At 44.3% G+C, this 106,051-nt stretch overlaps 1 protein-coding gene across 1 annotated transcript; it reads right to left on the minus strand.

Annotated features, from left to right (window-relative positions):
- Window positions 1-13,021: 13,021 nt before the first annotated feature.
- LOC149450447 (uncharacterized) lies at window positions 13,022-100,579 on the minus strand. The gene is made up of 11 exons (XM_089691953.1): window positions 100,486-100,579; window positions 92,918-93,172; window positions 91,033-91,287; window positions 84,467-84,718; window positions 81,268-81,411; window positions 77,880-78,012; window positions 72,046-72,058; window positions 34,247-34,385; window positions 22,369-22,512; window positions 20,536-20,665; window positions 13,022-13,156 (listed from the first exon to the last, which is right to left on the minus strand). Exons 1-11 carry the CDS (start codon window positions 100,577-100,579, stop codon window positions 13,153-13,155), a joined length of 1,563 nt encoding a protein of 520 aa, XP_089548079.1. The 3' UTR covers window positions 13,022-13,152.
- Window positions 100,580-106,051: the final 5,472 nt, after the last annotated feature.

Genomic DNA, 106,051 nt, shown 5'->3' on the forward strand with positions numbered 1-106,051 from the left:
CGGGGATAGCCAGCGGCGAGGCAGGCCAGTGAGGAGGGAGTTGCAGTAGTCAAGTCGTGATATGATGAGGGAGTGGATGAGCTGTTTAGTGGTTTCTGGGGTTAGGAACGTGCGGATTTTGGCGATGTTGCGGAGGTGGAGTCTACATGAGTTTGTTAAAGATTGGACTTGGGGCTGGAAGGATAGGTTGGAGTCCAGAATGACACCAAGTACTCTGGCCTGCGGGGCGGGTTTGATGGTGGCGTTGTTGGATGTGATGGAGAAGTCAATGGGGGGTGGTGTCCGGTCTGGGGGGAAGACAAGAAACTCGGTTTTGGAGAGGTTCAGTTTAAGGAAGTGTTCTTCCCAGGCCCTGCATTCACTATATCTGATATCCCCAGACCCTGCATTCACTATATCTGGTCTCCCCAGACCCTGCATTCACTATATCTGGTCTCCCCGGACCCTGCATTCACTATATCCGGTCTCCCCGGACCCTGCATTTACTATATCTGGTCTCCCCGGACCCTGCATTCACTATATCCGGTCTCCCCGGACCCTGCATTCACTATATCTGGTCTTCCCGGACCCTGCATTCACTATATCTGGTCTCCCCGGACCCTGCATTCACTATATCTGGTCTCCCCGGACCCTGCATTCACTATATCTGGTCTCCCCTGACCCTGCATTCACTATATCTGGTCTCCCCGGACCCTGCATTCACTATATCTGGTCTCCTCGGACCCCGCAGTCACTATATCTGGTCTCTCCGGACCCTACATTCACTATATCTGTTCTCCCCGGACCCTGCATTCACTATATCTGGTCTCCCCGGACCCTGCTTTCACTATATCTGGTCTCCCACAGTACACAGAACATAGAAATGCAATTATTTTAGTAAATATAAACTGCTAAATACCTTTTCTCATCAGCAGTTAGAGCAGTCTTGTGACTTCTATTAGTGTCCAGCTGAGCACTGGTTAAAGCTTGTAGGAGGAGTTTTCATTCTGCTCTGACTGTCTCTTGAGGCTGCATAACCCCTGACACTCTGTCTGGACAATGCCGATTGGCCCTGTGCTGATAACATGCATCCTCACAAAAGAAAAAAAAACACTCTAGCATTACACTCTAAACTGAGCATGTGCAGAGTACCTCCTAGGGCTCTGTACTATCAGCAGATGGATTGGGGACAGTAGATGAAGGGGAGGATCAGAGAAGACAGGATCAAACAGCCTTTTTACACAATGCAGATGATTAACCCCTTAGGTTCCACAGTGAGTATAACAAGCATGCTTTACTGCATCTACAAACTGATTTTCTTGTTGTGGGTGTAGTAACACTTTAAAGATCAGGAAAGTGGCAGCTAAGGGTATTATATATGACAGGTATATGAATGTTATGAGTATGAGTTTAGATGGGTGAATGTCATTGTGTTAGGTGACTAGGAGGTCTATTTGATTTAGGTCTGAACATTTTGTGTATATACGTACCAATTAGCCATAACATTAGGACCAATGACAGGTAAAGTGAATATTTCCTATCTCCTGGTGCGTTTCTTACCTTAATGACCATACAGTGAAGGAAATAAGTATTTGCTCCCCTGCTGATTTTGAATGTTTCCCCACTCACAAAGAAATGATCGGTCTAAAATTGAATGTTCGGTGTATTGTAACACTGAGAGACAGAATAGCAACAAAAAATTCAAAAGAAATGCATGTCTAACAAATGATGCACTGATTTGCATGTTCATGAGGGAAATAAGTATTTGATCCCCTTCACAAAACATGACTTAGTACTTGGTGGCAAATCCCTTGTTGGCAATCACAGAGGTCAGATGTTTCCTGTAGTTGGCCACCAGGTTTGCACACATCTCAGGAGGGATTTTGGCCCACTCCTCTTGGCAGATCCTCTTCAAGTCTTTAAGATTTGGTGGCTGATGTTTGTCAACTCGAACTTTCAGCTCTCTCCACAGATTTTCAATCGGATTAAGATCTGGAGACTGGCTAGGCCACTCCAGGACCTTTAATGTGCTTCTTCTTGAGCCACTCCTTTGTTGCCTTGGCCGTGTGTTTTGGGTCATTGTCATGCTGGAACACCCATCCACGACCCATTTTCAATGCCCTGGCTGAGGGAAGAAGGTTCTCACCCAAGATTTGACTGTACATTGCCCCGTCCATCGTCCCTTGTGATGCGGTGCAGTTGTCCTGTCCCCTTAGCAGAAAAACACCCCCAAAGCAGAATGTTTCCACCACCATATTTGGCAGTTGGGATGGTGTTCTTGGGGTCATAGGCAGCATTCCTCCTCCTCCAAACACGGCAAGTTGAGTTGATGCCAAAGAGCTCGATTGTGGTCTCATCTGACCACAACACTTTCAAGCAGTCCTCCTCTGCATCAATCAGATGTTCAGTGGCAAACTTCAGATGGGCCTGGACATGTGCTTTCTTGAGCAGAGGGACCTTGCGGGCACTGCAGGATTTCAATCCTTGTCAGTGTAGTGTGTTACCAATTGTTTTCTTGGTGACTGTGGTCTCAGCTGCCTGGAGATCATTGACAAGATCCTCACGTGTAGTTCTGGGATGATTCCTCACTGTTCTCATGATCATTGACACTCCATGAGGTGAGATCTTGCATGGTGCATCAGACCTAGGGAGACTGACAGTTGTTTTTGTGTTTCTTCCATTTGTGAATGATTACACCAACTGTTGTCACCTTCTCACCAAGCTGCTTGGTGATAGTTTGGTAGCCCAGTCCAGCCTTGTGTAGGTCTTGTCATTAGTCCAACAGTGAGCCCAGGTTCACACTGATGCGGTGCTGAATTCACAGTGTTTTCAGTACGAATTCTGCACCACATCAGAATCGCACCCCGTTCATGCGAACCGCTGCGGGTGTGTATGTTAAGTTAACAACACCCTGAAATCGGTCCGCAAAACGCGGTGCTATGTGCACAGGGGCAGACTGACAACTTATGGGGCCCCCGGGCAATAGGGGATCATGGGGCCCCTGTGTCCATGCCAAAACTCAAAAAAGCCTATGAAAAAGATTCCCGGGGCATCTCATGGGGCACCCTTACTGACCCCAGGCCCTCGGACAGTGCCCGAGTTTCCAAATGGTCAGTCCACCCCTGGAAGGGGCACCCCCCTTCACACGGTATACAGGAACAGAGCTGAGGCTGGAGTGCTGGAGCTGCCTCCTCTGTCACCTTTTCATCTCTTGGTGACACTTAATACAGGAAAATCTGTCAGAAGCGACTCTTAGTGACACTTAATGCTCTGAATTGAGACAATACACACTATAGAGGCCTATGTTTTGTTCATACTGTTTCCAAATGGTCAGTCCGCCCTAGGTGTGATGTGCAGAATCGGATCGCATAGGTGTGAATACCCATGCGATCCGATTCCAGTGCGGACTCAGAAAATGGTCCTGCACCTTTTTGGTGCAGGTGCGGTGTGATTAGAGCCATACAAAAATAAACGCATTTGTGTGCGGTGCGGTTCCTGTGCGAATCACATGCGATGTACCGCACCACATGTATGTGAACCCGGGCTAAAAGAGATCTTGAAAACAATTGACTGTGATTCCTCTACCCCCTGAGCACCTTATTTCTGCAATCAGTTTGTTGGACTGCACTAACAAATAATGCAGTATTTTAGTTTTTAAAATGTAGGCACTTGATCAGGGGTGGACTGACAACTCATGGGGCCCCCGGGCAATAGGGGATCATGGGGCCCCTGTGTCCTTGCCCAAACTCAAAAAAGCCTATGAAAAAGGTACCAGGGGCATCTCATGGGGCCCCCTACTGAGCCCGGGCCCTCAGGCAGTGCTCGAGTTTCCAAATGGTCAGTCCACCCCTGCACTTGATTGTTGCATGATTTTTTATGTTTTATTATTTATGGTCATTAACCCCTTCATGCCTAAGGGTAAAACAAATCTTATTACCTAAGTAAAATTTTGCAACTTTGACACGTGTTAGTAAAACCGTACACATCATCACAACTACTTTGTACATCCAGGTGAATTATACCTTGCGTTTTTTCAGGACAAATTGGGCTTTCATTTGGTGGTAAATGGTAATGGATATTTCTTAATATTTTTTAATTATCAAAGGAAACTTGGCCTAAAATAGTAAAAAAAAATATTTTTTTTTAATTTAGCTGTGCATTTCTTGTTATTACTATAACCTACCACTAACAAACAACCCAAAATAAATTCTCCAGCTCCTGACGATCGCAGTGATACCACATGTGTGTATGTTAGATGTTGTTTGTACCCATAGTCAGGGGCGGACTGACAACTCATGGGGCCCCCAGGCAATAGGGGATCATAGGGCCCCTGTATCCTTGCCCAAACTCAAAAAAGCCTATGAAAAAAGTACCAGGGGCATCTCATAGGGCCAGGTACTGACCCCGGGCCCTCGGGCAGTGCCCGAGTTTCCAAATGGTCAGTCTGCCCCTGCCCATAGTACAGTCCAGAAACAATAGTGCACATTTTGTTCTTTGTTTTCTACCTAAAAAACTGACACTAACAGACACTGATACTAATTTTAAAAAATGAAAACAAAAAATCCTGACTTTTGAGCCTGATCTTGACCTTTGACCCTGACCACCCAAACACTAACCCTGTCACTGACCTAGATCAGATCTTGATCTAGGTTTTTTTTTCTTTATTTTTATTTTTAATTAATTTTGTTATATTTATTTATTTTTCTCTTTTTTACACATTGTTGTTTTTTTTTTCCTGCAAGGAGAGATACAAAGCATCTCTCTCCTCCATTCAGAGAGCAAGAAAACACGGGGGTGGGCTTCACAGTGGGCTTCACAGTAACTGATCACTGTAATAGCCATTCAGAGGCTATCACAGCGATCAAGTGACCCAGAGTTCTGGGTCTCGACCATTAGTACGGTACCTAGGGCATTTGGTGACACCCCAGTCTTTGTGCTGGGAGCGTGCCATGTGGCGCGCTCCCAGCACAAAGACAAATACGCCAATAATCGTCCCCGCGGAAAAAAGCCCAGTTCTGTGAGGCTGTATGTTTGTGTGACATCGCGATTAAGGTGAGGAGCACACCAGGAGAAGGGAAATATTTTTCTAAGTTTAGTATTCAAACTTTTCTGGTTGCAGCACTCACATAGTCCTACAGTTTTTCACTAAGCGCAAATACTTTTTACACGTATAGATAAAGTGAATGACATTGATTAGCTTGTTACAATGGCACCGAACGTGGGTGGGATATACTAGGTAGCAAGTGAACATGTTGTTCCTGAAGTTGATGTGTCCAAACCAGAACAAAATGGTCAATCATAAGGATCTGAGCAACTTTGACAAGGGCTAAATTGTAATGGCTAGAAAACTGGGTCAGAACGACTCCAAAACTACAGCTCTTGCGGGATGTTCCTGGTCTGCAGTGGTCAGGGCCAACCAAAAGTGGTCCATGGAAAGAGAACTGGCAAATCGACAACAGGGCCATGGGTGGCCCAGGCTCACTGCTGCTTGTGGGGAGGCTGGTCCATGGGCTCCAATCCAGTAGAAGAGCTACTGTAGCTCAAATTACTGAAAGGGTTAGTGCTGGTTCTGATAGAAAGCTGTCAGCACACACAGTGTATTGTTGTATATGGCACTGTGTAGCCACAGACTGGTCAAGGTGCCCATGCTGACCCATGTCCACAGCCCAAAGCACCTACAATGGATATATGAGCAACTGGACCAATGGGTATGTGAACCTTTCTGAACAATTTGAGGATTACAACAAGTTCAAGGTGTTGATTTGGCCTCCAAATTCTCCAGATCTCAATCCATTTAAGCATCTGTGGGATGAACAACCTTTTTACGGTTTTCTAGTATTGCATATTCGTTATAGGTATGTTTTGAAATAATACATTTATTAACCCCCTCCGGCAGCCCTTTAAAGGGGCTTTAATGCCCATTAGGCGGTGTGGCTTCTGTATCATGTGACCACTGTGATTGGCTTTCATAGTAGTCACATGATCAGAAACTCATCTTGCTGGCTCCCAATGAGAAGCCTTGACCGTGCCGCTTGGTCAGTGTACTGGAAGTGCGCTATGAGTATGCTCTCAGCAAACAATCCTATGCTACCATGGATGCATACATGCACCAGCTGGGTGATAAAGTTCAGCTTTCTTGCTCTCCAGAGTTGGCAACAGGTTAGGGTGGAAAAATTATGTTAAAAAACCGTGGACAAACCTCACCAGTGACAACACAGACTGCATCAAATACCTGACAGATATCCTGACCCCTCACCCCTCTAGCCAAACCTAGGAAAAACATTGTGGCTGGAGTTTCACTTAGCCTTAGCCAATTAGACTTTTTAAAATATTTAATGGTTAAGAGTATCAAATACATCCAACGCATTTCGAGGCAACCCCCCCCCCCCCTTTCTTCAGGGCTTGAGCAGTTGATGTTAATTAAATCACAACATGATGCACTAGGAGACCTGTGTTACGGCTTGATGAAGACCAGCTTGGGACCATCTCCATTTGTCTTGGTGACCTTTGTCACCAAGGAAAACCCAAAATGTTACAGTAATCATTGGAACAGATATAAAGTAGAAATCTTTCGCTAGGGGAGAAATGTTTCGCTAGGGTAACCTGTTCTGGTGACAACTGACTCTCATTTTGGAGAGATTTTTGTTGAAGACCAGCTTGGGACCCTCTCCATTTGTCTTGGTGACCTTTGTCACCAAGGAAAACCCAAAATGTTACAGTATACATTGGAACAGGTATAAAGGAGAACTCTTTCGCTAGGGTAACCTGTTCTGGTGACAACTGACTCTCACTTTGGAGGAATTTTTGTTGAAGACCAGCTTGGGACCCTTTCCATTTGTCTTGGTGACCTTTGTCACCAAGGAAAACCCAAAATGTTACAGTATTCATTGGAACAGGTATAAAGGAGAAATCTTTCGCTAGGGTAACCTGTTCTGGTGACAACTGACTCTCATTTTGGAGAGATTTTTGTTGAAGACCAGCTTGGGACCCTCTCCATTTGTCTTGGTGACCTTTGTCACCAAGGAAAACCCAAAATGTTACAGTATTCGTTGGAACAGGTATAAAGGAGAAATCTTTCGCTAGGGTAACCTGTTCTGGTGACAATTGACTCTCATTTTGGAGAGATTTTTATTGTGTCTCTGGAACAGGAAGTGAAGGGAAATATTTAAAAAATCTAGACATGGGTTTTAAACCTTCCCTACTGTATGAACCTATTTACTCACCATTCTCTTCCTCGCTGCTGATCCCGGTGTGGCTTCCACTGTGGCTGCCTTTCTTGGCCCCAACACAAGGAGAAAGGAGAGAAGGACCAATTGTTTTCCCTTGATACCTCACAATATTAATCTCCACTATCAGAATTGTGCGACTCCATGGTGTGTTGTTATATATAGGAACAGAGCTGTTTATCTAGCCCTGGGAACATTTACTGAGGGTGGGTTCAGGGCCGTATTGCTACTACACCCATTCCGCTCTGACAGCAGGCCCCTTTATTCCACATCATAAATGGGAATATAATTGATTTTACAGTCATTATTTGCTGCTAGACAGAGATGTGTGTTTAGAGGGAGATGTGGAGATGGCATAGCAACTATCTATATATAAAAGATGAACCCCATAAAACTAGCCAGGCAGCTAGCATCATCAGAAAGAGGTGATCAATGGCAGCTGCATTTTAGGGTTCCGCAACAAAAAACTTTGTTTGCAAGTTTGGATTTGCATGAACCATACTGTACATACACTCACCAGCCACTGTATTAGGTACACCTGTTCAATTGCTTGGTAACACAAATTGCTAATCATCCAATCACATGGCAGCAACTCAATGCATTTAAACATCTAGACGTGGTGAAGACAACTTGCTGAAGTTCAAACCAAGCATCAGAATGGGGAAGAAAGGGGATTTAAGTGACTTTGAATGTGGCATGGTTGTTGGTGCCAGATGGTCTGGTTTGAGTATTTCAAAAACTGCTGATCTACTGGGATTTTCACACACAACCATCTCTAGGGTTTACAGAGAACGGTCTGAAAAAGAGAAAATATCCAGTGAGTGGCAGTTGCGTGGAGGAAAATGCCTTGTTGGTGTCAGAGGTCAGAGGAGAATGGGCAGACTGGTTCGAGATGATAGAAAGGCAACAGTAACTCATGTCAAAATGCACCAAAATCTCTGAGGAATGTTTCTAACACCTTGCTGAATCTATGCCATGAAGAATTAGGGCAGTTCTGAAGGCAGGAGGGAGTCCAACTCGGTACTAGCAAGGTGTACCTAATAGAGTGGCCGCTGAGTGTAGAAGCTGTCCATACACCTTTATATATGTGAGCTGACTGATGCTCAGGATTCTCTCTCTTGCTGTTGTGGGAGCCTGCTGCTGGGTGAAAAGGCTGGCTGCATAAAGAACACTAAAAAGGTACGTTCTACATGTGCTGCCGGTTTGTTTAACCCCTAGCCTACCGGGCACTTATACCCCCTTCCTGCGCATGCCAATTTTCAGCCTTCAGCTCTGTCTCATTTTGAATGACAATTACGCGGTCATGCAACACTGTACCCATATGAAATGTTTAGCATTTTTTTGAGACAGAGCTTTCTTTCTGTGGTATTTAATCACCTCTGGGTTTTTTATTTTTTTGCTAAACAAACCAAAAACAACTGAAAATTTTTTTTTAAAAAGTTTTTTCTTAGTTTTTGTTATAAAATTTTGTAAATAAGTGATTTTTCTCCTTCACTGATGTGCACTAATGAGGCTGTAGTAATGGGCACTGATAGGCTGCACTGATGGGAACTGATAGGTGGCACTGATGGGCACTGATGAGGAGGCATTGGTAGGTGGCACTGATGGGCATTGACAGGCATCACTGATGGGCACTGAAAGGTAGCACTCATATATGGCACTGATAGGCAGCACTGATAGGTGGCACTGATAGGTGGCACGGACTGGCACTGATAGGCGGCACTGACTGACATTGTTAGGTGGCACTGACTGACCCTGTTAGGCTGCACTGACGGGCACTGATAGGCGGCACTGATGCACACTGATAGGTGGCACTGACTGGCACTGATAGGCGGCACTGACTGACACTGATAGGTGGCACTGATTGAAAACACTGATAGGTGGCAATGACTGGCATTGATAGGTGGCACTGACTGGCACTGATAGGTGACACTGTAAGGCAGCTGCACTGGTAGGCACTGATATGTGGCATTGATGTGGCACTGATGGGCACTGACAGCTGGCATTGATGGACACTGACAGGTGGCACTGATGGGGCTACACTGATCATCAGGACACTGATCATCAGTGCCCTGATGATCAGTGTACATGTCCCCTCTGAGGGATGCTGATTACCGGCTCTCCTCTCCTCACAAGCTGTCACATGCCTTGCTCCCATCATTTCCTTATATGGCGGGTGGGAGGCAGTTAAGGGAACCATTAAGGGGCGCCCTGTTAGTCAAGAGTCGGTATTCTGTCACTCTATAGAGTTTCAGGTTAAAGCGATGTTAAACCCAAAAGCAAACTTTTTTTATATTGCATTAGATGTGACGGCTGCATTCGTTTTCTTTTTAAAGCTTTCTTTCTTCTATTTTCATAGAAGAAAGCCTATTTTCAGCCAGCAAGTCTGTTGTTTTTCAAAGCAGAATGTATCAGCGACAGAGATGAGAGAAACTATTACTAGCAGGGGTACCTACAATCATCAGCTTTATTTATGTAGACCATTTATCCCAAAAGGAAAAAAATTGTTTGCTGTAACTGCTTATAAAGTATTAGCTGGAGTTTGACTTCAGTTAGTACATCTAAAACTCCCCTCCTCAAGACTGACAATTCTGCTGTCTAAAGGTGTCACCTGTGCTCATTCATCCAGTGGGGCGCTCTAATACAGGAGGTATTTTACTGGCCAAGTGAAAACAGAGGGGAAAACAGCTAAGAAAAGAAAACTAATGCAGCCACAACATCTAATGATTGATAAGCCCCAATATATTACATTTTTGTTTTTGGGTTCAATAGTGCTTTAAGCTTGATTTGGCATAGAAGGAGTCCATTACAAGGTGAAGGCCTGATTGGAAGCTTGGTGTTGGACCACAAAAAGTCTGGACAGAGTTCCTCCCTTACTAGGACAGTAGAGTTGCAAGAGGCAACAGACGTTTACACTATGGGTGTGTCAATGTTAAGGCCTGTCCTGTCTATAGACAGGCGTGTTGTCCAGACTGTCCTCTGATGTGGAGTGAGTGTGAGATGGGGAACACAGCTCTCATTGTTTGAACACTGTTTGTGTGCAGTAAATTATGGTGTGGAGTAAATTGATGTTTTGACTGACATTCTGCAGTTTAGCCACAAGATGTCACTGCTTTTCTAACACAGGCTCAGACTGCATAGATATTTGTATATTCATGAAGAGGTGGGGTTTTCACACAGAGTTGGTGTTTTTAGTGAACAGGAAGAGGAGACTGCAACCATGTTTTGGACAATGCTGAATGCAGGAGCCATGTTCTGGACGATGCTGAATGCAGGGTCCGTGTGAGCTGAGAATCCGATGACATCCAGGTGTGAAAGCGTCCCTCACTAACCAGAGATTGCTGCCAGGAAGGCTGATGAGAGCAGAGGAACTAAGCAACATTTGTTCTGCTCAGAGTCACCAGCGGATGCAAAGCAGACCCGGGTCGGTAAGATTGTGCACGCACCTCATTTCAGTGGCACCCAGAGACTTAGTCCAGGCCGATAGTTAGTTAGGGTCTCTGTGTCAGGCCGCAAATGTTGTTACTGATTATTGGAATGACTCCACCACTTAAAGTGACATTTCACATTGGAGAGCTGATAAAATCCTACAAACTCAAGCCAGACTGGCGCTTTGCTCAGAAGGAATACTCAGGCACGTGCTACAGGACCAGTTATGGGAGGGGGAATACTGTAGATTTGTGTAAGATTGTAAGCTGTTGTGCTGCACCGCAGGCTAGCCCATACCATACACCCATACACTGATTCCTGCTCTGTTAGGGTAATAACAGGTAAGGTGTGGCAGCTTAGTTGTGCCAGCCAGTAGGTAAATTACTTCACTTTACCTTCATCCATCAGAAGGCGCCGTGCTGTGCAGCACAAGGGTCTCAGCCTTTGGGCTGGGTGTATGTAAATTTATTGTATATTCCAGCATTTGTGGTTGTGTTTACTTGCCACATCTGAGTAAAATTCTGTTGCGGCAAAAGCTGGTGTTGGGGTTGCTTTCCTCATTCGTGACTTCATTGTATCCTGGGGAGCCCAACCCGGTACACCAGTTACATAAGTAGGATACAGCCTTCCTGAGAGTGATGCGCTAAAAGAGGACAATGTCTTGCAGAGCCTGAACAGCCCAAGCTAGGCAACTCCATAGCCAAGTGGTGCAGACTAAAGGTCCATGAGGACCAAAAAGTAGCAAAGAGGCTTAAAATTTGATACTGAGTTCCTGCATGAGAAACTTGAAATAAAGGAACATTCTTTCAATGAAAGTCAATTGGCAAGTCCTTGAAGCTCCACCCTTGACACTACACCTTTACAATAGCTTTTTTCAACCTTTTTACCCAAGAGGAATTCTTAAAATAATTCTCAGGTTTTTGGGGAACCCTTACCAATTCAGTGCCCCTTACACTGGTGACCTAGATGGAAGAAAGCCCCCTTACAATCATGATCAGACTGCAACCCTTACAGACAGCTATAAAGATGAATGGTGTAATGTTGGCACTACCAAGTGATGACTGACCTGGAAATATGCAAGAACTATCAGGTGAAAGGTCGATCAACTACAGCTCTTAGCAACCTCTGGAGGAACCCTAGGATTCCACAGAACCCTGATTGAGAATGGCTGCTTTACAATATATATGTATATAATTGATATATATTTAGAAGGCAACTCCACCTTCATTAACCTGGTGACACCAACAGTACGCAAATATGAAGCCTCTTGGTGACTGGGCCTTGACTCCGATTGGCCACATATCTGCATACCAAAAATAAACAGTGCCCTGCGCACATTTACCGGCACTTCACGGAAAGATCCCAATCACTACTTGCGATCGGAACCAATTTTGATCATGTAACTGCTGTGACAGTCAATCACAGCGGTCACAAGACCCTAATCCCCGCTCCACCTCCCGGAGTCAAACCCCTACAAGGGCCTGGAGGCATTGGCATAATGGAAGGAAAGGTCAGTAATGGTCAGACAGTCAATCACAGCCAGAGAGCCAATGAGGAGGGAGCGGGGCCAAGTCACAGTTCTATGTGTCTTATACATGCATAGAGCAGCAGCTCCGGGATGAGCACACAGTGGTGCCCCCAGGGAGCACCGATCGAGGGCGAGGCACCAGGAGCCCCGGCTGGGACCCGAAAAGAAGAGGAGCGGGGTTGTTCTGTGGAAACCACTGCACAGAGCAGGTAAATGTAGACCTGTTTGTTATTTTAGAAAAAAAAAAAGACCAAAGCTTTGGTGTCACTTTAAATATTTTATTTGCTAATGTTTGTAATTTATCATTTGTAATATATTTTCTGTATTGATTTGTTGCACCTTTTTTTCCTTTTTATTATGATAATAGAAATTTGTTAAGCTGAATCTTTGAATGTTCTAATTTGAAATGAAGAACTTTGCCTTAGTGAAAAAGTTGATGTAATGTAATCTCTGTTACATTCTTGTCTGGCTGCGGCAGGGAGTGATACAGGCATTTTTTTTTTTTTTACGGTCCAAAACAGCTGTGATACTTCAGTTAAAAGAAAGGGTTATCTGCTCAATTAACCTGCCCCAATGGCAGTCACTCTGGGGGAGATTTTTTTTAAGTTGGAGAGTGCAAAATCAGACTCACTTCTGCATAGAAACCAATCAGCTTCCAGGTTTTATTGTAAAAGCTTCATTGAACAAGCTGAGGTTAGAAGCTGATTGGTTTCTATGCAAAATCGAGTCTGATTTTTCACTCTCCAGCTTTAGTAAATAAAACCTTCTTAGTCTTCCCTTGAGTTATAATTTAGCCACTTCTTCACAGAATACATGTCAATTGTAAATGACTGTAAATGTTATACAACATAAATAGTACTTATAGGCTTTATAATATGTTTTTATTTTCTATGAGTAATATGGAAATACAGTTTCTTTTTTCTATCAAACAAAAATTAAATCCAGTGCTGTAAATTTAGATGCCGATCCCCCGAAATGTCATAATGGTGATCACCTGTAAAAATAAAAATAAATAAATAAATATGGAAAAAAGATTGTATTATGTAATCGTTATGTATAAAGGTGTGTGTATGTGTTAAGACCTAAAATTAAAAAGCATTTTGCTGCATATTCCTGTCCTTTACAGTGGAGATAATATAGTGGTTTCTTTATGCATGAAAGCCTATAACCCACACCGAATACCTAGTGATCCTGCCAGTTTCCTTCCCAATGCATTGTTTCCTGTCATTCCAGACCACCAGGAAATTGTGATGTTGGTAGATGCCAATGTCTCTAAGAATCACCAACCCTACTCCTCAGAGCAAGGGGAGGAAATGTGGATATAGTTATCATCTAACCACCATTATAAAGGCGCCAAAAAGGTATTTAACCAATTCAGCTTTTACACCTGTACGCTCCCTATGGACCTTCCTGTGGACCCGAGCAGTTTTTACATTTCCACTATGGGTCTGTTAGTTTGGCAATAACTTTGTGGTTACTTAAAGTGTTACTAAACCCCAGACCCTGCATTCACTATATCCGGTCTCCCCGGACCCTGCATTCACCATATCTGGTCTCCCCGGACCCTGCATTCACTATATCCGGTCTCCCCGGACCCTGCATTCACTATATCTGGTCTCCCCGGACCCTGCATTCACTATATCCGCTCTCCCAGGACCCTGCATTCACTATATCCGCTCTCCCCGGACCCTGCATTCACTATATCCGGTCTCCCCAGATCCTGTATTCACTATATCCGCTCTCCCAGGACCCTGCATTCACTATATCTGGTCTCCCCAGACCCTGCATTCACTATATCTCGTCTCCCCGGACCCTGCAGTCATTATATCTGGTTTCCCCGCACCCTGCATTCACTATATCCGGTCTCCCCAGACCCTGTATTCACTATATCCGCTCTCCCTGGACCCTGCATTCACTATATCCGCTCTCCCCAGACCCTGTATTCACTATATCCGGTCTCCCCGGACCCTGCATTCACTATATCCGGTCTCCCCGGACCCTGCCTTCACTATATCCGGTCTCCCCGGACCCTGCATTCACTATATCTGGTCTCCCCGGACCCTGCATTCACCATATCTGGTCTCCCCGGACCCTGCATTCACTATATCCGGTCTCCCCGGACCCTGCATTCACTATATCTGGTCTCCCCGGACCCTGCATTCACTATATCCGCTCTCCCAGGACCCTGCATTCACTATATCTGGTCTCCCCAGACCCTGTATTCACTATATCTGCTCTCCCAGGACCCTGCATTCACTGTATCCGGTCTCCCCGGACCCTGCATTCACTATATCTGGTCTCCCCAGACCCTGCATTCACTATATCTCGTCTCCCCGGACCCTGCAGTCATTATATCTGGTTTCCCCGCACCCTGCATTCACTATATCCGGTCTCCCCAGACCCTGTATTCACTATATCCGCTCTCCCCGGACCCTGCATTCACTATATCCGGTCTCCCCAGACCCTGCATTCACTATATCTCGTCTCCCCGGACCCTGCAGTCATTATATCTGGTTTCCCCGCACCCTGCATTCACTATATCCGGTCTCCCCGGACCCTGCATTCACTATATCCGGTCTCCCTGGACCCTGCATTCACTATATCCGCTCTCCCCGGACCCTGCATTCACTATATCTGGTCTCCCCGGACCCTGCATTCACTATATCTGTCTCCCCGGACCCCGCATTCACTATATCTGGTCTCCCCGGACTCTGCATTCACTATATCCGGTCTCCCCGGACCCTGCATTCACTATATCTGGTCTCCCTGGACCCTGCATTCACTATATCTGCTCTCCCCGGACCCTACATTCACTATATCTGGTCTCCCCGGACCCTGCATTCACTATATCTGGTCTCCCCGGACCCTGCATTCACTATATCTGGTCTCCCCAGACCCTGCATTCACTATATCTGCTCTCCCCGGACCCTGCATTCACTATATCTGGTCTCCCAGGACCCTGCATTCACTATATCCAGTCTCCCCGGACCCTGCATTCACTATATCCGGTCTCCCCGGATCCTGCATTCACTATATCCAGTCTCCCAGGACCCTGCATTCACTATATCTAGTCTCCCTGGATCCTGCATTCACTATATCCAGTCTCCCACAGTACACAGAACATGGAAATGCAATTCTTTTAATAAATATAAACTGCTAAATACCTTTTCTCATCAGCAGTTAGAGCAGTCTTGTGACTTCTATCAGTGTCCAGCAGAGCACTGGTTAAAACATATAGGAGTAGTTTTCTTTCTACTCTAGGAGGATGCATAACCGCTGACCTCTGTCTGGACAGTGCCGATTGGCCCTGTGCTGACCACATGCACTCTCACAAGAAAAAAAAACTGTCTAGCAATACACACCAAACTGCACATGTGCAGAGTGACTCCGCACACTATGTCTTATCAGGAAATAAGAGGGGGGCACTGTAAGAAGGGGAGGATCACAGAAGTCAGAATCAAACAGCATTTTTACACAATGCAGAGGATTAACCCCTTAGGTTAACAGTGTGGAACATTAAAGTGTTACTAAACCCACAACACTAAAATCAGTCTGTATATGCAGTAAAGCATGCTTGTTATACCCATTGTGGAACTGAAGGGGGTTAATCCTTCACATTGTGTACAAATACTGTTTGATTCTGTCTTCTCTGATTCCCAACCCATCTGCTGATAGTACAGAGCCCTAGGAGATACTCTACACATGCTCAGTTTGGTGTGTATTGCTAGAGATAGTTATTTTTATGGGAGGGTACATTTGATCGACACAGGGCCAATCAGCACTGTCCAGACAAAGGGTCAGGGGTCTTGTTCTGTGTACTGTGGGAGGTATAGTGAATGCAGGGTCATGGGTTTAGTAACACTTTAAATTGGAACTAAGGGCAACATTTTATTTTTTAATTTTTGTAAGGTAGGGTTATACCCTGTCAGGTTTTTTGATGTCTTTATCCAGTTGGGGAGATTTCCCTTCTTTTCCTGCCCCATAGCCAAACCAGGAAGTGGGAGAAAATCCCTTCAAAGAGAGGAAATCCCTGGTGTCCCCATTGGAAGATTTCCCCTCTCTTCTGGTAACTCAAAGTTTGGAATTTTCTTTCACTTTCACTCTCAGCTACAACAGTAAACAGGCGGAATAGAGAGGACAAATCTCTGTAACAGGGGCACAGACAGCAATACAAACCTGACAGGGATTCTAATCCCTCTCCACTCTATGCTAAAATTTAAAAAAAAAAAAAAGTTTGTTGCCTTTAGTTATTTTTTTAGGATAAGAAAGTAAAACATTATTTTTTTTTAGGACAAACAAGGATTTCTTATAGTAACGTTGTCTTTCAAAAACAATTTAATTTCTTTATACAATCCATAGACAAAGAAGCAGCAAAAGCACACTTTTTTTCTACTTGATTTGTACTGCAGACAAAAAGTATACATTGTATTCTATAATATTGTCCTTTTAAAAATGACACTATAATAGTCGCCAACTGTCTGCAGAGTCAATAGCTAAAGACCTCCAAACTTCATGTGGCCTTCAGATTATCACAACAACAGTGTGTAGAGAGCTTCATGGAATGGGTTTCCATGGCCGAGCAGCTGCATTCAAGCCTTACATCACCAAGTGCAATGCAAAGCAGCAGATGCAGTGGTGTAAAGCACGCCGCCACTGGACTCTAGAGCAGTGGAGATGTGTTGTCTGGAGTGACCAATCTCACTTTTCTGTCTGCCAATCCGATGGATATGTCTGGGTTTGGTGGTTGTTAGAAGAACGGTACTTGCCTGACTGCATTGTGCCAAGTGTAAAGTGGAGGGGGGATTATGGTGTGGGGTTGTTTTTCAGGGGTTGGGCTTGGCCCCCTAGTTCCAATGAAGGGAACTCTTAAGGCGTCAGCATACCAAGACATTTTGGACAATTTCATACTCTCAACTTTGTGGGTAGAGTTTGGGGATGGCCCCTTCCTGTTCCAACATGACTGCGCAGCAGTGCACAAAGCAAGGTCCATAAAGACATGGAGGAGCCAGTTTGGGGTGGAGGAACTTGACTGGTCTGCACAGAGTCCTGACCTCAACCCCACAGAACACCTTTGGGATGAATTAGAGCGGAGACTGTGAGCCAGGCCTCCTCCCCCGACATCAGTGCCTGACCTCACAAATGCGCTTCTGGAAGAATGGACAAACCTTCCCATAGACACCCTCCTAAACCTTGTGGACGGCCTTCCCAGAAGAGTTGAAGCTGTTATAGCTGCAAAGGGCGGGGCCAACTCAATATTGAACCCTACGGACTAAGACTGGGGGGCCATTAAAGTTCATGTGTGTGTAAATGTAGGTGTCCCAATACTTTTGGTAATATAGTGTATACAGAAAAATAAAATCATTGGGAATAACAGTTAAGGGGTGAAGGGGAAGGAGAAGTCAATTAAAACTAATTAGCTAAAGCAAGGGTTAATAAGCCTGATGGGACAAGGAGGGGGTTGTCAGGGTAGAAGGGGCAGAAGCTCAACAAGGTGCAACAATTTACTGGTGGGGGGGTCTCAGGTAGAGTGCAGACTCAGTGATGACAGTGCAGGCAGTGCTGGCTAGCCTTGCCGTTGGAGATACATAGTCGGTACCAGGGGCGGACTGACAACTCATGGGGCCCCCGGGCAATAGGGGATCATGGGGCCCCTGTGTCCTAGCCCAAACTCAAAACAACCTATGAAAAAGGTACCAGGGGCATCTCATGGGGCCCCCTACTGACCCCGGGCCCTCGGGCAGTGCCCGAGTTTCCAAATGGTCAGTCCGCCCCTGGTCGGTACAAAGATCACTGCTGCTGGTCAGCCAGGACACACTGTGCACACAGTACACTTGCAGCACTGAGCTGAGTGCACTCCTGTACCCAGCACTAGCTTGGACCTCTGCCCAACAGATAATTTCCAGTCCCGGCCTCTGAAGTGACGTCATTCAGAGGCCCGGAGATAGATAGGTGTTGGCGCTGTGAAGGAGCATGGGTGCAAGAGAGCTAAAACCTAACAACAGGTGCAAGCTGGGACATTGCCCTAAACATTACTTGTGGATATAGTGATGGCGTAATGTTCTTTTAAGCTTTTATAGTGACCTGGCGGAGGTGGGGGGGAAGGGTTTAACTAATAATGCTATTAGTAATGGGCAGCACTCAGTGGTTATTGAGCTGCAACTGCCACTAGTCACTAATGCATTAGTGACCAGTGGCAGTCGATTAACCCCTCTGTACTTCATTAGTGGCACCAATGCCAGTGTTAGTGAACCCCTTTCCGATACCCACTGGGTACTGTGCATAAAGGGAGCAGGGAGCATTCTATCAGCACAGGAAAATCTCTACCCACCGAGAGGCTGCATATATGCGCACTTTCAGCAGGAACTGGTTAGGAGAGGTTTGGTAGCATAGTTAATATCACTGACCACCTATGCTGGGAGTTATTATTGCTGCTATGGACACCAATGCTTGGGATTATTATTGCAGAAATTAGCACTAATGCTGGGGGGTGAATATTGTTTTTACTGACACCAATGCTGGAGGTTATTATTGCATAAACTGGCACTGATGCTGGGGGTTATTATGCTGCTACTGACACTAATGCTGGGGTTATTATTGTAGAAACTGGCACTAATGCTGGGGTTATTATTGTGGAAACTGGCACCAATGCTGGGGGATATTGTGACATAAGCTGGCACTGATGCTGGGGTTATTATTGTGGAAACTGGTACTAATGCTGGGGGTTATTATTGTGGAAACTGGTACTAATGCTGGGGGTTATTATTGTGGAAACTGGTACTAATGCTGGGGTTATTATTGTGGAAACTGGTACTAATGCTGGGGTTATTATTGTGGAAACTGGTACTAATGCTGGGGTTATTATTGTGGAAACTGGTACTAATGCTGGGGTTATTATTGTGGAAACTGGTACTAATGCTGGGGTTATTATTGTGGAAACTGGTACTAATGTTGGGGTTATTATTGTGGAAACTGGTACTAATGCTAGGGTTATTATTGTGGAAACTGGTACTAATGCTGGGGTTATTATTGTGGAAACTGGTACTAATGCTGGGGTTATTATTGTGGAAACTGGTACTAATGCTGGGGGATACTATTGTGGAAACTGGCACCAATGCTGGGGGATATTGTGACATAAGCTGGCACTGATGCTGGGGGTTATTATGCTACTACTGACACTAATGCTGGGGGTTATTATTGTGGAAGCTGGTACTAATGCTGGGGGATACTATTGTGGGAACTGGCACCAATGCTGGGGGATACTATTGTGGGACCTGGCACCAATGCTGGGGGATATTATGGCATAAACTGGCACCAATGCTGGGGGATATTATGGCATAAGCTGGCACTGATGCTGGGGGTTATTATGCTACTACTGACACTATTGCTGGGGGTTATTATTATGGAAACTGGTACTAATGCTGGGGGATACTATTGTGGAAACTGGCACCAATGCTGGGGGATATTATGGCATAAACTGGCACTGATGCTGGGGGTTATTATGCTACTACTGACACTAATGCTGGGGGTTATTACGCTACTACTGACACTAGTGCTGGGGGTTATTATTGCGGAAACTGGCACCAATGCTGGGGAATATTATTGCATAAACTGGAACTGACACCCGGGGTTATTATTATGGAAACTGCTATCCATGTTGAAGAAAGGGGGAGGGGTGCAATTTGCTCTTGGCACCGGATGCCTTTGTCCCGGCACTGACTGACATCATATACAGATGGAAACTCATCTCTTTGATCTGCAGATGAATAAACCAGCAATGTTACATTGTATCTCTCTTTCTCACATTGAACAATGTTTATAAACACTCTGTCAGACAGTCTGTTTTGTTTATAACAGTAACTTTTGAAGCTGTTGTATTTTCATGGCAACTCCCGGCTGTCATTTGACAGCTGTGAATTGCTGGCCAGTGTGAGAGGAGAGCTTGATATGATGTTTCACTGTAAATCTAGTGTTTTAGTCTGCCAGCCATCATCATTCGATCTACTTTTTTTTTGGCCCAAACATGAACCCCCAGCTTCTGATTGGACAGTAAAAGGAGAAGCAGCAGTGTGATGAGTTCATCTCTCTGTCACTCTGCTCTCTCCTCCTATCAGAAAGCTCCACAAACTAATTGGCTCCTTGTACTGCTTTTTCCTTTCAGTCTCCAAGCTTTGCAGTATAGGGGATTTCAGGAGTTTGCAGGTAAAATGTAGGAACTTACACTGCTTGCATGTAATGTATTAGTAATTACAGAGCTGCATTGATTTTTGTTTTATTATCTGCCTATCGTTCAGCTTCACTTAACCAGATGATGAATACAGGTATACTTTTAAAAAAAATGGTATTAATTCTTAATGAATATCACTGTGGAATTACTTGTATCCGTAGAAGCACCAGATGGTCTCAGGAATGCTGGAATCAAAGCAGCAGCCTTTGGAGAGACAGTCCTTGGAGCTGATATTGGGATATCCACAGTCCCTCCTCAGTTTGTGACTGACGTTGCATCCTGTGTACAATAAAACCAAGACACCAATGTATTTATTGTATATTAAAATACCAAAACCCAGGCAAATTGCCCACTAAAGGGCTGGGTACTTAAAAAAAAACATATTCTTGACAAATATACTTCTTTTTTTGGAAGAGAAGAAGAGAATAGGGAAGGAGTTGGGGCTTTGTCAGGTTTTTATTGCTTTATCAATAAATCCCTCTGATAGGCTAACATTTTTATTGCTGTAAAAAATAAATTAGGGGAGCCCTTTCCAGTAGGGATGCACCGAAATTTCTGTGTCCAAAATGTTTTAGCTGAAAACACCCTTTTCGGCCGTCGGTCGAAAAAAAGCACCGATACAGGTGCCGTAAAAAACCCTGACCCTCACCACCACTCAGTAGTTCTCAGTCTTACCTGAGAAACCATTGAATGATCCTGGCGCTGGGCATAGAGATGAGTGAAGGAAAGATGGTCTCCACTCATCTCTATGCCCTTGGAGGACCGGAGTGATGTCACTTCCGGTTACGCCCTTTTTTCCCCTTAAAGCACTAGATGAATGCTTTTTTTTTATCCAATGCTTTTCATTGCAGAGGAGAGATGTGGGGTCTTATTGACCCCATATCTCTCCATAAAGAGGACCTGTCGCTATTTATTTCTATCACAAGGGATGCATGCATTTCTTCTGATAAGAATAAAAGTGATTAAAATATTTTTAAAGGGACAGTGCAAAAAAAACCCCAAAAATTAAATACATTTAAAAAAAAAGTTTAAAGTGCCCCGTCCTCCCGTGCTCACACGTAGTGGTGAACACATACATAGGCCATGCCCACATATGTAAAGGGTGTTCAAACCACACATGTGAGGTATCACCACGAACGTCAGAGCAAGAACAATAATTCTCGCACTAGACCTCCTCTGTAACTTTACACTGCTAAATTTTTAAAGCATCACCCATTGAGATTTTTAAGTACCGCAGGTTCATGCCATTCCACGAGCGTGCGCAATTTTAAAGCGTCACATGTTGGGTATCTAGTTACTTTGTTTTTTTTTAATCAAAGTGAATTTTTTTCCAAAAAATATATATTCATTTTTAAAAACTGCACATTTCGGTTTTGGTTTTGGTTTTCGGCCAAGTGCATTTTGAATTTTCGGTTTCGGCACCAGGATTTTCATTTCGGTGCACCACTACCTTCCAGTGGAAACAGACAGCAGGAAAAATCTTAAAGAGACTCAAATATTTCCCTTTTAAGCATACAAGTGTGTACGGGAAGGAGGGGGGAGGGGCACAGTCTAATGAAGCCTAAGCCCCTGCTTCCCAGGCTTCCCCCACCCCGCCTTATTCACTGACCCCTTCCTTTTCTGAATGAATGAAAAGGGGTTGATTTACCAAAGGCAAATAGGCTATGCACTTTGCAAAGTGCAGTTGCACTCTGCAATAGCAGTTGCTCCAGGTCTTAGTATTTCCAGCATCCAATCATGTGCAAGTAAACACATTTTTCTTTTTAAATTTTCCTTGCACATGATTGGGTATTCTTTGCAAAGTGTAGCTTTACCTCATTTTGCTAAGCTCTGGAGCAACCGCACTTGCAGAGTGCAACTGCACTTTGCAAAGTGCACAGTTTATTTGCATTTAGTAAATCAACCCCAATGATTAATCAGTACTGATCACTCCTGTGTCCATTCATAACTGAATCATAGTAAACTAACAACAAACACCATACCTTTGAATTTTGGGTAAAAGCACCATTTCACCTCGGGAATGCTCGAATCGAAACAGCATCCGCGGGAATAACACTCCTTAGCACTAATTCCAGGATGACCACAGTCTTGCCGCTGTTTGACATTCATGCTGCATTGTAGTTCATCTAGAAAACATCAGAAAACTAGTATTTAATGTAGTAATTAATGTGATTTATAATATACTTAACTAGTAATTAATGAACACTCAGGTATACAGTGGGGATCGAAAGTTTGGGCACCCCAGCTAAAAATTTGTATTAATGTGCATAAAGAAGCCAAGGAAAGATGGAAAAATCTCCAAAAGGCATCAAATTACAGATTAGACATTCTTATAATATGTCAACAAAAGTTAGATTTTATTTCCATCATTTACACTTTCAAAATAACAGAAACAAAAAAATGGTGTCTGCAAAAGTTTGGGCACCCTGCAGAGTTAATATCTTGTACTGCCCCCTTTGGCAAGTATCACAGCTTGTAAACGCTTTTTGTAGCCAGCCAAGAGTCTTTCAATTCTTGTTTGAGGTATCTTTGCCCATTCTTCCTTACAAAAGTCTTCCAGTTCTTTGAGATTTCTGGGCTGTCTGTCACGCACTGCTCTTTTAAGGTCTATCCATAGATTTTCAATTATGTTGAGGTCAGGAGATTGTGAAGGCCATGGCAAAACCTTCAGTTTACGCCTCTTGATGTAATCCCCCGTGGATTTCGAGGTGTGTTTAGGATCATTATCCATTTGTAGAAGCCATCCTCTCTTTAACTTTAGCTTTTTCACAGATGGCATCAAGTTACGATCCAAAATTTGCTGAAATTTTATTGAATCCATTTTTCCTTCTACTCGTGAGATGTTCCCTGTGCCACTGGCTGCAACACAACCCCAAAGCATGATTGATCCAACCCCATGCTTAACAGTTGGACAGAGGTTCTTTTCATTAAATTCTGTGCCCCTTCTTCTCCAAACGTACCTTTGCTCATTCCGGCCAAAACGTTCAATTTTAACCTCATCGGTCCACAGAACTTGTTTCCAAAATGCATCAGGCTTGTCTATATGTTCATTTGCAAAGTTCAAACGATGATTTTTGTGGTGAGGACGTAGAAGAGGTTTTCTTCTGATGACTCTTCCATGAAGACCATATTTGTACAAGTATCTCTTTATAGTGGAATAGTGTACCACAACTCCAGTGTCTGCCAGATCTTTCTAGAGGGATCGTGCAGTCAAACGTGGGTTTTGAATTGTTTTTCTCACAATCCTGCGAGCTGTTCTGTCTGATATTTTTCTTGGTCTTCCAGATCTTGCTTTGACTTCCACTGTTCCTGATGACTGTCATTTCTTAATTACATTCCGAACAGAGGATATTGACATCTGAAAACGCTTTGCTATCTTCTTATAGCCTTCTCCAGCTTTGTGAGCATCAACTATTTTCAGTTTCAGTTTTCTAGACAACTGCTTAGAAGAACCCATGGTGCTGATTGTTGGGGCAAGGTCAGATGAGTCTGGGCCTTTAAAACCTTTGAGATTGACATCACCTGGTCTTCCCAGACGATGATTGAGAACAATCCATGACACTGGCAGGTCTCAGCTTTGCACAGGGGGCAGTGCATGCTATAAATTCTGCAGGGTGCCAAAACTTTTGCAGATGCCATTTTTTTGTTTTCTGTTATTTTGAAAGTGTAAATGATGGAAATAAAATCTAACTTTTGTTGACATATTATAAGAATGTCTAATCTGTAATTTGATGCCTTTTGGAGATTTTTCCATCTTTCCTTGGCTTCTTTATGCACATTAATACAAATTTGTAGCTGGGGTGCCCAAACTTTCGATCCCCACTGTATGTATGAACTGCCCTTTCCATATCCATATAGTTTGCCCATTTTTTAAAAGGCTTTACAACTTTTTGAACTATCCACAGCAAAGAAAAGGTCAGGACTTAGGCAATGTGGGTAGGACATTAGCTTGGCATAACGCCCTCTTTAAAACTCAACTTCAGGCGCAATAAGCCTCCCAGTGTTAAAGGTAATAAAGACACTATTGCCTCAAAAGCCACCCCTGTGATGAACACTGTAGCACCCTCCTAGGTAGCTAGGGGGAGCTAAACTTTCAGTTTTTAGAGGCTGAATAGCAGCCTGGTGCAACAGTCAGAGGGAGGTCAAATTTCAGTCAGGGCTGAGAGGCTCTGCAGATTGGCTCTCTCAGATTTCCCCCTGCACTGGAACTTTGTAGAAAAAGTTCTAGAAACAGTGGATGGAGGTAAGAAGTGGCTATTCTGCACGCTTAAGGGTTCCTGGCCATTCCCCAGCAGGAGGCTTGGCATGGGGCCAAGGCAGCTCTTAAAAGTGACAGAGCCTGCTCAGCAGCAGGAGAGTTTTTGTGGAAGATGGAGAAGTGAGGCTGGAGAACAGGAGCCTGGGAGGGGGCCCAGATGGAGAGGAGCTTGCCTACAGGCAGAGGACCTTAGAGGGAGTAAAGTTTAGGACTTCACCGGCCCCCAGAGTGAGGACCACCTGTGCAGCAGGGAAGGAGCAGCCCAGCTAGAAGACCTGGTGGACCTGCACCCCCTGGGCCAGTAAGGGGAAAGAGGTACTCTAGTGGGAAACTGGATTAGCTTGCTTACCCGGGACTGTTTCACATTTCAGTGGCAGACACTGGATCCCCTACCCAGGGAACCCAGTACAGCTGGATGAGGAGAGGATTCATCTGGGGTCTGGGGTGGTATAACAGGAGATGCTGGCTAGCTTTCCAGAAAAACATTTTTGCTGTAAAGATTTGTACATAGTTGCTAAGGAGTTTGTCTTCTGTTGCCAATACCCTTGGGCATCCCATACACCCCTTACCCCATTCAAATTCATTCCCCTAATAAAATCCAAAACACAAACTCAAGGACTGGTTACTATCTCCTGGATGCAAGTCTTAATGGAAAATGCATTTTTCCTTTCTGTGCAGGACTATAGGATGACCCAAAAACTCAGCAACTCCTATGAGGGTAGTGCTACAACACTTTTCCCAACATCCAGATAATCTTCTTGGTTACATGCCAGAATTACACTTCTAGGTCTCTAGGATGTAAGGCTCTGCAGGTCTCAGACTTCAGCTGCACCTCCTTCTTCTGACCATTCAAAAAATGCACAGCCCCAAATTAATTTTGTGAATGGCCAGGAGGAGAGGAAGGTGGAAAAAGAACTGCAGCACTGGGGTCAACAAAACAAGCAGCACCTTACATTCTGAAGGCCCAGATATACAGCTCCCATCATAATAATCCCACCATTTACTGGATGTTGAGGAAAGCACTCATAATGGGAGCTGGCTTTTAAGATAATGGAAACTTCAAGGTGGCATGCAACCACAGCAGCATTGCAGGAGGAGAGGAAGTCAGGAGAAAACCTGCTCCTCTATGGTTTCCTTGGTCACTGGGGAAGCGATCCAGTTGGATGTTGCCACCCCATGTGACTCTGGCAACCATCTTTGGACAGAGTCTATTAAAAGAACTTGACTCCTAGGTTTGGAGTGCATTTTGCGAGTGGACAGGACAGGTTACCATCTGTCAGGGAAAGTGAATAGCTGCAGGGAAAGGTTCCACATGAGTAGGGATAGGATAGGGACATGCTATCTTTTCTAGGAATCCTCCTAATTGGGCACAGCATGGCCAACCTAAGAGACAGATATGGTTGGAACATGACCTGCTCTGCTCTGCATTACTGTACAGAATTGTGAATGTTCTTAGTTGGGTGATCTCCCACTGGGCTGTTTTCATCTTTGGGATATGACTTCAACACAAACTCTATTTGCAATCATACTGTCTATTTACTGCCGCCGCACCCACCCTCAGGCTTATTATGCCTGGTGTGGTGCATGCACTACTTTAAAAAATGTACAGCATCCAAATTGCATGGCATTGCTGTACCATGTGATCCAGTGCAGGCAAATGCCTTGCATTTGTGACTTGGATTTTGGTTGTCGTTCGCATTGCATTGACACCCACTCACTGCAGATCACAAGTGCAGTGCGTTTTGACCGTGGTGCCGAAAACTCACATGGAACCTGGATTTCCAGCACAACGTTCTGATGTGAACAGGCCCTTAAGCCACTTTCTGTTAGTGTGTAACTGTTTAAATTTGCAATCGTATGTGTCAAGGTCCCACGCTGACCACAAGATCTGGGCATACAGGTCAGCTATCCTTTCTTTGGCTCCCACTTTTCATATGTATATAAACTTTGCTTTTCTGCTAGTACAGCTTCACCATCACTCCAGTTGTGGAAGGAGTGGGGAAGGGTTAGAACTTTTATTGGGTTTAATTGCTATCTGAGACGCCAGAGAGATTTGCCCTCACTTTCTGTTTTGCTGACAACAATTTCACCTGGCAGGAAGTAAGGGAAAATCTGCAATAGAAACACAGACAAAAATAAGTCCTAGCTTTCTTCCACGCTAGAAATAAAAAACATTTTTTTTCATTTGTGTTGCTGGTGGAAATTTACCCTACTTCCTGTCTGGTAAAAATTGATGTCAGCAGAACAGGAAGTGAGGACAAATCTCTTTAGATTGTGGGCGGTGCCATGCACAGTGCACACAATTTTAATAATGATAGGAATCAGTGGGGAGACAATCTCCACATTCTGTAAATGGGGGGGAGGGGGGGGGAGCTGTTGGAGGGCACAGACTGTGACCATGTAACACCTTAGATATGGGTGACATTAAATATGGGTTTAACTTGAAACATGGTTAGTAAAATGACTTTTCTTCTCAGGCTCATTCACGCCATGAGGTGTGTCCATGGCTTCTTTGTACGTTCCACCTCAATGCATTTAGGGCAGTCCTGGCAGCAGCAAATTCACCACCATTTGCTACAAATGTTGGGGTGCCTTTAGGAATTAATGTCACCCAAGTGTATCTACCAAAGGTAGCGTGTTTTCATACTGTGTGGGAAAATGCATGATTTTGTAAAAGTTCCTGCGCCACACTTGGTGTGAGCAAGTCCTTAAGGTCATTGGGAATAAGATAGAGCCATGTTGTGCCTACGCTCATCTCTACCATCAGATCATGACTATCACATGTGTGTGACTGTGGAGTTAAAAAACTGGAGTGGAAAACAGGAGATCATAACAGGAGTCTACTAACCTGTAAGTGACAACTGATATTTCCTAGTAACCTCCCTGACGGTCTGATTATTTCAGATTTTTGGTGCTGAAAGCGGTACCATTATTTTGCATGGAAATATGTAGTTTTTTTATTGTAGGCCTGTAATATTTAAGAATAACTCACTGAAATCTGTCCGAACAAGAGTCTAGTAAACATCCCGGGTATGATAAAATTTGAAACACAAAATCATAAATTATAATTTAATAAATAATCATAAAAAATATTAATATAATAATAATACATTTAATTCAATAATATAATCAAACCAAAAACACTGAAATCTGAAATAGAGCGCCAAGTTCGCACATCACTGAGCAAAGTCGCAAAATTGTTTTCAGTGTCTGATGACGAATTTCCCCACGAATCATTATCACTCAATTCTGCAAGTGGTTCTCATTTGCTATCGCTGTTCTCTAGCTGATCTAAACCCGCTTTTGACCAAAAGGGACGCTTTTTGGACGCCATGGACTTTTCTAAGTTTCCAGGCAGAAAGAACAGTAAAAATGCAGACAGGGCACATGACAGAGCACTCGGGACAAAATGTATGTGAAATGGGTTGAAACAGCAATGTTTTACTATATAAAATCGTTTTGAAAAAAATGACATTTTTTTTTAAATTTTCAAATTTGCCGCCGGCGCCCGTACATCCACAGGGACCGGAACACAGGAGCCAGATGCCGGCATCAGCCAGAGGAGATGGCCGGGGACGCTGCAGGGGACACATCGTGGGAGCGAAGGACAAGGTAAGTGCTGCAGGGACTCCCTATGCAGCGCCGCATGGTAAGCCCGAGTGTAGCTCGGGGTTACCACTTTTGGTACAGAAATTTTACCCCGAGCTACACTCGGGAATACCATTAGGGGGGTTAATATTGTAACTGGGATAATGTGTGCTAGCAGGGTGGGAGGTTTTGTGCAGTGCATAGTGTGTGGCATGTATGCAGCAATGGAGCAACAGCTCCAGGATGGATACCACTGCGACAGATGTGAGCGGGTTGCCCTTCTGGAAACTCATGTTAGAGATCTGGAGGAGCAAGTTGCAACACTGGGCAGAACAGACAACCTTGAAAGGGTCTTCTGCTCTCAACAGGTTGCTAATGAGATTGATGTGGAGGGCAGAGGGGCTAATCAGGATTATCAGGTAGAAAGATGGGTTGCTGTAACGAGAGGGAGTGATAGGGGCTCACAGAAAAGGAAGGCTGGCCCTGGGTGTGAGCACCCAAACAGATTTGCCCAGTTGGATGAAAATGCGGGGGTAGCAAGCTCAGGGGTGGCAGCCCTGGATGTCATTGCTATCCCTAACAAACGGGAGGGCAGACCATCTAGGAGGAGTGGTGAGGGTAGTGCAGGAAGGCCTAGACAGCTGGTGGTAGTAGGGGATTCTATAATCAGAAGGACTGATAGAATAATGTGGTACCAGAATCACCTCAACCGAATGGTTTGCTATCTCCCTGGTGCCAGGGTTCGGCATGTGGTGGACCGGGCTGATAAATTACTGGGAGGGGCTGGGCATGACCCAGCTGTCTTGGTCCATGTTGGAACCAATGACAGAATACATGGAAGGTGGAGGCTCCTTAAGAATCAATTTAAAGAACTAGGTTGCAATTTGAAGGGATGGACCTCCAAGGAAATATAACCTGTGCCATGCGCAACTCAGGAAAGACAAGGGGAGATTAGGGGAACTCAATGCATGGCTAAAGACCTGGTGTAAGAGGGAAGAATTTGGGTTTCTAGAGCACTGGTCCAACTTTTCATTGGGGTGCAGCCTATATGCTAGAGATATATTGCACCTAAATGGAAGGGGGTCTGCTGTGCTGGGGCAGGGGTTTATGGGGAGGCTGGTAGAGTATTTAAACTAGGATCGTGGGGGGAGGGAGAATTGGGGGAGGGCTATGGCAGATGATAAGAAGGTTCCCATGTTACAAATAACCAGTGGAATTGGTACCATTTGTATGAAAATAAAAAATATGCAAAATATGTGTGCACAAGGTGTCAATGAATTAAAGTGTTTATTCACCAATGCCAGAAGTCTGCCAAGCAAAATAGATGAGTTGGAAGCTTTGGTGCATGAAGAGAATTATGATTTAATTGGTATTGCTGAATCCTGGCTTCATTCTTCAAATGACTGGGCTATTAATATTCCTGGCTATGTTCTCTTTCGGAGAGACAGGGTAAAAAGGAAAGGTGGTGGTGTCTGTCTCTATGTGAGAAGTGATCTCAGAGCGAATGTAAAAGAGGATCTAGTTGATGGGGAGTGTGATGAGGCTGAAGCATTATGGGTGGAACTGCACATGGGGGTGCGTACTACAAAGGTAATCATTGGAGTTTTTTTATAGGCCTTCCAGTGTTAATGAGGAGGTGGAGACTCAGCTCCTTGCACAGATCAACAGGGCTTCAAGGGCTGGGACAGTGATAATAATGGGGGATTTTAACTATCAGGAAATTGACTAAACTAATGGTACTGCAGGAACAGTTGAAGGGAAAACATTTTTTAAACCTACTACAGGACAATTTTAAGGTACAATTCATAGAGGCCCCAACTAGGAATGATGCTCCGCTGGACCTGGTAATCTCAAACCATGAAAAGCTTATTACGAATGTACATACCATAACATGATTTAATTTATTGTTAGCTGTAAGCACATACGGGAAAAAGAGAAATGCTCAATTTTAAGAGAGCTAATTTTCCAAAGCCGAGAGCTGCTCTCCAAGACATAGACTGGGAGGGAATATTGGCATTTATGAACACAACACAGAAATGGGGGTTCTTCAAAAAGACTGTATGTGAACACACTGCAAAATATATTCCCATGGGCAGCAAGTTTAAAAGGCTAAAAATCAAACCTATGTAGCCAAAGTTAAAAAAGCTATAGATAAAAATAAAAGAGCTTTTATTAAGTATAAAAATGAAGGAACGCTATCATCGTTTAAACATTACAAAGAATATAACAGAATATGTCAAAAGGAAATAAAGGCCGCAAAAAGTGAAAACGAACGACAGATTACAAAAGATAACAGGACCAACCCTAAAAAATTCTTCAAATATATTAATAGTAAAAAGGTCCGATCCGAGCATGTAGGCCTTTTACAAAATAATCTAGAGTGGGTGACCGGGGACAAAGAGAAGGCAAATTTATTAAATACCTTCTTCAGCTCTGTGTATACAAAGGAGCATGGGGGAGCTCTTGTCCATAATGGGCATGGTATTGACACAGCTCCAGATGATCCACATTGGCTCACAACTGATATGATCCAAAAATATTTAGACAGAATAAAGGTGAATAAAGCACCTGGACCGGATGGCATACACCCACGGGTCCTTAAAAATTGAGCTCTGTCATTTATAAGCCATTGTTTCTAATTTTTAGGGACTCTTTAATGACTGGCATAGTACCACTGGATTGGTGTAAGGCCACTGTGGTGCCAATATTTAAAAAGGGGTCAAAATCTTTACCAAGTAATTATAGACCTGTTAGTTTAAATTCTATAGTTGGGGAGATACTGAAGAGTTTAATAAAACACCACATAGATGAGTTCTTGCTGGAAAAAAATATTTTAAGCAACAAACAGCATGGATTCATGAAAGACAGAAGTTTTCAAACAAATCTGATTTCTTTTTATGAGGAGGTGAGCAAAACCTTGGACAGAGGGGTGGCGGTGGACGTGGTATACTCGGACAGGGGGGTGGCGGTGGACGTGGTGTACTTGGACAGAGGGGTGGCGGAGGACGTGGTATACTTGGACAGAGGGGTGGCGGTGCACGTGGTATACTTGGACAGAGGGGTGGCGGTGGACGTGGTATACTTGGACAGAGGGGTGGCGTTGGACGTGGTATACTTGGACAGAGGAGTGGCGGTGGACGTGGTATACTTGGACAGAGGGGTGGCGGTGGGCGTGGTATACTTGGACAGAGGGGTGGCGGTGGACGTGGTATACTTGGACAGAGGGGTGGCGGTGGGCGTGGTATACTTGGACAGAGGGCCGGCGGTGGACGTGGTATACTTGGACAGAGGGGTGGCTGTGGATGTTGTATACTTGGACAGAGGGGTGGCGGTGAACGTGGTATACTTGGATTTTGCAAAAGCGTTTGACACAGTCCCCCACACACAGCTAATGTGTAAGGTAAAATCTACAAGCTTGTATAAATCCATATGTAAATGGAAGGAAAACTGGCTAAAAGATGGTATTCAGAGAGTAGTGGTTAATGATTCATACTCTGAATAGTCTGGGGTGTCAGTGGTGTACCCCAAGGTTCAGTGGTGGGACCCTTACTTTTTAATATATTTATAAACAATATAGGGTTTGGGATTATAAATCCCATTTCAGTCTTTGCAGATGACACCAAGCTGTGCAGTGGAATAACGTCCTTACAGGATGTCTCCAATTTACAAGCCGACCTCAATGCTCTGTGTAATTGGGCAACTATGTGGCAAATGAGGTTTAATGTTGATAAATGTAAGGTTCTGCACTTGGGGGCTAAGAATATGCATGCATCATACATACTAGGGGGGTACAACTGGGGAAATCAATGGTGGAGAAGGTTCTGGGGGTTCTGATAGATCACAAGCTTAATAATGGCATGCAATGATAAGCTGCGGTTTCTAAAGTGAGCAAAATCCTCTCTTGCATTAGGAGAGGTATAGACTCCAGAGAGAGATATATCATTTCCCCCGGTACAAATCATTAGTAAGACCTCATCTGGAATATGCAGTTCAGTTTTGGGCACCAATTCACAAAAAGAACATTGGGGAAATGGAGAAAGTACAGAGAAGGGCAACCAAACTGATAAGAGGCATGGAGGAGATCAGCTATGAGGAAAGATTAGAGGGACTGGATTTATTCTCTCTTGAGAAGAGGAGATTAAGGTGATATGATCAACATGTATAATACATAAGGGGGGATATGATCTCCATGTATAATACATAAGGGGGGATATGATCTCCATGTATAATACATAAGGGGGATATGATCTCCATGTATAATACATAAGGGGGGATATGATCTCCATGTATAATACATAAGGGGGGATATGATCTCCATGTATAATACATAAGGGGGGATATGATCTCCATGTATAATACATAAGGGGGATATGATCTCCATGTATAATACATAAGGGGGGATATGATCTCCATGTATAATACATAAGGGGGGATATGATCTCCATGTATAATACATAAGGGGGGATATGATCAACATGTATAATACATAAGGGGGATATGATCTCCATGTATAATACATAAGGGGGGATATGATCTCCATGTATAATACATAAGGGGGGATATGATCTCCATGTATAATACATAAGGGGGGATATGATCACCATGTATAATACATAAGGGGGGATATGATCTCCATGTATAATACATAAGGGGGGATATGATCTCCATGTATAATACATAAGGGGGGATATGATCTCCATGTATAATACATAAGGGGGATATGATCTCCATGTATAATACATAAGGGGGGATATGATCTCCATGTATAATACATAAGGAGGATATGATCTCCATGTATAATACATAAGGGGGGATATGATCTCCATGTATAATACATAAGGGGGGATATGATCTCCATGTATAATACATAAGGGGGATATGATCTCCATGTATAATACATAAGGGGGGGATATGATCTCCATGTATAATACATAAGGGGGATATGATCTCCATGTATAATACATAAGGGGGGGTATGATCTCCATGTATAATACATAAGGGGGGATATGATCTCCATGTATAATACATAAGGGGGGGACATGATCTCCATGTATAATACATAAGGGGGGATATGATCTCCATGTATAATACATAAGGGGGGATATGATCTCCATGTATAATACATAAGGGGGGATATGATCTCCATGTATAATACATAAGGGGGGATATGATCTCCATGTATAATACATAAGGGGGATATGATCAACATGCAGGGGCGGACTGACCATTTTGAGCACACAGGCACTGCCCGAGGGCCCGGGGTCAGTAGGGGGCCCCATGAAATGCCCCTGGTACCTTTTTATAGGCTTTTTTTGAGTGTGGGCAAGGACATAGGGGCCCCATGATCCCCTATTGCCTGGGGGCCCCATGAGTTGTCAGTCTGCCCCTGCCAACATGTATAATACATAAAGGGGGATATGAGCAACATGTATAAATACATCAGTGGTTCATATAGTGAACTCGGTGTAGAGTTATTCACCCTGAGGTCATCACAGAGGACAAGGGGGCACTCTTTACGTCTGGAGGAAAAGAAATTTAATCTCAAAACACGAAAAGGTTTCTTCACAGTAAGAGCTGTGAGAATGTGGAATAGACTCCCTTAAGAAATGGTTCTTGCCAGCTCAGTGGATTGCTTTAAGAAATTCCTGGATTCTTTCTTAGATACACAGAATATAACTGAATATAACATTTATAGGTAAAGTTGATCCAGGGAATATCAGATTGCCTCTCGGGGGATCCGGAAATAACTTTTTCCCCTGCAGAAGCAAATTGGATCGTGCTTTGCTGGGTTTTTTTGCCTTGCTCTGAATCAACTGTGGGTATAGGATTATAATATTTTTTTTTTTAATGGTTGAACTGGATGGAATTTTGTATTTTTTCAGCCAGACTAACTATGTAACTATGTAACATTCATCATATCTCCTAATGGAAATTTTTAGAGTGGCTTCTCTCCTCTTTTACTCTTTCTTTTGAGGCTTCCCCCAAAGTCTCTGTACATCTGGGCTGTACTGTACCTTGTGACTTGGAGAAGAAGCACCAGTTCACTTCGGGAATGCTGGAATTAAAGCAACATTTCCTCTTGCTGCACTCTGCCTGGCTGATGCCAGGATATCCGCAGTCCCTTCTGTCATATGGAGCAACATTACACTCCTTCTTGTTTATCACTGTAGGTTGATGCAGAAAAAAATGATTATTAATACAAGGTTATATGAGTTATTCAGTCCTTCTCATTCCATATATTTCATCTTGCTTGCTGTTAAAGTGAAAAGCGTTCTCTGTCCTCTGTTGGACAAGTTTAGTGATATCATTGATTTTGGGATGTTTTCTATTTTTTCAAAACTGCATTTAAATTTGTTCTGTGCAAATGCGACAAAATTGATTGTTCTCAGGCTATAGTCTGTGTAGTTTGAATGTGTGAATGAAGAAATACTGCATTAGGGCCACTAGATGGCAGTGAGGAGCAAACTTAGTTCCTAAAATAATCAGTGCCATCTAGTGGTCATATTGCAGAATTTTCCATATTCTCACATTTGAACTGCAGAGAAAATTAAATTTTGTCCCATTCATTCAGAACAAATGTACATGCAGTTTTGATGGATCAACAGCTTTGCAATTTTTTTATAAATACGCCCATTTAGTGCTCTGAAAGTTTGCAGATATCAGATTGTAGATATCAACTGCAGATCATTTCAATGTATTTTTAATGTAAAAATGATTTACTGAGATCTGATATGAATAGAATATTATATATATATATATATATATATATATATTAGACAACTTATAGATCCCACACGCCATGAGTACTTATTAATGCCTGATTCCAAAACATTTTTTCTAAGTTTCGGATATGGTGAGACACAAAGGGGTTTATGTCACACTAATCAATTCCCAACCATGGCACCTCCTGCATGGAGTTTGCATGTTCTCCCTGTGCTTGCATGGGTTTCCTCCGGGTGCTCTGGTTTCCTCCCACACTCCAAAGACATGCTGGTAGGTTATTTGGCTCCTGTCTAAATTGGCCCTAGAATGTGTATGTATGAATGTGAGTTAGGGACCTTAGATTGTACGCCCCTTGAGGGTCAGGGACTGATGTGAATGTACAATATATATGTAAAGCGCTGCGTAAATTGATGGCGCTATATAAGTACCTGAAATAAATAAATAAATAATAAATAAATGCAGGCCATAGACGGGTCGAATATCGGCCAATTTTCGGAAAAAAAACCCCCCCCCCGAAAAATCAGTAGTTTGTTCGGCCAATGTTACCACTAAAAAAAATCGGCCGTCTAAATCATAAAGTTCACCCCATAACTTCTGTCCCTTGGAAGTCATGCTCATGCGTGGATTTTTTATCGGTAAAACGATCACCAGATTTGCCCATCATTGCTCGGAAAATCGGCCGATCGTCAAAATTGGCTGCAAATTTTCCAACATGACCAATAAAAAAACTGTGCAAAAAACCCGAAAAATGGCTGACTAATTAACCCACTAACAGTGCGAAAATCGGCAGATTTTTGAACCGTCTATGGCCAGCATAAGGGGTCTTATGATACAATTGTTGGACGAATGACACACACACACACGCAGGCTGCACTAATTATGACCATCTTTTCTGTAATAGATTAATACCTATGATCGTTAGCACCATCTAGGGGCCAAAATGTGGTATGTTTGTCTCACTGAGCTGAGGATCATAGGAATTAATTTATTACAGAAATGACAGCGAAAATGTATGCAGCCTGCACAAATGTATGTGGCGTTTGTCCAACAACTGCTTTATAAATAGATTCCCGTGTCTAAGGAACCTGATTTTCTTTCTTTTTGTGACACCAAGACTGGAAAAAAGGGGAAAGGGTGTCACAGGGAAGAAATAGACAGCCTGTAAAAACTGGCATAGGTTCTAATCCTTCCTACTCTTTAAAAAAATTATAAAAAAAAGCTATCTATTATTATAATATAGCTAAAGTCCAAAGTTGTTGTTTTTTTTTTGTTTTTTTTTAGGATGGAGGGTGGAAGGGTTAGATTTAGATCCTCTATCAGTTTCTCATTGTCTGTGTCCATTGTGGGGAGAATCATTCTCTATATCTCTTGGTGGCCATGGTTCACTCAGAATCCGATGCACCTGTGCATGGTAGCCAATCAGCTTCTAACCTCAGCTTTTCAATTAAGTTTCGGCTGAAAAAAATCTCAACCTGTATGATTCCTTCATTGGCCTACCTAATCGCAGGCTATCCCCTCTTCAGTCTATCATGAATGCTAAATCCCCGCCCACCTCCCGAATTCTGAAACTACTAAAGGGCTGGGTAGCGCCGACGCAAAGTGGTTAAGTTTATCTATAGAGCAGCATTTGTTTCTAATCTATGCATTGTCAGAATGTGATGGGAAATCCAAAATTTTAAAGTTGTCACCAGAACAGGAATAAATGGGGTGCCTATTCCGTTGACAACTGTAATATTTTGGATTTTCCAATACATTCTGTCTCTGTGACAATGGTCACCAAGGCAAATGGAGAGAGTGATTCTTCCCAGCAGGGACACAGAGAGCAATAACAACCTGAAGGAGGCTCTAACCCTTCCACATTTCATCCTATAGTAATGGAAAAAAATGCTGGACATCTGCTCTGGTGACAACCGACTCTCACTTCCTGTTGTGTCTCTGAGAAATAAAGTACTGGGAAATCTTCCCGATGGAACCAAAATATAAAAAGAACCTGGACAGAGACTCTAACCCAGAGATTGTTGATCCAGGGAATATCCAATTGCCTTTTACTGGTTCAGGAAGGAATGTATTTTTTTACCTTCTGGAGCATCTCGGTTATCTATTGGTTGTACTTGATAGACTTGTGACTTTTTTCAACCTGACTATGTAACAATGTAACCATATATAACTGAGTAACTGTGTATAACACTATATCCGGTCTCCCCAGACCCTGCATTCACTATATCCGGTCTCCCAGGACCCTGCATTCACTATATCCGGTCTCCCCGGACCCTGCATTCACTATATCCGGTCTCCCCAGACCCTGCATTCACTATATCCGGTCTCCCCGGACCCCGCATTCACTATATCCGGTCTCCCCGTACCCTGCATTCACTATATCTGGTCTCCCCGGACCCTGCATTCACTATATCTGGTCTCCCCGTACCCTGCATTCACTATATCTGGTCTCCCCGGATCCTGCATTCACTATATCTGGTCTCCCCGGACCTTGCATTCATTATATCTGGTCTCCCAGGACCCTGCATTCACTATATCCGGTCTCCCCGGACCCTGCATTCACTATATCCGGTCTCCCCGAACCATGCATTCACTATATCTGGTCTCCCCGGACCCTGCATCCACTATATCTGGTCTCCCCGGACGCTGCATTCACTATATCTGGTCTCCCAGGACCCTGCATTCCCTATATCTGGTCTCCCCGGACGCTGCATTCACTATATCCGGTCCCCCCAGGCCCTGCATTCACTATATCCGGTCTCCCCGAATCCTGCATTCCCTATATCTGGTCCCCCCGGACCCTGCATTTACTATATCTAGTCTCCCAGGACCCTGCATTCACTATATCTGGTCTCCCTGGACCCTGCATTCACTATATCCGGTCTCCCCGGACCCTGCATTCACTATATCCGGTCTCCCCAGACCCTGCATTCACTATATCCGGTCTCCCCGGACCCCGCATTCACTATATCCGGTCTCCCCGTACCCTGCATTCACTATATCTGGTCTCCCCGGACCCTGCATTCACTATATCTGGTCTCCCCGTACCCTGCATTCACTATATCTGGTCTCCCCGGATCCTGCATTCACTATATCTGGTCTCCATGGACCCTGCATTCACTATATCCGGTCTCCCCGGACCCTGCATTCACTATATCTGGTCTCCCCGGACCTTGCATTCACTATATCTGGTCTCCCAGGACCCTGCATTCACTATATCCGGTCTCCCCGGACCCTGCATTCACTATATCCGGTCTCCCCGAACCATGCATTCACTATATCTGGTCTCCCCGGACCCTGCATCCACTATATCTGGTCTCCCCGGACGCTGCATTCACTATATCTGGTCTCCCAGGACCCTGCATTCCCTATATCTGGTCTCCCCGGACGCTGCATTCACTATATCCGGTCCCCCCAGGCCCTGCATTCACTATATCCGGTCTCCCCGGATCCTGCATTCCCTATATCTGGTCCCCCCGGACCCTGCATTTACTATATCTAGTCTCCCAGGACCCTGCATTCACTATATCTGGTCTCCCTGGACCCTGCATTCACTATATCTGGTCTCCCCGGACCCTGCATCAACTATATCTGGTCTCCCAGGACCCTGCATTCACTATATCTGGTCTCCCCGGACCCCGCATTCACTATATCTGGTCTCCCCGGACCCTACATTCACTATATCCGCTCTCCCCGGACCCTGCATTTACTATATCTGGTCTCCTCGGACCCTGCATTCACTATATCTGGTCTCCTTGGACCCTGCATTCACTATATGTGGTCTCCCAGGACCCTGCATTCACTATATCTGGTCTCCCGGACCCCGCATCCACTATATCTGGTCTCCCTGGACCCTGCATTCACTATATCTGGTCTCCCAGGACCCTGCATTCACTATATCTGGTCTCCCAGGACCCTGCATTCACTATATCTGGTCTCCCCGGACCCCGCATCCACTATATCTGCTCTCACCGGACCCTGCATTCACTATAGCTGGTCTCCCCGGACCCTGCATTCACTATATCTGGTCTCCCCAAACCCTGCATTCACTAGATCTGGTCTCCCCAGACCCTGCATTCACTAGATCTGGTCTCCCTGGACCCTGCATTCACTATATCTGGTCTCCCAGGACCCTGCATCCACTATATCTGGTCTCCCAGGACCCTGCATTCCCTATATCTGGTCTCCCCGGACCCTGCATCCACTATATCTGGTCTCCCACAGTACATAGAACATGGAAATGCAATTATATTAGTAAATATAAACTGCTAAATACTTTTTTCATCAGCAGTTAGAGCAGTTTTGTGACTTCTATCAGTGTCCAGCCGAGCACATGTTAAAACTTGTAGGAGGAGTTTTCATTCTGTTCTAGGAGGATATAGAACCTATGTCCTCTGTCTGTACAGTACTGACTGGCCCTGTGCTGATCACATGCACTCTTCCAAGAAAAAAAAAACTCTCTAGTAATATACTCCAAACTGAGCATGTGCAGCTTGCCCTCAAGGTTCTGTTCTATCAGCAGGTGGATTGGGGACAGTAGAAAAAGGGGAGGATCAGAGAAGACAGGATCAAACAGCCTTTTTACACAATGCAGAGGATTAACCCCTTAGGTTCCACAGTGAGTATAACAAGCATGCTTTCCTGCATATACAGACTGATTGTACTGTTGTGGGTTTAGTAACACTTTAACTTCATAACTATGCAGTAACTATAAACAGTAACTGTGTAACAAGGTAACTATGTAACTATTAATAAATATGTAAATACATAAAACTATGTAACTAAATATAAATGTAACTACTATATATATAACTGAAACGATATACTGTATAACTATGTAACTATATATAACCGTAAATATAGAAATATATATATACATATACCCTTCCTTTACACTATGATTTTTATTTTATTTTATTTTTTTGCTTTTTTAGATTTACTATAAATGAAGAGTTATTATAAGTGAAATAGTCACCATTCTCTTCCTCGCTGCTGCTCCCGCTGCTGCTCCCGCTGTGGCTTCCGCTGTGGCTTCCACTGTGGCTGCCTTCCTTGGCCAGACCTGGCTGCCCCAACACAAGGAGAACAGAGAGAAGGATCAATTGTTTTCCCATGGTGCCTCACAATATCAATCTATCAGAATTGACCGGCTTAACGGGTGTTGTTATATATAGGAACAGAGCCGTTTATCTACACCAGGGAACATTTACTGAGGGTGGGTTCAGGGCCGTATTGCTACTACACCCATTCCGCTCTGACAGCAGGCCCCTTTATTGCACATCATAAATGGGAACATAATTGGTTGTACAGTCATTATTTGCCCGTAGAGATAGAGATGTGTGTGGAGGGACACGTCACTGTATACCAATGTATAGAAGAGTTTATAAAACTATAAAATGATAACTGAAGGTATCAAAAGACTCCAGAGCAACTTTCCTGAACTTTAGGTAGTCATCTCTTAGATTGTAAGCTCCCAGGATCAGGTCCTCCTATCCCTCTTGTATTGAACTGTATTGTTGCTGAATTGTCTCCCGTTATATCGTAAAGTGCTGAGCAAACTGTTGGCGCTATATAAATCCTGTATAATAATAATAATATATAAATCCTGTATAATAATAATAATATAAATCCTGTATAATAATAATATAAATCCTGTATAATAATAATATAAATCCTGTATATAATAATATAAATCCTGTATAATAATATTAATAATAATATAAATCCTGTATAATAATAATATAAATCCTGTATATAATAATAATATAAATCCTGTATAATAATAATAATAATAATATAAATCCTGTATAATAATATAAATCCTGTATATAATAATAATATAAATCCTGTATAATAATAATAATATAAATCCTGTATAATAATAATATAAATCCTGTATATAATAATAATAATATAAATCCTGTATAATAATAATATAAATCCTGTATATAATAATAATAATATAAATCCTGTATAATAATAATAATATATAAATCTAGGGTCCCTAACTCACATTCATACATACACATACTAGGGACAATTTAGACAGGATCCAATTAACCTACCAGCATGTCTTTGGAGTGTGGGAGGAAACTGGAGTACCTGGAGGAAGCCCACGCAGGCAAAGGGAGAACATGCAAATTCCAGGCAGGTGGTGCTGTGGTTGAGATTCAAACCAACGACCCTAGTACTGCCAGGCGGAAGTGCTAACCACTAAGCCACTGTGCCGCCCCATTCTGTGTACTGTGGGAGACCAGATATAGTGAATGCAGGGTCCAGGGAGACCAGATATAGTGAATGCAGGGTCCTGGGAGACCAGATATAGTGAATGCAGGGTCCGGGGAGACTGGATATAATGAATGCAGGGTCCGGGAAGACCAGATATAGTGAATGCAGGGTCCTGGGAGATCAGATAAAGTGAATGCAGGGTCCGGGGAGACCGGATATAGTGAATGCAGGGTCCGGGGAGACCGGATATAGTGAATGCAGGGTCCGGGGAGACCGGATATAGTGAATGCAGGGTCCGGGGAGACCGGATATAGTGAATGCAGGGTCCGGGGAGACCGGATATAGTGAATGCAGGGTCCGGGGAGACCGGATATAGTGAATGCAGGGTCCGGGGAGACCAGATATAGTGAATGCAGGGTCCGGGGAGACCGGATATAGTGAATGCAGGGTCCGGGGGACCGGATATAGTGAATGCAGGGTCCGGGGAGACCGGATATAGTGAATGCAGGGTCCAGGGAGACCGGATATAGTGAATGCAGGGTTCAGGGTTTAATAACACTTTAAGCAGTGGATGTGGATAGACTATCTGTGGAGATTGAGGATATCGTTTAGTGTCACTTAAAGCAAAACTAAAAAATGGAATATATTGCAGCTTACCAATCATTAGACGTGGTGGCTACATTAATTTTCTTTTTTTTTTTTTTAGGCTTTTTTCCCTCTGTTTTCACCTGGTGATCTGACCAGTAAGACACGCCCTGTATTAGATCGCCTTCACTCTGGATGAAGGAGCACAGGAGGCACATTTGAACATCAGCATTGTCAGTCTGGGAGGAAGGAAGTGTTAGATGGATTAGCAGGTTTAAATACGCTAACAAATTGAAGCCAAACTCCAACTAGGATTTTATAGACCTTAGATTGTACGCCCCTTGAGGGTTAGGGACTGATGTGAATGTACAATATATATGTAAAGCACTGTGTAAATTGACAGCGCTATATAAGTACCTGAAATAAATAAAATAAATAATCAGTTACAGCAAATATTTTTTTTTTCCTTTTGGGATAAAGGTTTTACATAAAAAAAATAAAAGCTGATCATTGTAAACATCCCTGTCAGTGGTAAATGTTTTGTCTCATCCCTGAAACTGATACATGAATCTGATACAACACTGGGGTTTTTATTTTTTGCTAAATTAATAAAAAAAGACCGAAAATTTTGAAAAAAAACACGTTTTTCTTTGTTTCTGTTATAAAAGTTTACAAATAAATAATTGTTCTTCATAAATTTAGGCCGAGATGTATTCTGCTACATGTCTTTGGTGAAAATAACCCAAATTAGGATGTATTATTTAGTTTGTAGGAAAGTTATAGAGTTCACAAACTATGGTATAGATCTGAATATTGATCAATCCTGAAGTACTGACGGCCAATCTAATTTCTTGAGGTCCAAGAATGTCAGAACAGTACAGATATCCCCCAAATGTCAGAACAGTACAGATATCCCCCAAATGTCAGGACAGTAGAGATATCCCCCAAATGTTAGGACAGGACAGATATCCCCCAAATCACCACTTTTTGAAAAGTAGACAGTCCGGTGTATTTCATAAGAGGAATGGTAGGATTTTTTAAGTTGTAATTTTTTTGTCATAATTTTTCGGAAAATTAAAAAATTAAAAAAATTATTTTCACAATTTTCTTTTTACATGCTGTCACCAGTGCAGTACAGCGTCATCATGTAACTGGCATGGCGGTGATCAGGGACACTGACTGGTGACAGTATGAAAAAAAAATTGATAATTTTTTAAAACGTTTTTTAGTTTTTTTATTAGTTTTAATTTTTTATTAAATTGTTTTCTCTTTTTTTAAGATTTTTTTTCATATTTCACTATGACCAAAGAAGTATAATGTTACTATAGTAACATTGTACTAATTTGGGTAAGTGATCAGTATATTTTTTTTTAGTAATTCTTTGCTTATAGCAAAGAATTACTTTGCTATAAGCAAGCATTTACCTGAATGACATCAATTCATTCAGGGGTATTTTTTTCTTGTGCTTATCTGTGATTGGCCCAGCTTGTGCATCTGATCACTGTGACCATTCACAGCTAGACACACTAATATGCAATGGATGGCATGAAAGGAAGCCATCCATTGTATACAACTGTCATGTGACCTGCTGTGATTGGTCACAGCAGGTCACATGGTACTGGAAACGGTTTCGGTACACAGATCTGTCATCGGCCGTGTCCGAGATACACGGCCGGTGACAGATCATGCCACAGAGCGGCCCTGCGGGTATGCGCACTCTGCATGCCTGAAAGGATGCCATATGGCGTCCACCCAGAGGGATGAGCTGGTTGTCCGGCTGCCATCTGGCTATAGGCCGGGTGACAACTGGTTAAAAGATGGGCAGAGACTGCAGACATACTACAGGTGATGGTCAGAGACTGAGGACATACCAGATATAGTGAATGCAGGGTCCAGGAGACCGGATATAGTGAATGCAGGGTCTGGGGAGACCAGATATAGTGAATGCAGGGTCCTGGGAGACCAGATATAGTGAATTCAGGGTACAGGGAGACCATATATAATGAATGCAGGTTCTGGGGAGACCGGATATAGTGAATGCAGGGTCCGGGGAGACCAGATATAGTGAATGCAGGGTCCGGGGAGACCAGATATAGTGAATTCAGGGTCCTTGGAGACCAGATATAGTGAATGCAGGGTCCGGGGAGAGCGGATATAGTGAATGCAGGGTCCGGGGAGAGCGGATATAGTGAATGCAGGGTCCTGGGAGACCATATATAGTGAATGCAGGATCTGGGGAGACCAGATATAGTGAATGCAGGGTCCGGTGAGACCAGATGTAGTGAATGCAGGGTCCTGGGAGACCAGATATAGTGAATGCAGGGTCCGGGGAGAGCGGATATAGTGAATGCAGGGTCCGGGGAGACCAGATATAGTGAATGCAGGGTCCGGGGAGAGCGGATATAGTGAATGCAGGGTCCGGGGAGACCAGATATAGTGAATGCAGGGTCCGGGGAGAACGGATATAGTGAATGCAGGGTCCGGGGAGAGCGGATATAGTGAATGCAGGGTCCGGGGAGACCAGATATAGTGAATGCAGGGTCCGGGGAGAGCATATATAGTGAATGCAGGGTCCTGGGAGACCATATATAGTGAATGCAGGGTCCGGGGAGACCAGATATAGTGGATGCAGGGTCCGGGGAGACCAGATATAGTGAATGCAGGGTCCAGGGAGACCAGATATAGTGAATGCAGGGTCCAGGGAGACCAGATATAGTGAATGCAGGGTCCTGGGAGACCATATATTGTGAATGCAGGGTCCGGTGAGACCAGATATAGTGAATGCAGGGTCCGGGGAGACCGGATATAGTGAATGCAGGGTCCGGGGAGACCGGATATAGTGAATGCAGGGTCCAGGGAGACCAGATATAGTGAATGCAGGGTCCGGTGAGAGCAGATATAGTGAATGCAGGGTCCGGGGAGACCAGATATAGTGAATGCAGGGTCCTGGAAGAGCAGATATAGTGAATGCAGGGTGCGGGGAGACCATATATAGTGAGTGCAGGGTCTGGGGAGACCGGATATAGTGAGTGCCGGGTCCAGGGAGACCCTATATAGTGAGTGCAGGGTCCGGGGAGAGCAGATATAGTGAATGCAGGGTCCAGGGAGACCATATATAGTGAATGAAAAATTGCGGTGCGGCTCCAACCAAGTCGGAATCGCACTGATATGACTGCTTTAATTGCGGACAATAGGGTGCAACTTGCAATACGATTTGCAACTCACATGGCATGGCAAATTGCATGGCAAGTCGCATCCGGTGTGACCGGGGTGTTAGTTTTCTTTTTTAGGCTTTATTTTTATCTGTTTTCATCTTGGGATCCAGCCAGAAAGTCTGTTGTTTTTCAAAAGCACAAAGTCTCCAGCAGAATGTATCTGTTTCAGGGATGAGAGCCAGTTCACGCTACAAAAATGCACTCCGGATGCATTTTGGATACGTTTTTGCTTCCAGTTCACACCACCCACAGTTCCGGTTTTGATGCAGTTTGCCATGTTTCAGTATGGTTCTATGCAGCATGTTCTACTTTTTTTTTTTCTGCTCCTGAAACTGACTGGAACTGACTGCACTGGTGTGAACTAGGTCCCAGGGGCGGACTGACTATTTGGAAACTCAGGCACTGTCCGTGGGCCCGGGGTCAGTAGGGGGCCCCATCAGATGCCCCTGGTACCTTTTTCATAGGCTTTTTTGAGTTTGGGCAAGGACACAGGGGCCCCATGATCCCCTATTGCCCTGGGGCCCCATGAGTTGTCAGTCCGCCCCTGCTAGGGCCATTGGAATACATGGAAAACACTGTGCATGCATGTTTGATGCAGAAAAAAACGCACTGGACTGCGTTCTGGATGCATTTTTGCCTGCGCATTTTTGATGCGTTTTTTACACATTCTGGTGCATTTTTTATGCATTTTTTACGCGTTCCAGTGCGCTTTTTTTATGCATTCCAGTTTATTTTTTACCCTCTCTTTTTCTTCAATTTAAATAAGTACATGTGCATTCCAGTGCGTTTTTGGTGCGTTCCAATGCGTTTTTAATGCGCTTACTGCTTTCCAGTATAGTTCTGTGCAGAACAAATTCAACCTGTTCTACTTTTCTTTCTGCATCCGGAACACACTGGAACTGCAAGCACTGGGGAGAACTATGACACTGACAACCCTATCACCTACTTTCTGTGTGTTTTGGATGCAGAAAAAAAGCGACTGAAACGCATGTAGTGTGAACCAGCCCTGAGACAAACCACTTAACACTGACAGGGGTGCATACAAAGATCAGCTTTTATTTATGTATGTAAAACCTTTATCCCAAAAGGAAAAAAAAAACTGCTGTAACTGATTATAAAGTGTGAGCTGCAGTTTGGCTTCAATTTGTTAGTGTATCTCAGTCTGCTAATACATTTAACGCTGCCCTCCCCCCATGCTGGCAATGCTACTGTATGCTGTGCCTCCTGTGCTCCTTCACCCAGAGTGGGGGCGCTCTAATACAGGAGGTGTGTTACTGGCCAGATCACCAGGTGAAAACAGACAAAAAAAGCCAAAGAAAACGAATGCAGCCACCACATCTAATGATTGGTAAGCTGCAATATTTTCCATTTTTTTGGTTTTGGGTTTAATATCGCTTTAGGCAGTTACAGCAACAGATTTTTACCATTTGGGATTAGGCACTGTTCACACCAGAAGGCGGTGAGGGAAACGCATGTACCATACGTGTTTCCTGCGCCAAGATCAAAACACACCACAGCTGTGATCAGTAGCAGGCTTCAGCAGGTGTCAATACCCCAAAGGCAGGTTGCAAAATGCAGTGCATTTGCCTGCACCAAGTAGCATTTTACAGAAGTACCATGCAATCCAATCGTAGTCAGGTTTGCATGCACTACTTCCCATCCGGCCGCTGTTTATAAACGCCCAGACGGTGGCAGTCCAGGGGCGGGTTGCTGTTCATAAATGGCGCCCGCATTTTCAAGCTGTGCGCGCTCCCTAGGAGCGCGCAGCACCGCGATCCGGTGCCCGCTGTGTCCTCCGGACACAGTGGAACACCGATCGTTGTACGGGACCTCTGTGCGAGGTCCCGATCATGTGATCACTGATTGGCCAATCAGTGATCACATGCAGAGTAGTAAGCAAGATGTCACTTCTGACATCATTGCTTACTACGTGTGAAATCTGCAAATGATCACAGAGATCACATGGAACAGGGCTATTCACAACAACCTTGTACCATGTGACAAGCTGTGACCAATCACAGCTCACACAGCATTTCTCAATGGCTGCAAGAATGCAGCCAGAGAGAAGGAGAAATTATTATACATTATTTATATAGCGCCAAAAGGTTTGCTCAGCGCTGTACATTATAGTGGAGGACAGTACATGAGACAGTACAGTACAGGGGCGGACTGACCATTTGGAAACTCGGGCACTGTCCGAGGGCCCGGGGTCAGTAGGGGGCCCCATGAGATGCCCCTGGTACCTTTTCATAGGCTTTTTTGAGTTTGGGCAAGGACACAGGGGCCCCATGATCCCCTATTGCCTGGGGGCCCCATGAGTTGTCAGTCCGCCCCTTGTACAGTAACAAAAAAATACACGAGGGGTTCAAGGGCCATGCTCTTTAGAGCTTACAATCTAGGAGATGATTTTTTTACATCCTATATGGGTGTAAAAGCAATCAGTGTAAAAATAAATAAATAAATAAATCTTCATCACCCCCCACAAGTAGTGGTGACACTGTACTGCTAGGGTGACAGTATGTAAAAATAAATAAATCAATAAATCTTCATCACCCCCAAGTAGTGGTGACACTGTACTGCTAGGGTGACAGTATGTAAAAATAAATAAATAAATAATAATATAAAAAAATAAAATAAAAATGTAAAAAATAAATTTTTTTTTTTGGTTATAAACTCATTTGGGTTATTTTTTTTTTTACTAAAAAGATAACTGAATAAATTTTGGCCAAGATTTATGATGAAATATTATTTATTTGCAAAATTTTATAAGAAAAACACTTTATTTCAAAATGTTTGGACTTTTTCATTTATATAGCAAAAAAGTTAAAAATCCCATACCACCAAAAATAAAGCTTTATCTGTCTCAAAAAAATGCAAAAAAATTAATATAGGTACAGTGTTGCATGACCGCGCAATTGTCATTCAAAGTGTGATAGCACTGAAAGCTGAAAATTGCCCTGGACAGGAAGGGGGTGAAAGTGTCCGGACTGGAAGTGGTTGCATTTCTTAACTTGCCATTTTTGCCGGACAGCTTGGGCTGGTAAAGTGTAACTAAACCTAAAAACAAAAATGTAAGATGGTGTAGCTTACTAATCGTGGTGGCTGCATTCATTTTCTTTTTTTCAATGCTTCTATTTGTTTGTTTTCATGTGGTGATCACCCAGTAACACATTTCCAGTCTTAGGGTGGCTACATCCGTTCTTCATCTGATCCATCGTCAATCAGTGGAGAGGATAGCTGGACTAGTAGATTTAGATGGACTTTGTGTAAGTGACTAACAGATTTAAAGCCCAACTCCAGCTAACACTTTTTAGGCAGTGACAGCAATCTTTTTCCTATCCTTTTGGAATACAGGTTTTACATGAATAAATAATAGCTGATCGTTCTGAACTCCTGTGACCTGTTCTCAGCCAAAAGCGGGTTAAAGTCTGCTGACGTCACTCAGCTGGTGCAGGCTGGGGAAAGATCCTGACTTTAAAGTCGGGATCTGCCCAGATGCCTGGACCGGCACATGGCTCAGCTTCTCAGCGATCCACTGAGCCATCTGCACCCACCCCATCCACAGCCCAGCATTCCAGTGACTGCAGAGGGGAAAGGTCAGAGCAGACAGCGGTGCCTGAAAGTCACCGCCCTCTGCTCAGAGCGGCAGGGAGAACTGAGCGATCAGCGGTGTATGATCGCTCAGTTCTCAGCCTTAGACGGATGCTGCATCCACCTAGGTAAGTATGATTTAAAAAGAAAAAAACCATACTTCGCTTTTAAATATGCAATTGATGATCATTAGCACTTGCTTGATATAAATGGTTAATTTTATACCTGAACGAATGCTGGTTTGAAGCCAAAGGGCAGTCACACCAAACACTGAGATGATTTAAATTTCCCTTCTGTTCTCTCTCTTTGCATTATGGAAATTGATAAAAATAAACAATTAAAATATTTATTTTTGAAAGCATTCTTACTTTACAGCATCACTTCACACATAAAACGTTTTCACAGTACTGTATATCAGGGAAAGGCCCGTGTGGCTTTTGTATAATAAAATAATTTTTTTTATTTATTTATTTTTATTTTACAAAATCTGCCATGGTAACCTGGAACCAATATGGTGTTTGAATGCATGGTGTGATGTAACAATTGTTAAAGGTGTAACAGTGTACAGTATATTCCATGGTGATTAAAGCATAAAAGTCTGTTGGTTGTGTGTGACAGCTGTGATCTTTCATCGATTCATGGCAGCTTAACCACCGAGCCATTCTTTGACATGTTGACCAAGTTCATTGTATTGGGTTTACTGAAGGAGGTGCCATGCCACGGAGAAGTCCATCAGATATAGGCAACATACATTGAAGCCTAAATGGCAAATTAATGAGTTGAACCTTGATCAGAAGCTTGGAAGAGAATACAGTGGAGCTTCTAACATTCCATACACTTGACTGCCCTGTAAGAATCAAGTTGGGGGAAGGCGGGGGTGCAAAAAAAATGATGGATGGTGGATTAAAATGTTCTTATAATACTCTTTAAAGTAAATATCAGAGCTGACTATTTTTGTTAGAAATCCCTTGTGACCTGCAGGAATGGCAAGATACACACACTGATAACTTGTCAAACATGTCCCCTAATATGACTCTAGTAGAGCTGGTTATGTTTGTTAGAAATCCTTTGTGACCTAGATCAGTGGTCTCTAAGCTGCGGCCTGGGAGTCAGATGCAGCCTTTTTCTTGCTTTTACCTGGCCCTTGGGGCATTATTTCCTCTACTGTAAACAACTGTAGGGCATAGTTCCTGCCACTGATACTGATAAAGGGGCACTATTCCTCCCACTGACACCAATGATGGGGCACTATTCCTCCCACTAATACCAATGATGGGGCACTATTCCTCCCACTGACACCAATGATGGGGCACTACTCCTCCCATTGACACCAATGATGGGCCACCATTCCTCCCACTTATACCAATGATGGGGCACTATTCCTCCCACTGATACCAATGATGGGTTACTATTCCTTCCACTGATACCAATGATGGGGCACTATTCCTCCCACTTATACCAATGATGGGGCACTATTCCTCCCACTGATACCAATGATGGGTTACTATTCCTTCCACTGATACCAATGATGGGGCACTATTCCTCCCACTGATACCAATGATGGGTTACTATTCCTTCCACTGATACCAATGATGGGGCACTATTCCTCCCACTGACACCAATGATGGGGCACTATTCCTCCCATTGACACCAATGATGGGGCACTATTCCTCCCACTGACACCAATGATGGAGCACTATTCCTTCCACTGACACCAATGATGGAGCACTATTCCTTCCACTGACACCAATGATGGGGCATTATTACATCCCCAATACCCCCCCAATAATGGCAAGATACACACACTGATAACTTGTCAAACAAGTCCCCTAATATGACTCTAGTAGAGCTGGTTATGTTTGTTAGAAATCCCTTGTGAGCTAGATCAGTGGTCTCTAAGCTGCGGCCTGGGAGTCAGATGCAGCCTCTTTCTTGCTTTTACCTGGCCCTTGGGGCATTATTTCCCCTACTGTAAACAACTGTAGGGCATAGTTCCTGCCACTGATATTGACAAAGGGGTACTATTCCTCCCACTGACACCAATGATGGAGCACTATTCCTTCCACTGACACCAATGATGGGGCACTATTCCTCCCATTGACACCAATGATGGGGCACTATTCCTCCCACTGACACCAATGATGGGGCACTATTCCTTCCACTGACACCAATGATGGGGCATTATTACATCCCCAATACCAATGATGGGACATTAATGTCCCACTGATGCCAGGATGTCTTTTTCTCCCACTGGCCACAGCCCAGCTCCCCTAAAGTTTGAAGGACACTAAACTGGCCCTTTGTTTATAAAGTTTGGAGACCCCTGACATAGAGTAATGGCAAGACATAGCATGGTTCCCACCGGAGTAGCTAAAATGTGCCCAGAATCATCTTCTTCTAGCTTCAGGCATTTTGGACAGATAGGAACTATGTTTCACAGATGGTCGTAATGTCCAAAGGTCACCATATTTTGGATCAGACTTTTTAACTGAACACTCTTGGAGTGTGGGAAGAAAACCCATGCAGGCATAGGTAGACCATGCAAACTTCATGCTGGTAGTGTGGTGGTTGGGATTCAAACTGACAACCCTAGTGCTGCCAGGCGAACGTGCTAACCACGTAGCCACTGTGCTGCTTTGTTAAACAGAAATTGATCAACGAAAAACTCTCCTGTGCCTTCAATAGCACTTGGGGACATTGTCCGTACCTTCGCTTGTTTTCAGATCCCTACCCTTGTTTCTTTCCCTTCTAATTATTGTTTTATTGGTTTAGATATGCTTTAAAGGCCCATTTACACAAATGGCCATACCAGGGGCGGACTGACAACTCATGGGGCCCCTGGGCAATAGGGGATCATGGGGCCCCTGTGTCTTTGCCCAAACTCAAAAAAACCTATGCAAAAAGGTACCAAGGGCATCTCATGGGGCCCCCTACTGACCCCGGGCCCTCGGACAGTGCCCAAAATGGTCAGTCCGCCCCTGGGCCATGTGTTACTGCATTGCGATGGCATTCATTTTGAACTATGGCATTGTACCTGTGTTGTAGTGAACCATAAAACACAGCAACGCGCGGTAGCATGTTGCATTACAAAGCGTGTTGGCAGCTCATCCATTTCTATGCGCTGCCTTGACACAACAACTGACAAGTTATCATGTGACTTAACACATTGCAAAAAAAAAGCTTATTTCTACTTTTCCAGAAGCACATTTGTGAGGTCAGGCACTGATGTCGGATGAAAAGGCCTGGCCCACAGTCTCTGCTCTAATTCATCCCAAAGGTGTTCTGTCGGGTTGAATCAGAACTCTGTGCAGGCCAGTCAAGTTCCTCCACCCCAAACTGGCTCACCCATGTCTTTATGGACCTTGCTTTGTGCACTGGTGGGCAGTCATGTTAGAACAGGAAGGGACCATCCCCAAACTGTTCCCATAAAGTTGGGAGCATGAAATTGTCCAAAAGGTCTTGGTATGCTGACGCCTTAAGGGTTTCCTTCACTGGAACTAGGGGGCCAAGCCCAACCCCTAAAAAACAACCCCACACCATAATCCCCCCTCCACCAAACTTGGCACAATGCAGTCAGGCAAGTACTGTTCTCCTGGCAACTGCCAAACCCAGACTCGTCCATCAGATTGCCAGACAGTGAAGCATTATTGGTCACTCCAGAGAACACGTCTCCACTGCTCTAGAGTTCAGTGGCGGCCTGCTTTACACCACTTGGTAATGTAAGGCTTAGATGCAGCTGCTCGACCATGGAAACCATTCCATGAAGCTCTCTACACACTGTTGTTGTGCTAATCTGAAGGCCACATGAAGTTTGGAGGTCTTTAGTTATTGACTCTGCAGACAGTTAGCCAATTCTGTGCACTGTGCGCTTCAGCATGCGCTGACCCGGCCTGTCATGTGACGTGGCCTACCACTTGGTGGCTGAGTTGCTGTTGTTCCCAGTTGCTTCCTCTTTGTTATAATACCACTAACAGTTGACTGTGGAATATTTAGTAGCCAGGAAATGTCACGGATGGACTAACACCCCATTCACATCAAGCCCGACCTTGAAATCGTGCGACTTGCAGTGAAGTCGTACGAATTCAAAGTCGGGTGAAATGTCGATTTCAGGTGCGATTTGCAAAACCAAGAGTAGTACATGTACTACTTTAGAAATTGTTGTGGCTCCTACCAAGTCAGAGCCGCACCGATTTGATCGTTCTAATTGCGGAGAATAGGGTGCGACTTGGCATACAATTTGCAAGTCGCATGGCATGCAAATTGCATGCCAAGTCCTACCGGATGTGACCGGGGTGGTATTGCACAGGTGACAACCTATCACGGGACCACGCTTGGAGTGACTGAGCTCCTGAGAGCGACCCATTCTTTCACCAATGTTTGTAGAAGCAGTCTGCATGCCTAGTGGATGATTTTATACACCTGTGGCCATGGTGGGGATTGGAACATCTGAATCACATGATTTGGAGGGCTGGCCCAAAACATTTGGAAATATAGTATAGTTTGTTAGTGTTGGGCCGAATGTTCAAGTCGAACCTAAGTTCAACTTGAACATTGATCATTCGTGTGTTCTCTGAACACACAAACGATACGTGCGTTCAGCGGGCTGTTCCTCAAGCACACCCCATAACACACTGTGCCCTGACAGTGCATTGTGATTGGTCAAAGCAATGCACCTAACCACAGGTCAGGTGCAATGCTTTGGCCAATCACAACACAGGATGACATCACAAGGGGGTGTGATGAACCTTCCCCCTTGTGACATCATGACAGTATTTAAGAACTGTCATCCCGGCACAGCTGTCAGATGGCGGGAGCCAGCATTGCGAGCGGAGCAGGTTTTTTTCCCTTTTTCCAGGTAGTGGAGGTGGTAGACATCATGAATAATGTTGGATCTACTTCAGGGGACATTATTTTAATTTTTATTTTTAATAAATGACTTGTCAAAGACTGTTTCCTGTCTTTTTTACACTAAACTTTTTTATGTGAATGGGTAGTGGTACTGCATATTCATTAGCCTGGGGGGGGCAGGATCTGACCCCCACAACCACTAGCCACAGTTGTGGTGAAGAGGCCCTTGTCCCCATCAATATGGGGACAAGGTGCTTTGGGTGGGGAGACCCCCCTGCCCCAAAGCACCCCCCACTGCTCATGTTGAGGACATGTGGCCTGGTATGGTCCAGGGGAGGTGCTCGCTCATCCCCTCCTCTTTCCTGACCTGCCTGCATGTATTGCTTTTGACAGGCAACCCCCATGCCATTTTTTAAAAAAATGTTGGCGTGGGGGTTCACCTCAAAATATATAACAGACCCAAAGAGATTGGTATGGGTGGGAGGGGGGACCCCACGTCATTTTGTTTTTTAAATGTAATTGTTGGGTAATGCTGACAATTCTTTTTACATTCAGATGCCAGTGGGGAACCCCGCTGAGAGCTGAAACAATATTAAATGTTTTACTACTAAAATATCACATAACCTAATAATATAAATCATGCCGGATTTTAGTAGCTGAATGGTATCTTATCGCATTACTCAGATATGGTAAGATACCACTCAGTAAATTGTTCGTGTTCGAAGTTCGCAGTCAAACATTCCGTTGGTTCGAATGTTCGACCGCGAACCGAACAGGGTAGTGTTCGGTCCATCACTAGTATGTGTGTATATATATATATATATATATTATTTTGTGAAGGCAGTTGAGTACAATTTTGAAATTGTGGTAAATACCACAATATTACTAAAAATGTGTGGTTAGAATTGCATACAAATCGAGATATAACATTAAAGTTAAAGCAGAACTCCACCCAAAAGAAGCTCTTTAAGGCCTCCTCACCTGCTCCCCTTTGACACTTTGCATTTTTTTGAGGGGGGAGGGTGAGCGGATATCTGGTTCTCCTTCCCCCTTTCCTCCCTGCGGTCGTCTGAGACACGTCACAGGTTCCGGAAGACTGTGGGACCATCACAATGCGCAGAGCGGCTCTGCGCATGCGCAGTGGGCAACCAGCTGTGAAGCCATGAGTTGTTTCAGCCAGGTGCCCACAGTTAAGATGCCTGCGCTGAGGACCGAACATGGTCCCCAGCACCCCCCTCGGGTGAGCGCATTGTTGGATCCTGGAACAGGTAAGTGTCTGTGTGACGGGAGTCACTTTGGGTGGGGGGCCAATGGAACCCAGCTCACTGTCTCAGCTCCCCATATGCCTATTATGTGTAAGTCACCCTGTACCTGTTAGGGGCACAGGGTAATCTGTCCTAATATTGGGGTGGGGGGTTGTTGATTGTTTAATGCCATGTGGTTGCATCCCATTGTTCTATTGTGTGTCTTGCTTGGGAACAAACTATTATGGGATGTATGTGTTTATGTGTATTAGTTTAGTGGGGGGTGTCTCCAGCAGCCCTCCCTCCTGATGGGACTGTCTGCTGTTGTGAAGTTTGAATACCTGTGTGTCTCTTGTTGCTAAGTATAGATTGCCCTGCCCTGTGGCATTATGCAGGGAGGGTCGATTGCCCCGAGTGTATAAAAAGCCAGTTCAAGTTTCAAATAAAGAGTTCCATGTTCAAACAGATTGGTGTCATCTAGTCTTGTTTGGTTGGCTGTGGTGTGTGGGATCGGTGTTCGGACGGAGAAGCGGTATTATAAAGGAAATACTCAGCATAGGCTGGGTCGGTTCCGTTACAGTCTGATTATAAAAAGTCGGCAGCTACAGTTTTTGTTTTTGCTGACTTTTAATCTTCAGAAAACCAACTGGAGCTCCTCTTTAAAAAAAAAATGTTATTTAGCTGATGGTGCCGGCACTCAGGATTTTAGCAATGTACCTAATACCAACAAGGGAAAGTTCTGCAGTAAGGTGTGCTTCTCACCTGTGCGTTTGGTGCGTCTCGCATTTGTGTGGGCACAGCAGACTATTTACTTGAATGGGCTGCTGTACCTGCAGCCACAGGGAAATCGCATGGTGCAACAGTATGTTTAGTTGCATGGGGGGGGGCATTAAGAATAAATGGCAGCTTTGCGCGTCGGTAAAAGAGCAGAGTAGTTTGGCAGCGGGTGGGGGCCAGGTGTTGTTCCCGCACCCACAGCCACCAGCACAAGTGTGACCCCAGCCTCCGTGTACATTTCCTGCACCTCAGGTGAGTGCGCTGCCCTTGTGGTCTGAATGCGGGTGCCAACGTATTGTTAACAGCAAATCGCAAATGGGTTGCGTTTGTGGGCACCCTGCACTTTTTAAAAACTGCAGCCACAGGAAAATCACATGGTGCTTTCGCAGCATACGATTTCCTGGACTACTTGTGGGGGGTGCCATTAAAGTGTTACTGAACCCACAACAGTAAAATCAGTCTGTATTTGCAGTAAAGCATGCTGGTTATACTCACTGTGGACCCTAAGGGGTTAATCCTCTGCATTATGTAAAAAGGCTGTTTAATCCTGACTTCTCTGATCCTCACCTTCTTCCAGTGTCTCCCTCTTATTTCCTGATAAGACATATTGAGTGGAGACATTCTGCACATTCTCAGTGCGGTGTGTATTGCTAGGTTTTTTTTTTCTTGGGAGAGTGCAGGTGATCAGCACAGGACCAATCAGCACTGCCCAGACAGAGGTCAGGGGTTCTATATCCTCCTAGAGCAGAATGAAAACTCCTCCTACAAGCTTTAACCAGTGCTCTGCTGGACACTGATAGAAGTCACAAGACTGCTCTAACTGCTGATGAGAAAAGGTATTTATCAGTTTATATTTACTACAATAATTGCATTTCCATGTTGTGTACTGTGGGAGACCAGATATAGTGCATGCAGGGTCCAGGGAGACCAGATATAGTGAATGCAGGGTCCGGGGAGACCGGATATAGTGAATGCAGGGTCCGGGGAGACCAGATATAGTGAATGCAGGGTCCGGGGAGACCAGATATAGTGAATGCAGGGTCCGGGGAGACCACATATAGTGAATGCATGGTCCGGGGAGACCACATATAGTGAATGCGGGGTCCGAGGAGACCACATATAGTGAATGCAGGGTCCGGGGAGACCACATATAGTGAATGCAGGGTCCGGGGAGACCAGATATAGTGAATGCAGGGTCCTGGGAGACCAGATATAGTGAATGCAGGGTCCGGGGAGACCACATATAGTGAATGCGGGGTCCGGGGAGACCAGATATAGAGAATGCGGGGTCCGGGGAGACCAGATATAGAGAATGCGGGGTCCGGGGAGACCAGATATAGTGAATGCAGGGTCCAGGGAGACCAGATATAGTGAATGCAGGGTCCGGGGAGACCAGATATAGTGAATGCAGGGTCCGGGGAGACCAGATATAGTGGATGCAGGGTCCGGGGAGATCACATATAGTGAATGCAGGGTCCGGGGAGACCAGATATAGTGAATGCAGAGTCCGGGAAGACCAGATATAGTGAATGCAGGGTCCGGGGAGATCACATATAGTGAATGCAGGGTCCTGGGTTTAGTAACACTTTAGGAATAAATGATATGTATACTGAACTGCACTGTACTATAGTTTTCCTATTTCTACATTTAACCCGATCTTCTAACGCCACACAGTGTTCGCCAGAAAAACTACACCTACCTGAAGAATAAAAACTGTAGTATGCCTCAGTCTACATAAATCGGAGACTTAAAGTTGATCTAAACCTAACCAATAATATCTCAGATATGCTTGAAACATGTTAATGTAATAAAAAAAATGTTTCTCACTAGTTTTAAATCTGCGGGCTTCATTAAAATATCTGGCGATCCTGCCATAAAGGTCCTTGTGCTGAGACTTCCTATTATGGGGTACCTATCTTTCATTTGTGCTCCTGTGTTCTCACCCTTTCATACACATTGCTCAGACACAGTCCATGATTGTCCACGGAAAAGGATGTGCAGAGAATGCGGGAGCAAGTGCATGGTCGGAAAAAAAAAGGCTTTTGTTTTAAATATGGCAAATCTGTATGATGTACAGCTAAGGTTTATATTAAAAGGAATAACCCAATAAAAGTTACAATTAAAAAAAACCTGTTTTTGCTGCAATATACATCTTCCTTTCAGAGTTCTCTCCACTGCCACTGGATGTCCTCGGTCTGATGTCAAGCATTGTGGAATCCATTTCCTCTGAGTCCAGATTGTCCTGGACTTGTTCCTTGTCAATGACTGGACAGTGAAAGGAGAAGTAGAACAGTGATGTGCTTATTTTGCTGTCACTCTGCTCTCCCTTCCTATCAGCATGTAATTTGGACTGCAGCACAACTGATTAGTACCTTGTGCTTCTTTTTCCTTCCCCAGGCTGAATCTGAGCACTGATTCAGAGGCTGATTTCACGTCAAATTCAGGTACCTGCATAAGAAATCCCCACACCCATATTTAGTTTTGTAATAATTAACACAGATTTGGCCCGGTCAAAGCATGTAGGCCCTTTACAAATTAATCTAGAGTGGGTGACCGGGGACAAAGAGAAGGCAAATTTATTAAATACCTTTTTCAGCTCTGTGTATACAAAGGAGCATGGGGGAGCTCTGGTCCATAATGGGCATAGTATTGACACAGCTCCAGATGATCCACATTGGCTCACAACTGATATGATCCAGAAATATTTAGACAGAATAAAGGGGAATAAAGCACCTGGACCAGATGGCATACACCCATGGGTCCTTAAAGAATTGAGCTCTGTCATTTCAAAGACATTGTTTCTAATTTTTAGGGACTCTTTAATGACTGGCATAGTACCACTGGATTGGTGTAAGGCCAATGTGGTGCCAATATTTAAAAAGGGGTCAAAATCTACCAAGTAATTATAGACCTGTTAATTTAACTTCTACAGTTGGGAAGATACTGGAGAGTTTAATAAAAGACCACATAGATGAGTTCTTGCTGGAAAAAAATATTTTAAGCAACAGACAACATGGATTCATGAAAGACAGAAGTTGTCAAAATTGAGGAAAACCTTGAACAGAGGGGTGGCGGTGGACGTGGTATACTTGGACAGAGGGGTGGCGGTGGACGTGGTATACTTGGACAGAGGAGTGGTGGTGGACGTGGTATACTTGGACAGAGGGGTGGCGGTGGACGTGGTATACTTAGATTTTGCAAAAGCATTTGACACAGTTCTCCACACACAGCTAATGTGTAAGGTAAAGTCTACAGGCTTGGAAAAATCTGTATGTAAATGGATAGAAAACTGGCTAAAAGATCGAATTCAAAGAGTAGGGGTTAATGATTCATACTCTGAATGGTCTAAGTTTGTCAGTGGTGTACCCCAAGGTTCAGTGTTGGGACCCTTACTTTTTCATATATTTATAAACTATATAGGGTCTGGGATTATAAATTCCAGTCTTTGCAGATGACACCAAGCTGTGCAGTGGAATAACGTCCTTACAGGATGTCTTCAACTTACAAGCCGACCTCAATGCTCTGTGTAATTGGGCAACTATGGGGCAAATGAGGTTTAATGTTGATAAATGTAAGGTTCTGCACTTGGGAGCTAAGAATATGCATGCATCATACATACTAGGGGGGTACAACTGGGGGAATAAATGATGGAGAAGGATCTGGGAGTTCTGGTAGATCACAAGCTTAATAATGGCATGCAATGCCAAGCTGCGGTTTCTAAAGCGAGCAAAATCCTCTCTTGTATTAAACGAGGTATAGACTCCAGAGAGAGATATCATATAACCCCTATAAAAATCATTGGTAGGACCTCATCTGGAATATGCAGTTCAGTTTTGGGCACCAATTCACAAAAAAACATTGGGGAACTGGAGAAAGTGCAGAGAAGGGCAACCAAAATGATACGAGGCATGGAGGAGCTCAGCTATGAGGCAAGATTAGAGGAACAAAATGTATTCTCTCTTGAGAAGAAGAGATTAAGGGGGGATATAATCTCCATGTATATACATAAGGGGGATATGATCTCCATGTATAATACATAAGGGGGGATATGATCTCCATGTATAATACATAAGGGGGGATATGATCACCATGTATAATACATAAGGGGGATATGATCTCCATGTATAATACATAAGGGGGGGATATGATCACCATGTATAATACATAAGGGGGGATATGATCTCCATGTATAATACATAAGGGGGGATATGATCTCCATGTATAATACATAAGGGGCGATATGATCTCCATGTATAATACATAAGGGGGGATATGATATCCATGTATAATACATAAGGGGGGATATGATCTCCATGTATAATACATAAGGGGGATATGATCTCCATGTATAATACATAAGGGGGGATATGATCTCCATGTATAATACATAAGGGGGGTATGATCACCATGTATAATACATAAGGGGGGATATGATCAACATGTATAATACATAAGGGGGGATACGATCTCCATGTATAATACATAAGGGGGATATGATCACCATGTATAATACATAAGGGGGGATATGATCTCCATGTATAATACATAAGGGGGGATATGATCACCATGTATAATACATAAGGGGGGGATATGATCTCCATGTATAATACATAAGGGGGGATATGATCTCCATGTATAATACATAAGGGGGGATATGATCTCCATGTATAATACATAAGGGGGGATATGATCTCCATGTATAATACATAAGGGGAGATATGATCTCCATGTATAATACATAAGGGGGGATATGATCTCCATGTATAATACATAAGGGGGGATATGATCTCCATGTATAATACATAAGGGGGGATATGATCTCCATGTATAAATACATCAGTGGTTCATATAGTGAACTCGGTGCAGAGCTATTCACCCTGAGGTCATCACAGAGGACAAGGGGGCACTCTTTATGTCTGGAGGAAAAGAAATTTAATCTCCAAACACGGAAAGGTTTCTTCACAGTGAGAGCTGTGAAAATGTGGAATAGACTCCCTCAAGAGCTGGTTCTGGCCAGCTCAGTGGATTGATTTAAAAAAGTCCTGGATTCTTTCCTAGATACACAGAATATAACTGGATACTAAAATTTATAGGTAAAGTCAATCCAGGGAATATCCGATTGCCTCTGGTGGGATCAGAAAGGAATTTTTTTCCCTGAAGGAGCAAATTAGATTGTGCTTTGCTGGGGTTTTTTGCCTTCCTCTGGATCAACTGTGGGTATAGGATTATAACTTTTTTTTTAATAGTTGAACTTGATGGACTTATGATTTTTTTCAGCCAGACTAACTATGTAACTATGTAAAATGATAAATAGTTTTCCTAATAATTGTATGTGTAATAATTTTACACATACAGTAAATATCTGAAAAGTGTGGCATGCATTTGTATTCACTCTGATACCCTAACTAAAAAATAGTGGAACCAATTGCTTGCAGAAGTCCCCAAATTAGTAAATAGAGTCCACCTGTGTGTAATTTAATCTCAGTATAAATACAGCTGCTCTGTGAAGTCTTCAGAAGTTAGAGAACATTAGTGAACAAACAGCATCATGGAGGCCAAGGAGGCCACCAGACAGGTCAGGGATAAAGCTGTGGAGAAGTTTAAAGCAGGGTTAGGTTATAACAAAATATCCCAAGCTTTAAACATCTCATGGAGCACTGTTCAATCCATCATCCAAAAATGGAAAACGTATGGCATAACTGCAAACCTACCAAGACATGGCCATCCACCTAAACTGACAGGACGGGCAAGGAGAGTATTAATCAGAGAAGCAGCCAAGAAGTCCATGGTAACTCTGGAGGAGCTGCAGAGATCCACAGCTCAGGTGGGAGAATCTGTCCACAGGACAACTATTAGTCGTGCACTCCACAAATCTGGCCTTTATGGAAGAGTGGCAAGAAGAAAGCCATTGTTGAAAGAAAGCCTTAGGAAGTCCCATTTGCAGTCTGAGAGAAGCCATGTGGGGAACACAGCAAATATGTGGAAGAAGGTGCTCTGGTCAGATGAGACCAAAATTGAACTTTTTGGCCTAAAAAGCAAACGCTATGTGTGGTGGAAAACTAACACTGCACATTACCCTGAACTCACCATCCCCCACTGTGAAACATGGAGGTGGCAGCATCATATTGAGGGTATGCTTGTCTTCAGCAGGCACAGGGAAGGTGGTCAGAGTTGATAGGAAGAATGGATGGAGCCAAATACAGGGCAATCTTAGAAGAAAACCTGTTAGAGTCTGCAAAAGACTTGAGACCGGGGTGGAGGTTCACCTTCCAGCAGGACAATGACCCGAAACATCTAGCCAGAGCTACAATGGAATGGTTTAGATCAGAGCATATTCATGTGTTAGAATGGCCCAGTCACAGTCCAGACCTATATCCAATTGAGAATCTGTGGCAAGCCTTGAACATTCCTGTTCCCAGATGCTCTCTATCCAATCTAACAGAGCTTGAGCTATTTTGCAAAGCAGAATGGGCAAAAATGTCCCTCTCTAAATGTGCAAAGCTGGTAGAAACATCCCCAAAATGACTTGCAGCTGTAATTGCAGCAAAAGATGGTTCTACAAAGTATTGATTCCGGGGTCTGAATACAAATGCGGCCACACTTTTCACAGAATTATTTGTAAAAACATTTGAAAACCATTTCTCATTTTCCTTCCACTTCACAATTATGTGCCACATTGTGTTGGTCTATCACATAAAATCCCAATAAAATACATTGACGTTCTCGGCTGTAAAATGACAAAATGTGGAAAATTTCAAGGAGTATGAATTCTTTTGCAAGGCATTGTAGGTAACAGCGATCACAGAGTAATTACATATGTCATAAATTATAGGAAAAGGGGACACAAGGGTAGGAAAGGAACACTAAATTTCCAAAGAGCCAACTTTACTAAGCAGCATTCTATACTACATGACAAAAAAATGGGATCCAATTCTTGCAGCTAAGAACACTGAAGAGAAGTGGGAGTGCTTTAACCTCCCTGGCGGTATTCCCGAGTGTAGCTCGGGGTAAGGTTTCAGTACCACAAGCGGTAACCCCGAGCTACACTCGGGAATACCATGCGGCGCTGCTCCACGATCCCTGTATCACTTACCTTGTCCTGCGCTCCCACGATGTCCCTCCTGCAGTGTCCCCGACAATGTAATCCGGCGGATGCCGGCATCTGTCATCTGGGTTCCGTCCCCTGTGAGCGTCGGGACGTATGGGGGACGGAACGGCGGGAAATTCAAAAATGACAAAAAGTGACATTCACTAAAATCACTAAAATCACATAGTAAAACATTACTGTATCAAACCATTTCACATACATTTTGTCCCGAGTGCTTTGTCCTGCGCCCTGCCTGCATTTTTACTGTTCTTATTGCCTGGAAACTGAGAAATGTCCATGGCGTCCAAAAAGCGTCCCTTTAGGTCAAAAGCGGTTTTAGACTGGCTAGAGAACAGCGATAGTAAATCAGAACCACTTGCAGAATTGAGTGATAATGATTTGTGGGGAAATTCGTCATCAAACAATGAAAACGATTTTGCGACTTTGCTCAGTGATGTGCGAACTTGGCGCTCTCTTTCAAATTTAAGTGTTTTTGGTTTGATTATATTATTAAATTAAATGTATTATTATTATATTATTATTTTTATGATTATTTATTAAATTATAATTTATGATTTAGTGTTTCAAATTTTAACATACCCGGGATGTGTACTAGACTCTTGTTCGGACAGATTTCAGTGAGTTATTCCTAAAAATTACAGCCCTACAATAAAAAAAAAACATATTTCCATGCAAAAAAATGGTACCGCTTTCAGCACCAAAAATCTGAAATAATCATACCGCCAGGGAGGTTAAGGACTTATTAAACAATAGCATTCGTCAATGCATTCCAGTGGGCAACACATTTAAAAGAACAATGGGTGGCTACATACTAATGTAAAAAAGCATATTAATGAGAAAAAGAATGCTCTTTAAAAAATGTATGGGATTCCAAAACTACAGTGAATGCAAAAAGAAGTGCAAGAGCGTGATCAGGGTAGCTAATGTAGATTAAGAGAGATACATTGCGAAGGAACAATGCAGAGAAGAGTAAAATAAATCACAAATTTTAAAAAAATATATTAATAGTACGAATATGAGGTAAAAACATATTGGCCCCATAAAAGATGATCAGGGAAGTTGGTCACAGTCAAGTCAAGTGACAGGGATACGGCAACTGTATTAAATACATTCTTCTCCTCAGATTATACACATAAAGGAGAGGTATATTAAACAATACAGTAATGATGTTAACAATATAACATTGTAACCTTGCAATCAAGGGAGACCAGTGTTCAAAAAAGACTCTGAAAACTTAATATGAACAAATCACCATGACCAGATGGTTTACACCCAAGAGTTCTCAAATAACTTAGCCATATTATAGCGAGACTATTATTCCTAATTTTTAAGGACAGCTTACTGACTTGAATGGTATCAGCTGACTGGCGAAAAGCAAATGTGGTGCCAACATTCAAATACCTGAAAACTATAGATCAGTCAGCCTAACATCAATAGTATGTAAACTATTGGAAGGAATTATAAGGGACCATATCCAACAATTTTTTTACTCATGAAAATAGTATCTTTGGTAGTAACCAACATGAATTTATGAAAGACCGCTCTTGTCAGACCAACCTTTTAACATTCTATAAGGAGGTGAGCTGTAATTTGGATAGAGAAAGGCCTGTGGATGTGGTGTATCTAGATTCTGCTAAGGCATTCGAACTCCATAAACACTTAAATTACAAATTAAGGTCTTTAGGCTTTGACAACATAGTATGTACTTGGGTAGAAAAGTCATTGCAGGAACGTGTCCAGAAAGTGGTGAATATTGCCATATTTTCTGAATGGTCTGGAGTTGTGAGTGTGGTGCCTCAGGGCTCTGTCCTGGGAACAATTTTGTTTAATTTGTTCATAAACAATATAGAGGTTGGTATAAAAAGTTCAATCTCAGTGTTTGCCAATGATACAAAACTAAACAGGGCAATACCTTCACAAAGAGATATAGAAACTTAACAAGGTCTAGTCAGAATAGAATGGTGGGCAGGTATATTGCAGATGACATTTAATATTGAAAAAATGTAACGTAATGCACTTGAGAGCTAAAAAAATTAATGCAAGTTACACACTATGGGGATTACCTCCAGGGGAATCTAAAACAGAAAAGGATCTGGGGATCCTAGTAGATCACAGGCCCAGCAAGGCATGCATTGTCAAGCTGCAGCAAGCAGGGCCAGTATTGCATGCATTCAAATGATATTCACTCAAGAGAAAACTATAATTCTACCACTTTACAAAACTCTGGTTCGGCCACATCTCGGCAATGCCATCCATTCCTGGTCACTATTCCTCAGGAAGGATGTGCTGGAACTGGAGGGAGTCCAGAGAAGAGTAACACGACTAAAAAAGGGGACTGGAGGACCTCAGTTATGAGGAACAACTACAAACCATAAACTTATCCTCCCTGGAGAAGAGACCTTAAGAGGGGATATGATTCCAATATAAAAATCTTTGAAAGGTGACTCTAGCATTGGGAAGAAACTACTTAACCACTTGCCATCCGCCTGCTGTTTATAAACGGCAGGGCGGTGGCACTCCAGGGGCGGGTTGCCGTTCATAAACAGCACCCACCTTTTCTAGCTGTGCGCGCTCCCTGGGAGCACGCAGCACCCCGATCCGGTGCCCGCTGTGTCCTCCGGACACAGTGAAACACCGATCGTCGGATGGGACCTCTGTACGAGGTCCCGATCATGTGATCACTGATTGGCCAATCAGTGATCACATGCAAAGTAGTAAGCAAGATGTCACTTGTGAAATCATTGCTTACTACGTGTGAAATCTGTGAATGATCACAGAGGTCACATGGTACAAGGCTATTCACAACAGCCTTGTACCATGTGACAAGCTGTGACCAATCACAGCTCACTCAGTATTTCTCAATGGCTGCAAGAATGCAGACAGAGAGAAAGAGAAATGATTGCTTTTACATATGGGTGTAAAAGCAATCACTGTAAAAAGAAAAAAAAAAATCTTCATCACCCCCCACAAGTAGTACAGTGTCACCATGGTGACACTGTAGTGCTAGGGTGACAGTATGTAAAAAAAAAAACATAAATAATAATATACAAAAATAAAATAAAAATGTAAAAAAAATGTTTTAAAATTATAATTTTTGGTTATAAACTAATTTGGCTTATTTTTTTTTTTACTAAAAATATAACAGAATACATTTTGGTCAAGATTTATGATGAAAGATTATTTATTTGCAAAATTTTATAAGAAAAACATTTTTTTTCAAAATTTTTGGACATTTCATTTACATAGCAAAAAAAATAAAAATCCCAGCAGTGAATAAATACCACCAAAATAAAGCTTTATCTGTCTCAAAAAAATGGTAAAAAATTCATATGGGTACAGTATTGCATGACTGCGCAATTGTCATTCAAAGTGTTATAGCGCTGAAAGCTGAAAATTGCCCTGGACAGGAAGGGGGTAAAAGTGTCCGGACAGGAAGGGGTTAACCTAAAGTCTCTAAACAAAACACACGGCCACCCAATGAAGTTGGACGAGAAGTGATTCAATCTTAAACTGCATAAGGGTTCTTTACTTTTAGAGTCATAAGGATGGGGAACTCTCTTCCACAGTTGGTGGTGTTGCAGGGAGTGTGGATAAATTCAAAAAGTGTTTAGATCTGTTTCTCAGGGAACACAATGTACAAGGATATGGAAAGTGATAGTGACATAAACACACACACCACTAAGGTGGGACTGGATGGACTGGTGTCAGCCTTCCCATCTATGTAACTATGTTTGGGAGATTTCTTTTCACTTCCTGTTCCAGAGATGCAATGGGAAGTGAAAAAATGTGGCTGATTTACTAAAGCAATGGAGTATCTTCACTTAGTAAATTGTAGGTATGTTCACTTTGAATACCCAATAATGTGCAGAGGAAAGAAATAAGCAAACAGAAATTTGCTTTTCACATCATAGGAAAATTGAAGTTTATTGAGTAAAGATTCTCAACTCATTTAGTAAGTCATCCTCAAATTCTCTACAACATAAGGGTAAATCCCCTCTAAGGCTGACCACACACTATACAATCTAATTGTACTATCTCCTTTAGATCTACACCATATACAGCTGGAAAGCCTGCCTGATTTGATGCTACACACATGGATTATTTACAGTAGGTTTGCTTTTATATTACATAGTTTTGGTAAATATAAAGCCGGCCATAGATGGTTAAAATCTCAGCCAGTTTAGCAGGGTTGAGATTCAAACCATGAGTGGACAGGCTGAATGTACCCAAGTTGATCGATCAATCAACTTGTGTATGAATGTACCAAGCTGACCGATCGATCGACTTGAGTGCAACCAGCCTATCAGATTTTATATGCAATTATTGCTAGCAGCCAGCAGTAATCACTGTGTTCTCCTGGCGGAGATGACTCCTCCCACCAGAACATAATGGCTTCAAGGGAGGGATTCCTCCTTCAACACTGACTGTGTTGATGGGGGGATCAAGTGATATTCTTTATTGCAACCCGTAATTGCGGGAAAGAAAATTGCTCCATCTACAGCACTGGTTCTCAACCTTCCTAATGTCGTGACCCTTTTATACAGTTCCTCATGTTGTGGTGACCCCCAACCATAAAATTATTTACCTAGTAATTATAATTCATGAAGTGTCGTTTTACCTCCAATACTGCTGCTTTCAACACAGTAGCTGCTTTCTACACAGCGGCTGCTTTCAACACAGCGGCTGCTTTCTACACAGCGGCTGCTTTCTACACAGCTGCTGCTTTCAACACAGCAGCTGCTTTCTACACAGCAGCTGCTCTTTACACATCGGAAATATGTGTTTTCCGATGGTCTTAGGCGACCCCTGTGAAAGGGCCGTTCAACCCCCAAAGGGGTCACGAACCACAGGTTGAGAACCACTGATCTACAGTATGGCTGACCATACTACCACTATACCAGTGGTTCTCAACTACTAGGTCGTAGTCCATTGCCTGGGCACAGCCTCTTCTCTCTTAGGCCTACAGCCAGCTTCCTAGTGCCCCTAATCCTCCAATAGTGGCCCACAGTGCCCCCAAGGTCCCTTGCAAACCCTCAATATATATTATTTACACCATAAACAGTGATAATATGCTTTTCAAAAGTTTTAAATTTTTTTTTTAAATTTAATAAATTGTAGATACATTGAGTAAATTGAAGATACAGTTTATTTTTTCTGAAACAAAAATCAAATCCAATGCTGTAAATTTAAATGCTGATGAAGGTCGTAATGGTGGTTACCTATAAAAATAAAAAAAATAAATGTTATTTGTATCGAAGCTTGTGTATGTGCCTAAAATGCATGTAAAATTCTATGTGAATATAATGTAGTCGTTTATTTATGCATGACCTAAACCCCACACCAAATACATAGTGATCCTGCCAGTTTCCTTCCCAGTCATTCGCTTCCTGTCATTCTAGACCACCAGGAAATTGTGATGTTGGTAGACGCGGACAATAGTCATTGGGAGTCTTTGACCTTTCCCCTCGGAGCAAGGGGAAGAAAAGAGGATATAGTGATTGACCACCAAACAAAGAACGCCAAAAAATATATTTAATCAGTTCAGCTGTCATGCCTGTACACCCCTTATGGACCTCCCTATGGAGCAGAGCAGAGCACATTCCTGCTATGGGACTGGTAATTGGCAACAACTTTGTCATTATTTAAAGTGATTCTAAAAGCTTATTTTTTTAAGAAAAATAACAAATTATACTTACCTGGTGTGTGCAGTGGTTTTGCACAGAGCAACCTGGATCCTCCTCTTCTCAGGTCCCCCGCAGACTCTCCTGGCCCCTCTCTCCTGTCAGGTGCCCCCACAGCAAGCAGCTTGCTATGGGGCACCCGCTGCTCTGTGTGTCCATTTACACATGGAGCCACAGCTCGGTCCCACCCTCTCTCTCTTCTCATTGGCTCACTGACTGTGATTGACAGCTGTGGGAGCCAATGGCTCCTGCTTCTGTCTCAGCCAATGAGAAAAGGAAGTCCCAGGACAGCCAAGACTCCAGTGCACATCGCTCAATCGAGAGGGGGCTTAGGTGAGTATTAGGGGGAGCTGGGGGTGATGCTGCACACAGAAGGTATTTTTACCTTCATGCATGAAGGCAAAAAACCTTGAGCCTTTAGAAGAGATCTATGGTCACAGCATACAGTTTCATTTTATAACATCAGCATTGTAATGACAACACAAGCAATGCTTATATCTGACAATCCAACAAAAGCTTACTTGATAAATCTCCTCTCTTGTTGTGAGTTCTGTCTGTCTACTCATCATCTGTTCCACAGCTTCCCAGATTGCAGCTTCTCCATTTCTAAGGACTGCATATCCCATGGTACCTCACTGCCTGAAAGCTGAGATAACTGTACCATGGGCAGACTGACAACTCATGGGGCCCCCAGGCAATAGGGGATCATGGGGCCCCTGTGTCCTTGCCCAAACTCAAAAAAGCCTATGAAAAAGGTACCAGGGGCATCTCATGAGGGCCCCTACTGACCCCGAGCCCTCGGGCAGTGCCCAAGTTTCCAAATGGTCAGTCCACCCCTGAACTGTACTGACTCTGCCTCCTGAAACTCCTCCCCCAGCAATTCTGTAGTTCACCAGGCAGCCTCTGTAAAATGTGTGTCACAGCAGTGTCTGCCAACAAGGCATAGTTGATACGTGTCACAGAATTCAAGGCAGCTGCAGTGGATGTGCCACGTGAGCCTATGGATGATGTCATGGCTCTAGGAAATGTCAGGGCAGGGGCCGAGGAACGGACAGGCAGGCCTAACAATGTAACGCACTGGCTGACGACGACCACCACCCACAGACCGAAGTCCCTCAGGGCGCGGAGTCTAAGTCCCAGGCTGCCCTTCACCAGGGCCCCTGATGGTGGGGATGGACTTGACGCAGCCAGGAACCAGGTCGCGGCCCCGAGACACCTCAGCTGCGGTAATGGCCGCCGCCAATGGCGTGTAGCTGGTGGAAGAGACAAAAGAGTAGTCAGACAGGCTGGGTCAACAACAACAGGACAAAACAGTACAGGACAGCAGACGAGAATCACAGGTCACGAGCCGGGTTCAGCAACGGAGGGTCAGATCAAAGGAGAATACAAAGAATAGTCGAGTCACAAGCCGAATCAGATACCAGGAGAGTCACGAGAGTCAGAACAGAGTAATAGCAACACAAAGACACAAGACACAAGTGCAAAGAGCATGTGCGGGCCACAGGCTTATATGTCATCAGCCACACCCCTCTGGGGGATGGACCTCAGAGACCGAAGGCATAAAAGGATTCCCACCATGCACAGCCGAAATCCAAGATGGACGCCAGCACATGGAGTAACATAACCTCAGGGAAAAGGTAGGACCTTGACAGTACCTCCTCCTCAAGGGCACCTCCCCCTCCGCGGCTCAACAAAAGGTTTCTGAGGAAAGCGGGTATGAAAAGCGCGGAGGAGGGCAGGAGCATGGACATCCATGGAAGGAACCCAGGAACGCTCCTCGGGACCATAACTGCGCCAATGAACCAGGAACTGTAATCGACCGCGCACCAATCGAGAGTCCAGGATCCGGCTCACCTCATACTCCTCATGACCGTCAACCCGGACAGGATGGGGCCAAGGCAGAGAGGTAGTGAAGCGATTGCAGATCAGAGGTTTCAACAGGGAAACATGAAAGATATTGGAGATCCGCATCCCAGACGGAAGGGCAAGGGCATAGGCCACCGGATTCACTTTGCAGAGAATGCGGAAAGGACCGACAAAACGGGGAGCTAGTTTGGGTGTGGGCACCCGAAGATTGAGGTTGCGAGTAGACAACCACACCCGATCGCCGACCTAGTATGAAGGAGCGGGCAACCGTCTGCGATCAGCCTGGAACTTCTGGCGCTGAGCTGAGTCCCTCAAGGCCCTCTGGATCTGCCCCCATGAAGAACGCAGGGCAGCAAGATGGTTCTCCACAGCCGGAATGTCCTGTGGTGAGAACCTCTCAGGTAATACCGCGGGTTGGAACCCATAGTTGGCCATGAAGGGAGACATCCCGGAGGAGGAGTTGACCGCTGAGTTCCTGGCAAACTCTGCCCAAGGCAGGAGATCGGCCCAATCGTCCTGATGGTCTGAAATATAACACAAAGGAATTGTTCTAAGGCCTGATTGGAACGCTCCGCAGCCCCATTGGACTGCGGGTGGTAGGCTGAGGAAAAGGAGAGACTAATACCCAACTGGGAGCAGAAGGCGCGCCAGAATCTGGACACGAACTGACTCCCGCGGTCCGAGACAATCACCTTAGGCAACCCATGCAGGCGAAAAATCTCCCTGGAAAAGACCGTGGCCAGTTCTTGCGCTGTTGGTAATTTCCTGAGTGGAATGCAATGGCACATCTTGGAAAACCGATCGACGATCATGAGGATGACCGTATGACCCCGAGACACCGGGAGGTCTACAATAAAGTCCATACCTAGGTGTGACCAGGGACGCTCCCCATTGGGAATGGGTTGCAGAAGACCCAAAGGGAGATGCCGTGGAGACTTATTCTGGGAACAGATTGAACATGCTGCTACATAAGAGGCAATGTCGGCACGGAGGGTTGGCCACCAGAATAAGCGAGAGATGACCCAACACAGCTGGTTCTTCCCGGATGCCCGGCAGTTTTGGCGTTATGGTAGGTACGCAGCAGGCGGGTGCGCAATCCCTCGGGTACAAAACATCTACCCTCCGGCTTCCCGGGAGGAGCATCAGTTTGAGCCGCCAAAATCTGCTCCCCAAGAGGAGAGGTCAGACTGGTGCGAATGGCAGCCAGGATCTGATCTGGAGGTATAACTGAGATTGGCTCAGAGTCTTCCCTGGACAACTCAGAGTATTGCCGTGATAACGCATCAGCCCTGACATTCTTGGAACCAGGCAAGTATGAAACCACATAGTTGAAGCGTGACAAGAACAGAGCCCATCTGGCCTGGCGGGGTGTCAATCTCTTGGCCTCCGAAAGATAAGTCAGGTTCTTGTGATCGGTAAGAATGAGGACCGGAACCGCGGAACCCTCGAGCAGGTGCCTCCATTCCTTGAGAGCCAAAATGATGACCAGCAACTCCCGATCTCCAATCTGGTAGTTGCACTCTGCAGAGGAAAGCTTCCTGGAGTAGAACCCGCAGGGAAGTAGGGGTCCATCGGGCAACCGATGCTGAGACAGGAGAGCCCCTACTCCCGCCTCGGAAGCATCAACCTCGAGGACGAAGGGCAACCCAGGATTGGGATGCGAAAGAATCGGAGCCGAAGCAAAGGCGGCTTTCAGAGCCTCGAAAGCTATGATGGCCTCGGAAGGCCACTCATGAAGGTTACTCCCCTTCTTGGTTAGGTCAGAGAGAGGCTTTGCCAATGTGGAGAAGTTCCTGATGAACTTCCGATAGTAGTTGGCAAAACCCAGAAAGCGCTGAATGGGCCGAAGACCATTGGGACGAGGCCACTGCAGAACCGCTGCAACCTTCTGAGGGTCCATGGAAAATCCCTCCGCGGAAATTATGTAGCCCAAAAAGGCAACTTGGGAACGATGGAACTCGCACTTCTCGAGTTTACAAAAGAGTTCGTTCTCACGCAATCGTTGCAGCACCTGCTTGACATCCTGGACATGGGACTCCATGGAGGTAGAGTAAACCAAGATGTCATCCAGGTAAACCACTACGCACTGCTGCAACAAATCACGAAGGACATCGTTTATGCATTCATGAAAAACCGCGGGCGCGTTACACAATCCGAAGGGCATCACCAGGTATTCGTAGTGCCCGGTTCTGGTGTTAAACGCGGTCTTCCACTCATCCCCCTGTCTGATCCGTACGAGGTTGTACGCCGCCCTAAGGTCGAGTTTGGTAAAGACTGTTGCTCCCTTAAGGCGGTCGAACAACTCAGAAATCAAAGGAATTGGGTATGTATTTTTAATGGTAATCCGATTGAGACCCCTATAATCGATGCAGGGCCTCAATTCCCCACCTTTCTTCTCTACGAAAAAAAAACCTGCTCCTGCTGGAGAAGTAGACTTACGAATGTGCCCCCGAGAAAGCGCATCCACAACGTACTCCTCCATGGCCTTATTCTCCGCAACCGAGAGAGGGTACACCCTGCCACGCGGAGGAGTGGCCCCGGGTTGCAAAGATATGGCGCAGTCGTAAGGACGATGCGGCAGTAAGGTACCAGCGCGTACCTTAGCTGCAATCTCGTCCTTCAATGTGTCAGAAAGACCATGGGAAAACGCAGCCACCAGAGCCTCATTGTTCCAACCGACCTCTGCCGCCAGGGTACGAAACTCTATGGCGTACTCGGCCACGGTCCGTGAACCCTGATGCATGGTCATGAGCAGCTTGGCCGCCGAGGCGGAATGAGCCGGTACGTCGAATACCCTACGGAAGGAATCGGCAAAACCGGAAAAATCTTGAATCACCGGGTCGTTCCTCTCCCATAAGGGATTTGCCCAGGCCAAGGCCTTGTCTGAGAGTAGTGAAATTAGGAACCCCACCTTTGACCTCTCAGACGGAAAGGCGTGGGGTATTAGTTCAAAATAAATACCCACCTGGTTGAGGAACCCACGACACTGACTCGGCTCACCCCCAAAGCGCTGTGGAAGAGGGGCAGAACCAGTCATACCTCTGGGCGCCGCTGATGCAGCCGCCGAGGTGGTGGACGCAATAGGCGGAGAAGCAGCAGGAGAGACCACCGGAGTGACTACCAGCCTAATAGCATCAGGAGCAAGGTGTGCAGTGCGTGCAAGCAGAGTTTGCAACACCTGAGCAAACTGATCCAACAGGTGATCCTGTTGATCGAGTCTGGCGACTAGCGTTGGGAGCGAAGGCATGCCTGCACCTTCAGGGTTCATGGCACTTGTGTAATGTCAGGGCAGGGGCCGAGGAACGGACAGGCAGGCCTAACAATGTAACGCACTGGCTGACGACGACCACCACCCACAGACCGAAGTCCCTCAGGGCGTGGAGTCTAAGTCCCAGGCTGCCCTTCACCAGGGCCCCTGATGGTGGGGATGGACTTGACGCAGCCAGGAACCAGGTCGCGGCCCCCGAGACACCTCAGCTGCGGTAATGGCCGCCGCCAATGGCGTGTAGCTGGTGGAAGAGACAAAAGAGTAGTCAGACAGGCCAGGTCAACAACAACAGGACAAAACAGTACAGGACAGCAGATGAGAATCACAGGTCATGAGCCGGGTTCAGCAACAGAGGGTCAGATCAAAGGAGAATACAAAGAATAGTCGAGTCACAAGCCGAATCAGATACCAGGAGAGTCACGAGAGTCAGAACAGAGTAATAGTGACACAAGACACAAGTGCAAAGAGCATGTGCGGGCCACAGGCTTATATGTCATCAGCCACACCCCTCTGGGGGATGGACCTCAGAGACCGAAGGCATAAAAGGATTCCCACCATGCACAGCCGAAATCCAAGATGGACGCCAGCACATGGAGTAACATAACCTCAGGGAAAAGGTAGGACCTTGACAGGAATTCACAGCTGTTGTTTTTTATTATTTTATTATAGGTACATAGCACCATCAATTTACACAGCAGTTTCTATATTGCTAAAAGTATTGGGAAACCCCCTCCATATCATTGGATTCCGCTGTTCCCATCACCTCCATGGCCACAGGTGTATACAATCAAGCACCTAGGCAGACTGCTTCTACAAACATTTGTGAAAGAATGGATTGGTCTCAGGAGCTCAGTGACTCCAAGCGTGGTCCCGTGATAGGTTGCCACCTGTGCAATAAGTCCATCCGTGACATTTCCTGGCTACTAAATACATGTTGGTAGACGTGGACAATAGTCTTACGGGTTGCTACAGGCAACTGTTAGTGGTATTATAACAAAGCAGAAGCAACTGGGAACAACAGCAACTCAGCCATGAAGTGGTAGGCCATGTAAAATGAGCTTCAAATTAGCTCAACAACAGTGCAACAATGCGTAGAGAGCTTCATGGAATGGGTTTGCATGGCTGAGAAGCTGCATCCAAACCTTACATCACTAACTGCAATGCAAAGCGTGGGATGCAGTGGTGTAAAGCAAGCTGCCACTGGACTCTAGAGCAGTGGAGACGTGTTCTCTGGAGTGACAAATCACGCTTCTCTGTCTGGCAATCCGATGGACGTGTTTGGGTTTGGTGGCTGCCAGGAGAACGGTACTTGCCTGATTGCATTGTGCCAAGTGTAAAGTTTGATGGAGGGGGGATTCTGGTGTGGGGTTGTTTTTCAGGGGTTGGGCTTGAACTCTTAAAGCATCAGCATACCAAGACAAGACATTCTGGACAATTTCATGCTCACATCTTTGTGGGAACAGTTTGGTTATGACCCCTTCCTGTTCCAACATGACTGCGCACCAGTGCACAAAGCAAGGTCCATATAGACATGGCTGAGCCAGTTTGGGGTGGAGGTACTTGACTGGCCTGCACAGAGTCCTGACCTCAACCCCACAGAACACCTTTGGGATGAATGAGAGCGGAGACTGCGAGCCAGGCCTCCTCCCCTGACATCAGTGCCTGACCTCACAAATGTGCTTCTGGAAGAATGGTCCAATCTTCCATTAGACACCATCCTAAACCTTGTGGACGGCCTTCCCAAAAGAGTTGAAGCTGCTATAGCTGCAAAGGGCGGGGCCAACTCAATATTGAACCCTACGGACTAAGACTGGGAGGCCATTAAAGTTCATGTGCGTGTAAAGGCAGGCCAACCAATACTTTTGGCAATCTAGTGTGTGTATATATATATATTACATTCACATCAGTCCCTAACCCTCAAGGGGCATAGAATCTAAGGCCCCTAACTCACATTCATACACACACTAGGGCCAGTTAACCTTTCAGCATGTCTTTGGAGTGTGGGAGGAAACTGGAGTACCTGGAGGAAACCCATGCAGGCACAAGAAGAACATGCAAACCCCAGGCAGGTGGTACCGTGGTTGGGATGCAAACCAACGACCCTAGTGCTAACCATTTAGCCACTATCTTGCTGTTGAGCACTCCCATACACAGGGGAGAGCAATGTGATCCAGCAGATCCAGTTCCCCTGTATCTGTTGGTTATGTGTTAGAGAAGACACTGGTAGCTTGTGATGAGGCAGAATTCTGTTTTACTTGTGTGGCTTAAGTTACAAACATACAGAGCACATTTCAGCAGACAGTGATAGCAGATATCTTGCTTTGAGAGAGAGAGAGAAGAAGAGAGAGAACCAACAAGTTTTACACATATGCACAACTGGTAACCTTAGTGTACAGTGCCATCTACTGGTCAAGTGATATTAACATACAATACTATATATAGTACATTATAGTACATGCTGTTGCATTCCCAACAGTATCAGAGAGCAGCAGATGCAGGGGAGAGGAGAGAGTGCCAACAACGGATGAACCATAGCAGACTATGGGTGGCCTCATGGCTCAGGGAATTAATTGTCGAGCACTCACATACACAGCAGGATCATGTGACCATACCAGATTAAAAAAAGGTAAGTACATGGATCTTTTTTTATACAGGATATGCATTATAGGTAGGAGGAGAGGGGAAGGACATTTAAACATTTTTATTTTTAACTTGTCAAATTGCTTTGACTGACATCATTTGCAGAAGGAAGCTCACTCCTTGGATCTGCAGATGAATGAAACAGTAATGTACAATGTTACTTTGTATTTCTCTATCTCATATTGAACAATGTTTATAAACACCAATCTGTTTCTTGATAGCAACAACTTCTGCAGCTGCTGCATTTACACAGCAACTTCCTGCTGTCAATTTGACAGTCGTTAATTGTCCACAACCACAAGGGGGAACTTAATGAATCAGGAGGACAGGATGTACTACACACTCCTTGTGTACTTCTGTGAAGTTCTGTTGGGCTTGTGTAGCATGCAGGGGCGGACTGACCATTTGGAAACTCGGGCACTGCCCGAGGGCCCTGGGTCAGTAGGGGGCCCCATGAGATGCCCCTGGTACCTTTTTCATAGGCTTTTTTGAGTTTGGGCAAGGACACAGGGGCCCCATGATCCCCTATTGCCCAGGGGCCCCGTGAGTTGTCAGTCCACCCCTGGTAGCATGCCCAGTATCCACATCTGGTGAAAATCTTGTTTGGTAATTCAATACATGTGGCATGCTTAAAGAAGCTCTGCTGAATGTGAACAATTTATAGGCGGTTATAAAATGTTTTATATAACATAGAGCTGACTGGTCAGGGCAGCTAATGCTAATTTCAGTTCTCTGTTAAGCTCAACAAACATGTTACAATCTGATTTCTCCTTTAGATCTATCAACAACTATGTAGTGTAAAGGCCTGCCTGACTGCATAAAAATTTAATTGGTTATATTAGGTAGATAGGAAGTTTAAGTAGGTTACATTAAGTGCATATTACAGAGTTATGGTAAATCTAAAGCTGATTGTACAAAGACTGTATGGTCAGATTGTAACGTGTGTGGTGACATTGAGGCAGGCCTGTAAACTTTATTCTTGGCTGTAGGGTAGTTTAAACTAATAACGTGATATGACATTTCAATATTAAAACCATAGCCACTACTCCATACTCTTAGTACTTGGCCTCTCTGCGGCTTTTGATACTGTTGACCATCCCCTCCTCCTCAAAAAAACTCCACTCTCTTGGCCTCCGAGACTCTGCTCTCTCCTGGTTCTCCTCCTAACTATCGAACTACCTATAACTCTGCCTCCTCCTCTCCACTCCCTCTTTCTGTAGGGGTCCCTCAAGGTTCCGTCCTTGGACCCTTTCTCTTCTCCATCTACACCTCCTCCCTTGGTCACTTGATAAACTCCCATGGCTTCAAGTACCATCTCTATGCTGATGATACACAAATCTATCTTTCTACTCCTCACCTCACCCCTTCAGTCTCCTCTCTCATTACTAACCTACTAAGTGACATATCGGCATGGATGTCACTCCACTTCCTCAAACTCAATCTTTCCAAAACCAAGCCCTTAGTATTCCCCCCAGCCCGTGCCCCCTCCCCTGACTTCTCCATCAAGATCAATAACACAACGATCAGTTCCTCCCCTCATGCCAGGGTACTAGGTGTAATCCTAGACTCCCATCTGTCCTTTCAGCCCCAAATCCAATCACTGTCCAAATCTTGTAGACTTCACCTCCGCAACATCTCCAAGATACGCCCGTTCCTAACCTCGCAAACCACTAAGCAACTTATTCACTCCCTGGTTATCTCTCTAAGGGCTGCTGTATAGGGAGTTATGATTACAGAGCTGCTATGAGTTTTAGTTTGTTTTTAATATTTACCCAGAGCTCAGCTTTAATCAACCAGATGATGAATGTATGTACAAGTACACTTTGTAAAAAAATATGTTTATTAATTTGTAATGAATACTTTACCATTCTGGAACTATTTGTGTTCATAGAAGCACCAGACGGTGTCAGCAATGCTAGGGTCGTAGCAGCAACCCCTGGATTGACAGTCCTCAGAGCTGATATTGGGATATCCACAGTCCTTCCTCAGTTTGTGGCTGACGGAGCATTCTGCATACAATACAAACAAGGCATCAATGTGTTTGCCAACAGCATTCACAGGGGGATGTACTGTCCTTCGTCTAGACCTGCTCCGCCTCCCAGCTCCCTCCCAGCCAGACTGTAAGCCTTACAGTGATAAAGGGGACTCTGATGGGGCCGCTAATGTAAGGTGGAACTGTGATAGGGACCCTCAGTAAGGTTCTGATGTGGACTCTGATGTAAAGGGGGGCTCTGAATGGGGAATCTAAAGTAAGGGGAACTCCGTTGGGGACCATGATTTAAGGGGGGACTCTGATGGGAAAGCTGATTTAACTACTTCCTATCCAGGCCATAGTCAAAAAATGTCCTGAGTTGGAAGTGGAATACCTGAGTTCAGCAATGTGCCATAACCCCAGTATTGTTTTTTTCAGCCGGCAATTCTCTAACCAATAAAAGTGGTCCGAGTAGCAAATTCAGCGCCGGGTCACTTTCAGAAGATTGGTAGCATTTTTCACGGCTGCTTGTCACAGAGATGAGTGGAGGAATGATGCCCTCCGCTCATCTCTATGGCCTAGGAGAACTGGAGCATCATCATGATGTCACTTCCGGTTCCAGTCTAATTTAACCATTAGCCACCCGGCCTATAGCCATTTGGCGGCCACAAAAATGGTTTAGCTTTCCGGGGTGTATGCCATTTGGCATCCTCCCGCACATGCGCAGTACGCGCTGTTGCAGAGCCGTGCAGCGGCACGATCTGTCATCGGCCGTGTACCTCGGACACGGCCGATGACAGATCTGAGTACCGTCCCCCGTTGCCGGTACCATGTGACCTGCTGTGACCAATCACAGCAGGTCACATGACAGTTGTATACAATGGATGGCTTCATTCATGCCATCCATTGTATACTAGTGCCTAGCTGTGAATGGTCACAGCAGGTCACATGCACATGTCATGTGATTAGCTGTGGCCAAATCACAGCTAAGCACAAAAAAAAAAAAAAAAAACCTGAATGAATCGATGTCATTCAGGTAAATGCTTGCTTATAGCAAAGTAATTCTTTGCTATAAGCAAATTGTGTAAAAAAAAAAAAAAAATACTGATCACTTCCCCAAAGTAGTACAATGTTACTATGGTAACATTGTACTACTTTGGTCATAGTAAAATATGAAAAAAAATCTTTAAAAAAATAAAAAAATGTAATAAAAAATTAAAAATAATAAAAAAATTAAAATATATATATATTTTTTTTTCATACTGTCACCAGTCAGTGTCCCTGTTCACCGCCATGCCAGTTATATGATGACGCTGTACTGCACTGATGACAGTATGTAAAAAAAAAAATAGTGAAAATAATTTTTTTAATTATTTCATTTTCCGAAAAATTATGACAAAAAAATACAACTTCAAAAAACTCGCCATTCCTCTTATGAAGTACGTCGGACTGTCTACTCTGCAAAAAGGGGTCATTTGGGGGATATCTGTACTGTCCTGACATTTGGGGGATATCTGTACTGTTCTCACATTTGGGGGATATCTGTACTATTCTGACATTCTTGGACCTCAAGAAATTAGATTGGCTGTCAGTACTTCAGGATTGATCAATATTCAGATCTATACCATAGTTTGTGAACTCTATAACTTTCCTACAGACTAAATAATACATCCTAATTTGGGTTATTTTCACCAAAGACATGTAGCAGAATACATCTCGGCCTAAATTTATGAAGAACAATTATTTATTTGTAAACTTTTATAACAGAAACAAAGAAAAACGTGTTTTTTTTTCAAACTTTTTGGTCTTTTTTTGTTAATTTAGCAAAAAATAAAAACCCCAGCGGTGATTAAATACCACCAAAAGAAAGCTCTAGTTGTGTGAAGAAAATAATAAAATTTTAGTTTGGGTACAATGTTGTATGACCGCGCAATTGTCATTCAAAGTGTGAGAGCGCTGAAACGTGAAAAATGGCCTGGGCAGGAAGGGGGTAAAAGTGCCCGGTATTGAAATGGTTAAACAAGGCCAATTCAAACAAGACCCCAGATTTCTCCATAGAGAGGACCTGTCACTGTTTATTTCTATCACAATGGATGTTTACATTCCTTGTGTTAGGAATAAAAGTGATCACTTTTTTTTTTCAAAAGAACAGTGTAAAATTTAAAAACTTAATAAATCACAAAAAAGGGTTTTCAAAGTGCCCCCATCCCCCCTTGCTCAAGCACAGTGGTGAACACATAGGTAGGTTATATGTAAATGGTGTGAGGTATTGTTGTGAACATTAGCGCAAGAGCAATAATTCTAGCACTAGATCTCCTCTGTAACTTAAACTGGTAACCTATAAACATTTTTAACGCATCGCCTATGGAGATTTTTAAGTATTCCACGAGCGTGCGCATGACATGTTGAGTGTCTATTTATTCAGTGTAACATTGTCTTTCATATTTTACAAAGAAATTGGTTATATATTCTTTTTTGCTTTTATTTAGTTTTTTTTTAATTCATTTAAGTGTATTTTTTTTTTTAAATTGCTTTTAAAAAATTGCTGCACAAATATCGTGTGACATAAAAAATTGCAATGATCACTATTTTATTCTGTAGGGCCTTTACTAAAAAATATATATATATAATGTTTGGGGGTTCTAAATCATTTTCTAGCAAAAAAAACACTGATTTTTACATAAATGAGAGCAGTGCCAGAATTAGTCCGGTCCTCTGATGTAAATGGGACTCTAAACGGGACCCTGATGTAAGGGGGACTATGATGATGACCATTATGTAATGGGGGACCCTGATAGGGACCATGGTGTAAGGAGGGACTCTGCTGTAAAAGGGCTATAAATGGGTCCCTGATGTATGGGAGACTCTGATGGGAATCCTGATGTAGGGGGGCTTGAAAGATGTTATCAGCCATCAGATATTTGTAAAAATATATGATGTGACCCTCATACTGAAAGGTTTGTAAAACCTTGGGCTACTTTTGGAGAACCCTGGGCTAAGATACTACAAATGAGGTGGACCCTTTCCAGTGGAAACTCAGACAGCAGTAAATTCTTAAAGAGATTAAAACCTTTCCCTTTTAGGACTAAGGTCAGGAGCAGGGACGGACTGACAACTCATGGGGCCCCCGGGCAATAGGGGATCATGGGACACCTGTGTTCTTGCCCAAACTCAAAAAAGCCTATGAAAAGGTACCAGGGGCATCTCATGGGGCGCATTACTGACCCCGGGCCATAGGGCAGTGCCTGAGTTTCCAAATGGTCAGTCCGCCCCTGGTCAGAAGACACCATACCTTTGGGTTTTGGGTAAAAGCACCAGTTCTCCTCAGAAATGCTTGAATCAAAACAGCATCCGCGGGAATGACACTCCTTGGCACTAATTCCAGGATAGCCACAGTCTTTCCGCTCTTTGGTATTTATGCTGCACTTTTCTTTACCTAGAAAACAGCCGGAGTACAATTAATAAATACTCAGGCACAGGTATGAACTGACCGTTCAACCTCCTATATGATAATTCTTTCAATTTTCCCATTAATGAAGAGGTGTTAGGACTTTTTGAACCATCCTCATAGAAAAGGTCAGGGTTTAACAGATGGGAGGCAGGGTTTCACCTTGGTATAACACAATTTTTAAAACTCAACTTCAAGCACAATAGGCCTACTAGTGTAAAAGAAGTTAAAGACTCCATTGACTCAAAAGTCACATTCCGCGATGAATGGTTACCTCTACATCCAGCAGTTGAGTTCCCATCTGGACTACCCTTCCCTTCACCCGCCTCTGCCTACAGGATGCCTTTAAAGAACACCATGTCATGGATCACCTGCAGGGATACCAGACTTCATATACAGTATGTCCAGCACTGTCTTATAAATATTTTTTCTTCCATTGTACTTATTCCAGCATTTGATGAATGTAGAGTTAATCGTTCACCACAGGAGATGGCTTTTGAGGCAACAAAGTCTTCAAATGCTCACTAATGAACTTATTGTGCCCGAGGTGTGGGGCCCTAATAAAATATTTCCTTGCATTTTGCTACAACAGCCAAGGATTTTAGTCAAATAAGTCCAGAAATGTTTGTCAGAAATAGTGAAGAATGTTTATCTGTGAACATCAAGAGAGAAGGGTTCAAATACAGTAGATGTCAGGCATGTAGGCCTCCTCCATTCAATAGGTGGCGCTGTGCAGCTGTACTGATGGAGCAACATCTCTAGAGGAAAACTGTTCCTTAAGAGACTCCGTAGTTGTCTTAAGAGGTTGCCTGATTGAACGCTGCAACTTCTGATGACCTCTAGCAGTCATCTTGGTGTGGGACTCTATATGAGGGCATGCCTGGAGTTAGTGGATAGGTGAGGGACAGAGACCCTCTTTTATTAGGGAAAGTATCAGTGCAGGAAGAGGTTCCTCGTCAAGTAGGGACACTGCAGGGGCAGTACTTGTTCTCAACAAGTATTCTCGTTTCCAGATCAGCATAAGGGGATCGCTTCAGCAGCACATATTACCCTATAGTACACCACCCCTCCAGCAGAAGCTATCCTCTGATAAAGCAAGATAAGCCTGGAACACTGTCTTACTCCAGTTGTGTGACATTGCTGAGTAATAAACGCCTGGACTATTACAATTCCCTTCTCACTGGCCCACCCAAACGAACGCTATCCCCACTCCAGTCGATCCTAAACTCAGCGGCCACACTCATCCACCTCACCAAGCGCTCCACATCTGCCTCCCCCCTCTGCCAATCCCTTCATTGGCTCCCGATTGCCCAACGCATCAAGTTCAAGCTGCTAACCCTACAAGGTCATTCACAATGCCGCCCCGAACTACATAACTGACCTGATACCCAGATACTACCCTACCCATGCCCTCCGCTCCTCACAGGACCTCCTGCTCTCTAGCTCCCTGGTCTCCTCCTCCCATGCCCGATTGCAGGACTTCTCCAGGACTTCCCCCATCCTCTGGAAATCCCTACCCCAATCCATCAGACTGTCACCTACCCTCCTCACCTTCAGGCGCACCCTGAAAACCCTCCTCTTCAGGGAAGCCTACCCCAACCTCACCTAACACCCGACCTCACCTAACAACTAACCTCCTCCACTCCACTCACCACTCCATCCCCCACAGCCATCTCCTCCTGTGCCACCTTCCCCTCCCTCCTAGATTGTAGCTCGAAAGAGCAGGGCCCTCGAACCCCTCATGTATTGTGTTGTTACTGTCTTGTCTCATGTTATGTCCCCCTTGCTACTGTACAGCGCTGAGCATACCCTTTGGCGCTATATAAATACTGTACAATAATATAATAATAATAGTAATAGACTGCTGCAATACTGTGCCTTAGGCTCCGTTCACACTTATGCATTTTTTAGTGTGTTTTGCAGAAAGGCACTACAGTCCATTTAACATGGTTTCCTATGGAACATGTTCACATCTATGCTTTTCTGAGCTGCTGCATTTTTGGAAGGGGTCAGGGACTTTTTTTTAAAGCAAATATTGCTATAATAGAGTTCAATGGAGAAGCTGTTGAAATACATAGTAGTGCGTTTTTGACGTATTTTTGTGTTTTGCTTTTTTTTTTCTGCCCAGCAACAAAAAAAAAGAAAATGGCTGAACAAAACGCAAAGCGTGGTAAAAACGCATCAAAAACATGTGTAGAAAAATGCAAAACAAACTGCAAAAAGTACTGGAGGAAGCATCAAACGCAAAATGCATATATGTGAACCAAGCCTTACTGCATGTGTTATTGCTTTATTATGTACCATTAATGACTGTTCTATTGCAACTGTATGAGCATCCACAGTGTGTTCATTCCAGTGACTGAAACAATTAACTGTAAATATCTCTCTTCCAGGGGCGGACTGACTATTTGAGCACTAGGGCACTGCCCGAGGGCCTGGGATCAGTAGGGGGCCCCATGAGATGCCCCTGTTACCTTTCATTGGCTTTTTCATAGGCTTTTTTGGGTGTGGGTGAGGACATAGGGGCCCCATGATCCCCTATTGCCCAGAGGCCCCATGAGTTGTCAGTCCACCCCTGCTCTCCTCTACCCATATTCTAGCCTATGTGTGTGCATTCCTACTTGTTTGGGTACCTCAGGCCCTAGCCCCTCAGGCTGTGATGTTTGGCAAAGTTGGCAGGCTATGCAAAGTCCATCCTCTTACAAGGACAAAGATCCTATTACCACAATGGTACTTCTAGGAACATCTATGGCACTGATTTCAAAATTTATTGTCACAAGCATTCCCTTGGCAGACTAGTTGGAAAGATTGCAGAGTGCAATACACCTCTATCATGAAAAAAGGGGACAAATGACTCACTTTAGAGAGATTTCCTGTTGTGTCTCTGAAAAACTAAGCTTCCTAACGGAACAAAGACAAAAAAAAAATTAAATATGGGTGTAATGTGAAACATGATCAGAACAGTGGATTTCACTTTTAAGGTCATTGGGAATGTCACTGGAGTCATGCAGTGTCTAAATTTGCTCTTCTCATCACATCTTACCTGCCACATGCAGCACATCTTTTTTCGGGAGTGCTTTGAGGGCCTTTTCTCCTTTAATTTCTTTAGCTGATTCTTCCAAAGTCTCTGCAAATCCTGATTGTGCATGTACCTTGGAGAAGTAGCACTGTTTTGAACCAGTCTTGCCGGCATCAAAGCAACAATTCCTCCTGCTGCACTGCAGCGCGCTAATACCTGGATATCCACATTCACTTCTTCTAAATGGTGTGATGTCACACTTCCATTTTTTCATCCCTGCAAAGATGGTACAGAAAAAGATTATACTGTAACTAATAAAAAGTCAGGTACATGACAAATACTGGCTCTCTATTGTGCCCCTCATGCTAAAGTTTGGACAAACTGTATGTTTTCTGACCCTATCCCCATCTCCAACAGGACAAGGCAGGGTTGTCCTAGGCTTCTTTAGGTGCTGGTGATGGAACATCTTGCCAGTGCAAACTGGAAAAATCCAACCATCCACAACATCACGATAAAAAGATAGGGAATACAAAATGTCCATCCACATTGATGATCTTTTGCTATATATCTTGAACACGTTAATCACCATACCTAATCTTTTAAATATGTTTGTGGCCCTCAGTAATTTTAAAGAAAACTATGAGAAAACCGAGGTCCTCAACATCTCTCTGTCTCAGCCAATTCAAGCTCACCTTATCCAAACCTTTCCTTTTAAATGGCAACCAATCGCAATTGGGAATTCATATTCCAAATTTGAACTAAATTACTCCCCCATATTCACATCAGTCACTCGCTTATTTATGTAATGCGACAGATCATTTTTCACTTGGTTGGGTTGGTTCAACATTGTAAAAATGGACATCCTGCCTACATTACATTACATTTTCCAAGTGGCCCCCCTTCCACCTCCCAATAAATCACTTCTCTTGTTACGCAAATCTTGACTTGCTTTTATCTGGGCTCAAAAACCTGCTCATATTAGTAGAATGACCCTTGCTAAACCTATGTCTATGGGAGGACTTGCCTTAGACTTCACTGTATAGCTACAGGCTGCATCCCTGGTTTAGACTGGTTCCATAACTCTGCATCAAAACAGTAGCAGAGGACCTTACTTTCTTTAAACTGAGGTCTCTACCATGGGTATGCCCACACCTCCACCCCCGTAGTGAGAACTAACTGCTTTTCATTTCCTTCACCTTAAATTGTGGGACTACCTGGTGAGCATGTGCAGAATCTCTACCAATGGGTGTCCTATGACCCCCCCCCCCCTCCCCCCCCTTGTTCTCTAATCCAGAATTTCCACCTGCACTTCACACTCAGTCCTTTCTTCTCAAGAATTCAGTGGATGACATCAGATTGGTCCAGACTTTGACCAATGGCAGCATTCCCTCCACCAGCTCAATTGCCTATTGATTCCCACAAAATAAATGGTCGAGCTGCAGAGACATCGGCTCCACACCTACGTTCAGAATTTGCAATCTACATCCCCACTGTCTAGACTGCTCACTGAGTTTGAGGATTTGCTATTTCAAGAGCAGAGACCAACACTGCCACAATTTGTAAGTTGCTTATCTCTTTATCTTTTACCAATTTCCCATTCTTGACGGCATGCTGGGAATCAGACCTGGGGACATCTATATTACCCACTGACTGGACCAAATGCTTTCTACTAACCCATAAACTTTCCATGTCTGTTACACACCAGGAGTGTAATTACAAAATCATTTCCCAATGGTATTGATGTCCCTTGATACTTCAAGCCATGAATCCCTGCATCCCAGACATGTGTTGGTGATGTTTCACATCACCAGGTACTATGGCTCATATCTGGGCTAACTGCCCAATGTCAGCTCCCTTTTGGTCCAAGATTTTCCGGATTCATAATAAGATCATGGACACATCTTTACAACCCAATATATGTATCTCCCTTCTATCCATACTCCCAGGTTCTTTAAAGCCATTCTTAAGTATCTGTTGGGAGACATGATTACAGGCACCATAACTGTGATAGCTCAGAAATGGCGCAAACATATCTGCTCTCCTATGTCTGAGTGGGTCTGTGAAATGAGCAATCTGCAATTAATGGAAAGGATGATATACAGTACGTATATGCAGAGGAGCAACCTCTCGAGAGACTTCTAATCGCTTGGCTCCACTGGGAATATTTTCACACCTCTGATGCTTTTCCACAATACTTATACTGTCACATACTTGGGGCTGCTGAAGAATCATTGGGAACTCTGAGTTCCATTGTGTTTTCAAGTTATCCAGACGGGGCTGGTCACTAGTTGACTTTTATGCCCATCCAGACTTCCATCTAGCCTGGGCACTCCATCAACACTTCGCCAGGCCCTAGCCACATTTGTATGAAGCTGTATAGCGGCTAGGGCCAATAGGGATAACTGCTAACTTTACTAGGAGTCACTTCTATGGCCCATTGTCCTACCATATTTCTATTTTGGGACTGTGTTCTCCTTTTGATGGGATGTGGGTGGTTACTGAGAGGGAGCTTGCTTGGGAACCTTGGAATTTCAGCAATACATCTCATCGAGGTTTGGTAACCACGGTTATGGAACTGTTGCCTGGCTACTCTATGAATGGCACCCAAGTACCTTTAATCAGCTGTCCCATCCAGGGAACATGTCATGTTTTGGACCATATCATCTGGGGATCCAGGGCTATTGAATGGTATCCCGGGATTGCTGCCACTCCCTTGATCACCCCCAAAAAACTATCATTGTAACATATGGCTTCCCATCTATAATATATTCCTATGTGGACTCCGGACTGTCTGAAGCATTTTATATGATAATGTGATTAGCTCTTATAAGACAGTTTTCTGTATAAATTCAGTGTGTTTCTCTAATAGAGCAGTTCTTGTTTTCTCCAAAAACTGGTGTTGTCTAGTTCTTTGGGGTAGTTACAGCTGCTGTATAGTCACTTGCCTCATGCTCCAGAGCTTGGGAAGCAGCTTCTTGGTGGAGATACCTAGTCAGGGTGTCAGGAGTCCATCACAGGAGTAGGTCTCCCCAAATCTCTGTCTCTGCTTGGTCCCTCCACATTGGGAATGGAGCTATAGATAGCCTTTTCTTCTTATTACCTTATCCCCCCTCTTATTTTCTTCTCCCCCCCCCCTCTCTTTTTTTTCTCTTTCCCTCCCCTTTGATAATTCCCTGGGTTCATGATTTGTGTACCTACTGTAGTTTTTGCTCTTTCCTTGTGTTGTTATTTTATGATACTTATACCTGTTTGCTGTCTCTTTATGATACAATGCTAGTAACCTCTGACTATGTTCACATCCAGGATCCCTCTGTAGTGATTGTCTGACAGATGACTTTTCCACCCCTGAATTGAGGGTCTGTTCTTATGGTCTTCCATGAGACAGAACTATATAATGGTTTTTGTCTGTGAACCCCTAAGTTTTACCACTGCTTAGTCTATATATAAGCTACTGCATTTATGAGATCTAAATCAATATATGCTGTATGTTTTTTTTCTCATTATTATGTCATTTCCTCATTTGAAAAGTCTTTTATTGTAACCTGAAAACCTTTAATAAAAAGAGATTATACATAATACGAGGTTATGTGAGTCATTCAGTCCATCTCATTATAGATCATCCTTGTAGCCCATATCCTTCCAAAACTGGAATTACATCTTGGTTGCTGTTAAATTGGAAGAAACCAAAGTGACAAATGCTCTCACCCTCTCTTGAGCAAGTTTAGCCATATCAGTGATTTAGGAGTGTGTTTATAGGAATTGTCCATAGCTGTTTCTCGATTGAAACTGCATATAAATTAATTCTGTGAGAATGAGGCAAAAGCAAATGTTCTCAGGATATTTTCTCTGCAATTTGAATGATTCAATGGGGAAAACACTGTATTATGGCCAATAGATGGCGCTGAGGAGCATACTTATTTCCTGTGATAGTCAGTGCCATCTAGTGGCCATAATGCAATTTTTTTTATACCTTCACACATTCGAATTGTACAGCAGTGGATCTTAACCTCGGTAAATCTTTCTACAATCTTCCATGTCCCAACAATAAAGAATAAAGTTTATACTCACAAAATAAATGTATAGGAATGAAAAAAAAAGGAACTGAAATGTTGGGAGGCTTTGGATTAGGTTAGGTGTTCCTGTGAGGGGGATGATGGTTGGGGAAGGCTAAAGGCTATGCAGCAGCTTAGGGGCACTGTGGGAGGTTGGGGGTCACTGTGGAGGCTGAGGGATCTCAGGGGGTCTGGGGACACTGTGGGCCATTATGGGAGGTAGCTCAGAGTAGGAGATAGCCAGACAGATTTGGGTAGAGAGTTCCATAGAATGGGAGAGGCTCTGGAGAAGTCCTGGAGATGAGCATGAGAGGAGGAGACAAGGGGGCTAAAGAGCAGAAGGTCTTGGAAGGAGCGGAGAGGACTTTGAAACAAGATTGGTGATGTAGATCAGGGTAGAGTTGTGAGTGGCTTTGTATGTTGTTCTTAGTATTTAAAATTGTATTTGTTGGACAATCAGAAGCCAATGGAAGGATTGTAGGAGAGGGGTGGTGGACACTAAGAGATTGGTAAGGTGAAAGAGTCTGACAGCAGCATTCATGATAGACTGAAGAGGGGATAGCCTGTGTAGATATAGGCCAATAAGAAGGGAGTTGCAATAGTCAGGGTAAGAGATAACAAGAGAGTGAATAAGTTGTTTGGTGATTTCATTAGTTAAAAAGGGAGTATTTTGAAGATGTTATGGAGGTAAAGTCTACAAGTTTTTGACATTGATTGGATTTGGGGCTTAAAGGATAGGTCAGAGTCAAGGATTACCCAGACAGTATTGTTGTGTTTGTTGTAGTGTATTTTTATTGATGGAAATGTCAGGGAGTAGGGCATGGGCGGTGGAGGGCAATATGATGTGGTGGGGGGCAATATGATATGTAATTTATTAAGTTAGTAATATGAGAGGAGACTGAAGGACTGAGGTGAGGAGTAGATAGAAATATTTAGATGTCATCAGCATAGAGATAGTGTGACAGACCCAATTAGGACAGGGACTTTTGGAGGGGACTAGGGGCTAGCCTTCTATCCACTGATTAGGGCTTCATTCTCTGATGATGGACAATATCCTGATGGATGCTGGGAGTGAGATTGGATTAATTCTCTGCATAAAGACAATACAGATTCCCTTCTGCAGTGGATGGAAAGGTGTAATATGCGTCTTATACAGGTTAATAGTCAGAGGAAATATGGGGCCCTCCTGCAGAGTGGGTTGGAGAAGCTCCTCCACTTGGGACCGAAATATTTATCAACAATCTCCCTCAAGAAATCTATGAAGATAGATGAATTCCATTTTTTTCAGACTGCTGGAATATTGAATGAGTTTTGTCTTATGATGGACAGATTATACAAGTGAAAGCAAACACCTGAAAGACAGCATGTGTAATGTACTTTGTTTATTCAGGATTGGAGGTGCTGTACTGTCTGTGGTGGGCTCCTTAGCTTGTCTGAGTGCTAGGATGTTGATTAGCTTACTGGTAATTAGATCATTGTTAGCTGTTAGCTGTACTGTTTACCGTTTGCCGTGTTTAGGATAACGTGATCAAGCTCTTACTTATTCAGTGTGGAATGTTTATCCCAATGTGTAATATTTGTTTTTATTGTTCATGTGGGGACTGCCCCGTTTCTGAAGTGTATAAAAAAGCCTGTATTTCTGGTGAAAAAAAAAGTTTTGCACCTAAGCTAGTGTCACCTAGTCCTTGGTCCTATGTCCCAGTGTTGAGGAACCAGTTCTCTGATGGAATCACCCAATCAGGGTGATAGGTGGTCCATCACAGATGGTATTGTAAGCTGTAAAAGGTTATCATTTGACCATGCGAGGATGTGTAGACAGAGTACAGAAGGGGTTGAAGGACAGAGTCTGGGAAGGCCTTTACAGAAAGAAGAAGGAAGCAGAACCAGGAAACAGCAGAGTCTTGGAGGCCAAGGGATTGGAGTTTATTGAGGAGGTGAGGGTAAGCAACAGTATCAAAGGCAGCAGGAAGGACTAGCAGTACGAGATTGGGATAGTAGTAATTGGTTTTAGCAGTTAGTAAATCACTAGTGAGTTTTAGTAGGGCAGTTTCTGTGGAGTGTTGCAAGCAAAGCCAGACTGCAGGGGTGTGGTAGGAGCTCAGATGGTTGTAGACTAGAAATTCTAAAAGTTTAGAAGCAAATGGGAGCAATTTGTTCAGACTGGTGGTGTCCATTGAGGGAATTTAAATATGGGGGTGACCAGTGCATGTTTTAGATGGGAGGGGAAGGGGCCAGTAGAGAGGGAGTGATTGAAGATGTGAATGAGACAGCATAGGATATAAAAAGAGGGTGACTGTAGTAGTTTTGAGGGAACAGGGTCCAGGGGATAGGTGGTTAGGCAGGCATCTAAGAAGAGTTTGGTAACCTCCTCTGTAGTAGCCTGGTCAAAAAGAGGAAAACATTAAATGTGGTGTTAGACAACTTAAATATCAGTGTAACATGAAACATGGTCATTAAAATGAACTTCACTGTTAAGGCCATTGGGAATAACAGTGGAGTCATGCTGTGTCTGAGTCTGCCATTGTCAACACATCTTACCTGCCCCCTGCAGCACATCTTCTACTGCGAGTGGCTGGAGGGACTCTTTGCCTCCTTCATTTTCTTTTGCTGATGTCTCCAAAGTCTCTGTCAATATGGAGTGTGCTTGTAACCTGGAGAAGAAGCAAAATATTGCACCAGGAATGCTGGAATCAAAGCAACATCTCCTCTTGGTGCACTCCTGCTGGCTGATGCCTGGATATCCGCAGTCCCTTCTTCTATAGGAAGCGATGCCGCACTTCCACTTGTTTATCACTGTATTTTGGTGCAAAAACAGATTATAACTAATACAAGGTCATGTGAGTCATTCAGTCCATCTCCTCATAGATCATCATTATAGCCCATATCCTCCCAAAACTGGTATTATTTCTTGGTTGCTGTTAAATTGGAAGGAACCAAAGTGAAAAATGCTCTCTTCTATCTCTTGAAAACGTTATCTATATCAGTAATTTAAGACTGTATTTGTAAGAATTGTTCAAAGCTATCTGTCTGTCGAAACTGCATGTAAATTCATAAATTCATTGTATGAAAATGAGGCAAATTCTAATTTTCTCAGGCTATATTCTTGGCATTTTAAATGTGTGAATGGGAAAATTCTGCATTATGGCCACTAGATGGTGCTGAGAAACATACCTTACTTATTTCCTAAGATGGTAAGTGTCATCTGGTGGCCATAGTGCATTTTTCCACCTTCACACATTCAAATGACAGCAGTGGTTCTCAGCCTTTTTGATTCTTCCAAAATCTTCCATGCCCCAACAATAAGGAATACATTCTATACTCACACAATAAAATTGTGGGAATGTAAAACATGTATTAAAATGCTGGAAGGCTCAGGATGGGGTTAAGTAACACTTTGAAGGGGATGGGGGTTGTGAAGGGGGTTAGAGACTCTGTAGTTGAGTTGGAGGCCCTGTAAGGGGTGAGGTTTTCTGGAGGGGTCTGAAGGCTCTGCAGCAGGCTGGAGGACATTACGAGAGACTAGGTGTCATTGTAGGAGGTTGGGGGGCACTGTGAAGGCTGAGGGCTCGTAGGTGGCCTGGGGGCACTGTGTGCCATTATGGGAAATTGGGGGGCACTATGGGAGCTGAGAGACATTGTGAGAGGTTAAGGGATTTGCAGCTGGCCTGGTGGAGGAGAGGCCATGCCCTGGTGGTTGAGAACCACTGTGGCAGAGAAATTAGCCTGAGAACATTTAATTTTGCCCCATTCACACAGAATGAATTTTCGATTGGATTTCCTTTCCTTTTGTGATATTAAAACTGGAACAAAAAGGGAAACTGGTTTCACAGGGAAGAATTAGACAGCATACACAGTAGAAGAAGTGGTAGAGTTTCTATACCTTCCCAGCTCTTCTTAATATATTAAAAAAAAATAAAAAATAAAGCTCTCTAGTACTATGAATATTTGGTTTAAGAGTGTTGGAAGTGAGTTGCGGAAAGAAAATGGGTCTGTCGGGGGGAAGTATCCGCATTTAATATTTTTTACACTATAAAAGACATATTTGCCAATTGTCCTGGATTTGGCAGGACAGTCACGATTTTTAGCTTTTTTATTTTTTTTGTTATATTTGTATTAATTTTATATTATAGATGCAACAATTGTCCACACAATAAAAAACAATCTGCATAACAAGTTTTACATACTGTAGTCTCTTCCCCACCTCCCCACCCCTCCCCCATTTGGTCACCTGCTACTTGAAACCTCTTGCTTCCTGTTCCACAATTCTATTCTTAACATTTTATTTATCTCACTCCACACTCCTTCCCTACCTATGAAAGACGGGAAAGACCATCATTCCTTTCTTGTCTTGATCCTTCCTTTACACTCCAATCAATTCCAGATTTCTCCTGGATTCTCCTGGATGTTTTAAAAAAAATCTTACCTGACATCTGCAGCACATCTTCTACTGAGAGTGGCTGGAGGGACTTTTTGCCTCCTTCATTTTCTTTTGCTGATGTCTCCAAAGTCTCTGTCAATATGGAGTGTGCTTGTAACCTGGAGAAGAAGCAAAACTTTGCACCAGGAATGCTGGAATCAAAGCAACATCTCCTCTTGGTGCACTCCTCCTGGCTGATGCCTGGATATCCGCAGTCCCTTCTTCTATAGGAAGCGATGCCGCACTTCCACTTGTTTATCACTGTATTTTGGTGCAAAAACAGATTATAACTAATACAAGGTCATGTGAGTCATTCAGTCCATCTCCTCATTGATCATCATTATAGCCCATATCCTCCCAAAACTGGTATTATTTCTTGGTTGCTGTTAAATTGGAAGAAACCAAAGTGAAAAATGCTCTCTTCCATCTCTTGAAAAAGTTATCCATATCAGTAATTTAAGACTGTTTTGTAAGAATTGTTCAAAGCTATTTGCCTGTCGAAACTGCATGTAAATTCATTGTATGAAAATGAGGCAAATTCAAATTTTCTCAGGCTATATTCTTGGCATTTTAAATGTGTGAATGGGAAAATTCTGCATTATGGCCACTAGATGGTGCTGAGAAACATACCTTACTTATTTCCTAAGATGGTAAGTGTCATCTGGTGGCCATAGTGCATTCTTTCCACCTTCACACATTCAAATGACAGCAGTGGTTCTCAGCCTTTTTGAGACTGGGACCTGGTAAATTCTTCCAAAACCTTCCATGCCCCAACAATAAGGAATACATTCTATACTCACACAATAAAATTATGGGAATGTAAAACATGTATTAAAATGCTGGAAGGCTCAGGATGGGGTTGAGTAATACTGTGAAGGGAATTGTGATTGTGAAGGGGGTTAGGGACTTTGTAGTTGACTTGGTGGCCCTGTAGGGGATGAGGTTTTCTGAAGGGGTCTGAAGGCTCTGCAGCAGGCTGGAGAACATTACGAGAGACTAGGTGTCATTGTAGGAGGTTGGAGGGCACTGTGAAGGCTGAGGGCTCTTAGGGGGCCTGGGGGCACTGTGTACCATTATGGGAAATTGGGGGTCACTATTCGAGCTGAGAGACATTTTGAGAGGTTAAGAGATTTGCAGCTGGCCTGGTGGAGGAGAGGCCATGCCCTGGTGGTTGGGAACCACTGTGGCAGAGAAATTAGCCTGAGAACATTTAATTTTGCCCCATTCACACAGAATGAATTTTCGATTGGATTTCCTTTCCTTTTGTGATCTTAAAACTGGAACAAAAAGGGAAACTAGTTTCACAGGGAAGAAATAGACAGCATGCACAGTAGAAGAAGTGGTAGAGTTTCTAAACCTTCCCAGCTCTTCTTAATATATTAAAAAATAGAAAAGAAATCTCTCTAGTACTATGAATATTTGGTTTAAGAGTGTTGGAAGTGAGTTGCAGAAAGAAAAGGGGTCTGTCAGTGGGAAGTATCCTCATTTAATTTTTTTTACACTATAAAAGATATATTTGCCAATGGTCCTGGATTTGGGAGGACAGTCACAATTTTTTTAGCTTTTTTGTTTTTTTTAATTATAGTTTTATTAATTTTATATTATAGATGCAACAATTTCCCACACAATAAAATCATACAATCTCCATAAGTTTTACATAATCTCTTCCCCACCTCCCCCCCCCCCCTTCCCCCATTTGGTCACCTCCTACTTTAAACCTCTTTCTTCCTGTTCCACAATTTTATTCTTAACATCCTATTTATCTCATTTATCTCACTCCACACTCCTTCCCTACCTATGAAAGACTGAAGGACCATCATTCCTTTCTTGTCTTGATCCTTCCTTTACACTCCAATCAATTCTAGATTTCCCCTGGATGTTTTAAAAAGCATCCATCTGTCCCAAATTTTCTTAAATTTTTCAATTCTGTCCTCTCTGATGTGATATAGTTCTTCCATCCTGTATATAAACTCCACTCTACTTATCCAATCTCTAATGTTCAGGGTTTCCTGAGCCTGCCAGAATTTAGGGATCAGTCCTTTCGCCGCGTTTATTAAGTGCAATATCATCGTATTCTTGTATTGTTTCACCATAAGATCAGTATTATGGAATAAGCAGATCCAGGGATCCTTCAGAACACTAATTCCTATTATTTCCTGTATTTGCTGTAATATTTCCTGCCAAAATTGATGTATTTTGAGACAATCCCATCATATACAGTGAGGAACAGAAGTATTTGAACACCCTGCGATTTTGCAAGTTCTCCCACTTAGAAATCATGGAGGGCTCTGAAATTCACATTGTAGGGGCATTCCCACTCTGAGAGACAGAATTTAAAAAAAAAATTCAGGAAATCACATTGTATGATTTGTAAAGAATTTATTTGTCTTGCACTGCTGAACATAAGTATTTGAACACCTAAGAAACAGCAAGAATTCTGGTTCTCAAAGACCTGTTACTGCGCCTTTAAAAACTCCACCTCTACTCCACTCATTAACTTAGTAGCACCTGTCTACCCCACAGTCAGTCAGACACCAACTACTACCAGTGGCAAGACCAAAGAGCTGTCAAAAACACCAGAGACAAAATTGTGGACCTCCACAAGGCTGGAAAGGGCTACGGAGCAATTGCCAAGCAGCTTGATGAAAATAGATCAACTGTTGGAGCAATTGTTAGAAAATGGAAGAGGCTTAAGACGACTGTCAGTTTCCCTCGGACTGGGGCTCCATGCAAGATCTCACCTCGTGGGGTATCACTGATGATAAGAAAGGTGAGGAATCAGCCCAGAACTACAAGGGAGGAGCTGGTCAATGACATGAAGAGAGCTGGGACCACAGTTTCATAGGTCACTGTCGGTAGAACACTACGCCGTCATGGTTTCAAATCATGCATTGCACGGAAGGTTCCCCTGCTCAAGTCATCACATGTCCAGGCCCGTCTGAAGTTTGCCAATGACCATCTGGATGATCCAGAGGAGGCATGGGAGAAAGTCATGTGGTCAGATGAGACCAAAGAAGAAATTTTTGGTCTAAACTTCACTCGTCATGTTTGGAGGAAAAAGAAGGATGAGCTGCATCCCAAGAACACCATCCCTACTGTGAAGCATGGGGGTGGTAACATCATGCTTTGGGGGTGCTTTTCTGCGAAGGGGACAGGACGACTGCACTGTATTAAGGAGAGGATGAATGGGGCCATTTATTGTAAGATTTTGAGCAACAACCTCCTTCCCTCAGTCAGAGCATTGAAGATGGGTTGTGGCTGGGTCTTCCAACATGACAACGACCCGAAGCATGCAGCCAGGATAACCAAGGAGTGGCTCTGTAAGAAGCATATCAAGGTTCTGGAGTGGCCTAGCCAGTCTCCAGACCTAAATCCAATAGAACATCTTTGGAGGGAGCTGAAACTCTGTGTTGCTCAGCGCAGCCCCGAAACCTGACAGATCTAGAGGAGATCTGTGTGGAGGAGTGGGCCAAAATCCCTGTTGCAGTGCAAACCTGGCCAAGAACTACAGGAAACGTTTGACCTCTGCAAACAAAGGCTTCTGTACCAAATATTAACACTGATTTTCTCAGGTGCTCAAATACATATGTTCAGCAGTGCAAGACAAATAAATTCTTTACAAATCATACAATGTGATTTCCTGAATTTGTTTTTAAATTCCGTCTCTCAGAGTGGGAATGCACCTACAATGTGAATTTCAGACCCCTCCATGATTTCTAAGTGGGAGAACTTGCAAAATCACAGGGTGTTCAAATACTTCTGTTCCTCACTGTATGTGCCATTGTTTCTTTCTTCCCACATCCCCTCCAACATAAGGGTGAATTTTCTAATCGTTGATTATGTGCCACACTGGGTGTAACATACCACCTTGCTAAACATTTATAATTCATTTCTACAGTATTCATATCCACCGCACTATGCACCAAATTAAATATTTTCTTTTTTGCAAGGTAATTTAATTTTGTTCCTAATTCCTTTTCCCACTTTTCCAAAAATGGTGGAGTGACAGATCCAGATAAACCAGTAAGAATCTTATATATGTGAAAGGTAACATGTTTTCGCATTGTATCTGTACTAAAAAATTGTTCAAGTGGATACATGTCTTCCACCGTCCTTAGTGGCTGTAGGAGTGCTGTAACAAAGTGTCTTAATTGATAATAACGCCACTCATCTAACCTAAGAAAAATGTCCTTATTTTTTAAATCTGTAATAGTGCACAATTATCCCTTGTCAGTGATATCTTTTAAACGTGCATTTCTGTCTTTTATCCAGTTGCCTGCAATATTCTCTTTCCCCGGAGGGAAGAGTTCTGTTCCGACCAGCAGTATTAACAGTGAATTATACTCCCACCCCCTTTGTTTATGAATTCTATCTCATATCCTAAAAACATTTCATGTTAAAGTGCTATTATTGTTCAGAAAAATTTCTAAACTGTTGTGGAAGCCATACAATCATATCTAACCGTGACTCAGTCTACATTCCATCGTTGTCCAGCTTTTTCCCCGTGGGTTATAAATCCAATCTGCTATTCGTGAAACCAACACTGCACAATAATATCTCCCATTAATTCTATCTTTACACAACACCTCGTAGTTCACTCTTGGTCTTTTATTTGCCCATATATATTTAAGTATCATCTTTTTTATTGTCTCAAAGAATGACTTCGGTAAATATATTGGGAGCATATGAAATTTATACAGAACCTTTGGGACTATCTTCATTTTTACCAAATTTATACGACCTGTCCAAGAGAGTGATCTAGTGGATATTCTCCTCAAGTCATCCTTCATCTCATTTATTACTGGAATGTAATTTGTCTGATATATGTTCTTTAAAGAGGAAGTTAACTTTACACCTAAGTAACTCCATTTCGTTTTCCTCCATACAAAGGGAAAAGCTTTCTGTAATATCTGTCTTTGGAACATTGAAAGCCGTTTAGCTAAATGTTCTGTGATGTCTGCGTCCCGAGCTGTGTCCCAGGATTCACAGCATTGATAAGTGTAAATGTGTTTGGGGTCAGGACATGGGACACCAATCACCATCTACTATGGGGTTGTAGAGGCTAATGAGTGCGTAGTGCGTAGCAGTGGGCAGGTACCGGAGAACACATGAGCACAGGCTTTCCTGCACTCTGGATCCATCAGGACGCTATGCACGGAGTGTGGAATAGGCGCTGCTCTCAGTGCTACCCCTACTCTGTGTCCAATGATGAGTACCTGGCTACTTTAAAGCCTAATACACATGGCCTGAATGTCGGGCAGCTTCATCCAGTTCAATAGAAACCAGATGACATTTGGCCCCTGTGTATGGCAGCTGGTCCGACAGAAGCCGGCTTCTGTTGAAGGGGCATGACCGAAAAAGATCTACCAATTGGCGCACGATCAGCGCTCTCAGCCAATGGCAGTTCCCCTGTCAGAACACAATAGCACAGCGGGGGAGAGCGTTGTACTAACATTGGGTAGTTAGTAAAGAGGCTCCTCCTGAGCTGTCAAGGTTTTTTTTCATTCAGCCTGCTGAACGAAAAAAAAAAAAACAGTAATGTGTTCTAGGCTTAACTCTTCCAGATATGTAGATATCATTGCTTCTCATTATGTATGCTGGTTCTCTGAGAGGTGGGAGCACCGGGGAGAGGGGGATGGAGGGCATTGTGTGTGGGGGTTTACTGCACATGAGGGTCATAAGGGGCACTGTATGTGGTGGAAGGAAGGGGGATTGAGAGCTGGAGAACTCTCAAATTCCTACCTGCACTGAGCATGTGAGATATCACTTCCAGCTATCCACTTCTAGGAGCAAAAATCACCATGTGCCCTATTTAATCCCCCCATGCCCCTAATTTTATCCCATGTCCCCCTCCTCACCCCACTCTTCACCTCCTTTTTTTCCCTCTCTACTTTATTGCCATTTCCTCTCTTCACCCCCCCCCCCCCTTTTTTCCCCTTCATCACCACCATCCTACTTTGCACCGTCCATTCCTCTCTTCACTGCCCTGTCCCCCTCCTTGCCCTCTGGTTCCTTCCTCACTACCCTGTCCCTCTCTTCCCCCCCTTCCCCCTCATTATCACCGTAACTCACTCTTCACCCTCATGTTCCTCTCTCCACATCCCTTCCCCCTCCTCACCCTCGCCCCTCTGCCCCCCTTTTCACAGCCCTATCCCCCTCTTCACCCCCCTTCTTCCTCTTCCCTGCCTCATCCCATTCATCACCCCCGTCTTCCTCTCCACATCCATTCCCCCTCCCCACCCTCCATACCCCTCTTCATTGCTCTGTCCCCCTCTTCACCTCCTTCCCTCACTTCCCTGCCTCACCCCCCCCCCCCCCCCATTCCCTTCTTCAATCCCCTATTCTCTTTAAGAGTATGAAAAAAGAACCACTGGTCACCAATGGCAGCACACGCAGCAACAAAAACCTGAGAGGCATTGTGACCCCCTCTCTAGTCGGACTTAAACAAAATTGTGACTGGAGTTGACCATTAACCCCTTTGCTGCCAGAACTATTTTTTTTTTGTAATGTTTCAAAATTAATTTAAGTGCCAAGATTAGTTGACCCCCCCCCCAAAGAATATCTATCTATTATAATATCTAATATTTCTGAAATCAGATCCCTGGAGAATAAAAAAATGGCATTCTTAATTTTTAATACTAATATTAGTGCAATGGTTTATTAAGCGCACATTTTCAGTAAAAAATTCACTAACGTTTATTATATGTGCCCAAACCCAATATTTTACCACTGATAAGTGGAAGTAGAAAATACCCCAGCATTGGTGGGAGGAGATATATTGCTCCATCATTGGTGTTTGTAGAGGAATAGGATCTCATTGTTGGCGTCATTGAAATTAATAGTGCCCCATCTTTGGTGCCAGTGGGAGGAAAAGTGCCCCATCATTACTGTCACTTGGAGGAATAGTGCCCTATCGATGGTGTCATTGGCAGGAATAGTGCCCAATCATTACTGTCATTTGGAGGAATAGTGCCCTATCGATGGTGTCATTGGCAGGAATAGTGCCCAATCATTACTGTCATTTGGAGGAATAGTGTCCTATCGATGGTGTCATTGGCAGGAATAGTGCCCCATCATTATTGTCACTTGGAGGAATAGTGCCCTATCGATGGTGTCATTGGCAGGAATAGTGCCCCATCATTACTGTCATTTGGAGGAATAGTGCCCTATCGATGGTGTCATTGGCAGGAATAGTGTTCCATAATTTTATATCAGTAGGAGAAATTATGTCTCAGTGTTGGTGACAGTGAAAGGAATGGTGAATCTTCATTGGTCTGGGAGGAATAGAGCCTCATATCAGAGGGAGAAAAAGTGCCTAAAAGTCCAGATAAAAACAAGGAAAGGGCTGCTTCTGGCCCACGAGCTGCAGTTTGGAGGCCACTGTTCTGGATCAACTGTGTGTATAGGATTGTGTATATGGAGGTTTTCTGTTTATTTATTCTGTCTTTTTTCAGCTAAAGAATGTAACAATGTAACCCTTACTCTATGAAATAATTTTTTGCCTTTTTTGCTTTAAATAAAATGTGTATATGGTATGTGTTGGGATGGAGAGTTAATATAAATGATATACTTACTAATCTTTTCTTCCTCGCTGTGTCTATCTTTCTTAGCCAGACCCGGCTGCTCCAACACAAGGAGAATGGAGAGAAGGATCAATTGTTTTCCCATGGTAACTCACAATATCGATCTCTACTATCAGAATGGACCGGCTCCATTGGGTGTTGTTATTTATAGGAATAGAGCTGTTTATTCAGTCCAGGAAACATTTACTGAGGGTGGGTTAAAGGCCATATTGCTTTTACACCCATTCCATTCTGACAGCAGGTCCCCTTATTACAGGTGTGTGTGTTGGCAGGTGCAGGTATTCTTCCTGATGGCACTGTGCCAGGGAAAGAGGTGTTTGATAAGGAAACTGTGCCCTTATGGACACCATTAGTTTTCTCTGGGTAAGCAGACTTCCAGTTGGATACCCACAGGAGTCTGGATGGCCATCTTAACGCAGCACCCACGGACGCCAGCATACTACACCCACAGACTGCAACCCTCCACTCTCACTCTCCCCCTACAGAAGGACTCAAATGGACTCCTCCATGGCGATACAGACTCTCCACATCACCTTGCCCTGACCTGTATCCCTTCACCTCCTCCGACCTGACCAGCACTCCACTCACCCCAACATGCCACCTGCACTCCTCTTCGTATTCCTCTCCTCCATCCCAAAAATCGCCTCCCTCTACCCGCCTACCCCCCCAAAACAGCTCTACATTGCCCCTTCACTTCTCCCCTCTCCCCACTACGGCACTCACCACTTCCTCCTGCTACTCCACTCCCCCGTCGACCCACGTGCCACCACTATCAGACCCACATGCTCCTGCACTTCCCATTCCCATGCCACCTTCCTCACCCTTCTCCTTCTCCTATCCGCTGGGGACATCTCCCCGAACCCTGGCCCCTCACCACCTCACCCCCTCCTAGGGACCCCCTGCTCCTGCCAGCTGCCTCAACCCCCTCATCCTCATACCTGTGCCCCTCCTCCCCGCATCCATCCCCCCTCTCTTGGATGCACTCCTGAACGCCCGTGCAGTTTCCAACAAGCTTACCGCCATCCATGACCTCTTTATCTCCCACTCCCTCAACCTCCTAGTGGTCACTGAAACCTGGGTACAGGCCAGTGACTCTACCTCCCCTGTGGCACTCTCCTATGGAGGTCTCGTCTGGTCCCATTCACCAAGACTGAGCGGTCGTAGAGGTGGTGGTGTCGGCTTGCTCCTATCACCGCTGAGCGCCTTCCAGGTCCTCCCTAACCCCTCCTCTCTATCCTTCTCCTCCTTCGAGGCTCACTGCACCCGGCTCTTCTCCCCCACCCCCCTAAGGATCGCAGTGATCTACAGGCCTCCCGGATCCATACCCCGCTTCCTGGATGACTTCACCGCCTGGCTTCCCTTCTTCCTCTCCTCTGAGCTACCGACCATCGTCCTTGGGGACTTCAATATCCCCATCAACGGCAACAACCCAGCTACTTCCCAACTCCTCCACCGAACCTCCTCCTTCGCGCTCACACAGTACACTCAATTCTCCACCCACATCGATGGGAACACCCTGGACCTTGTCTTCTCCCACCTCTGCACCCTAATCCAGTTCACTAACACCCCCTTCCCTCTCTCCGACCACCACCTCCTCACGTTCTCCGTCTCCCCTTCCCCTAACTCCCCCCCAAAGCGCCAAACCATCACCAGCCGCAACCTCCGCAACCTGAACCCCCTTCTACTCGGCTGCTGACCGCCTACACGACAGCATCCTTCCACTGTCATGTCCTGATCTAGCCACCACCACGTACAATGACTCACTGTCAGCTGCCCTAGACTCTCTGGCATCCCTAACCACATGCAACATCAAACCTAGACCGCTTCAACCATGGCAGAACGACCATACTAAATGCCTCAAACGTCGCAGTCGCGCGCTGGAGAGACTATGGTGCAAAACCAGGTCCCCTCGTGCGTTCTCCCTCTACAAATCTGCCTTCCTCACTTACACCTCCTCCCTCCACGCCGCCAAGCAGGCCTACTTCATAAACCTGATCAACACCCTCTCCACCTGCCCTCGCTGACTCTTATCCACCTTCAACTCCATACTCTCTCCCCACCCTCCTCCACTCAGTACCTCACTCACCGCCCACAAGATTGCCACTCATTTCCACAACAAGATTGACGCAATCCGTAAGGACATTGTCAACTCGCAATCTACCTCCCCACCTAGCCTCCCCCCCCCATCACCCCCTCATCTCTCCCCTCCTCTGACCTCACAACCGCACTGCCCCCCACCACACCTAAGGCCCCGCTTACCGTAACCCCCCCAGCACTGTACTCCTTCAGCCCTGCTACCACTGAGGAAGTCACCAGGGTCTTCTCAGAAGCCCTCCTCACTACCTGCCCCCTGGACCCTATCCCCTCTCAACTCCTCCAGTCACCCCCCTCTTCCCTCATCCGTTCCCTCACCCACATCTTCAATCTCTCCCTCTCTACGGGCACATTCCCCTTACCCCTAAAGCATGCGCACATCACCCCCATACTCAAAAAGCCCTCCCTGGACTCCACTGACCCAAACAACCTCAGACCCATCTCCCTGCTGCCACTCACTTCCAAGCTCCTTGAGCGGTTAGTCTACGATCGCCTAAGCGCCCACCTAACTGACAACAACCTCCTTGATCCACTACAGTCCGGCTTCCGTCCCCTACACTCCACCGAAAACCGCCCTACTGAAAATCACTAACGACCTACTAACCACCAAAGGCGACTACTCTGTCCTCCTTCTCCAGGACCTCTCCGCGGCCTTCGACACAGTTGACCACCCCTTCCTCCTTAATAAACTACTCTCCCTTGGCATCAGAGACACCGCTCTCTCCTGGTTTCTCCTCTTACCTATCCCGACGCTCCTTCAGCATTTCCTACAACGGTACCACCTCCCCTTCCCTCCCCCTCTCTGTTGGGGTCCCCCAAGGCTCTGTCCTTGGACCCCTTCTCTTCTCCATCTACACCTCCTCCCTTGGCAAACTCATACACTCCCACGGCTTCAACTATCACCTCTACGCTGATGACACTCAAATCTACCTCTCCACCCCTCACCTCACCCCCACATTCTCCGCCCGCATCACTCACCTCCTAAACGACATCTCAGACTGGATGTCGCTCCATTTCCTTAAGCTTAACCTCTCCAAAACCGAGCTCCTCGTCTTTCCCCCTGCCCACGCCCCCCCCATCCTATCCATCACTACCAACACCACCACCATCAATCCCGTCCCGCAAGCCAAAGTCCTTGGCATCATTCTGGACTTAAACCTTTCCTTCCAACCTCATGTCAAATCACTTACAAACACATGCAGGCTTCACCTCCGCAACATTGCCAAGATACGTACCCTCCTTTCCCCAGACACCACTAAACTACTCGTACACTCCCTGATTATCTCACGCCTTGACTACTGCAACTCCCTTCTCACCGGCCTACCCCAGTGCAGGCTCTCCCCGCTTCAGACCATCCTGAACTCATCGGCTAGACTCATCCAACTCACCAATCGCTCCACCTCTGCCACCCCCCTCGGCCTATCCCTCCACTGGCTCTCGATTGCCCAACGCATCAAATTCAAACTACTAACTCTGACCTACAAAGCCATTCACAACACTGCCCCTAACTACCTCACCAACCTGATTCCCAAGTACCACCCTACCCGTACCCTTCGCTCCTCACAGGACCTCCTTCTATCTTGCTCCCTGGTCTCCTCCTCCCACATACGACTGCAGGACTTTTCCAGGTCCTCCCCCATCCTCTGGAACTCACTACCCTAATCCATCAGACTGTCACCTTCCCTCCTCACCTTCAGGCACTCCCTGAAAACCCACCTCTTCAGGGAAGCCTACCCCACCCTCACCTAACAGCCGTTCTCCTTCATTCCTCCTACCACTCCATCCCCCTACAGCCACTTCCTCCTGTACCACTACCCCCTCCCTCCTAGATTGTAAGCTCGAAAGAGTAGGGCCCTCTAACCCCTTGTGTGCTGTTTGTTGTTGCTGTACTGTTTCATGTATTGTCGTCCCCCTCTATTGTACAGCGCTGAGCAAACCCTTTGGCGCTATATAAACTCGATGTAATAATAATAATAATAATTGCAAGACAAAGTATGAAGGCAAGGCCCAAAAACTGTAAGTAGGTAAATGGGTCCATTTGACTGCAATGAACTAAATGACATGAGTACAAGGCAATGCTATGGCAGTTAACCTAGACTACAATAATACTGGATCAAGTTAACCCAATACACACAGCCTTAACAAAGAATAGCATTCTCACTGAGAGTATAAAAGGCAATGAACGATCTTACAGTGAATCTTTGTGACATCTGATCAAGGAAAGTGTCCCTGAGTGCACTCTGTGTACTCTTTAGACACAGGTATAGTTAGACTTTTCCCAGGATACTCCTGGGTGGTATTTGTATAGTACTTGGCACCTAATTTGCAAACTTAATTTGGGCTAATGTTGGGGCCCATCTGTATAGTGGTGCACTTATTACTGTCTCTTTATAGTGGTTCTAAAGCCTTAAGGTTTTTTTAAATAATTACATTCTTTGCAATAAGGTTAAAAACCTTTTGTGTCCAGGATCCCCTTAAACCTTATCCTTATCTGAGCCTTATCTCAATCCTGCTCTGAGAAGAAGAGCAGCAGCTCTCTGTGCTCTCTCCAACCTCACAGGGCAGACTGATAGCAGTGGAAGCCACTGACAAGGGAGCAGGAGTTTGGACTATGGATGAGGTCCACATGGGTACCCCCCTTACCAAGCAGCTTGGGGGGGTACTCAGCTGGGGGGGGGACCCAAGAAGAGGAGGATCGGGTCTGCTGTTTGCAAAACCATTGCACAGAGCGGGTAAGTATAACATGTTTGTTATTAAAAAAACAAAAAAGGTTTAGATACACTTTAAGGCTGCCTGCCGTGAAGTACTTTGGGACAGTTAGGGAAAAGAGGCAGTCTCCAGTTGTATTGGATAACTAACAGTGTGAGCACAAGCACAGATAGATCCGCTCACCAGTCCAGGTACACTGCAAACTTTATTCTTGACGCTTGATGGTCTGTTGTCCTCAGGGAACTTGGCCTGGTAACTTAGTCCTCACAATCAGGGCCTATAGGCTCAGCTCCATCTGGAGTACTCATAGACACACACACAAGTTGCAGATCTGCACCTTTCTGGTCTCCAGCAGCAAGAAACTGTCATGACTCAGCCCTCGGCCCTCTAGCCCTCAGCAGCCTCTCTCCCAGTGTAGGCACGCATGGCAACAGGTCCATACACTCTGCTTTCTCTGTAATGTCTGCCCAGACCTCTGGGAAAACACACTGGCTCTCCTGCTCCACACGCAGTGTGTTCTGGGTAGTGAAGTCCCTTGTAGTTTGCAGCCCATTGCCTTGCACTGCACAGTGCTTCTCACAGACTACAGTTCCGAGTGTCCTTTGCAGTTGATGTTAGGTAATTCAGGGGGAGGGAGGATGTGCACTACACTAACCTTCCTCCTTACTTGTGTATTGCCGCTGCTACCAGTAGGGGGGTGAGCGAGGGATGGAGCAAGCAGACACACAGCAGCAGGATGGGGGGGAACTCCTAT

The sequence above is a fragment of the Staurois parvus genome, unplaced genomic scaffold (genome assembly GCF_062004578.1).
Source record: "Staurois parvus isolate SC_StPar_1 unplaced genomic scaffold, SC_StPar_1.0 ptg000574l, whole genome shotgun sequence".
NCBI classification, from domain to species: Eukaryota; Metazoa; Chordata; class Amphibia; order Anura; family Ranidae; genus Staurois; species Staurois parvus.

Bases quoted from the DNA above. Each gene is read 5' to 3' on its own strand.
- LOC149450447 (XM_089691953.1), bottom strand. From the start codon at position 100,579: ATGGGAAAACAATTGATCCTTCTCTCCATTCTCCTTGTGTTGGAGCAG. The intron at 78,013-81,267 runs GTATGGTGTCTT...TATTGTATGCAG, and splicing joins CTTTTACCCAAAACCCAAAG to AATGCTCCGTCAGCCACAAA. The intron at 22,513-34,246 runs GTACAGTACAGC...GATGTTTTCTAG, and splicing joins CTTCTTCTCCAAGTCACAAG to ATGAACTACAATGCAGCATG.